Source organism: Hemibagrus wyckioides, linkage group LG15 (assembly GCF_019097595.1).
Source record: "Hemibagrus wyckioides isolate EC202008001 linkage group LG15, SWU_Hwy_1.0, whole genome shotgun sequence".
NCBI lineage: Eukaryota > Metazoa > Chordata > Actinopteri > Siluriformes > Bagridae > Hemibagrus > Hemibagrus wyckioides.
The window spans coordinates 20,444,683-20,588,861 of NC_080724.1; the positions used below are offsets into that span (position 1 = coordinate 20,444,683).

The window sequence follows — 144,179 nt, forward strand, 5'->3', positions numbered from 1 at the left end:
TAATTCTGAAACCAGTGAAACCAGTTTCCATCCAGAAGTCACACAATTAGTCCAAAGGCGTTGATTTGTGTGTTATTAAAGTGTCACGTGATCTCAATTATAAAAGTAACTCTTGCTGAAAGAATCAGGAGCTTGTAAGAGAAACCTTAATAATAAAACATCTTAATAAAATCTTAATAAAAAAAACAATAACAAAACAGGATCATGAAGACCATAAAGCAATGAAGAGTTTGGAAGAAAAAAACTGTCAAGCATGGAAAAAGTCAGTGACTGGATGAGATTAGTCACAGAAAGCAAGCGAGTTAATATACATTACAGGACGCTTTAAAACATCATTAATGTTGAACATGCCATCAAAATCATCCATCAAAAATATTAGTAAGAAATTAGAGATCATTTTCTACTTTTATTACATAATCACACTTTAATCAACCACATCAACCCCCCCTTTTTTCCCCTACATTCACTTGTCAGACATTAAATGAATGATGTTCAGGCTGTGAGTCTGCTCTAAAACGAGTCTGTCGGCTTTCGGTGTGTTTTAGACGTGTGTTTCTCCCTCTGTTGGAGAACCTTACACAGAATTTTACTGGGTGAAGATCAAATCTGAGCTGCTTTTTAGAGGAACAAGCACTTGGAGAACATCTCAGAGAGCAGAAATGGGTTTGAGATCAACATTTACTTTGAAACATTTGTGTGGAAAAAATGAACTGTTTTGTTTTTCTGGAACTTTTCTAATGAATATATCACCCCTAGTAGGCTTGGAAAAAACAGAAATAGTTCTGAAACACTACAAATTGTTAAAGTCCTGAGTGTCTACTTCCATATTAACCACCACTGTGGAGTGAGACAGGACAAAGACATTCAGTGCTGAACACTAAACACAGACAGAACAAAACAGACAGGGTTGTGGGAAGTTACATCACTGGAATTTTCATGAATTATTTATTCATTGTTGTTAAAATTAGTTGTTTTTAGCACACTGAAATGTGCTCTCTCTCTCTCTCTCCCTCTCTGCATGTGTGTGTGTGTGTGTGTGATATCAGAGAGGAAAGCGAAAGTATTTCCTGTCTTGCTTTCTCTTTCATTTTGAGCCTGCACACACTTTCGAGTGCACATTTTAACACACACTCTTCAGTCTCAGACGAACCGTAAGTTCTCTCTAAAACATTTTAGCCTTTCATTTTTAACTCACTTCTGTCATTTACTACTTAAAGACTTATTTAGTACAAAAGAAATAAAAAGTTAAGAGTCTGAAAGATCTTTTGTGCCTGAGGTCATGTGACAGCTTGTTTTCCAGATCCTTCTCGGGTTGTGTGTAGAAGAAGTGAAGAGGATGGCGTTAATCTGGGTGTTTAATGTCCCCACAGATGGAGCAGAAGGAGAGTCCGATGCGTCTGAGAGAATGGCTGATCGCACAGATCGACAGCGGCAACTACGCAGGACTGAGCTGGGAGAACGAGGAGAAAACCTTATTTAAAATCCCGTGGAAACATGCAGCTAAGCAGGACTACAGGCAGAACGAGGACGCTGCGCTCTTTAAGGTCTCGTTTATCATTATGGTTCGAATAAAGTGCTGTGAATTGTGCCTTCTCTTTATAAATTTCTCTTGACAGAAATTCATCAGTAATCCAATCTGGTGTAGAATTATTAGAAGTGTTGACCCTTTCTTGCTGCACTTCTCTACAGATTTGTGAATTATTTGTCATAATTAACATTTTTGGAATAATTAACAAAAAAGATTTATTATCGATCCGTCGCATTCGAATAAACCCTAGACTGCAGGTTATAATAAACCCTAATTAGCTTTATTTTGTTGAATAAACTCTTTAAACATTTACTAAACCTTTATCAAATTCAGATACATTTTTTTAAGTTAATTGGCCTGTGTATGAGTTCGTTCAAGCTAGATTATTTTCATTTGTTCGAATAGAATTAGTAAACTAAATAATGTGATTTAATTCCTAAACTGAATGTTTATGTTTCGTTAAATTAAAATAAAATCATTAACGCTAAACTTTAACACTTACACACGCAGCCATGATTCAGATTGATCTTTATTACTGACAAAAATCACAGTGTGTTAAATCCGAATCTTCTACAGCTACATCACGTATTTAACTTTTACTTTCACGCAAACGTTTAAACTGTTAGCACTGAAGCTGATACAGGATCTGAACAGGCTAGAATTAACACATAAACACTGATGTAATGCCTTTCTGTTGTTCATGTAACTCTTAGATCAGTGCTGAATGGAGTGTGTTGAGGTTGATGCATGACAGTTTGGATAAACAGAAGGATAAAGGGTTAAACAGGTTGTGGCATTCACACCTACAGCATCCATGGAGGTGTTTGTCATGTGTTTTGTTTTTCGATTCGACTTTTTCATTGTTAAAACGCACAAATTAAGAGAAAGAAAGTGAATAAATGAATTCAAAAGTCTAAAAGAGTTAAATATGGGTGTAAAAAAGTTTATTATTAAATACATTTATTCATCTGTATGTGGCTGTGTGTGTGTGTGTGTGTGCTTGCACATGTGTGAATACATGTTTGATGTGCACATGTGAATGCGTGTTTGATTTTGCCTACTGTGTGTGTGTGCGTGTGTGTGTTCACACACCATTGCATGGGTGTGTTATATCTGTGTGTGTGCTTGCACTTGCGAATGCATGCATGATTTTGCTTACTGTGTGTGTGCGTGTGTGTTTGTCTGCATGTGTGAATGTGAATGTGTGTGTCAGTGTGTACATGTGAACATAAGTACATTAATCGGTGTGTGTATGTCTGCATGTGTATTGCACATGTGAGTGTGTGTATTTTCATATGATTGTGTCTACAAATCTGAATGTGTTTGATTTTGCCCACTGTGTGTGTGTGTGTGTGTGTATGAATATTATTTGCGTGTGTTTGTGTGTATCCGTGCGTATATGATCATCTACATAAGTATATAGCAGTCTGTATATGGCTGTGTGTGTATTTGAGCATGTATGTGTGTATTTCCATATGTTTGTGTGCACACTGGTCTAAATGTGTTTGTGTGTGTGTGTTTATCAGTATGTATATGTGAACATAAATATTTACATCTATATCCATATGTATGAGGTGTTGCATGTGTCTGACTGTGTGTGTGTGTGTGTGTGTGTGTTTTTCTGAATGTGTACTTCAGTCTGTATATGCGAACATAATACATATATATATATATATATATATATATATATATAGTACATCTATATCCATAGGTATGGGGTGTCTGTGTCTGAGTGTGTGTGTCTTGTGCTCTGTGTCTACATATGTGTGTGTGTGTGTGTGTGTGTGTGTGTTTGCACACCTTTGCATGAGTGTGTGTTTATCTATTTATGTGTCCGTGTGTGTGTCTGCTGTGTGACTCAGTGTGTATATGCGAACATCAACATTTTTGTTCCATCTGCAATGTAATGGCTGAATGCACGTTGTGGGTGTGTGTGTGTGTGTGTGCGTGTGAGTGTGTGTGTGTGTGTGTGAGTGTGTGTGTGTGTGAGTGTGTGTGTGTGAGTGTGTGCGTGTGAGTGTGTGCGTGTGAGTGTGTGTGTGTGTGAGTGTGTGTGTGAGTGTGTGTGTGTGTGTGTGTGAGTGTGTGTGTGTGTGTGAGTGTGTGTGTGTGTGTGTGTGTGTGAGTGTGTGAGTGTGTGTGTGTGTGAGTGTGTGTGTCTTTAGCTAACTGTATGTGGCTTTAGATGTCTTTGCACATTTCTGCTTGGGTGTATTTCTAAATGCTTATGCATCTAAATGTGTTTGTGTGTGTGTGTGTGTGTGTGTGTGTGTGTGTGTGTAGGCATGGGCGGTGTATAAGGGGAAGTACCGTGAGGGTCGTGATAGAGCCGACCCCTCAGCGTGGAAGACTCGGCTACGCTGCGCCCTCAACAAGAGCTCTGAGTTCCAGGAAGTTTCTGAACGCAGCCAACTGGACATCTCTGAACCATACAAGGTGTACAGGATAGTGGAGGATACACACACAAACACAGGTAAACACACACACACACACACACATTCAGTACAACACACACATTCAGTACAACACACACCACTGTGAAATTTACTGAGCATAAATCTCATCACTTCACATCCAGGAAATGACATCACACTGTTCTAACATGTCACATAATCGGTCCTTTAACTTTAGCCACTGTGGACTTCCTGAAGATGTCTTGTGAGTGTGGAAGATAAAGAGAGGAGGAAAAAACACATAAAAAAAGACAAGAGACAAACCACCAAACAAAAAGATGAAGGAAGGAAATAATGAAAAACGAAGGACATTTAGGAAAGATAAAAAAAAAAAACAACATGCTTTAAGTTTTAAAAATCTTGAATCCTGCAAAACCATAAGAATGAGAGGAGAGCAAGAGAGAACAAAGAACAGAAATTAAAGAACAAAGTGAAGGAAGGAAGAAAGGAAGGAAGGCTTCAAGCAGAGAGAGAAAGAGAAAGTGATTGAAAAAAGAGGCAAAGAGCAAAAAAACAAAACAAAGAAAAAACAATTTGATGTAAAAATCTCAATGAAAGAAAGAAAGAATGGAACACAAAAATGAGAGAAAATGAAAAATATGGGGGAAAATGATAAGGTTGAAATGAAGAAAGTACAAAACAAATGCAGAAATGCAAAAAGAAATGCAAAAAGAAAGAAAGAAAGAAAGAAAGAAAGAAAGAAAGAAAGAAAGAAAGAAAGAAAGAAAGAAAGAAATGAAAACTTTTATAGCAAGTCTTTTAATCTGTTTATCATTAGTCTCACCTCTTTTCCTGTCTCTCTCCCTGTCTCTCTCTCATATCTCTTCCCCTCTCATCATAGATCTTACTCTGTCATGAGTCTCTTTTTCTGTCTCTCTCTCATCTTGAAACTCTCTGTATCTCAGACTGTCTGTCTTTCTCTTTCTTTCGTCCCCCCCTCTCTCTGAAACCAGCTCCGTCTGTCTCTCTCTCTCTCTCTCTCTCTCTCTCTCTCTCTCTCTCTCTCTCTTCCTGTCTCCCCTATCATGTGCCTCTCTCTCTCTCTCTCTCTCTCTCTCATCATGAATCGCTCTGTCTTTCAGAATCTGCTGCAAGTTCAATAAAGGGTAAAACATCCACTGAAATTCATGGCCAGGTAAAAATAAACACACACACACACATACACACACACACACACACACACACACACACACACACACACACACACACACACACACGTACACACACACACACACACACACACACACACACTGGAAATCCCCGTTCTGTAGGTTGTATTTACACGATGACATTAAACTCCCTGCATGTGAAAGTGAAACTTAAAGAAGGACGGAAAGTGTTTTACTGACCCCTAGTGGACAGAACCGGTATATAATCTCTGCCAGGACAAACGGACAGAAACAGAAACAGACTGTAAACTTTACTGAACTTTACAGCATTTTCTCAGTCAGTTTTTAACCAGTTCAACCACAGAGCTCGGTTTGTTTCAGTGCAAAAGCCTCTTACTCTCTTTAGTGAGGTTTAATGATCAGTTCTGACCAGTGGAAGAAAAAAACAAACAAACAAATTGTTTTACTCACAACACAAAAAACTTTGATCCATGATTTTTTTGTGTTGCCATTAAAACCTAATTTGTTTTTTCTTCCTTGTAAATATACACCAATCAGCCATAACATTATGACCAGTGAGAGGTGGAAGTGAATAAGACTGATGATCTCCTCATCATGGCACCTGTTGTATCAGGTACCTGGGATATATCAGGCAGCAAGTGAACATTTTGTCCTCAAAGTTGATGTTAGAAGCAGGAAAAATGGACAAGTGTAAGGACTTGAGCGAGTTTCACGAAGGGCCAAATTGTGATGGCTAGACCACTGGATCAGAGCATCTCCAAAACTGCAGCTCTTGTGGGGTGTTCCCGGTCTGCAGTGGTCAGTATCTATCAAAAGTGGTCCAAGGAAGGAACAGTGGTGAACCGGTGACAGGATCATGGGTGGTCAAGGCTCACTGATGCATGTGGGGAGAGAAGGCTGGCCCGTGTGTCCAGATCCAACAGACGAGCTACTGTTGCTCAAACTGCTGAAGAAGTTAATGCTGGTTCTGATAGAAAGGGGCCAGAACACACAGTGCATGGTAGTTTGCACTGCAGTGCTCAGTATCTATCAAAAGTTCTGTAAGTTGGAGGCTCCACCTCACAGCTTAGAGGACATAAAGTTTCTGCTGCCAACATCTTAGTGCCAGATACCACATCACACCTTGAGGGATCTAGTGGAGTCCATGCCTCGACAGGTCAGGGCTGTTTTGGTAGGAAAAGAGGGACCAACACAATATTAGGCAGGTGGTCATAATGTTATGGCTGATTGGTGTATATGCAAGCTGCATTGGAAATTTAGAAGAAAAGAAATTGCAGAAAATCAAGAAATTTGGCTACAACAATTACAAATGACAAGAAATCTCCTAATGGCACTGATTATATACATATTCTTTAATTCAAAATAGGCAATTAATCAAAGAAAGTAATGCAGAAAGAAAAAAAGAAAGAAATGCAGAAAGAACTCTTTTTAAAACTTTTGTCTCTCTCATCCTGAATCTATCTTCCTGTGTCCGTCATAGTGAGTCTCACTCATCCTGTCTCTCCTATCATGTGTCTGTCTTCCTGTCAATCTCTCTCTCTCTCTCTCTCTCTCTCTCTCTCTCTCTCATCATGAGTCTTCTTATAAAACAATGAATGTTTTTCATTTATTTATGGTCATTTCATATAAGTTAACTGCATATTAGTTAATGTAAATAATTTCATTAAGAAAGCTCTTGATTGTTAAACAGTAGACTTTGCCATCTTCAGGGTGAATATAGAGATGTAAAATGATCCACTCAGCTCTGCATCAGTTATTTGTAATGATACAGTGGTACTTAAAAACAATAGGCTGTAATTTACACACACACACACACACACACACACACCTGATTACATCAGCTGAGGCTTCACGTGTCTCTGGTTGGGTCAATCGAAGCTTGGTTCAAATGCAAAGTGTGGAGGAGAATAAATCTAATTACTGTTCAGTGTGCTTTTATTACCGAAAAACATGTGATCTGACGAATTCTAACCATCTCATGTTTCTATTTTTAGGCTGTGTTACACGACAACTCAAATAACAGCAGGGTATCAGGAGGTTAGCAGAACACACTCACACACACACACAGAGTCTTGAGGTGTCTTAAGGTGTTGCTTAAGCCATTCTGGATAATCCCACCTCCTCATGACGCTATCTTTTTACTGTGTGTGTGTGTGTGTGTGTGTAAATCTAACATGTTTCTAACAATCTATGTGTAAGTCTAACAGTGTATCAGTGTGTGTACACATGTATTACTGTGTGTGTATATAGATGTCTCATGTCTAATACTCTTGTTTAAATGTCTTACAGTGTATCAAGGTGTGTACACATGTATTACTGTGTGTGTAAATATCTAATAGTGTATCAATGTGTGTACACATGACTTGCTTTGTGTGTGTGTGTGTGTGATTTAATGAGACAGAGCAGAAATAAATGTCTGTATTTGCTTGTTATAATATGATCTCTTATGTAAACAAAGTAGATTGTAGTTGTAATGTGTGTGTGTGTGTGTGTGTGTGTAGAGAGACCAGCAGAGACCAGGTTAGAATTCTACACCAATAACAATGTTGGCACTTATGACAGACCTGCGAATGTTTCTGTCACTCTGCTAACAACATGGTGTCCCATTTCAGGTAAATATATATTTCACACATTTCATTCAGTGGCACATTACACACACACACACACACACACACACACACACACACACACACACAGGTCTCAAATGACATACTTCTTCAAATGTAAACACAACATGTAAGAACAGAATGGGATGGCACGATTTGTTTCTAATTAATGTTAATTGATTGGTTCGATTTTAATTAATAACATTTTAATTAATAAAAATAATAATTAGAAATATTTAATTAGAAAAAATAATACCTCCGCTTTATCACTGATTATTTTTCTATAACAGAATGCTTTTACACTAGCTTACTTAATAAAGCTAATATCGTGTGTGTGTGTGTGTGTGTGTGTGTTTTACAGACTTCCGGCTCCTCGTGTATGTGTTCTATCATGGTAAGCTGGTTCACAAACTGATCACCACATCACCAGAGGGGTGTTTTATCCTGCAGGGCTCGGCGCCGGTAGGGAACGAGAGGATTTACGGGCCGTGTGGAGCTCACACGCTGTCCTTCCCTCGGCTGGACGCTCTGTTGCTCCCGCCGGGCATCGCAGAGGCCATGAGCCGCCTGCTGCCCCACCTGGAGAAAGGAGTGTTAGTGTGGGTCGCCCCTGACGGAGTCTTCATCAAACGCTTCTGTCAGGGACGAGTGTACTGGGACGGGCCGCTCGCCCAACACACACACCAACCCAACAAACTGGAGAGAGAAAAGACCTGCAAACTGCTCGATATCAACTCCTTCCTGCAGGGTGAGGACGAGAAACACCAGCTCTCTCTCTCTCTCTCTCTCTCTCTCTCTCTATCTTTGAACGCAGCTGTCTGTATCTCTCTCTCTCTTTCTTTCTTACTGTCTGTCTTACTCTTTCTTTCTTTCTTTCTTTCTTTCTTTCTTTCTTTCTTTCTTTCTTTCTTTCTTTCTTTCTTTCTCTCTCTCTCTCTCTGGTCTCTGAGAGCGCATCTCTCTCTCTCTCTCTCTGTCTCTGGAAGCAGCTCTGTCTGTCTTACTCATTCTCTTTTCCTTCTCTCTCTTTCTCTCTGTGTGAAAGTCTGCTGTCTGTTTCTCTCTTGCTCTCTCTCTCTCTAGAAGTAGCTCTGTCTCTATCTGCCTCTCTCTCTCTCTCTCTCTAAGAGCAGCTGTGTCTGTCATTCTGTCTGTCCTTGTCTTACCACTCTCTTTCTCTCTCTCTGAAAACAGCTGTCTGTCTGATTCTGTCCTGCTCTGTGATTTAAGAGCTGCTCTGTCAAGAGTTCTCTCATTTCTCTATCTGTACATCATTCTTCTCTTTTCTCACCTTTCTTTTATCATATTATAATTATGTGTGTTTGTGTGTGTGATTGTTGTGTAGAGTTACACCAGCACCTGCAGGCAGGGGGTCCGAGGCCTCGCTATGAGATTGACCTGTGCTTTGGAGAGGAGTTTCCTGACAATAACCAACCCAGGAGCAAAAAACTCATTACAGCACAGGTGGGCTGTGTGTGTGTGTGTGTGTGTGTGTGTGTAAATGTCTAATAGTGTTTCAATGTGTGTACACATGTAGTACCATGTGTGTACACATTATATATATATATATATATATATATATATATATATATATATATATATATATATATATATATGTGTGTGTGTGTGTGTGTGTGTGTGTGTGTGTGTGTGTGTGTGTGTGTGTGTGTGTGTGTGTAATACATTAAGATGAGCAGTAGAGGGAGCCACAGCACAAAGAGAGCAACTGAACTCATGTACTAATGTCTTTATTCATTATTCTTTCATTCTTTTCTATTTTTCTGTGTCCATCATTCATTTTATTTTTATTTCCTTCACTTATCTAAACTTTCTCTTTCTTTTGATCTTTCTTCATGTTCTCTCTATCTCTCTTATCTGTCTTTGTGAGTTTGTGAATGTCCACATCAGCTTCCTAATTTGTGTTTTTGTCTTCTTTCTCCATCCATCCATCCATCCATCCATCTCATATTATCTGTGTGTGTGTGTGTGTGTGTGTGTGTGTGTGTGTGTGTAGGTGGTGCCCCTGTTTGCTAAGGAGCTGCTTGAGGGTCTCCAGAAGCATGATTCTGAACTGAATCTCAGTCTGAAATCAGAAGCACAGAAATGAAATCCACTCCTCTATCTATCCCTCCCTCCATTCCTCCACCCATCCATCCAACCCCCCCCCCCCCCACCCCACTGTATATAAAACACAGCCTACCGGCTGCACATCAAAGATATTTTTTCTTGTAACATTTTTTTTATCTTGTTGCAACCTTTGAGCAGTTAATCATTCATAATAAAAAAGAATGAAAATAACATCATTTACCGCGTTACCTCAGAAGCAGCCATACTCGCACCATGCTATGCTAAATGTAGCATACTATCAGTAATTTATAGATTTTACCAGCGTCAATGAGCATAAACAAACACAGTTACCAGCAGTCATATTTCCTCAAATAGCTAACAAGCAATTAGCATTTTGCTAATAACAATTGCTATTTATCTGCTATTTGTAGCCTGTGTTGCATGTTTGGACAGTGCTCCTTCAAAATAATATTTCACTTACCAATATAAAATAACTTTAACGATTAAACATGAATATAAATATATTATTAATATAAACAATTTAATAGATATTTAATATTATTAATACTATTTAATTCTTTTTTTTTACTTTACTATAAGGGATGAAAATGAAATGCTATGAATTACTTTGTACCAAGTTTTGTTAAAAAAAAAAAGAAAAACATGCTAACATGGCTTCACTGAGCGAGTATACTAGTGAAAGCATGCTAATTGTGAGGACTAGCTTTGATTGAATGCCAATTATGTTAGCTACATTAATTTTTAAAGGAGCGCTTGATTTAGCAATAAAAATGCTAATGCTGCTAAAGCAAAAAGTACACATATACTATTATGCTAATCGCTGACAATACATATATATGTATATATACATAAATGAAAAAAACTACTAGCTTCCATTTATTGCTGGCCATGTTAGCATGTTAGCTTTTCTGAGGAAAGTCACTTTTGTTTTTTTTTTGCTTTTTGCAGAACATATTGCTTGACTTTCTCAGAGAAACCTGTGAATATTTTAATGTCAATGTTGAATACTGAATATAAAAGTTTAAAATGATTTAGCTTTGTTATGTTGCAGGACTTAACTTCACATATTTAAATTATTATCTAACATTGTAAAAGAAATAGGAGACAGTTTGTGCTAGGTGAAGCTTGTGCTCACTGTCGCTTGTTGTACTAGCGTACCTGTTCATGTCGCATACCTGTTTGGAACTAGAATACCTGTTAAACCTACATAGCTAATGCAAAGTTAAAACACTGTAACCGCTTACCTGTTATTTCTGAAAGAATATGTGAAGTAAAATGTCGTAGAACGAACGAAAGGAAACATCGTAAAAATTACCGTCAACCTTATAGTAATTAATTTTGACTAGTTGTTGTGGGAATTTTGGAACTTTTCAGTCAGCTATTCTTGAGGTAGTTACCATTTCATATTAGGAATATAAACACAGCTAGCACTAGCTAAAATAAGCTACAGCGTTGTTTAGTAAACAAACAAAATGCATACAATGTGGTATAAACGCAGTGTTGAATTAGCATGATGCTAACTGTATGAGTCTCTGTTCAGGTATCACACTTTTGTAGCAGTTGTGTCTCAAGTCGTTAAGATGCTGCGTTTCTTTCTTATTTTCTTTCTTTCAGCTTCAGAATGTACTCTTGATTGTGTTTTTGTTTGTTAGTTTTCCTGTAAATCATAATGTGTAAACTAAAAAACTGTGAAAAATCTTTTGCTTCCATGATGATCAGAAATTATTTTTCTAACACCTTTGTCATATTGTGTATTTATTCTATTCATCATTTGCGTTACAATCTGGGTAATAAGGTTCATTAAAAAAATAAAAAAATAAAATAAAAAAATAAAATCGGACTCCGTTTAAATCTATAAAGCATTCTTTTATTTCTAGCGAACACTGTTTTACAGTCTCACAAGTGTTAAAAATATACAATTTTATAGCTATACATTTATAAAGGAAGGAAAAAAAATAAACGATCCTCTTTTTTTCTGGAAAAATAACACCACCACAAAAAAAAGAAAGAAAAAAAATGAAAAAGAAAGGGAAAGAGTGTGCTTGATCAAGAATGAATACCCGTATCTGAGTTCAAAATACTTTTCTTTTTTTTTTTTAAATATATATATATATTTATATATATATATATATATATATATATATATATATATATATATATATATATATATATATATATATATATATATATATTCCCCTGCTCTCATATCATACAGAAAAATAAAGAGGGTGCAAAAAATATGAAGGGGGGAAAAAAAAAGCACATTGCGAGGTCAAGTGGACTCACAAAGCATCACCTTCCAACGTGTTATTAGCACCTTTAAACCCCTTTCTCATGGAAAAACACCAACGGATGTCCCGTTATCTACAGGAATCTTCTCTTTTTTTTTTTTTCCTTTTCTCCTTTAGTGTCTTTTCCGTTTTTTGTTTTTTTTACCCACACATTGGAGTGTAATGCTGAGGTGAATTCACATTTGGACCTCGTATTGCAAAGCTGAAAAATCTGTGTACATTCACCTCGAGAGCCAAGGCTCGGTTTAGAAGCGTGAAAGAAAACTGCATTGCGGGAAATTTAAAAAAAAAAAAAAAAAAAAGGTAACCATTAATGTTAGTCATATTTGTTGTCGTTTTTTTTTTTTTTTTTAGCATATTCATGTGTAACACCTGTATAATATAGAACTATTCATATAATTATATAGTCTTTTTTTCCATTCAATATTATTTCCTTGATAATACTGACTGAAAAGAGATACCCTGCAGAAAAAAGTACACCGAAAACAGACGTGGCGTCAACAACAGGCGAGTTTGATTGTCTCAAAAGACAGAAAGTCTGACTGTGCATCACTAGCATTGCGTTGTTGTTGTTGCTGTTTTTTTTTTCTTTTTTCCTTCTGTCCTTCCTTTCCGAACCCGTTTTAACCAATAAACACAAAAACACATATGGCTCTTCCAAAGTATCCATGAGGTCACGAATGATCAGTTTGGTTTTTAACGTCCTCACATGACTCCGTGAACTCTCTGTGCAAATGTTTCTGCCAAGATGTGTTCGTATTTCATCACTTATTAACCTCACAAGCAATATTTTATTTGTTGTCCTGTTACCCGTCACTTATATAGGATGAAAACGTTCACAGATATTTTTTAAATAAAATTTAAAAAATTAACATTTTAAAAAATGTAAAAAAAAAAAAAAAAAATTCGAATGCAAAAATACCACGTTTTTTTGGTACAGTGATAAATTTAATTGATCATTTTAATTTCAGTTTTTTCAAATTGAAATTTATAATTTGAGAATTTTTCTTTCTAAAATACACCAGCTAATTCAAGTGATTTCACTTTTTTTTTGTTTCCCGAAGCCATCCTGGCCAACAAAGTGTTAACTTTCACATTGAATTACCATTCATTTTAGAGAAAAACGTTCTTCAAATTATAAATGAAGCGATAAATCTACATCTAAAATTAACCATCAACATGGCGGTGTGATGAAGTCCGTTATTTTCCACTAACAGCTTTTCCCGAAGTGTTTCCTTCCTCTTAACCCACACTAAATAGCCAACAAGTTTGCAAAGTATATATTGCAAATATTTAAGATTTACCTAAATACAAACTGCTAGTGCAATATTAGTGTAACATAAGCTGTGATTTGAAGCTCTGGTTTTTGTCAGAGCTGCTGTTAGAAAACACCTTCTGACCAATCTGAACAGAGACATTCCAGTGGTATGAATGACATCAGGCTAACACTGATTAAAGATGCATAGAATTTCCATCAATGAATGTGATGTCATAATCGCAGTATACGGCGTTTAGCATTAACAATGTTGTTAAATCGTTTTTAAAATAAGTTTAGCTTTGATAACAAGTGACTAGGGACTAGTGACCAACGATGTCACTCAGATTGCACTCTTTCACGTGATTTTTGTTTCATCATATATAACCAGATCCTTCTTATTGTTAAAAACTGGATTTTATGAGGGTTACTGTATTAATTGTTGACATGTGATGAAATAAAAACACTTCTTGGTCAACTCAGACTCTAAATGAGGACTTACTGCTGTCTCATTCGTTTACATCCTTGAGGTAAATCTGTGCAGCTCCTATTTCCTTCATGCAACTCGGGGGCGGACCAGCGTCTCTTTCGGGAGCGTGGTTTATCCTGGATCTCCCGCCGGGAATCAGACAGAAGCGAAGGGGCAAGGGGCGTAGCTGTTCTGTCAGATCTGTGTGTGCTGGTCTCTGATCCTGCAGAAATGCGATCGCATGAGTGCAGCGAGGTGGGTGTCAGGATTGGCGAGGTCATCATTGGGGGTAACGAGGTCAACGATGAGTTCAGTAAGGACATCGTTGAGGTCACTGAGGAGGCTATGGTGGCCAGTGGGGTCAGCGAGTTGGGGGTTGGTGTGAGGGTTGTCGTTGTCGTCGGGGGCAATGAGGTTGGTGTCGGGGTCAAAGCCAAGCAGACGTCTCCTGGACTGAGCTGGCGGCAGTGGAGGCCGTAGAGATCGGCGCTCCTCTGAGGACTGCATGAAGACCAGCCTCTGTCCCGCACGAAAAATGGATACTCCTCCAAAACCGTGAGCAATTCCTGCCAAGTGAAAGCCAAGAAAATCAACAAATCAGCTTGCCTGGTACTTGTAGAAAATGAAATCATGATAAATTAGCCTGGGAAAATTACACGCTGAAATTTAAGTAGAAATTTTAGCACAGAAACATTAGCCTAGTCAAGGATGTCAAGGAAGCATAGCACAGAAATGATGGATAGTTGAGAAACCTAAACCCAGATACCAAGTCCCATTACTCTTACCCTAACCCATGAACTTTAGTTCAGGAACATAAACCAGATGTATTTAAATTCAGCTCAGTATGGTATAGTCAAGTATCCTAGAAACAGCCTAGGAACTTTAGATCGGGTTGATATTCTGAGGAAACTTAGACAAGGAACTTAAATTCAGGAACCTTAGCCCAGAAACTGTATCATAGGAACCTTAGCCTGGGATCGGCTCAGAGAAGTCTAATCCCAGCAACTTCAAATAGCTCAGGAGATTTAGTTCAGTTAACTTAATTTTAGTTAGTTAACTTTAGCCTATGATCTTTAGCCTAGGATCTTTAATTCATGTATACAATTCATTTTTCATTTTCATCCTTTTAATCTATTTTTTTGTATTTGGTTTCCATATTCAGTGATGCTGCTACTGTTACACATCTAAATCAGTGAATACAAATTAAATCCAGTATGATGTCAAGCTCATTAATTTAAACCTGTAAATAATATACAGCGGAACCATGCTGAGGTTTCTCCTTTTAATCAGAAAGCTAATTAGTAATTCTGAAATCCTAAAATCAAGCACATTTCACACGGCCATGTAAAAAAATAAATACACAAAGCCTCGTATTATGTACATTTCAGATGTGAATCATGTGATTACTCATATGTGAAGTAAAATGTCATCATTCAGCACGTGAGCATGAAGAAATTAGTTTATTGGAAACGCTGGAGAGATTTAGAGCCACTAACACAAGTTGTGTAGTAGCATAAGCTTATGCTTGCATATTCATAAGAATTTGAACAAGCACACTTGTATAAAGGTTAAAGAGCTTCATTGATATCAAATGCAACTAAATCACCTCTAGAGATACACTGAAGGCCAAAAGAGTGGAAGCAACACAAACTGAGCAAGGGTACTACGCTGTATGATCAGTTTAACAGTTTATCTGGTGTACTAGATTTGTTTATCTTAAGGTATTGATTTTGTTCTTGATGTTATAATGCTTTTGTCAAGAAAAATTACACAATATCCACCTAGAACATGATGCAACAGAGTCAACGTTTCACAATAGAAAACAAAACATTTCAATTCCTGAATGCACACTGCTTCTATAGTTTTGTTTTCTACCCCAAAAGGTTCTTTGGTTGATCCCCCTTAAGGTTCTATGTAGTACCTGAGAACCAAGGTTTTTCCTGAAAGCCTTATGCAAACCATTGGGTGTTGAACCGTAAGGCCTTAAGGTCCCTGAAAGGTTCTCTGTAGTACCTGAGAACAGAGTTTTTTCTTGAAAACCTCATGCAAACCATTGGGTTACATCTTACGATCACTGGTTTAACACTCTTACTGGCTGGTTAACATTTGTCAGTCTATTCTAGTGCCATTGGATCCTACAGGACTGACCTGAGTGTTGCGGTCGGCAAGCAAAACCTGCAGATGATTGAAGCCATCAGTGGGTCCAGGTGAGATAAGTAGGATGGTGCAGGTACTCAGGTGGAACTCAGGTGTGGTGTCAGCACTGTGCAGGAAATCCTCTGTCTGTAACTCTTCCACCCTTTTCAGACGGCCACCGGCCAACTCAATAAGTGAACCCTTGGCAAAATGAGGTAGGACTGCACTTGTTGGTGGGTGAGGACCACTGAGGACTGAAACAGAAGGTCGATAGGATCCTGGTGAAAGTTCTCGCTCCTGATGGACCCCATGGTTATTATGCTGACCATGAGGGGAGTGCTGGGAGTTCCTCAAAGGGGAAGGAGGAGGACCTGAGGGATTAAAACTGGGGTATGCCTGAGGGTTATGGTGAACCGAGGAGTAAATAGACCCCAGGGCATAGTAGATCTGAGCTCCAGATTGGGAGGCACTTCCAGTGCAAGGTTCATGAGGAGCCTTTGTCTTTCGCGTTTCAGAGGTGTAAGTGTGGGGAGTTGGAGGTTTTAGGATTGCCAGAGAGTCCCTGTCTGTATTGTGATGGAAGGAATGTGCATTAGGACCCGTCTGGGACGGGGATACCCTCCTAGTATCACGCCCTACCAGATCTTCTTGATTCCTCTTCCTTCCATTTGAGTGGGAACTGCCAACTCTGGATTGAGAGTCATTCCCACTTTCTGCTCTTCCACTGGATTCTGATCTAATACCTTGTCCATCAAGACCATTGGGTCTCCTGCCTGAGTACCTGAGCCTGCTTTCTGAGAGAAAATCGTTGTGGTAGAGTGATGTTTGTTGGAAAAGGTGTGCAGAGGAGGATGAAGGGAAGAGAGAGGAGGCATAGTCTCGCCGTGTAGGGCTAAAATAGGGCCACATGTCCCTGGAATCAACTGCATAAGTGCCCTTGTACGTAGGCATCGGCATGGACGGATGCAAACCAAGGGAATTGATTTCTCCTCGTAGCCAGCGAGAGTGTTGAGGGATTGCCGTTTCTGTTTCACCCTCTGACCTTCGTGCACTTGATCCATCTCTCCAGGAAGGTGAACCTGAGCCACGTCTTTCTCTCACCTGGCCAGAAAGGTATGGGTGGTGAAGTGGTGAATGGTAGGGCAGCTGCCATGATAGGGAGAATGGAAGGTGTGAAAGTGGGGGTTGGGGAGGAGGTGGAGGTGGTGGAAGGAGTTCTTTGTCGCCACGTGGTTCATGCTCCCGCCCCTCGGAATGGTGGTGTCTCCGGTGTCGAATCGGCGCCGGGTATTTGAACTCGTCCTCCGGGGGGCGCTGTTCCGACGAGCCTTGCCGGGACTCGCGCTTTTTTGGGGGGAGGCTGGGATTCATGGGGTCTCCCCCAGGCCTGAGGGGCCAAAACTAGGTCACATGGGCTGATGGGGAGAACGAAGGGTCCGGATGGTGACAAGATTCTCGGCTGAACAGCATCACGCAAAAGATCACAATTCACTCGGACCTGCACTCAGAAGTCCTCACCTGAGAAAGTGAAAGAGAACAAGAGCGAGAGAGAGAAATCAATTATATGTGTTTTTTCCCCAGTGCATAATGTGTCAGAAAAGACATGAGCAAATCTGAGCTTCTAGACATGTCACCGAAGTGATTGTGATGACACTAAAGAAGGAAACTTTAGGCACCAGTCATTTCTTTGCTGGTTGATTACCTTTGGGACAAGGAGAAGTTTACATATCAAACACATACACTATTCCTTCAAAATGTCATCTTTTCAGTGTAGGCTCCCTGACTGTGCTTATGTGGTCACTTCTTACAGTCACAGTTATACAGGTCTGGTGTATGAGGGTTTTAATGAAACACTTTCCATCCAGAGTTTGCAATGTGTGACTAAAAGTGTAAGAGTGTCAGAGTGAGAGAGAGAGAGAGAGAGAGAGAGAGAGAGTGAGAGAGAGAGAATATTGTAGAAAAAAAATCATAAAGTGGCCAAATCACTGATCCAGCCAATACTCGAGTCTCTGAACAGATCTAAATATAACGTACATGTGATTCCCACAATAACAATGTGCTAACAAACACACAAATCCATACCTGACACACACACACACACACACACACACACTACAGGAGGCAATATGCCTGCTCTTCGGAGAGGAAAAATGCAGATAAGTTTCTTCGGATCGTTGAAGCAAAGTGGGAATCCGACAAGTCGTCACCATCTGCGGGAACACTTCACACACTTCACACACACGAACACCCTTCACAGACACACATACACATACACACACTTCACACCATTGGGTCCAGCTGTCAGTCACCGTTACCGTAGCAATTGAACGAGCTGCTCACCACCCACCCCTGATTGCCATAAGCTCGCCACAGGGTGTGCGGGGGAGTTTGTGCGAAATGAGAAAGGAGAGAGAGAGATTGAGAGAGAGACAGAGAGAGAGAGAGAGAGAGAGAGAGAGAGAGAGAGAAGGAGAGATGTAGAAGGAAGGAGAAATGGAGGTAGAGGAAGAGCAAAGCGTATGTGAATAGAGAGAATTTTGCGAATGAGAGAAGAAGGGATAAGAGAGATGGGATAGATAAGGGTGGGAAGAGTGGAGAGACAGAGAAAAAGACAAAATGATAAAGATAGAAAGAATGAAGGTAAGGAGAGATAGATAGAGAAATGTAAAAGATGAGAGAGAAGATATGAGGTGTGGGGAAAGAGGAAGAGAAACGGAGAGAAAGAGGAAAAGAGAGAAAGTCAGACAGACAGAGGGAGTTAAGTGTTCTCATTTCATTGCTCGATGTGTGTGTGTGTGAATGTGTGTGTGTGTGTGAATGTGTGTGTGTGTGTGTGAATGTGTGTGAATGTGTGTGTGGGAGTTTCTCTAATGTCTCTAAATTAAACTCTCTGATGTTTCAACGCCACATCTGCTCCTCCGTCTACAGCGCCGCCGCTGTCGCCATGGAAACTGAGCCCATACATTCAAGGGAGAGAACATGTATGTGTGTGAGGGGATTACATGGGGATACCAGTCTGAGACACACAACACACACACAAAGTCTTTAAATCAACAAACTCATCATCTGTGATATGAGATACCTGCCGGCCACTTTATTAGGAACACTTGTGATCCGACGCATACAATCACACGGATACAGGCCATGAGCTCATGAGTTATGTTCATCAGGCATTAGGCTGAGGAAAAAAAATGTAATCTTAATGACTTTGAATGAACGTGGCATGGCTGTCGGCGCCAAGTATGCTAGTTTGAGTGGTACAGAAACTAGATCGTGTGGATTTTCACACATACGCCTCTAGAGCTTGTACAGAAAGGTGCGAAAAACATAAAACATCCAATGAGCGATAGCTCTTTATGTGGAAACTTGTTTAAGGGGTCAGAGGAGAATGGCCAGATTGGTCGAGCGGACTGGAAGGATGCTGTAACTCAAATAAACACTCTTTACAAACGTGATGAGCAGTAAAGCAGCTCATCACTACACCACAAAGCTTGAAGTAGATGAGCTACAAACAAAGACATCGGGTTTCACTACTATCAGCTAAGAACAGGAATCCGAAGCTATCATTGGCACAGGGTTACCTGTAGATACTTTAAACTTTTCCTCAGAAAATGATCCATAGAATCCTTAAAGAAGTACTTTCAAAAAATGTTCTCTACATTATAATCCTTAATCCAATGCAACACTAATGAAACAAAACAAAAAGTGTCGTCTGATTCATTACCTTTCGTGTGCATTTATATTTATTTATTTATTTTTTAACCAAACTGTTCCAATTACCATCGACAGCAAAAAAAAAAAAAAAAAAAAAAAGTGAGCACATGTACATCAATCGAAATAAAATTCGAAAAACAGGATATTTAGATGATCAGTCTCTGGAAAGTGTATGACAAATGTTATCAGATCTGTTTTTAGTCACATTTTGAGGTTTGCTCTGTGTTTGCTTTCACACACTGCCACAGTCAGCTAAGAAACACACACTGCTTTGATTTTGATCAAAGCGACCACTGTTATTTTCAGAAATTACTCAGTCTACATAACTTTAGGTTATGAACCTTTTTGTGTTTCTCATAACACTTTACCTGACGGCCTGTGACTGCAATTTCTTTAATGAACCACTGCTTTGAAAAACCTCATCTGTCTATCAGTAATGCTGATCTGACTTTTTAATTTGTTTTGTTTTAGAAAAGAAAACAGCCATAAAACCGTCTTCCCATTCTCACTATCTCTTACTTAAGAAGTTATGTGAATCAAATTTGTGAGGGTGCAAAGTGAAAATAACTATAATTAAATATGTTGGTGTTGTAGTACAATAGTCATTTCAGTAGTGAAAATGCTCAGCGCTTTCTTGTAATGAATATGAGTAAAGCCCCGGTGTAAGCAGTCATATTTCCGCTCGGCTTTTCTATTTCTGGCTTCATTTTTATTCCCCTATTTATGAAGCCATTTCTGTGCCATTGCCTCACTTCTGTGCCACCAAGGGCTCTGGGTAAAAGGCAGCACTCGCTCGTACAAATGGTACTGCTGCTCTTCTAAAATAAATAAACTAATATTTAATCCTAGATATTGAGATCTATCAATACTATATATATTAATGAGGTTTGTGTTGGTTTGTACTTAAAAATAAGAAAAGAACAAGTAGTAAACATACTGTGTATTGGATTCTGAAAGATTGTGATGTCACAACCATGAACAAATTTACATATACAAATATAGCCAAATGTATTCACACTGGAACTTGATGTCTGAAGCCCCAAATCACTTTCTTAATAAGATACACTACATTATTGATATATTAAATGTATCGATTAGTAATATTAACTCCAGGCCCATACTGGTGCATTCTCTGTACTGGAAAAACAATCCTGTATTGAATGGAGGTAAACACATGCTTGGATAAGTGTAGTGGCAATGTATAAGTATCCATACACACACACGCGCACACACACACTATTTAATTATCTTACAAGAATCACTAATGTTAGCTTGGGAATATGTTGGGAGATGTCCTATATGACATACTACACACTGTGCACTTACACCATGCACTCTGTCATCTTGTGTATGAAATTTATAAGGGAACATCTCATATCATCTCAAATGGAACTGTTTCCCAGTCGATGGCAAATAAAACTTGACAATGCTAGCTTTATCAGAATACATTGAATTATTTTAAATGTTACAAAATAAGCACAACATGACCTGATCTAATAGACATTCGTAAGAATGTCGTCATCCATCTTGAAATTTCTCATCCAGAACCTGGTAGCCCCGCCTCCTCTTCCTCTACATCAGCAAAGCTGCAAGCATTAAGTGCATGGTGAATCTGTGCATCATCCGGATCCTTGAAGTGCACTTCTTTATCTTGTTGAACGCAAGAAACAACACTAGATCTACTTAGTAAGCAAATAAAGTGTAAATTTAACTACATCGCTCATATAACATATTGTTATAACTTATACTTATTGCTATTCGTAAGCTCCGGTGTATTGTCTCTACAAACCAGGCTACACAAAAAAAAAGTTATTCTGTTCTCTTTCACAAAAACTCTTTTCTTCCGTCCCAAGTTTTCTTACTGACTGTTACTTCCCACAGATTCTGACAAGAACTCTTTTATCACTCGCTAGCGTATGGGAATCACCCTCATTTTCAGCAGTTCTAAATCTGAACTGTTCGAGTGAGAGGTGGGTGATATTTCCCAAAGACTAAAGTGAAGGTGTTAAAGCTGCAGTGTGTCAGTGTGACACTTGGCTTTGTCGATTAAAAGAAAAAAATAAATAAATAAAAAAAAAGATTTACAATGCTGCTGTCTGTACTCATCTACTAGACATATTGATTTTCTGTGCTGCCTGAAAGGACAGTCAGAGGTGCTCAGAGTGTACAGATTTTTCTCCCTGAAGCCCTTATAATAAATCCTTGGTGCTGCTTTATGTCCAAAAACATGTACAAAAAGCATTTTAGAAAGTTTTTTTTGTACCCTTAAAACATATATATATATATATGTACGTAAACACTAGCTCTCATATTGTGATTCACTGGGAATCGATCTATTTGAGTCAATTCTTTTAAACTTGGAACTTAATAAACATTTAGACCCAGATATTGGGTATAAGCAATTTTAGGTCTTAACAAAGTTAAATGCACAATATGGGGTCAAGTTAAAGTACAGGGTGTCGGAGAAGTCTCCACACATAGGAAAAAATAATATTTTTATATAAAAATCTATATAAAACATTCTCCACATGATTGCCATTTCTTTGTAAAATGCATATAATTGCACTTAATATCTTTTCCATATGTTTTTATCTTTTCCAAAATTTTCTTCTTTCATCAAATGCATTCTTAAAGTTTTTTGAAAAATAACTTAACTATAACTTTGCTAAAAAGTGTTAATATATGTGTGTGTGTGTGTAATATATGTGTGTGTGTGTGTGTGTGTGTGTGTATATATATATATATATATATATATATATATATATATATATATATATATATATACATACATATAGAGAGAGAGAGAGAGAGAGAGAGATTGAGATTGAGAGAGACACTGTACACTAGCCCTATTTGGAAAGGACTTATTTTACACATGAGCCTGGGGTGAAGCCATGGTTTCCAGGTGTTACCAGATGATTTTATTTCAGTCTGGATCGTCTATGTGTTTGTTTTTCTTCACTTTTCTCCAGGGAAATTATTGTTTCTTGTGTCAGTGTGTAATCGTTTTAGCCATAGACACATGGTTGGTTTTGAAAAACCTCTTTTTAACCACTACACCATACGCAGGTCATATTATCTGTACTAAACACTTTAAGAATCAAGAAATTATTAGTGTACAATCTTTAATTCTGATTAAAGGAGCTTTTATAATGACAACTCTAGGTATGTAACCTGAACTTCAACCTTTAAACCTTTTCTAGATATCATCTCATCTAACAGTAGAGGCTGGGAAAATGATTCATACAATTCATACAACACAATACAAAGATTCAGTACTATTCTCTCTCTCTCTCTCTCTCTCTCTCTCTCTCTCTATATATATATATATATATATATAGATAGATAGACAGATAGATAGAGAGAGAGAGAGAGAGAGAGAGAGAGAGAGAATATAATAAAATAAAGCATCATATGGCCGTGTGTGATGGAAATGTCCAGATTTGTAGGAAAAACAAGCTGTCAAACTTTACTCACTGCATGTTAGTAGATGAACTGCTGTTTAATCTCATGGGAGACGTGTAAAAATATTATTACAGACATACAGAAATAGTAATCTTTTTCGAATACCACTACTACTAAAATGAGTGTTGTACCAGAACCTGAGATAAAACCAGAATGAAGTCGGCTACGTTGCACTAGATTTGCACTTTTATCGCGTCTAATTGGGATGGAATTGACTCGAGATTCGAGATACTGTGCGATACAGAATACACACTCTATGAAGACATTTCTCCAAAAATAAGACACTTCCTTGCTGATCTAGTAAGATAGTAAGCATAGGTAGATGTGTTTTTCCAGGGAAAATAAGCTAACAGAATACTCACAGAAGGTGTGAATGAGAAAAGCAAAAATAGAGTTTATTGCAAAAAAAGTCAGCAATCAACCTGAGATCAATTCATCAAAACTTCCCAGAATGATCTGAATGATGCCAAAAAATCCCCTCAATATATAGGATTTCATGATGCTCCTCCCATATTTTTCTATATTCTATATTACACTATGTTCAGATTTTTGCTTTTTCATTTCCCTTTGTTTTTGGTTTTCTTGATTTTCGACAACCATTAGTTTCAGTTTTTAGGCCTCTAGTTTTCAGTTTCATGTTTTCCTAATATTCAGTCCCATCAGCCAATTGCATGTTCCCCACCCCTTTTGCTGGGGAGAAAACCCTCTTTGGGACTTGCAGTCTCGCCTCAGACACCATATTGAACGGATCTTCTCTGAGCGTATCATTACTTTTCATTTTGGATAATTTCATCATGTGTAAGTATTGCTTTCTCTTTTATTCATCATATTTGCAGAGTTGACTAATTCTACTGATGTATTTGTATATATAAGTTCTACATAGCTGTGTGTGTGTAGGGTATGTGGTTGTGTGTGAGTTTCAATGCTTCAATTCATTCAATGCATATATTTTGAATGTGTGCTTATATTGCTAGTGTTGTGATTACATGGACTACTACTCTTAATCATTTGTATGCTTTATATATTGTAGGTCTGTTTTTCTCAGATTCCCGAAGATGGCCAGTGGACATCTAGGGGAAGTTCATTCCACCACCTCGGTGCCAGAACAGAGAAGAGTCTAGATGTAAATCCACCTCTTACCCTGAAAGATGGTTGGATCAGTTGAGCAGTGCTAGTAGATTCTATGCTCCTAAATTATTCTTAATTCTAAATTTATTTTCGGCCTTTTTTAAAAATTGATGCGTTCGACATCATCATTTGCATCGACTGAGAAACGGCTTTTTCTTCCTGTTAGTCTTCTTCTTCTTTCGGCTTTTCCCTTCAGGGGTCTCCACAGCGAAATCATCTCTCTCCACCTATCCCTATCTTCTGCATCCTCAACATTGCACCCACCAGCTTCATATCCTCATTTATTCCATCCATATACCTCGTCTTTGGCCTTCCTCTTTGCCTCCTGCCTGGCAGCTCCATGTCCAACATTCTCCTACCAATATACTCACTCTCCCTCCTCTGAACATGTCCAAACCATCTTCTGGCCTCCCTAACTTTGTCCCCCAAAATGTCCAACATGAGCTGTCCCTCTGATGTACTCGTTAAATATGAGTACTTTCTGTTAGTAAAAAACGTTAAACATTCCATTCGAGGCGATACGACCCTTCTAAAATTCCTACACCAAACATAGTGCACAGTGTGTAGTATATCATATGAGACAGAACTTTTCTTTCTGTCTCTGAGACAGAACGATTTCTTAAAATGGCTGATATTCCAAACACTAACTAAACGTTAAGTTGCGTTGTTTTTAAACCAGCTGTTTTTAAACTTCCTGGCCACACCTCATCAACAACACAGTCAGGCGATGACAAATCATTACTGTTTAAACCTCAGAGTGTTTTAGTCCTCTGATATTATAGCAGTTTGGCAGATAATGATTGACACATTTTTTGGTCATATTTTTTTACACTGTATATAGTTTACATTTAATGTTGTGGAAAATCAAGTTACTTCCTGTTATCACACACATTATAGTAGATATGGTGAAAAAAAGGGTTGTTCCCTCACCAGACTAATTACCTTAAACTCATATACCATGAAAACATTACTGCGGTGAAAAACTGAAACTTCTATCTGTTGCAGTACAAAGCACTGACACTGGAGACTCCTTCCTTAAATATATAAATAAATAAAGGTCTCTTTATAAAAATACAGCACTAAAGTGTGATCAAATCAGTATTTCATGGTTTCTAGTTCTCTAAGTAGAGTCGTTAACTAGGTAGACAGACAGACAGACAGATAGATAGATAGATAGATAGATAGATAGATAGATAGATAGATAGATAGATAGACAGACAGACAGACAGACAGACAGGCAGACAGATAGACAGACAGACAGACAGACAGACAGACAGACAGATAGATAGATAGATAGATAGATAGATAGATAGATAGATAGATAGATAGATAGATAGATAGATAGATAGATAGATAGATAGATAGACAGGCAGATAGATAGATAGATAGATAGATAGATAGATAGATAGATAGATAGATAGATAGACAGGCAGATAGATAGATAGATAGATAGATAGATAGATAGATAGATAGATAGATAGATAGATAGATAGATAGATAGATAGATAGACAGGCAGATAGATAGATAGATAGATAGATAGATAGATAGATAGATAGATAGATAGATAGATAGATAGATAGATAGATAGATAGACAGATAGATAGATAGATAGGCAGACAGATAGACAAATTGATAATTAAAAATGATTGACGTTAAAAACATTATGTCTCTCATAAAATTCTGCATAAAAACATATTAAACCTCAACATGGGTCTACATGTAAAAAAAAATCAATGAAAAAATATTAAATATTCTAGATTATTATTGTTATTATTTTATTTAAAAAAACAAAAAAAGAAAAGGACGTTCTGTTTTAGTTTCTCTACAACAGCTCATAGTCAATGTAGCGATTAAACATAACAATAAATTGATAAGAAGTACACCATGTCCTATTTTAAGAAGTCGTAATGGTAAATGGGAAAATGCTCTGGTTTTCCAGGAAATTAAAAAAAAAACCCCACTTCAGGCTGTGCTGTTCTAGCTTTTCTACAACCTCAAACATGTCATAGTTATTGTTATATATAGATTGTTATAGCTATTGTTATAGAACATTCAATCTATCAAATGTGTAATTATAAAATGTGTAAAATTGTAAAAAAAATAAATAAATGAAAATACACTATAACCACTTAACACATAACCACATAACCGCTGCAGAAATAAAAAAAAAAAAAGATAAATAGATAAAAAGTTACGTAAGGAAATGAGTTATAATCAATAATTTATGATGATTTATAATCCTAGTGCTTGGAGGTTCCTACAGATTAGCAGATCTAATAGGTATAGCTATATAGAGAGAATACACATGACAGATAGATAGATAGATAGATAGATAGATAGATAGATAGATAGATAGATAGATAGATAGATAGACAGACAGACAGACAGACAGACAGACAGACAGACAGATAGATAGATAGATAGATAGATAGATAGATAGATAGATAGATAGATAAAGAACTTCACACATTGCATAGAATCAGGATTGAACTAGAACTAACAAACGGATGAACATATAGAATGCAAATGTGTTTGTGTGTGTGTGTGTGTGTGAGAGAGAGAGAGAGAAAGAGAGAGAGAGGGAGAGAGAGAGAAAGAGAGAGAGAGTTTCCCATCCAAGCGCTGATATGGTGTGACTGACCTTTGAGTGGGCAGAGCTGCTATCCGTGCAGTGGCTAAAATTCTCCGAGTGTGTAACGCGCTTACAGATCCCACTTTTCTTTCTCACACACACACACACACACACACACGCAATAGCAACAGGCCTTCAGCACACAAACACACCAATACAGACACAACCGAGGAGTCACAAGACGTCGAGAGCCTGCAAAGAGAGTGAGCGTGTGTGTGTGTGTGTGTGTGTGTACACACAGCTAAGGAAATGAGTAATATCTTGCCATGCAACAGCAGACCAGTTGCTGCTCTCGCCCACTCGTCTTACTCACTGAGAAACACACACACACACACTCACACACACACACACACTTGTACTAAGTGGCTGGAGATCACATGGATGCTAACACACGTGCACACACACACACACACAGACACACATACACACACACACACACACAGACACACACACACACACAGCATTAATACACTCTGTAGGAGACACAGCAAGAAGAGGGAGATGGAGATAAAGAAGAGATGGAGAGAGAGGAGATTCGTCCTACACAAACTCTGACTCAAATCAAAACTGCACTCGATATCTCTCTCTCTCTCTCTCTCTCACACACACACTCATTCTCTTTCGTTCGCTGTCTCTCTCGTTTTCGTTCTCTCTCTCTCGCTCACTCGTTCTCATTCTCCCTCTCTCTTGCTCACTTGCTCTCTCTCTCTCTCACTCACTCACTCTCTCGTTCTCTCTCTCTCACTCACTCTCGTTCTCTCTCTCTCTCACTTGTTCTCTCTCTCTCTTTCACTCACTTGTTCTCATTCTCTCTCTCTCGCTCACTCATTCTCTCTCTCTCACTCGTTCTCATTCTCTCTCTCTCACTCACTCTCTTGTTCTCACTCGATCTCATCTGTTCTCTCTCACTCGTTCTCTCTCTCCCTCTCACTCATTCTCGTTCTCTCTCTCTCGTTCTCTTTCGATTTCCGTTTCTCTCGTTTTCGTTCTCTGTCTCACTCTCTTGCTCACTCGTTCTATTTCTCTCTTTCACTCATTCTCTCTCCATCTCTCTCACTCACTCATTCTCTCTCCATCTCTCTCACTCACTCACTCATTCTCTCTCTCTCTCTCTCAATCATTTTTTATTCTCTGTCTCTCTCAATCACTCATTCTTTTTCACTCACTCACTCACTCACTCACTCACTCACACTCTCTCTCTCTCTCTCTCTCTCTCTCTCTCTCTCTCTCTCCCTCCCTCCCTCTCTCTCTCTCTCTCTCTCCCTCCCTCCCTCCCTCCCCATTACACTGTATAACTAACACACACAAACACACACACTTCTCATTTCTCTTTGACTCATATTCCATTCAGGTGCAGCGTCAGCATTGTGAGAACACTAACGCCATTTTATGCATTTAAATAACCTGCAATTTAAAAAATTTAAAACAAACAAACAAACAAACAAATAATCCTGAATGGTTTCCCTCACCAGGTGATGAGTAAGGACAATGCAAACCTCTGGATGTTTAGAGAACATTTTTCAGCCCTTAGATGGAGCGAAGTTACAAAGCAGTGCAATGAAATGCTGCGTTCTGTGCTTCGCTTGTGTTTTGCAAGAAATTTCAACATAAACACATAAATAGCTCGCAGTATGTCAGAAAATTCTGCACATCTGTGAACATCTGTAGAAAAAAAAAAAGAGCAATACAGAATCCGAGAAGGAACAAAACCCATGGGGTTATGCTGTTATGGAAAAATAACCAGGAATGGGGCGGAGTGATGCGTCTGGACACGAGTTGAGTATAAAGTTGATTGGTTGTTGACCCACGCCGAATTTTTATCCATTTCTAGCTACATTTAACAGCTACACTGAACACGCACTGTTGTAGAACTATACTAGGATGTCCTGAAGTGTTTTATTCCTCTTATAGCACAGCAAATTTGCCAATGCTAAGAATTTTCTTTATTAAAGATTGACTTTTTATCTGTTTAGAGTTACACGTAATGTGCTAGGAATGTGAATCATGAATGAAGTCCTGTGATACAGCAGATGTGATACAGATGTGATGCAGAAGATTGTTAACAGAATACCATGAAGTGTTTTTTTTCTTTTAAAGCACAGTCACTGCAGAATTTTATGTATTAAAGAACAACATTTAATTTTTTTAATCATATTTCCAGTTACATTCCATAGCTAGAGTGACTGTTTTTCTATAACAATACCTTTAATAATCTATCTATAACAATTCTATAACATGTTTGAGGTTGTAGAAAAGCTAGAACAGCACGTTTCCAGCAATTTCCCATTTATAATTACGATTAATTAATTAATTAATTAATTTCAGCATTTTGCCACTTATGACAATTTTTATCCGTTTATAGTTACATTTAAAAGCTATATTTATTGTCCGCTGTCGTTGTGTCACAAAACGGCGAGGAGAGACGGCGTTAACCCTAACCCTAGGCAGTTGCAGCTAATCGCTTTAATAAAGACAAAGCAGAAAAATCCAAAACGTCAGGCGATGAACAAGCAGAGGAGACGAGGCAAAAACAAACTCGTGAATCAAAAAGACAGGCAGGAATCCAAAACGCCGCAATAATAATCAGAGGCAAAACAGCTTGGTAAAGTCAGAAGTATGGCACTTCTGAGAGAGAGAGAGAGAGAGAGAGAGAGAGAGAGAGAAAGGGAAAGAGAGGGGGGGCAGAGAGAGAAAGAAAAAGAGAGAGAGACAGAGAGAAAGAGAGAGGGAAAGCGAGAGACAGCGAGAAAGAGAGAGAGAGAGAGAGAGAGAGAGAGAGAGAGACTCTTTTATTGTGTGTGTGTGTGTGTGATTAAAAGTCAGGTGATAGGGATCGTGTTAGCTGCTGTGGTTTCTGGGAAGTGCAGTTCAGGCCGTTAAGCTGCTGGTGTTTCTATCATGTTTTTATCCATTTATAGTTACACTGAATGTGTACTGATGTAGAAACACTATAACAGCACATCCTGGGGTTTGGGTCAATTTTATTCAATAAGGAATGATGTAGAATTTATCCGTTTCTAGCTACATGTGATGTGATGTAGTCCTGTTAGGGGATAAACACTGCAGAAAAACAGAGCATTGTGATGTGAAGTGGAAAAAAGGTGGACATTTTAACCGTAACAGAACCACCTCAACAGATATTTGCCAATGAATGCAATTCTATTTATTACTGAATGCCATGATATACTTTTTATCCATTTCTAGTTACACTGAACTTCCTACACTGAACATAGGCGGACGATCAGCAACGAAGCACGATGTGTATTGATGACTGTAATGCGAACGATGACTTTTTCAGTTTCTACTTACGTTTCATACTTCGTCTGCGTACAGGAAGTTCCTTCCCGTTGTCACGTGTGTACACGTATGTTACAGCAGCTGGAAACAGCTGTTCCTTTGCCAGCTTCTCTGTTAAAGGCAAAGAACAAGAAGCGTCACTGTAGACCAAGATGCTAAATAAAACCTCACCACATCGATATGTTTTGTAATCCGTGTACACAACGACGACGTGAATGCCCCGCACACACACACGAGTCTCCGCGGAGTTGTTACTATAGAAACGATAACGTATGAGAATGAATGCATTAATATAATACCACGATTAGAAGCCGAACTACAGTCAGAGTGTTACAGAAAACGAACTGGACCAATCAGAAGGGAGAATTCTGATCTTTTGCGCTAGACTGTGGATAAACGGGAAGGCAGACGGCGGTGTTTGTGATGAATGCCGTGGCAGTGTGTGAATAAGTGCAGCGCTTTTACACCGATGACTCACATTTCAGAGCAATATAATAACACAGGGACTATAATACTGAGCTGTGTTTAATATAGAGCCTGGCGGTATTCATCAGCCTGAGAAGCAGACATTCTTTTATGAATAATGTTTTCACACACACACACACACTGCTGTAGGTCATACTGAAATGTGATTAAATGACTTCTGAGGTCTTTTTGTCCTCAGGTTTTTGTGCACTCATCTCTGAAACACACACACACACAAACACACACACACACAATAAATCATGGTCAAAACCGAATGCGGTGCTGTTAATTGCTGTTAATTCCGCACTTCTTTATACACTTCAGAGTATTTCCTGTCATTGGGAAACTTCTGTCCCAGTGATGATGTCATTAGTTTTTTATCTTTAGATAGATGGATGGATAGACAGATAGATACATTGTCCTTGTTTTTTTCTTGTGTGTGTATGTGTGTGTGAGAGAGAGAGAGAGAGAGAGGGACGCCTCATTTTTCCTGTGTGCAGCGTTTTCTCCTCAAAGCTGATCACGTTTCCCGCAGCAATGCCACCAGATCCGTCTGACACAGCAAAAGCCAGGATTCACACACACACACACACACACACAAAGTTGTCAAGGACAGGTTTGGATTGGATGAATGATGTAGAGGAAGAGGAGGATACAGAGTGATTGACAGGTAAGTGAACGGAGCAAAGGATTACAAGCTCTGTGTGTGTGTGTGTGTGTAAAACTCTCCAGTCATGTGTACTACTTAGCAGTGCTCTCAACAGTAGTCTATGTTTTTCTCTAGAATATTTAGTAATACTTATTATTAGTTGAATTTATTTGGCATTAGTATGATTTATTTATTTATTTATTTATTTATTTTTAAAATGTTTGAAAATAGATAGATAAATATTTGTATATTTATTAAAAAATTGTACATGTACTCTATCTCTAAAAATAACAATAATGTAGTAATAAGTAATAGTAATAATTATTTTCCGTCTTAATTAATTAATTTACTTATAATTTACTAATGCCAAGTAAATAAACAAATAATAATTTGGCATTAGTTTGATTTCTTTTAATTATTATTATTTTTAAACAAATATTTGGAAATAGATAGATTTATATTTGTATATTTATTAAAAACTTGTACTACTCTAGTACTACTTGTACTAATCTATCTATCTATCTATCTATCTATCTATCTATCTATCTATCTATCTATCTATCTATCTATCTATCTATCTATCTGTCTGTCCTTCCATCCATCCATCCATCCATCCATCTATATCCCAGCCTTCTACTCACTATTTCAGTGATTGGCTCCACATTCCATTCAATCCTCCCTAATGATTTAATGATTGTTTTCTCTCTCTCTCTCTCTCTCTCTCTCTCTCCTTCTCTCAGCTTACCCAATATACAAGAATATTGAATATTTTTAGTTTTCCTAAGACTGACTCAACTTTCATTTCTGCTGTCTTTCACTTTTTGTCAGAAACATTTCTGATAATGAATGTCACAGTCATGACCACCGGCTCCATTTTCCAACCCAATGCTTCATAAATGTAAATTAAATGCAAATTTACAAATTTCCCTTCTTACCTAGGCTCGATCAAGGGCCTTGCTGATCGGCCGCACCGTTCGGGAGAAACACGGCACCACTGTCAGATGCACACACACACATAGGCCAAACACACACAAAAAACTGCTATGATATAATAAAGAGTGACATTCTGAAAACCCCATGTGACTTCTTGTTATTTTTGTAATGACATTTGAGGGTAAAGTTTCACTTGGAGTGTAAATGAGTTTTCAAACCCACGTCAGGGTCTCGCTATGATGCGCTCGTAGGTGGATACGGACACACTTCTGAAGATAACAGAACGGGAGTACAAAAACAGACATGGACACTTACACACACACACACACACACACACACATACACAGGGATATTCTGTTTAGTAGAATGTATTTTGTTTAGTAATAGTTTATTAGTTTATTAAACAATAGTTTGTCTAGCTAGACATTATATTAACTGCAATTATGTTCATTAAATAAAACTAAAGCCTGAAATTATTTTTATTTTTAATTTAACTTCATTTAATATTTTTATTTAACTTTACATTTTCACTTAAACAATTATCACGTTTAATTTATTAATAATATTTAATAAATAATAAATTAATAATAAATGCCATGTTATGCCTTTTACTCAATTAGTTCCAAATAATATTTTAAAATTTTGGAGAAACAAAATACTTTCTGTTTTCACTCATAAGCAGGTCATGATTCATTTAGTAAAATGTCAGAAATGTCTTAGGGGCAAACCTATGCAAAAACAGATGAGTTAGCTAGCTAGACATTATATTATACTACTATATAATACTGAAAATATTATATTCATTAAATAAAACTAAAGCCTGATACAGTGGAGCCTCAGCATACGAATGCCCTCCTTTACGATTTTTCTCCTTAAGAATTAAAATTTTGCAAGAAATGTGCATCGGCATATAAAGCATTTTTGCCATACGAACAAGCCGAATGCTGGTATGTCCAGGAGCCGTTCAAAACTTGTTTGCGTCAGTGGAAAGCCATCCGAAGTTTGCGAATTTTACGAATTTTTTTTGTTCAAAAGCTAGGTGATTTTTTGGGCGTTTTTTTGTTGACAGATTGGTGGTGTGGGCGGTCTGTTCTATTTTTAGCCCAAGCTTGGTGGCACGACTTCCTGTGAGGAGCCTTGGCATGGAATGTTTACATACGCTTCATATTGGGAATATTGGTCATATTTTTGGAGGCTAGAACGGATTATCTGCATTTACATTATTTCTTACGGGAAAATTTGTTTCACAATACAAACATTCACCATAAGAACTCACCTGTATGCCGAAGTTACACTGTAATATTTTTTATTTTTAATATAGGAGTCATTCCTTATATGCAGTGTCTATAACAGATATATATATATATATATCTACAATCTTGCTTTTCCTGAACTTCATTTAAACAGGTAATGAGCAGACTGAATGATGTAGCGTGAGCGTGATCACTTCATGTAGTATTAATATAAAGCACAGTATTACAGTGTGAAGTCTCAGGGGAACATCAGTGCCAATGAGAGGTAGATTTAGGTGATTAAAACATGGTAGAATGGTGTAGTTGTTGAAACTGCGAGTTGTGGGTTTGAGTCTCAATTTTTGAGTTTGATTTTATTCAAGGCTTTAAAAAATCCATACTAGAATATTGTTGGATGTAAAAATAAAAAAAAAGAGATTATAATGAATAATGAATATTTAATAAGAATATCAATAAAGTAGAAATAAGTTTTAGTAATAATTATTATTCATTTTTATTACTTAATTTATTTATTTATAATTCACTAATGTCAAATAAGTAAAAAATAATTTGGCATTAGTTTGATTTTTTTCTAATTATTATTTTTGAACAAATGTTAGATATCTATCTATCTATCTATCTATCTATCTATCTATCTATCTATCTATCTATCTATCTATCTATCTACCCATCCATCCATCCATCCATCCATCCATCCATCGCCTAGCCTTCTACTCAGTATTCCAGGGATAGGCTCCTCATTTCCTTCAATCCTAATAATAACCCTAATAAATAAACAATTGTAGAACTTGGTCATAAATGGATAAAAAGTGTTATCATTATTTCAAATAAAAAAAGGAATATTACGAAAATTGTTGTGGTATAAAAGGAGGAAAACACTGGATAATGGTAATGTAATGAAGTGGAGTTATTTAGTTCAATGTGACTCTTTTCCAACACAGTAAAATATTTAATGAAGGTTAAACCTGCTGTAATAAACATGTGAATAAACTCAGTTTGACGAATTTCTTCGCTTTAATTCACAAGTAGACATGATTTTTTTTTAATTGAAGGGTTTTAAAATTTTAATTGAATTTTAATTTTTTAGACTTGAGTTCAATATCCAAAACTTGTCATGACATGAGTTAAAGAGAGGAAATTTGTTGACATGTAACAGAGCTATCATCTTCTACAAGCAAAAATCATATTTTTCAGCAGATTCTCAAGAATGGTCACCTTTCATTTATTAATAAACGCCACATTATGCTTTTGTACTCATTTAGTTCCGAATAATACTGTGAAATTTTGGAGAAACCAATTATTTCCTGTTATCACGTATGACCCAGCAGCTGTTTCCAAGCAGGTCATGATTCATATAGTAGCCACCTGGGTCAAATGTCAGAAATGTCTAAGGAGTGATGCAATGAATTGTGATGATAGGAGGGAAAATTAATGACCTAACGTGAACCGAAACTTGGGTTACTGTACTGATGTCTAAAATGTTACTCATCTTTTTGTGGCTAATTTCAGGGGGGAAAAATTCAGCTGAAGGTTTCATTCCTCATAAATTAGAAAAGATTAAAAAAAATGAAATAAATAAATAAATAAATTGAATAAAAATAATAAAATAAAATGACATTAAATTGAATTAAAAACAAACAAATAAATAATATTAATTAAATAAAATACAATTTAATTAAGTTGAATAAATAAATAAATAAATAAATATAACAGAGTTATGGATATCATATGGATAAATTTACAGTTTCCTGTTGTTATTGCATGCACACGCACATCATCAGTTTGATAGCATTATTTTTTGAAACAACGGCTTTAATTACTGACTCCACAGAACAGAGAGGACTGAGAGAGAATGTACTGTACACACACACACACACACACACACGCTTGCATGCATGCACGAACCTGGTAACCCTATTTTATTCTGTAATACACACACATCCTACACATTATTGTGCACACACACACACACACACACACACACACTCTACAGCTCTTAGGCACTGAGTGTATTATATTTGGAGTGTATTATTTTTGAGTGTTATTCAGCTCACTTTATTTCTGTTTTCAAAAAGCTGAATTTTTTTTTTTGTTTTCATTTTTCTTTCTATTCCTTCCTCCGATTCCTATTCCCTCTTCACTCGTTTATTTATATCCCTCCATTTTTCTACATCTGGCTATTTCTCTTTCTGTTTCTTTAATTGCCTCAATCCCTCTATCTCTCTCTTTCCATCTTTCATCAGTTTTATTTCCTGGCTCTTTTATTCCCCCCTTTTCTCTCCAACCATTTCTCTCTTTTTAATTCTTGTGCTGCTTCCTGTCTGCATTGCTCCTCACCAAACTCTCTTTCTTTCTTTCTTTCTTTCTTTCTTTCACTTCATTCCTTCCCTCTTTCTTTCTTTCACTTAATTCCCTCCTTTCTTTCTTTTTTTCTTTCTTTCACTTCCTTCCCTCCTTCTTTTCTTTCTTTCTTTCTTTCTTTCTTTCTTTCCTTCTCTTTATTAGTTTCCTTTCTTTCTACCGTTCACTTCCTTCCTTCCAACTAGATGAACTAATGGTTCTGCTAGCCAATTACCTAGTTTGCTAAAATGTTTGCTAGGTAGCCAGCTAATTGCAAGCTAACACCACAAGCATGAATAAACAGTAGTAGTTAGAACTTGTGGAAACTTTTCATTTTAAAAGCTGTAAAACAGAATGGAATTAGCCATGTAGCTGGAAGATGACAAGACTCTTGTAAATGTTAGCATTTTTCCCATACATGTCTTAGCCTAGGGCTGTAAAATATTGCTTTTAAACCAAAAGTGCTAGGCTTGTTGCTAACAGCTAAGCAGTGTTGCTTTTTCAACTGTCCAGCAGTTATCAAGCATGTAAAAAACTAACTATATGTTAGCCAATATTCTCTGATTAGCATGGTATCAGTAAAAAATATAATAATAATAATAATAATTTCAGTCATGGATTGTAAGGTAAAAAATTTAGGCCTGGACTAAATTTTGTTACCTTACAATCCATGACTGAAATTATTATTATTATATTTTTTACTGATACCATGATACCACATCATGAGGAGACTCTTCAAGTATAAACCTGTTACCCAAATGATAGATAAGTAGGTCCTTAAGTCTCTCACTTCATTAGCACATGTGCTAGCTAACAGCATTTTGCAGTTTTCATGCTTATTCTGTGCTATGCTAATTCCACCCTCTTAGCATCATCTGAAACCTTAAACTGATCTAGTAAGTGCTTCGGAAAGGAACAACACTGCTAATCTTTGCTAACACCTGATACTGATTACCCTGTGTGTGTGTGTGTGTGTGTGTGTGTATGTGTGTGTATATGTGTATGGTGCTGAATCTGCAATGCTGTGTCTTTGCAGCAGGTGTGTAAAGAGCGAATGTATATAATTGTGTATGTCATGTTCTGCTTTAGGAAGTGCTGACTCTTCACACACACACACACACACACACACACACACACATACACAGGGGTGCTGCCAGCCAGGACCATTAATAGCACTGTTCACACAGTCACGCTTCCTCTGAAAACACCCGGGGATGTGTGTGTGTGTGTGTGTGTGTGTGTGTTAGTGGAAAAGGAGAGAATACTCGATTATCATTCAAGAAAATTCACTTAGGCTGCATAATTGTTTAACATAAGATCAACACTCTTTCCCTCTCTCTCTTTCTCTCTCTCTCTCTCTCGTCCATCTTTCTACATCTATTTATATCTATTTAACTCTCCCTCTATTTCCTCTTTCCCACCAGTTCCAACTACTCCTTTATTTGAAATATCCCTCCATCTTTTCTCTCTATCCTCCCTTTACTTCTTCCTCTCTATCCTTCACCTCCTTCTCCTCTAATATCTTTCGTTCCCTCATGCTTTCCCAGTTCCCCCCTTTACTCCCGTCTGTTTCTCTCCAAATATATCTCTCTGTATATTTCTTTGACTCTTTCTGTTACTTTCCCTTTCTCTATTCCTTTATTTGTTTCCCTTTTTCCGTTCCCTCTTTCATGTTGACTTCTCTCTATCCGTCTCTTTCTTGCTCTTTCTGTTACTTTCCTTCTCTGCATCCCTCCTGTTCTCTCCTCCCCTTTTTGTTCACTTTCCTCTATATCATAATTTTATTCCCCTGTCTCTCTCTCTTTCTCTCCTGCTTTCTCTTCCTCCTCTCTTTCTATCTATTCTATCCAGCCCGAATCCCCCGCTTAAGAGATGGACTTTTCTTTCACTCATGGGCGGATGGAGCGATCAGAAAGAAGATGGAAAACAGAGACGACTTGTTTTGATCTTTATTTTGATCCCTCCATCTGCACTAAAGCAACATGAGAGGCTGACAGAGAAGAAATGAGAACAGCAGGAAGTAAAAAGGAGAAAACGGAGAGATGGATGAGGGGAGAAAATGGAAAAAAGAAATGGATCAGGAGAGAAAGAAGAAAAGACAGAGAAAAAAAGAGAGAGAGAGAGAGAGGTGCAAGTGGGTGGAGAAGAGGCAGTAATTTCAGTGTGTGTTCTACAATAATCGCGCTCACACACACACACACACACACGATTCACTGCAGCAGTGAGTTCATTCATCCTTTCACAGACTTAAAGCAAATCAGACAGAACCCTAAAATAGCTGATGTTCTAGTAAGAGCAATAATTATGCCTGATACCTACATTTAAGACGAAACCTTAAAATTCCTTAAGTTCTCTTAAAGCAACTAATACGATGATTTTGTGTGTACCAGCATTTGGCAAAGAACCTTAAAAACGTCATGTGTTCTAGTAAAAACACTTGGCACAAGTTCCGTTGCAAAAAAAGTTCTAGAACCTTACTCTAAACGAGAGTTCTGGAACTATGCAACTATTTGAGGCGACCTAGTAAGAACCTTTGCTGGGGTAGCTTAGGACGGAACCTTAAAGTGGTCAATGTTCTAGCAGGTAAACTATCTACTCATGCCTTCTAGTCCTTATGATGGAACCTCATGGCTTGGGAATGGTGTATGTTCTAGCAAGAGCACTTGTTTAGCATTTAGCACAGATCCAGAAAACCAGAACCTTATGTGTGCTAACTTGGCATGACATGTGCTAACCTTAAATGTTTTACTAAGATCAATAAATTAGTGAGCTCTAACATTTGGGACAGAAACCTAAAAAGGGCAATGTTCTAGTAAGAAACCTTAAAAGGAGCCTTAAAATTGGATACAATCTAGAAATAATGCTAACTAGGCATACATTCCAGCATTTGGGACAGAACCAGATAATGTCCTAGTAAGAACCATTCATTTTTAGTAAGTGAGTTTTAACATTTGGAACAGAGCCATAAATTTGCCAACACTCTAATACAGTAAATCTAGTACAGATCCATAAAATAGCCATTTTCCAGTTAAACACTGACAACAAATGATTCTGATATTTCTGATGGTGTCCTAAAATGATGTTCTAGTAGGAACACTAGTTAAGCATGAGTTCTAGTACTTGGAAAGGGGCCTTGACATTAAAGATTTTTTAAAATGTAAATACAGAAAACTTGAATCAACTGGGCCTGATTCTAGCATTCAAGACAGAGCCTCAAAACATTCTAGTTTTTCAGACAAAACCCTGAATTTCACCAACTAGGCATAATTGAGGATTTGTGACAAAGCCAGAAAATGGGCCAGAACCCTAAATTGACCGCCATTCTTGTAAGAACATTAAATAGACCCTTAGAAAAAGGCAGATGTTCTCAAAAATGAGCTCATTTATTTGGGAAGGAGCCTCGCAAGTGAAGATGTAACATTTGGGATGGGACCTTATCTTATTCACTATCTGGAAATAGTTAACACTAGGAACAGAATGCTAAGCCATCACACACACACACACACACACTTGAGAGCAAACGATGTGTTTATCCAACAGACGAGGCGACTCAGTCCCGTCCCAAATCTGCAGTGTGATGCAGTGAGGCAGTGTTAGCCCTTTTTCAGCACATGACTTGTGCATTTGAACTTGTTAAAATGTCTCTAATTGAGCTAGGCTCAGTGCCAATCTTTTTTATATCCTCACGTTTTTTTACACCTTACTTCTTTTCAATATATGCAGTGAGACCCCAAATTCTGATAGAACGCTGTTACAGAATCACGTGAGAATTTTGGGCTGTGTTTCAGTATGATTTTTAACACAAACCAACCTGCCTGAAGAAAACTTTTACCTGTGAGCCGTGTCTGAAGTCAGGCGTCTAGAAAAGTGTCTGCTAAAGTGACTGTAGGGATGTAACCGAACAGGAAGAAGCTGGGTATGAACAGATGACATGAACGACACAAATCATAGACGTTCTATCATTTTCTTTTTAAAGAAAGGTAGAAAGGTTCGCAGAGAATGTAGTTGAGGACAGAGATCCTTAGGACAGACAACGTCCTTATTACTTATTACTAACTGTGTAAGCAAGATGCACATGTTTAATCGGCAGTTATGAATTCGGAGTGATGTAGCTGAGCTTGTGGAACTATCTGAGCGAGACATCACAACACAGCATGCTGACGGTTCACTTCTTTGGGTGGTTTCTAGCATTTTTTAGGGTTACTGGGGATAACATTCATGCTCCATTTAAAAAAAAAGAACGAAAAAAACCCCTTCAGATTAAAGCCACGCCCACTTCCTATTTGAATGTATGTAAATATACAACAGATAACGATATTTGAAGCACTGAAACAGATACAGATAGTGTTCAGTCAAAGCTAAAATGTAATGAAAGCCTATAATAATAGTTTAGTTTAGCATCATGAGATGGACGCTTGGATCAGTACACTGGAACCTCGGCATAGGAATGACCTCCCTTACGAATTTTCACCTTAAGAATTGAAATTTTGCATGAAATTTGCATCAGCATATGAAGCATTTTCGGCATACGAACCAAACCGAACGTCGGCTAAGTTGCGCGTATGTCTGGGAGCTGTTCAAAACTTGTTTGCATCAGTGAAAGCTGTTTGGAAAGACCCACGATACCAACATTGCTTTCGGCATGTGTTCAAAAGCTAGGTGATTTTTTGGGTGTTTTTTTGTTGACAGATCAGTGGCATGGGTGGTCTGTTCTATTTTTAACCCAAGCTTGGTGGCACGACTTCCTGTGAGGAGCCTTGACATGGAATGCTTGGCTTGGGTCAGTTCTTTGTTAGCAGCCGTACAGTTTACATACGCTTCATACTGGTATTATTGGTCATATTTTTGGGCGGCTGGAACGGATTATCTTCATTTATATTATTTCTTATTGGAAAATTCGTTTCACAATACAAAACTTCACCTTAAAAACTCGCCTCCAGAACGAATTCAATTCCTATGCCGAGGTTCCACTGTAATTCCTTTTTTACTGTACTAGCATTTGTGCTGTAAATAAAGAGAGCAATGAAATTGCGCTATGATACTGCATTAAAAAAAAGAAAGCTATGAGTCAATTTGGAGCTATATTAACATCTCAAGCTTTTGAAATCTCTAGGAGACAGCTCTGAACCATGTGGAGAGAAAGAAAATGATTTGATTTTGAATTATTTTAACTCTGTGACTGCTTTCAATAATAATAAAAGAAAAGAAAAGAAAAAAACAAAAGCCAAAAAGCAAGTGTGTGGCTTTTTCTTGAGTGAAAACAATTTAGTTAGGAGGCCTGACGTGAAATTTGGAGTCTCCCTTTCTTGGTAATCAAGGTGTGTGTGTGTGTGTGTGTTTGCGAGAGAGAAAATGACTACTGAGGCCACTTGTACACCACAAAGTCGTGAGACAGCCAGACATCGAACAAGGTGACACCTTCTTTGTAGAATTGTCTGTATTTCATTAAAGTCTGCACACACACACACACACACACACACACACAAAAGGGTGAGATTTCTATAAAAAAAGACCTTTCACAGTCTGTCTGGAAGGTTTTGTGAGAGAGACCCCATCCTGTCTGTAATCTCGTGTACAGTGAGATGAAGTGTAATATTAATACTCATTTTTTCTGTTGATAGTTTGCTAGAACCACAGAGAAATGAACTGTAGAACATTACAACGCTTTCTGTAGAAACACCAGCAGAGCCACTACACGTTACCACAGGAATATTTCAGACAGTGTCCTAAAATGTTCTAGTAGGAACACTAGTTAAGCATGAGTTCTAGCACTTGGAAAGGAGCCTTGACGTTAAAGATGTTTTTTAGATGTAGATAGAAAGGAGTTTATTTGAAAAAACAGAATTCTAGCATTCAAGACGGAGCCTCAAACGTTTAATGTTCTAGTTTTTCAGACAAAACCCTGAGTTTCACTATCTAGGCATAATTCAGGATTGAAGACGAAGCCAGAAAATGGCTGATGATGGGCCAGAACCCTAAATCGACCTCCTTTCTTGTGAGAAGGTTAAATAGTACCTTAAAAAATGGCAGACATTCAAGTGAAACACGTGTGGAAGGAGCCTCACAAGGGAAGATGTAGTGTTTGGGATGGAACCTTATCTCATTCATAATCTGTAACTAGCTAACATTGAGTCGAAGGATATAACACTAAGCCACACACACACACACACACAGAGTGTTATTTTTTTGCTTCTCTTTTCAGAGAAATGAAATGTAGAACATTGCAGCGCTTTCTGTAGAAGAACCAGCGAAGCCACTACACATCATGCCCAGTTTGAATTTTACTTCACACAGAGCGAGAATGCGATTCTGGAGGATTATGGAAGTAAAATTTAGGCTGCTTCAGAGTTCCAGAGTCTCCAGTTTTGGGTTACAGTCTTTGTGCTGTTCTGGATGTTCTCCCTGTGAGTTTCTCCCAGGTTCTCTGGTTTCCTCCCAAAAACACATCAGGTGGAATGGCTGTTGAAGTGAAATGTGCTAAATTAGCCTTGGGTGTCAATAAGTGTATGAGTGTGTGTGTGTCTCCTATCCAGGGTTTATTCCTTCCTGAGATCCACCTGCTCCCTAAAAGCAGGGGATGAATAAACCAGTTAATGAATGGAAATTTGGTCTGGATATTTAGATGTACAAACATGCAGCTGTTCCCGCGAAGGCCGCCCTAGCCTCTGATTGATGTGAGGTTTGGAAGACGGTTGAGATTCTCTCACACAAAATCCAGGCACTCGCTAGTTTAGTGTAAGAATATAGCACATAGATTGTAATTTGAGACACAGCCTCACTCTCAATAATGCAAAACCTCTCTCTCCAACGTCCTCATAGTAAAGTCTGTCCACTCGGCGGCCATCTTGGCTACACTCCAGGGCAGCTATTTCCATTCAAACAAGGCCAGGCTCTTCAATGGGGAACCCAAAATGGATCTTTACTGTGTCATCCTTATTTTTGGCTGTTTCTATGGTAACGATCATCAGACTGGAGAGTAGGTTGAATCTCCAAGTGGCTTCCTGCCCCCTATATATGTGCACTGCTTAGGGCAGAACAGAATGCCTCCTACACCCTACATAGTGTTGACAATACGACTAACTGGCTCTCATGAAGTTTAGCTGGATTTTTACACTTTATTTCTTTACAACTCACAAATATTTGACCTGACTGGAGTCAAATATTTGAATTGAAGTAAAGCAGATTGTTAATTATGTACAGTGTTATTAGCTAGAAACAACAATAATATGCTTCCCAAATGTTTACACACTTACACTATGCACTACGTACTCCAGTGTCTAGTGTATGAACATTCAAATGAAACACTAACAGACTTTTTACTAACAAGAAGTATAAATGTTTCCCAGTCAATGGCAAAAGACAACATACACACGTAATGCAATGGCGCTAATTTTAGCAGAATATGCTAAATTTTAGTCTCAAATAGTAATTCATCGTATAGTAAATCTCATCCACCAAAGTATTGTCGACCATCTTGGAAAGTTTTTCTCATCCTGTATGAGTGCCTGGAAGCCTCGCCTTCTTTTCTGCCATGTAAGCAAAGTGGCATGCTCTGAGTGCATAAAGTGTCCAGCATTCCACACTTCCCTTTTTTGAGCTGAATAAGTGCATCATCCGAGTATTTAAAGCGCATGTTTTCTGGTTGGAATTTTCAACAAACTACTCACACTCCACACACTGGCATAGAATAGTGCAAAAGTATGCGATTTGAGATGCATCTATGATATGTGAAGCTTCTCTGTATATCATGGAAATGATTTACAATAAACCATAAATAACTTATTGTAATACCTTCATTATATCGAGTCGACAAGGTCTGGAGTTTTCACACTACACCTTTACCAACAAGTTGATTAGCTCTTCTTATAAAAGGGTGGGATTTAATGAATACAGTGAAACCTCAGCATATGAAAGTCCTCTCTTATGAATTTTGTTCTTAAGAAGTGAAATTTTGCAAGTAATTTGCATTGGCATACGAAGCATCTTCGGGATATGAACCAACCGACCTGAACGTTGGCTCAGTTGCACGCACGTCCTGGAGCCATTCACAACTTGCGTCAATGAAGCCAAATAAAGTGTGTTTACGAATTTTATAGATTTTTTTTTTCAGTCAGTGAAAGCTGTTTGGAAAGAGTCAACCCACGATTCCAACGTTGCGTTCAAAAGCTAGGTGATTTTTGGGGTGTTTTTTGTTGACAGATTGGTGGCGTGGGTGATCTGTTCTATTTTTAGCCCAAGCTTGGTGGCACGACTTCTTTTGAGGAGCCTTGACATGGAATGCTTGGCTTGGGTCAGTTCTTTGTTAGCAGTCATACAGTTTACATACGCTTCGTATTGGGAATATTGCTAATATTTTTTGGTGGCTGGAACGGATTATCTGCATTTACCTTTTTTCTTAAGATGAAGTCTTAATTCTGATTGGTCAGAAGGTGCTGATTAATATTCTAGAACAGCAGCACTGACCGTAGTGCAGCTTCAAATCACATGACCATTATTAACGTGCCAGTTTCCATAGCAACAGCTTATTTACAAATGTTTGTTATGTATATGTAGAGTATGTTTGTTTTGTTCTTTAACCATGAAAAACATTGCAGTTTAAGACTTCACTGGAAAGTCTTCATGATGGGGATTTTATACTTTGCTGCTTCTCAGTTAGTATAGAGTATAGCGTGTATTGAGGTAACGTAATTGATAACAGGAACGAGGGTGTTTCACGGATGTTGCACAGCATCTTATGCAACTGACGGTGATGTAAAAAGTTTACACACCCATATTAAAGTTGCAGGTTTTTGTGATGAAAAAATTAACCAAGATCATTCAAGCGAGACATATTTAAAGTGGTATAACAATGAACAAAAGTCGAGTGAAATACAAATAGAAAAGTTCAATAAAAAAAATGCAATTATCTGGATGCATAAGTATACACACCCCATAACTAATATTTAAAAAGAACCTTTAGCTTGTAATACGTAATGTTTTCTTTTCGGCTAAGAGTCTACCAACCTGATATAACTTTTATCCTATTTGTCCTTGTAAAAATACCTCAGATCTACTAAACTCTGAGAAGATCTCCAGCCCTCTTTAAGTCATCCCACAGGATTTTAACAGGATTTAGATCTGAACTTTGATTGGACCATTCTAAACTATTACTCTACTACTTCTGAAGGATTTGTGCTTTGGCTTGGAATCAATTCAATTCCTTTTAATTTCAATTCAATTTAATTGTATAGCAATTTTAACAATGGACATTGTGTCAAAGCAGCTTTACAGAAGCATAGAAACATAGAATGAAAAATGATAATGTTTGATCCCTAACATTTATCCCTAATGAGAAGCCTGAGGCGATGGTGGTGAGGAAAATCTCCCTGAGATGATATGAGGAAGAAACCTTGAGAGGAACCAGCCTCAGAAAGGGAACCTCTTCTTTATTTAGGTGACATTGGACAGTAAATAATGTCCTTTCTTCAACAGAAATCAAGAGCTCTTAAGGAATTATTAGGTGAGTGTAGTTTCTGAGTTCATTATAGTACTTATCGTACCTTATGGAAGGTAGAAACTTTCTGGACTGCAGATAAAACCGATCAGCAATTTTCAGCATTTTCATGACTAGATCCCATGTCCCAGCTGAAGAGAAGCATCTCCATAGCATAATGCTGCCACAATCATGCTTCACCACTGGGATGGTCATGAACTAACTTGCTTTTGTGGGAAAGAGGATCCGTCTAGCCATCCTACCCCACAGCCCAGAGATGTGAGGAATACGAGAGATTGTTCTCAGATGCACAGAGTGACCCGTACTTGCTAGATATTCCTGCAGGTCCTTTAATGTTGTAGCCGGTCTCTCTGATATATTTCTGATTTCTTTTTGCCTTTCTCTCGTCTATCGAATTGTGAAACATGAGTGAAATTTAGGCTGCTTTCGAGTCTTTGTGCAGTCTTTGTGCTGTTCCGGGATGTTCTCCCTGGTTTGTTCCCCATGTGGGTTTCTCCCAGGTTTTCCACTTTCCTCCTAATAACACACCAGGTGGAATGGCTATGCCAAATTAGCTCTGGGTGTCAATAAGTGCATGAGAGTGTGTGTGTTCTATGTATTGGAAATTCTTTTCTACACCTCTTCTGCTCGGTAAGTTACGACAGTGAGATCCTGTACATGTTTCTGGACCATGCTTTCAGCAGTCAGATAAATCCATGAAGAAGGTCTTACAGATGTGATAATTTTGAGTATTTGAGCGCAGTCACATGACCCATTATAAAGGATGTGCCTCTTTTCTATTGCTTTTTCTTTCTGTCTTGTTTTGTTGTTCAGCTGCTATTTTGCATTAAAGGTGGAAAAACAACAGAGGCTTAAATGATTTATTTAACATTTTTTGGAAGGAGTCTCCAGTACCAGAACTTTCTAACAGTCCGGATTAAAGCAATATGAGAGTGTCTACACTTTTAGGTTTCTCAGTAACACATAAATCTGCTTTTTTCATATTACTTACAGTATATGTTTATGGTTGTAACACAACATTAAACTTATACTGTGAGTCAAATGAAAACCTTAAAAGAGCAACATAAATTGGAGAAAAATACATGAAATGTAGCTCCAAAAGTGAAAAGTGTACTGGTCTGTTGTTCTCAGTTGCATCTTGTACTGCTACATAAAACCTGATCCATATATTTGTGACACTTACTTGGAATAAATGACGGAAATATGATTTGTATAAGTGCTACAGTGTAAGAAGAATGGCATGATTTATTATGGTTTAAACCTTTCTAAATTATTTTTACATCACAAAAACCTTCAGGGGTGTGTAGATTTTCTTATGTCCACTCTTTAAGCAGAAAAACTGTGATGTGAAATAAAATATTGGTATTATTGGCGAATATGGTATCTAATGTTATAGAAAATTGTACTTCAGAAATAATTCCGCTTCATCAAACGCATCATGTTGGTAATTAATGTCTTATAACAGCGTGAAAAGGTGTGTAATATTTCTTACTTAATATCATGACTGCTTTCCATGTAACACTGCTACATCTCTTTAGCTTTAGACAGTGAGGGAGTGAATCCGTGAATCCTCTCATCGGTAGCAGTGTATATGTGTGAGTGTGTGACAGAGAGAGAGAGAGAGAGTTTATGAATATTTATAAATGAGCACCTGCAAAACACATAAATGGATGCACACACACACACGCAACCGTTCTTGCAACCTCACACATTTTTGAGAAAGGAAACAAGAAGTGATTTTAGTTTACGCTTCTCAATGACTTCTCTATTTAAGATAGATTGGTTACCTCACATGGCCCGATTCCGTAACATTACACACTGCTGTATGCTAACAGACACAGCCTTGTCGTACCGAGATACAACGTTTTCAGCTCGATAAAGCACTTAGAATATAAAATATGTGCTTTAATATAAACAGTAATAATAATAACAGTAATAAACTGATAAGGAAACGAATAATCTGCCTCTATATTCATGTCATGATTGTTATTTAACCATCTGTGGAACATTTCATGAAAAAAATATGATACAGTAATGCTGCTTTTCATTGAGGACACACTCTTAGGTGATTTATATTATATTACATATTATATTCCTTTTATTCCATATTTAATCTTACACAAAATTACATTTTAGTGTGTCATATCTTTTATGCTTTATACAGTGTGACTGCAAAACTTGTGTGTGTGTGTGTGTGGAGTTTGTATCTTCTCCCTGTGCTTCAGGTGTTTCCTCCAGGTGCTCTACATGTCTTCATCCAGTACAGAGACATGTGTTGTAGGCTGACTGGCATCTCAAGTGTCCATAGTGTGTGAGTGTGTGAGATGAGTTAATACCCCATCTAGGATGTCCCTTATGCCCTGGATCCCCTCAGATAGCATCTAACCCTATAGGATAACACTAGAGCTCAGACAATACGGTACTAAATGTACAGACTAACACCTTGGGAGTGTTTAATATGTTTGTATGGTTTATAATATTATACATGTTGCATTCTCATGGATTCTGATTGGTAAGATGATTTATAATGCTCTGAAGTTACATTACTGTTTCTATGGCAACAGCTAACACAGAGACTTGTAATGGGAAATTTATTTATTTATTTATTTATACTATTGTGAAATTTTCTGCACGATTTATTTAATGATTTATTTAATTCATTTATTTATTTATATTATTATTAAATTATTATTTATATATATGGAAGGAGTCTCCACTACCAGAGCTTTCTAACAGTCGAAATTAAATCAATATGAGAAAGTCTTCATGCTTTTTTGGTTTCTCAGTAACACGACAATCTGCTGTTTTTCCACATATTACTATGAGTGTGAGTCAAACGAAAACCTTAAATACAACACTAATTGCAGAAAAATATGTGAAATCTGTAGCTCCGAAAGTGAAAAATGTACTGGTCTGTTGTTCTCAATTGCCTCTTGTACTGCTCCATCAAACCTGATCCATATATTTGTGACACTTATTTGCATTAAAGGATAGAAATATGATGTGCAAGTGACTCAGCTTCTTGTATTAGTTAGTAAAATATACGTACACATATATATATATATATATATATATATATATATATATATATTGTTGGCGAATACAGTATAAGCAGAATAAATAAATAAATAAGTCAGGAAGTTCTGTTTCAGGAAAATGGTCAACATCACACGTCACATGGTTGAATAGTTTTCTATACACGATCCTGAGTATTTTTTATTTTGGAAATATATCACAATATCACTTTTATATTAAAAAAAAAAAAAAAACGCAGCAGGCTTTCCCAACACGTTTTTCACACTCTCGTGGAACTCTCATCCAGAGAACAGATTTCTGAGGCTGCCTTCTCCGAGAGCGACACATGCAACACTTATTCAAATTTGTCCAAAATAATCGAGACAGCTGTCTTTATGCTGGCCTCTGAATGGGACAGACTTAATCTGCCCAAAAAAAGCCACACAGCCTACACAACAGCCTCCTCCTGAGCAGGGACAGTGAAAATATTGTGAAATATTGCGATGTATTGTGTAACCGATTATCAGCATATGCCTGCGAGAGAGAAGTGTAAGTGTTTAATTTGTGCTCTTCTTCTCATAAACTACTTAAATACTAAATAATCTACTGTAAGGTGAGCCACTGTAACTAAATAATTCTCGAGCACATCTAATATTAGTACTAACTGTAATTAGTTATACATTGGCTGTAAATTGGGTGAAATAAAATACCTTTTTAAAAAAACAAACAAAAAAAACCAGACCTGTCTACATTCTGAACATTTTGGTCACAAAGGGCTAAGCAGTAACACACACACACACACACACACACACACACACACACTACTGCCTTTACAGTCTTATGTGGTGTGTGTTTGTATGACAAACGTTGCATTTATTCATACAGCATTTCTCATAGTCTAGAAGTTCTTACAGTACATTTGAGCCATAATAAAGCCAAATACGTTACATATTTACATATAATTACATAAATACATATTTAAAAAATACATCGTTTTACTTTACTGTGTTATTTACAACACACAGTTTTATTTTTAAAACATTAGGAATGAAGTGTATGACGACCGAGAAAAAAAAATTAAATCCAGATAAAATGCAGCTAAAAAATGTATTTGTTTGTTTGTTTTGTTTCAAATTAGGGCAAAACCTAATATTGACATTATGATCAATTCTGTAATGTTAACAATATTTTTTATAGCAATAAAGTAAATTAGTATTAAGAAAATTCGTACAGAATTTATTTCAGTGTAAAATACATAGAATTTTACAACACAGCAACATATCTGCATCATTTTTTTTATTTTATTTTTTTTTACTTTTCCTTATTTAGTGTTAAATAATTTCTATTTTTTTAAAAGACAAATAAAAATGATTAATAATCTTTTTTCTTTTTCATTATTATGTTTTTTTAAATGTTTTTTGTATACTGCAGAAATAAATGTCCTGATTTGATATTTAGTTACATTACTCACGAGTAATAATAAAATAAAATAAAAAATCTTTTTTTTTTTTTTTATCTATCCTGCTGAATTGCCTTTTAATTTCTACTTCATTCATTCTCATCAAATTTGGGTGGTGACTTGCAATTAAAAATAAATAAATAAATAAATAAATAAATAAAGGAAAAAAACAAACAAAATAAATCTTTTATAATGTAAGTGTATGACATAAATCATGATTTCTAATGTTGTGAATACGCATTTGCTTGCTGGTTTCGTTTTTAAAAACACTGACATCTGTATTCTCCCATGAGTGAGTGAGTGTGTGTGTGTGTGTGTGTGTGTGTGTGTGTGTTTGGTCTCACTTCACAGTGAGCTCCGGTTTATTAGTTAGTGATGGTATACCTGAGAGTTCTCGATATTCATTTTTCAGAAATGTGTTAGAACATTTGAGAGCACAGACACTGTTTCTCTGAAATGTGAGTAAGCAACTGAGAAAACTGTAAATGTCATATAACCACACAGAGGTTCAGTTACTACGCAAAGAGGAAACTGCTGGAATATTTTTAAAGCTGATTTGTTTCGTCTTGGTATTAAAATCTTTTGATTATTCACATTCTGATCGAATATATAGTTCCTTTTCAGGCCATTCCACACTTTTATATACACTTTTACCTCACACCGTGTTAGCATCCAACTGAAAAGCATATTTATTCCTCATGAAACTTCAATGACGGCTTCTAACGTTCGTATTTATATCACACCGCTGCTGAGTTCTGGATTCTGATTGGTCAGAACACGTCGATGAATCTTGTAGAAGGCAGGTTTATACGAGATGGTTTTCGTCTTGTACGTTTCTATAGTAACGACTCATACGCAGGGACGTGTACGGTCGATGCTCGGTATGATCAGGCACACATAAGACGCGTATATGTGTTGATCTGGTGCAGCTTTCTGTGAAAAGACTGAGAGGAGTATGGAAGGAGTCTCCAGTGTTGGAGGTGAAGCTGTGAGCTTTCCTCAGTAATAGGGATAAAAGAAAAGCTAAAAGAAAAGAAAAGCTGACGAAAAAACATGTTTATAGCTGCCATAAATTGAGTGACGGATGTTTCACGCATGATCCGAATGCTTTAGTTAACAAATGCTTTAGTTAGCAAATGGTATGGTATAAATAAAAAAAATAAGTAAATAAAATATCTTTAGGATGTTATAGGATGACGTTGTGGTGTTGATTATTTTCCTAGAACTGCACACCCTTTTGTGTTTCACTCCTTACTTACTTACATAATACAATAAAAAAGCTATCGATCTTTTAATATTATTTGCTATTATTTTTTTACTTAGAACGCATAAGAGTAAAGCATGTCTCTCACATACCAGCGATTTATTCCAAAATGTCCGACTCCCAATCGACTCGCTCCACAAACACCGTAAACAGAGGCCGTAATCCTTAAAAACAGCACAACATTCCTATCTGAGTAGCATCTTTATGACATCTGACATCTAGTCAGGCTGTAACCATGGCAACAAACATGGCGGCTGAAAACTGAGCTATACAGCAACTAAAAGCGTCGCATCTCTACTGATTTCTGCAGGATAGAAAGACAGACTTCTATCTCTAGTGTCATCACTTTCCCTTTGAGAAGATGCCGTGTTCTGAAACGGCATAGAATTTCATCACGCTAGCTGCTTAACGGCTTTATAAAACAGAGTATTGGTATTTAGCATCATAGCTAGCTGGCCTGTTTTACACCAGAAGCTTGTCATGAATTAAAACAGCTTATTATTTATCTACCATCACTGAAAGGCTATCAGAGTGTTAGATACTTGTAGTAGTTGCCCTCAGTACCTAGCTAACTAGCTAAGTTATGGACACTATATTATAGTTTCACTGATTTTTCTCATTGAAAGTTTTGGATTACGTATCAAAATTCTTGATAACATCATGATTAACTATTTCAAATGGAATGAATTTATTCACGTAATTACTGAATTCAGACAAAATCTTGTATTTGTGACACTGACGTTGTTCCACGATACTTGAAGCCATTTTCATTTTAGACAGAATCCCAAAACAGCAATGCTACATTAAAAAAGTAATTATTAAAAAAATAATAATTATAATAATATTAATTATAAATATATTTATAAATTTTAAATATTATTATTATTAATAATAATAATAATGATGATAAAAGGAAAATCTGACTTTATCAAACAGCTCTGTTCTAAAAAGACGGAAGAAACTGGTGATTTCTCAAAAAAAAAATCGAAGCTTAACTCGGGAGACAAATCACGAAACATTTCCGGTATTGTTTTCAAATACTTTAGTGCTTTTTCTGTATACAATAATTTTCCAAAATGTTATTTATGGATATCATCATTGAACTAAACATACAGAGGATGAGAAAAAAAAAATTATTAAAAAAAATTCTGCCATTTCTATGGCACACAGCTAGAATACGTTTAAATATATAAAGACAATAAATAAATAAATAAATAAGTAAATAAATAAGTAAATGTGTGTACACACACACACACACTATATATATATATATATATATATATATATATATATATATATATATATATGAGTCAATAGCTCTATAATAAATGTAATAAAAGATGTCACTATCTTCAGTCTCTTGAGCGCCATCATCGAATTCTGATCTCTGTACACACACTCTCAATAGATTTACGTACTTCACACACACACACACACTCAGAATCTAATGTTTGTGCATGCAAATAGCTACTGTAAAACACCTACACACACTCGTTTAAGAGTTTCTCGTGTGTGACACACACCTTTAAACACACCTCTCCCAGTACCAATCATCACAGTGATTCCAATGTACACACACTCTTGTAGTTTGTCTCACACACACACACACACACACACACGGTGTCCTACCTCTGTGGGTGTCGTGCTGCTGTGAGGACCGGTGTGTCTGATCATTGAAACAGCCAGCAATGCTAAAGCTGATGCAAACATCCAACTCAGTCACACAACACACTCTCTCCCTCCTCTCTCTCTCTCTCTCTCTCTCTCTCTCTCTCTCTCTATCCTCTATCTACTCTCGTGTCTGTCTCACCCACTGTCAGCATTCTCTCTTCTGCTCTGTCTCTCTCCCTTTCTAGCTTGAAAGCTTGGTCACCCTCTGCTGTTGATCACACACTCCTCTCCCTCTCTCTCTCTCTCTCTCTCTCTCTCTCTCTCTCTCTCTCTCACACACACACTTCAGCTTAGTCGCCCTCTGTGACCCCTCCTATGTCTCTCTCTCTCTCTCTCTCTCTCTCTCTCTCTCTCTCTCAGTACAGTATATAATTAGCCACAGCTCAGTCTCATTGTGGAAGAGAAGCTTCGCTTGGCAAGAAGCCCAGCAGCTTTTCTCATTAACCTCTCAGCTTGAAGCCTATTGGCCCAATTGCTTCATGTCCCACCCACTGTGCCTTCTTATTGGCTGATACACCACATGGACCCGGCATAGTCTGCTACCATTGGCTGAGTACTGTTTAAACTGCAGAAAGTACAAATAGATGTATAATGAGACCACTTTATAAATATAAGCTGTATCAGGTTGCATTCTATACTAAATAAGGTGTTATTAAAAGCAGGATGACGCCGACATTTAGATATTAAAGAGCAAAAAGGATCAGGTGACAACTTTGAGAGAATGGACTTTTTTAATCTGTCAAACTGAAACAAACTGTTTGATCAATTTGCCTAACATCCCTAGATACTTCAAAAATAGATTACAAACATCTTGACATCTACAGACTCGTAAAAATATCAGAAGATATTAAAATTAAAGGATGTATTCATGTTCACCTGCGTGTTTACCTACCATCCTAAAAGCTAGCAGGCTAACTAACTATCTCAGACAAAAGGTTAGAATCAGTCTATCATCATATTCTCAGCTATTTATTTATTAACACTAGCGAGCCTGACTATATACTGAATCATGTTACCATAACAATTACAACATCGTTTCAAGATGGCCGCTCAGATCGTCAAAACTACTTTTAAATTGAGATTCTGGTTGTATTTGCTTTAGATCGATCAGCATACAAACATTAATCTATAACACTGACCTACAGTTTGCTTTGTTTTGTTTTTTTGCTTTGTATTGGGCAATTTTTTTGTTCACAAAAGGTCAAAAATGACGTCATTTTGAGTTCCTACTTCCCACTTCTGAGTTAATCTCAATGCTTAAATGCAGAATACATTTCCAGGAACCATGTTGTCACCTCATAATCAGCATGAGATTGGTCCAAAGTTCTGAAGAAGAGCTGATTTTCTGACATCACAAACCAAAGCAAAAGCCCCGCCCCCAAATGAGTTAGATGCAGTATTACTGAAAAAGACTCTATAAAAAAATAAATAAATAAAATAAATAAATAAATCATATATGTATTATGTATTTTTCAAGCTGTGTCCTTGAGTTGGTTTGGAGTTCAGGAAGACTTTAAAGAAAACATTTTTAATTAAGTATAAAGAAATATTATGATCATTGGAATTATTTATTTTTTTATTAGTATTTAGTTCCTATTATTCAAATAAGTATCTGGAACAGCTTTACACAATTTATGAGCTCTAATTAAAAACACAACAGAATTCTCACGGTAAATTGTAAAACATTACATTCATAGCATATTTTAAATAATAAAAACACTTGATAAATGCAGGTAGAATGTTTTATCCATAGTTTTTATGAAGTATCTAAGTAGATAAGGATATATAAATCCACTGACTGAGAATTTGACTAAATCCAAACAAACATCGAGATCAACACGTGCACAACAACAAGAGTGTGACTAGCACATGGTCATCTTACAGTCACATGCCACAATATGTGTGTGTGTTTGTTTCTAGCAGAAGCCTGAGTCCTGAGTCTCATTTCCTCTCAACTTCTGTCACTCTCACTTCTGTGTCTCTCGCACGCTCAAACACACACTCACACACACACACACACAATCCCATCGAGATCTAGCTCACGAAGGAATGTCAACACTGATTTTGTTAAGTGTAGAGTGTAGAGTAAAGCACAACTTTCCCATGAAGTTCTTTGTGATATTATAATTAAACTTATTTAGAATGTATGTGTGTGTGTGTGTGTGGCCAGCATGAAATGATTTACCCCTAGTGTGCAGTTATAAAGCATTTTTTGCTATAATATGAAAAAGGGGAGTAGATACGACCAATAGAACAGTGGCTCTGACTCACACCTGCCCATGCTAGTGATGGGCATGCTACTTGTTCTTTCCTGACATATAGCATAAGGTACAGCATCAGCTAACTCACAGCAAGTGTAGTTGTATACTTTATGGCAAAAATATAGATTTCACCATATCAGGAAAACATTTTAGAGCTTTGAGTCAAGATTATCCATCAATTTTTTTTACCTAGTAGCTATAAGTAGCTTACATAAGGTAAAAAATATACTGTTAACCATCAAAACAACTAAAACAACTCATACTTTTTAAGTGCTGTGGATCATTTTCATCTAACACTGTGCTATGTTTAAAAAGGACACACTTGCTAATTCTACCCAGCTACTTAGAGTGTTAGCTAAGGTCAATCAGTTGTTATGAACTTTAGCTACTGTTTGTTTACGGCATCACTTTCTTCAATCATGTTAGTTCACTAGGTTTTAGGTCACATTACTGCATAGTGAAATTCTTCACATATCATATCCATGGAGGGTTGCAGTCAAAGCACAGGGTCAGGAATATTGCAGTATCCCTATAGCAAGGCAGGTGTTGGGAGGTTGAGGGCCTTGTTCAAAGGCCCAACGGTGACAGCTTGGCAGTGCTGGGGCTTGAACCTGTATTTTCTGATCAACAACTCAGAGCCTTAACCACTTGAGCTACCAACACCCTAGAATTTTTGCATATGGGGTCATATGGGGTCAGAGCACAGGGTCAGCCATTGTGTAGTGCTGCTGGAGCAAGTGGGGTTAAGGGCCTTGTATAAGGACCCAACGTCGATAGCTTAGAAGTTTGAAGGCTTGAACCCTGACCTTTTGATCAGCACCTTGACCGCTGAGCCACTATGTCCCTAAATCAGTAACAAGCTAGCTTAGGCATCAAAATGAGCAAATTATTGTTAAAAATTGCCTGCTTGGGATCTGTTTGAACACTATACAGCTGAATAAAACATGTTTTAAATACCAAACTGTCTAGATTGGAAGACTGTCTAGGTCTGCATTGGAAAGTGTATGTGTTCAGTTATTTCATCAACAACACCACTTTATTTATCTTAAATAGCTTATTTAAGGTGCACAATATATATATATATATATATATATATATATATATATATATATATATATATATTGTGTTGTTTGTGTTGTGAGTCTGCTCTGTCTCTATTCATTATCATTCACTATCATGGGAATGGGTGGAGTTCCAAACATTTGTACTGCAGCCTCCCCACTAAGGGACAGTGCTTTATAGAGTCACTGTGTAAAACAACAAATAAGAAGCTAGCTAGCTAAGTTAAGATCACTGTAGACTTCAGAAGCACACTTTTTCACAAATGTAGCTATCACCTTTGATATCTAGTTTTACTATTCCGGCTCCAACTTTTATTTATGACAACTGATAGATCTGTGTTATTTTACTCCACTAAACTGAGTTAGCAAGCCAATCTGTCTGTACAGAGTGTGAGAAAAAATGAGTGTGTAAATCTCTAGGGAAATCACTGCGACTACACTGTGCCGATGTTCTTCCTGCCGGGGTGTCAGTTTGTCTCTCTGTGCCAAACAAAAATCAATTACACTCTTACAAGGACTTTATTTCAGCTTTGATTAAGACGCTGGGACACGACAGGAAATTCAGCAATGGACTGATTAGTAAAGATTTGTTTAACAAAGAAGGATTAGCAACTTATTGACAGTGAGACTGTAAGATATACAATCACAGTTATTTTATTAATAAGTGCTACTGAGCAGTCATAACAAGAAAATCATTCTGAATCATCAAATGGCATGTGTCATTGACAGGAAGTCACATGAGACCCCAAAAGACACAGAGATCTGTCCATGCTTAAGACACACCAACCTGTTCCACTCAAAGACAGACCAATCAGTGAAGCACTAATCTTTCTATGAACATACATTATCGTCCTTCATCAAGACATAAGACATGCCCAAATATCACAACTAAAGACACACCTAGTGTCTCTCCCGTAGAACACACACCCATCTGTCCCTGAGGAAAAACTAACCATCTCTGCCTGTAAAAGGTAAAGCCACATCAATCTGTTACTCCTAAAGACAAGCCCATGAGTTCCAGTTAAAGACACACCCATTTGTCCCTCTTAAAGACACGCCCATCTGTCCCTGATAAAAAACATACCCATCTCTGGCTGCTAAAGGTAAAGCACACCAATCTGTCCCCCTGAAAGACACACCCACAAGTTCTTGATAAAGGCACACCAACCAGTTCATGCTAAAGACACGCCCACCAGTGCCAGATAAAGACAAACCTATCTGTCCCTCCTAAAGACACGCCCATGAGCTTTAGTTAAATATACATTTATTTATTCATCCTTAAGACACACCCAAGAGTTCCAGATAAAGACACACCCATCTGTCCATCCTAAAGACATGCCCACTAGTTCCATATAAAGACACACCCATCTGTCCCTCCTAATGACACTCCCATGAGCGCCAGGTAAAGACACATTTTTTTTGTCCCTCCTAAAGACATGCGCACTACTTCCAGATAAAGACACACCCATCTGTCTCTCCTAAAGACATGCCCATCTGTTCCTCCTCAAGACATGCCCACTAGTTCCAATTAAAGACACACCCATGAGCTCCAGCTAAAGACACATTTATCTGTCCCTCCTAAAGACACGCCCACTAGTTCCAGTTAAAGACACACCCATCAGTCTCTCCTAAAGACACACCCACTAGTTCCAGAGAAAGACACACCCATCTGTCTCTCCTAAAGACACACCCACTAGTTCCAGATAAAGACACACCCATCTGTCTTTCCTGAGGACACGTCCACTAGTTCCAGATAAAGACACACCCATCAGTCCCTCCTAAAGACACACCCATCTGTCTTTCCTAAAGACACACCCACCCATCTCTCCTAAAGACATACCTCTCTGTCCCTCCTAAAGACACACCCACCAGTTCCATCTGTCCCTTTTAAAGAGGTTTAATTTAACAACATGGTTTCCACCCTCATTAATGGACACTTGATGCTACATATAATATTATTTTGAATCATTGTGTGTCCAAACTTCGGGTACCTGTGTACAAAACTTAATGAAGCCACTTGATACTAAATCGAGGTCATAAAAACAGTGTGTGTACAGTATGGAGGTGAGATTATCAATTCACGACTTTTAATGACAAATGTATAAAATAATGCCACTGAGTGATATGCTGAATGAGCACTCCACTTACAGCTGACGTTAATTTAACTCAGAATTTTATCCTTAAAAATAACCAACATCTCCGTTTAACAAGTTGTCTTATCTCTTTTTCAGGAAATCTGTGGTCAGAATTGTGCAAAACTGAGAAACACCTCTGTTTTCCTGAAGCCCCACCCCTTCGTGTGTAACTCTCTTGTAACTTCTAAATAGTGTTTAAATCTTAGGTCTGAATTCTGATGTGCACAATTTCCTCACTACATGTGCTTTGAATATAGTCCAGTGGAACTATTTCAGGCATTAATATGCAAATGTACCTTTTAAATATTCATCCTATATTTATGAGCACTGTGTCTTTAAGTCTTTGATTCATGACTGAAATATCCTGACTTGCAACGAAAGTAAAAATATCGTATTGCATCGGATGCTAGAATGACCTGACCACGGTGAAGTAAAGTGCAACTATAGCTTTCTCTCTCTCTCTCTCTCTCTCTCTCTCTCTCTCTCTCTCTCTCTCTCTCACACACACACACTCACTCCTGCACGCATACATCCTGTCACAGAAGAGAGAAACCAAAGCAGGGTGAAAAATGCTGACTCAGAAACACTCACTCAGTTTTTACACACACACACACCACACAAAAACACACCACACACACACACACACATACAGAGTGAAGTTGTTGATCCTGACCTCAAACACACTTCAGGGTCAGTTGCAATACTTTAAAAGAATCACACACGCACATGCACGCATGCACACACACACACACACACAGAGTGAAGTTGTTGATCCTGACCTCAAACACACTTCAGGGTCAGTTGCAATACTTTAAAAGAATCACACACGCACATGCACGCATGCACACACACACACACACAGAGTGAAGTTGTTGATCCTGACCTCAAACACACTTCAGGGTCAGTTGCAATACTTTAAAACACACACACACACACTTCCACAGTTTATCCTCCTTTTTCATTTCTATTGTTTATTTTCATGCCTGTCTCTCATTTTTTCTCTCTCCATCTCTCTTTTTCTCTGTTTCTCTCGCTCTCTCTCTCCTCCCTCCCCTTTCTCCTTCTCTTTTTTGTGGCTAGTGTGTTCACTGCTATTTCCTCTGTAGTGATACATTACCCTGACAGAGGTGCTGTATTTTTAGCTTGAGCAGGTACACACACACACACACACATACACACACGTCAGGAAGGGCCATCTGTGCACAGACGCTTACTCGAACAATTTTCACCTTATGATGAAAGAGCTCAGAGAGGCTCGGTAAAGAAATCCTGGACTAAACATAGACAGTGTGTGCAGGCATCTAAAAATAACCAGCATGACTAGATGTGTTAAGTTTAACACGCTCACCTGCGACACATGCTGTGTGTGGAGGTGCATGTATGAGAGTCTGTCTTCCATCCTACTACTCTGTTGTGAATACGGAATTTGATTAAAATCGGGGGGAAAACGAGAGACAGAACAGGATATTTTAGGACAAACAAACTTTTTCAAGGTTCGAGGTGATAATAAGTGGACACACACTTTGCAAAAGCAGACAGATGCTCATGGAGCAAAAATATGCATGATCTAACACATTATCGTTTCTATAGCGACGGCTCATTCACAGAGACTGGTATGGAAGTCACAAATGGATTAAAAAAAGTGTGTCAGTGTTGATGTGGCTCTTATGCAAGTTTTCTCTAAAGAGATGATCTAAGAAATATAAAAATTTACCATGGTTTCAGTTTTGAAACATTTAGTCCGTGTTTCAAATCGTGATCCAAGTGTACACCTTGGTGTGAAGTCTTCTCAGGCAAGAAAAAACAAAAATACAGCAAAATAGCTCTATATTACACACCAATACTAACCTTTCAATACTATACAAAAAAGAAACCCTAAACTTAGCACATGACTAATGACTAGCTGACTCTACTTTACTATATGTGTACGCTGAAATTTATAGTATCATAAAGCTAATTCTATATCTGTAGTTTATTATTATATGAATATCACAAACAGTTGTCAGGAGGCTGAGACAGTGGTAAAGAGCATTCTTGTTGAAAGTAACTCGCACTTGCAAACAAATCAAATTGTTAAGCAAAGGCCCCAAATGAAGAGCAGGCAGTGGGTCAGGTGATGCGCAAATAAATATCCAAGAACAGGGCAAACATCCTCAAGCAAAAAACAAAACATGCTACACAAAAACAGAAAAAACATTAATATAAGGCTTGGTACATCAGGTAAAAAGTCAGAGCTAAACAAATAGCTTGCATGTTTAATGTGTGTAGTCAGTGTACAGGTGACTGTGTATGTGGCAGTGAATGTGGGATGTGAGTGTTAATTTAAATGGCCTTTTTTGTCACATATACATTACTGCACAGTGGAATTCTTTCTTGGCATACCCCATCCTTGCAGGTTGGGGTACAGGGTGATGATGCTGCACCCCTGGAGCAGGGAGGGGTTTAGAAGGCCTTGCTCAAGAGCCCAATGGTGGCAGCTTGGCAGTTGAACCCTGATCTTCCAGTCAACAACCCAGAGCCTTAACCACTTAAGGGGAAGATCAGGGTTCAAGCACCACACCCAGCACCGCCAAGTTGCCACTGTTGGGCCCTTGAGCAAGGCCCTCAACCTCCCCCAGCTCCAAGGGTGTTGCATCATGGCTGACCCAATGATGTGCGCTGACCCCAACTCTCTGACCCCCTTGGGCAAGGCCCTCAACCCCCCCATACTACAGTTCATTCTAATATAAAGCCTTCTATAATAGAATTATTACAAAGCCAAACTACCACTACCTCCAGTATACAGTATATTAATTCTATACTTTACTATAGTACACACTACCATTAATACTGTACTACTATACTACAATGTTGATACACTACTAATTAATATCAACAGTATATTATTATTATTATTATTATTATTATTATTATTATTATTATTATTATTATCACACTGACACACTTTACTATAGTACACACTACCATAACTATTATAATATACACTGATCAGGCATAACATTATGACCACTGAGAGGTGACGTGAATAAGACTGATGATCTCCTCATCATGGCACCTGTTAGTGGGTGGGATATATTAGGCAGCAAGTAAACATTTTGTCCTCAAAGTTGATGTTAGATGCAGGAAAAATGGGCAAGCGTAAGGATTTGAGCGAGTTTCACGAAGGGCCAAATTGTGATGGCTAGACCACTGGATCAGAGCATCTCCAAAACTGCAGCTCTTCTTCCCGGTCTGCAGTGGTCAGTATCTATCAAAAGTGGTCCAAGGAAGGAAGTCGTGAACCCACAACAGGATCATGGGCGGTCAAGGCTCACTGATGCACGTGGGGAGTGAAGGCTGGCCCGTGTGATTCGATCTAACAGAAGAGCTACTGTTGCTCAAATTGCTGAAGAAGTTAATGCTGGTTCTGATAGAAAGGTGTCAGAATACACAGTGCAGGACGGGTCAGGGCTGTTTTGGCAGCAAAAGGTGGACCAACATAATATTAGGCAGGTGGTCATAATGTTATGCCTGATCAGTGCATATTATACAGTATATTAATACTACCATTCTATACTGTAACACACTATACTACTGGACACACTAAAATGTCTTCTATAATGCTGTCTCCTATATTCTGTTATAAATATCACAAATCATGGTATATATTCATACAATTATTGTTAATACTAATATTCATATAATAAAATGCATTGCTACTATTACTACATTGGTATTACTATTACTATTACTATTATACCCTCTGAACTATACTGTGGTAAACTGTACTACACACACACACACACTAAATGTCAAAGATATCGGCTGTTTCGGGAAGACACAAGGGATGAAATATTTGCAGTGTATGTTAATGTGTGGGCAGAGGGTGTGCATGTGTATTTGTGTGTCTATGAGTGTATGAGTGTGTATGTGTGTGTGTGTACGTGTGTGAGTCAGAACCGAAGCTTTGCTCAAACCTCACATGTGTGTGGGCAGAACCTCCAGATGGCTCCTCCTGCACCTCACAAATGTCATTCTGATAACGAGAGAGTGTGAGAAAAACAGGTATACACACACACACAGACACACACACTTTAAGTAAGTAGTGAGCAGACAGAGATGGAGCCAAAACATGGTTCATGCACACACACACACACACACACACACGTAAGAAGCTAAGAAGCAGATAGACAGATATGGAGTATATATATATATAAGCTATGTTATTAGGAGGATGCACATACACAGCCAGATCTGCACACAGAAAATTTCTGGTTATCACGCCATCCTTGAATAATTAACATACTGTAGAATATGAGACTGACAGGTTTAAGACACTGAGCTAATTTTGTTGCAATGCATGAGCCTTACTATGCTTCTGAGGACCATTCATTGACATTACTATCAAAGCAGCTAATCAATGCTATGCCACACCCAAGTCTAAGTCTAACCATAACGTTTGTGACCAAATGAAACTTTTTGCAGCTTTTATTTTTCACTCATGTAGTTTTACTCATAGGGACCTGCCAAATGGGAACATTTGGTCTCTACAAGGATATTAGAACATGCCCTTCCTTACACACACTGACACATACACACACATGAGAGAGAAAAAGAGGATCCAGTGTCATTGATTTATTTCTGAAACTTAAAGACAGAGTGTGATTGTCTTTGGCATCACTTCCTCAAATCTCTCACACGTACTGTCACACTCTCTCATATACACACACATAAATAGGCCACTCTCTCTCTCTCTCTCTTTCTCTCTCTCTCTCTCCCTCACACACACACACACACACACACACATATACTCTCTGTCTGTAAGAAGATGCAACACTTCTCAGGAGCTGTGAGTGTAAGTGTGGTGTGTGTGAAGGCTCTCCCGGCTCAGCGGTGAACTTACACACCTGTGTATGTGCTGAAGTGGAAACACACCTGCTGCAGTGACGACGCCCTGTCAGCACGACCCGGGTGTTAGCACACCGCATTAATGATGCAAGAAATGGAGAGAGAGAGAGAGAGAGATAGCAATGATTAAAATTTTGGCTGATCTTCCAGGACGGTGAAATTTCAGCAGTTTGACTGACAGATGGTCCATAATGCATCACAGAACATTTACCACTGAGACACACACACCTCATGAATCACAGTAAACACAGAGCCGTTCCATATGAGCAAGTACATAGAGCATTTCCTAAACCTGTTTGATGTAGAAAAACAGAAAACTGATGATGCAGATCATTTCTTCAGTAGCCATTTTATCCTGATCAGGGAGCTGGTGAATCTAGAGCATGTCCCATGAACACTGGATACAAGGCTGGAATACACCGTGGATGGGCTGACAGGATAGATAGATAGATAGATAGATAGATAGATAGATAGATAGATAGATAGATAGATAGATAGATAGATAGATAGATAGATAGATAGATAGATAGATACTTTATTCATTCCAATGGAAAATTTACAAAGAGGGGGTGCACCATTCTCTGAAGTACCGCAATACCAGGTTGATGCGTGGAGTGGATGGAGCAAGCGCCTATTCCATCTCCCTGCTCCAAAAATCAATTTAATATGGTCCCTGGGTAGGGGACGTATCAGGTATTAAACTGATAAGAACAGATGCTACGCTTGATCTTAGCCAAAAGGCTGAGAAGGTAACAACTTAGTATAACATACATTTACAGACGCCCTTATCCAGAGCACCTTACATTTATCTCATTTATACAGTTGCACAGTTGAGGGTTAAAGGGCCTCTGAGATAAGGCCAAAGAGTAGGAGCAGCGTAGCAGTGCTGGGATTCCACAACTTTCTGATCAGAAATCTTTTGCACTAAGCTAACACTTCCCTATTAGCTTGTTTTGGGAAGATTAAAGAAAACCAGAGAACCAGGAAGTAAACCCATTCATACGTGGTGAGAATATGTGAAACTCCACACAGATGGTGATCTGATCTCAGGATCAAACCATAAACCCTGGATCTGGGAGACAGCACTCCTTCCTATGGCATCATGTCTAATTTGCTCCAGTTGAATTTATAAACAAAGCAATATTTTATTTAACAGTCTCTACCATGCTTTATTTAACTTTTTATGCTTGCATTCCAGTTCTTCCCAAAGGTGTTCAATGGGGTTGAGTCAGAGTCTGGGCTCTGGGGCTTTGTGCACAGGGGCTTTGTCATGCTGGAGCAGTGTTTGGGTCTCTTAGATCCAGTGAAGGGAAATTATAACTACAGCACACAACATTCTGTGGCACCTGTTTGAGGAAGAACCACATACGCCTGTGATGGGAAATGATTTATAATCTGGTGTCACCCAGATGAGGATGGGTTTCTGTTTGAGTCTGGTTCCTCTCGACGTTTCTTCCTCATATTGTCACGGGGGGTTTTTCCTCGCCACTGTCACCTCTAGCTTGCTCATCAGGGATACATTTATAAGTTATATCCTAAATTTTTATATTTCTCCAAACCTGTTTTGTGACAACATCCAACATTAAATGTGCTATACAAATACATTTTAATTGAACTGTATGGACGGGTGTCCACATACTTTTGGCCTTCCCTGTTCCACATATTTCATTTTGGCACAGGTTTTACACCTGATGCCCTTCCTGACTCAACCCTTCCATTTTTATCAGGGTTTGGAACCAGCACAGAAAGTTAACCCCTCAGGGGTTAGTTCCTTGTCTGGGAATCGAACCTGGGTCGCAGTGGGATCCTGCAGCTGGACAACCACAGTGTATAATAAGAATAACTGTTTTATAATATAAGACTTTCACACAAGGAAAGACTTTTTCATTCATTTGTTCACCCGTTTCCTGGTCAGGATCACGTTGAATCCAAAACCTATCCCAGGAATTCTGGGCATGAAGTAGGGCATGTTTTTGAGAGTTGGAAAAAACAGAAACAACAACACAAACAAGCAAATTACTTACACAGAAACTCTGACAACAATCCCAGCACAGGATCTTATCAGCAAGCCTGAAGGCAGCAGCACAACCGGCTAAGCCAGACACAGAAATATTGAATAATCCATTACCATTTTTCCCTTTTTTCCCCCGTATATATGCATTTGGCTACAAAATTATCTGAAATGTCTAATCAAGTCGTCAATAACGACGATGCTTGCACTGTAATTATCCGCTACAGCAAGATTTTCAAAGCTCTACTTTGTGAGGTTGAGGTGATTTTTATTGAATGAAAGAAGAACTCAGTATTCTGGAAGGATGCTTGGGAAATAATCTTTCTACTGTTTAAACGCTGTTATATAAAAGAGCAAGAAGAGTTCGAAGTTCGAAGTTTCGAATCTGATTGGTCAGTAGGTGATGATTACTCTTTTGACAGCTGCAAATTACAGGTTGATGTAAAATAGATCAGACGTGTTGTGGTTGCTATAGGAACAGCTCATTCCCGGGGACTCGTATGGCAGATGAGTGACAATCATGTGTTGTTATTTAATTTGGTGGAAAATATTTAGGTCTAATCACTGATATGATGAGTTCTGTAAGGGGGTTTAAGGAAGGAGTCTCCAGTCCCGGTCCTTTTTTTTTCCTTCTTTCAGCGGTGAATCTGTAACTTTCAGTTTTCAGAACCAGTCTTTAGGAGTTTAAGCTTTTTTCTGTAAGCTGCATTTTGTTTGTCTTAATATCTTCAAGAGAGAGAAAAAAGTGAGGTCTGTAGCTGCTGTTGCATAACTGATAACAGGAACTAACTTGTTTTGCAGAAATGTAACTATAAATGGATGATTATCACTTACTATGGTATTTCTAAATAAAGAATCGTTATTAAATTGTAGTGGTACAGAAGGACTTTGTGAGCTTTTGTGGGCCGACAGCATGCCCCATTGTCCTTTATTCCTTCTTTCGTGTTAATGTGTGTAATATGTCAGTGTAGGAGTTATGAAAGGTACTGAATATGTTGAGAGGATGGGACAGCCCCCAAAAAACTATGACTAAAGCACACCCACACACTTGCACACACTCACTCTGTTCACACAAACTGGTGTAAAAGACCAGAAAACAATAAATATGCAATATAAAGAAGGTATTTTGTTCAAATGGAAAATAAATAAAAGTAATACAATCTTTCCATTTAGGAGAAAAGAAAATAGGAACATTGGGGCTTTGTTGTCAAAGGAAGCTTTGAGTGTGTGTGTGTGTGTGTGTGCACATGCTTGTGAAATCCCCGCTCACCGAGAAGCGAGAGATTTCCTTCCTCACCACAAACTTTTATTCTCCTCTGATGATTCATTCACCCTCTCCTTTCATCTTTATATTCAACCTGTGTGTGTGTGTGTCAGTAATATTTCTCTGAGACCAAATGCCACAGGTTTCAGAATGCTCTAGTGTTGTGTTTCTGTGCTTTTTTCGAACATGAAACTTTATATGCTCGGATAAGTTTCACTAACAAATAAAGCAATAAAAAAAAACTATTCAAGGTTCTGAGGTTTTTATTTTCAGTCTGAGAGGAATGCAATGAAATCAAATGGTTAAAGGTGAAGGATATGTCTTTGTTTCACTCGAGCCGTAATCGTTTTGGAGGCAGAAAGTGAAAAGAATCACGAAGAGCTGCTTGTGTGATTGCAACGAAGTGATCACTTTATCGGTGTTGCAGTGGATCCGGCTCTGGGTCCTATCCTGGGAACGCTGGGCATGAGGTGGGAATACACCTGGGATTGGAACACTAGCCCATCACAGGGCAAGACACACGCAGGATGTGTAGCCAATCCACATGCCTTAATGTTTTTGGTTGGTGGGACAAAACCCCAGGAGAACATGTGAAACTCAGATGAGCTCAGGATGAAACCCAAGACCCTGAATCTGTGACCTGCTGCACTTAAACATTTCCAATCCTGATAATTACCTACTAAAAAGATGAATTTGACTTGCACTTTATACCTGTGTTTGTTTTTCTCACTTTCTCCCCAAACTTGTGACCCGAGGCTTGACAAAAAAGGTTTGACTTCACAAGAAACCTTCAACATTAGACTGTGTGAACATATTCATTGTACAAATGCTCAAAAATAGGCACACAGATCCTGTTTGGCATTTGGGACAGAGCCAGTAAGGCATCGTTCTTTTTTAACTTGAATTTTTATGTTGCTATTTGGAACAAAGCCAATTTTTTGCTGAGAGTGTATACAGACATTATTTGGCATTAGGGACACACCCAGGATGAGGTGTTCACTTGTGAAAGTGTATCTTGATGTCTATTTCTCTTCAATTTAGAGCTTATTTAGAATTTGTTTTTGCATTTAGGATGCAACCAATATGAAGTCATTATTAATGAATGTGTGACTAGACATTATGTGCCATCTTTCTATTTGATAGTATACACCGATCAGCCATAACATTATGACCACCTGCCTAATATTGTGTTGGTCCACCTTTTGCCAAAACAGCCCTGACCTGTTGAGGCAAGGTGTGCTGTAGTATCTGGTACCAAGATGTTAGCAGCAGATCCTTAAAGTCCTGAAATTTGTGAGGTAGAGCCTCCATGGATCGGACTTGTTTGTTCAGCACATCCCACAGATGCTCGATTGGATTGATATCTGGGGAATTTGGAGGTCAAGTCAACACTTCAAACTCGTGAACTTAGCAGGCATTATTCTGCTGAAAGAGGCCACAGCCATCAGGGAATACCATTTCCATGAAAGGGTGTAGATGGTCTGCAACAATGCTTAGGTAGGTGATACGTGTCAAAGTAACATGCACGGCAGGACCCAAGCATGACACACGTCAGCTTGCCTTCTTGCCATAATGCATCCTGGTGCCATGTGTTCCCCAGGTAAACGATGCACACGCACCCGGCCATCCATGTGACGTAAAAGAAAACGTGATTCATCAGACCAGCCCACCTTCTTCCATTGCTCTGTGGTGCAGTTCCAGTTCTGATGTGCCCATTTTTGGTGCTTTTGAGTCAGCATGGGCACCCTGACTGGTCTGCTGCTATGCAGCCCCATACACAACAATCTGAGATGCACTGTGTATTCTGACCCCTTTCTATCAGAACCAGCATTAACTTCTTCAGCAATTTGAGCAACAGTAGCTTGTCTGTTGGATCGGATCACACGGGCCAGCCCCACGTGTATCAATGAGCCTTGACCGACCATGACCCTGTCACCGGTTCATCACTGTTCCTTCCTTGGACCACTTTTGATAGATACGGACAACTGCATACTGGGAACACCCCACAAGAGCTGCAGTTTTGGAGATGCTCTGATCCAGTGGTCTAGCCATCACAATTTAGCCCTTGTAAAACTTGCTCAAATTTCTGAGTGTATCTAGACACTATTTAGGATTTGGGACATACACTATATTGCCAAAAGTATTCGCTCACCTGCCTTGACTCGCATATGAACTTAAGTGACATCCCATTCCTAATCCATAGGGTTCAAAATGACGTCGGTCAACTCTTCTGGGAAGGCTGTCCACAAGGTTTAGGAGTGTGTTTATGGGAATTTTTGACCATTCTTCCAGAAGCGCATTTGTGAGGTCACACACTGATGTTGGACGAGAAGGCCTGGCTCTCAGTCTCCGCTCTAATTCATCCCAAAGGTGTTCTATCGGGTTGAGGTCAGGACTCTGTGCAGGCCAGTCAAGTTCATCCACACCAGACTCTGTCATCCATGTCTTTATGGACCTTGCTTTGGTCACTGGTGCACAGTCATGTTGGAAGAGGAAGGGGCCAGCTCCAAACTGTTCCCACAAAGTTGGGAGCATGGAATTGTCCAAAATGTCTTGGTATGCTGAAGCATTCAGGGTTCCTTTCACTGGAACTAAGGGGCCGAGCCCAGCTCCTGAAAAACAACCCCACACCATAATCCCCCCCTCCACCAAACTTTACACTTGGCACAATGCAGTCAGACAAGTACCGTTCTCCTGGCAACCGCCAAACCCAGACTCGTCCATCAGATTGCCAGATGGAGAAGCGCGATTCGTCACTCCAGAGAACACGTCTCCACTGCTCTAGAGTCCAGTGGCGGCGTGCTTTACACCACTGCATCCGACGCTTTGCATTGCACTTGGTGATGTATGGCTTGGATGCAGCTGCTCGGCCATGGAAACCCATTCCATGAAGCTCTCTGCGCACTGTTCTTGAGCTAATCTGAAGGCCACATGAAGTTTGGAGGTCTGTAGCGATTGACTCTGCAGAAAGTTGGCGACCTCTTCGCACTATGCGCCTCAGCATCCGCTGACCCCGCTCCGTCAGTTTACGTGGCCTACCACTTCGTGGCTGAGTTGCTGTCGTTCCCAAACACTTCCACGTTCTTATAATACAGCTGACAGTTGACTGTGGAATATTTAGGAGCGAGGAAATTTCACGACTGGATTTGTTGCACAGGTGGCATCCTATCACAGTTCCACGCTGGAATTCACTGAGCTCCTGAGAGCGACCCATTCTTTCACAAATGTTTGTAAAAACAGTCTGCATGCCTAGGTGCTTGATTTTATACACCTGTGGCCACGGAAGTGATTGGAACACCTGATTCTGATTATTTGGATGGGTGAGTGAATACTTTTGGCAATATAGTGTATATCCACTATAAAGTCTTTATGAATGTGTATCTAGATGTTCTTTGGTATTTGGGAGGAAACCATTATTGGATTTTTATTTCTGAGCACATGCAAAGAGATTATTATGCATTTGGGACACGCCCAGTATGGCATCTTTATTTCTGATAGTCTATCTAGCTTTTATGGTATTTAGAACAGAACCAGTATGGTGTCTTGACAGTTTAAGACTATGTTTTAGTGATATATAGTGATATAAAGTAATGAGAATCATGACTGGTGTGAGGTTATCAGTGGGCCGAATGATACGCTTGCTAATAATACACTCAGGCTAAGAGCTGGGCAGTGTGTGTGGGAGAGTGTGTAGGATGTGTGTGTGTGTGTGTGTGTGTGCGATAATGAAGGGATAGCAATGCAGAACTGATGAACTGGACAGACTCTCTCCCATCTCTCCTTTTTTCTCTACATTTAATCTCTTCTCACTCTCTTTGTCTCCCATTTCCTTCCTTTTTCTTCCCTTCCTTCCTCTATCACCTTTCTCTTCTGTCTCACCATCTTTTTGTTTCTTTCACTCTTACTACATTCTCACACTTTTTCTTCTCCCTTCTTCCTACGTTTAAGACTTTCACTCCTTCTTTCTCGTCTTTATGATCTCTTTTATTTCTCTTCCATTTTTTTCTATTTATCTTTCTACTTCTCTCCCTCTATCTTGCTTATTCTCATTCTCTTTCTCCTTGCTGTCTCGCATTTCATATTTGCCCTTACTTTCTGTATCTCTTTTCCTCTTTATTATTCTCCTTTCTTACTTTCCTCAACCTTATGTCATCTCTCTCCATCACTTTCATTCTCTGTCTCCCCATTTTATCTTTTACCTTTTCTCTTTCACCCTCCATTTCCTTGCCATCCTTTCTTACAATTATTTCCTTCTTTGTCTTTCTCTCCTCATCCCTGTACTCCTCCACTTTCCCTTCTTCCTTTCCTTTCTCTCTTCCTCCAACCTTCTTTCCATTTTCTCAGTACTTTCTCTCTGTTCCTTCTCTCTCACCCAGTGCCTTCATTCTCTCTCATATTCTTCCTTCTTGCTCTTTATCACTTTTCACTCTCTCTTTCTTTCTATGATCTCATCTATAATTGAGAACTCCTTCTGTAGAGACTTCATTTGCTGTTCTGAATTATGAATGAGACATAGTGCACGTACACACACACACACTATTCTGGTTAAGAGTGTGTGTGTGTGTGTGTGTGTGTGTGTGTGTGTACATATAAGTTTCTTAAAATAACACTTCACCAGGAGAGGACATTGGGGAAACACACACACACACACTATTGTGTTAAAAAAAAAAAACACAATCTGATTCTGTGTCATTCTACAACAGAATTATTGGGCCGATGTTAAATGAATTTTTAAAAAAAGTTTTCATTTTTTAATTAAATATTTTTAATAATAATTATAATAAACTTTTTTTTTCATATTATATTTTTTTTCTTGAAATACTACAACTTTATTCACATTCTATTGCAACCTTCTCCCTCGTAATATTATTATTATTTTTCCCTCAATATATTTTACATATATAATATATTTTAATATAATATAAAAAATAAATACAATTATATTAAATATAATATAAAAAAATTATCTAATATATATATATATATATATATATATATATATATATATATATATATATATATATTATATTTTATATTAATTTTTATTTTATATTAATTAATTATATTATTTTATATATATTATATATATATATATATATATATATATATATATATATATATTTTTTTTTAAAACAGTGTTCCCACAAGTTTATGCAGAAATTTGTGCTGTAAACATGTCATACAATCAATAATACAATCAATAATACGTTGCTTTTATTAGAAAATATTCAGTAATGTGGTTGTCACTATTAGCACTGCAAATCTGATTATTTTTTCTCTGTGTTATTTCTCTTCCCCCACAGCAATTTGTCAACAATTACAACAAAAAAAAATGAAAATACTACATCGTACAAGCCGGACACTTTTTATCCATTTATAGTTTTTTACAATGTCGCTCAGATAAGACGTTACTTCCTGTTTTTCCTTCCGTTATAGCAGCTATAAACAGCTGTCTACTCACCAGCTTCTCTTTTTTTCTTTCTTTATTAAAGTTAATAACACCACAAGGCAGAGAAACAACAAACATCCAAAATTCTTTGTCCTTAAGACTTCCTTAAGCTTTTACTTGAGTCTCAACTCTGTATCGAAATGGTCTCATCGCCAGCTTCTTCTGACCAATCAGAATTGAGAATGAACACGTTCCTTTGTACATGCACTGTTTATACCTCCGATACGCGCTAACCTCTGAGAAGTGAGAGTGTGAAACTAACGAGCCAAGAGTTCAAGCTAAACAAAACCAGCCAGATACACAACTTCTAGTTACATCACTGGAAGTTTTGAAACCAAATAAAAATATCAGACATTTTTTTCTTTTTCAGTTTCTATACAACAGCCATAAGCAGATCCGTAGAAACATCATAGAAACACCCGGAAGCTTGTGGTGTGCCGATATATTGTAACAACTTATACTGACATTTAGACATTTATTGAATTAGTATACATCTCTTTAAGTTTCTGTTCTCAGAACAATAAAGAAATAAATAAGTAAATAAATATAAACTCTATTTCTGAGCATGCATCAGTGATCTAGAGTCATGACATGTGATGTACATGTAGGTCTTCCTCGAAGGGCACACACACAGACACACACACACACACACACACACACTGCTTTAAATAGCCTGTTTCAGTTCCACATCATTGCTGAGAAGTGCAAGGCTAGCAGTTTGGAGGTGGGGTCGCTGAGAGAGGGTGTGGGGGTGGCAGATGACATTACACTAAAACGGGTAAAGTTACGCGCATGAGTATCTCAGATTCGTCTTTTCTTGCTGGGAAAGACAGCGGGAGTTTTTGCAGAGTGTGTGTGTGTGTGTGATTATAGAGACAGAAAGAAAGAGAGAGAGAGAGAGAGAGAGAGAGAGAGAAAGAGAGTTGGGGATAGACAAAAATAGTGAGATGTCACACCACCTTCTAGCTAGTTCAAATCTAATCTTGTGCCTCAGCATAAGAACCCTTCTTTTCCCCACATAAACACATCGAAGTTGAGGTAATAAATTGTGAGCTCAAATCTCAGAAGAGAACTTTCAAAGAAGCACTTTTTCTTTTTCTCTGTGTGTTTAGAGTGACAGCTAGCTGTGGCTCATGAGACCAGCCTCCATGATGAGCAAAGCCTCAGGATCAGTGGAAAAGGTGGTGGTTGAAATGAAAGAATGGAGAAGAGATGGAAATGGTTAACATTGCAACGCAATGTTTTGATTAATGTTAAACATTGTAAAAAGAATTTGATACATTACACATCCATCCATCTTCTGTACCTCTTATTCTATACACTGTTGCCTGGATCCTAGCCCAGTGGATCCAGGCCACAATGCAGGGGACATCCTATCTCTCTCTCTCTCTCTCTCTCTCTCACACACACACACACACACACATACACACACACTAGGGACAATTTAGAGATGCCAATCAACCTACAATGCAGATCTTTGGACCCAGAGATACACAGGGAGAACGGGTCTACACACACACACACACACACACCCACAAGGTGGATGTGGGGTTCAAACACTCAACCCTGAAGACCACCATAACCGTATATTACATATATTACAGAGTACTTTGCAAGGCAGGAAGATCAACACGGCTGATAAAATCACACTACAGAGGAAACAGAGAGAGCAAAAAAAACATACGTCACGTTCGCAATACTTAGAACCTACTTCCACAGATTCCACAGAGATTTAAAAACATGCAGTTGTTAATATGGTGAAGTTTTGCACTGAGAAAATTATGTATTTACTGAACATTTATAAGAAGATTCTCCAGTGTTGGCACTTTGTTACATTCAGAGATAAAACTGTAACTCTTCAGGACAGAAGAGTTTGTAGTTTCTCTGTAAGGTGTCAATCTTTTGTTGTTTTTTCAGCTGCTCCATGCTTGGGGTCGCCACAGCAGATCATTTGGTCCACATGTTTGGATTTGGCACCGGTTTTACACTGGATACCCTTCCTGACGCAACCCTCCCATATAGTTTGGGCTTGAGACTGGCACTGAGATTTAAATCTTCAGTGGCTGGGTTAGCTCCCTGCCAAGGGATCGAACCCAGGCTGCAGCAATGAGAGTGCGGGGTCCTGGTGCTAGACCACCAGGGGGCTGTAAGCTGTAATCTTTTGTGATTAAAAAGAGACAAAAAGAGAAGGAACAATTCTTTATAACTGCTGTAACATAAGCGATAACGGGAACTAACCTGTTTCACAGGCGTCCCACAATGTTGAATAACTTTAAACATAAAAAAATAGGGCGTTATTAATTAATAGATACAAATTAACGAATAAATACTTCAGGATGTGCTGTTATAGGAAAATAATTAGTAACAGCATCTTGGTTTCAACACACCAGCTTGTCATTGATTATTTTCCAATGACAGCACAGCTTGTACAACTTTTGCATCCACGTGCAGAAGACTCGTGCAGATTACGTGAGTATCGTACAGTCTGATGTGAGGTTCAGACCCCACACGGAGAACGATATGATGAACAAGAGAGTGATACAATCACCGAACTAATCCAGGCTACAAAACAGACAACAATCGCGATATATTGCTATATTAATAGACAGACAGAAAGACAAACAGCCTTACATATAAATAGATAAATAGATAGACAGACAACACAGTCAATATATTTTTGGCAGTAATGGAACCTCATAATGCAACCGTGAATAAACTCAGCACTTGAATTCACAGTGTTTCTTACAGCAACAGTCTGAATAAGAAACTGATTATTATGTGTGTCTCTATGTGTGGGAGAACAAGAGCAAAAGAGATCCTTGAGTTCAGTAAGTTCCTTTGCCAACTAAAATAATATCGCTCCAAATACATATTCGGTTATATCGCCCATAATCCCTGAATAATATTGGGTTAAAGGTCAGGTTTCTTGTGTCTTAACTGGTTTTCAGTTAGTAAGCGTTATCAAACTCTTATAAAACAAGAGAATTTAGTGTAAGTACTTTTGAAAAGTTTAATTTTACTTTTTTTGTTTCAAATTCGAGGCTAATTATAGCCACGCCCAATAAAAGAAGGATAAATGTCAATGCTGCTCTAAAAACTGCATTTGAACCATGTAGTCCTGCCCACTCAAAGCTTATTTGCATATTATGTGAAAACGACTTCTAAGACTAAAACCTAGTCCTAATCTTTGCAAAATTTGTCATATTACTCTTTGAAAACATGCCATCTTTGTAATGGAGAGCTTAATTTACTTAAGCACCTGCAATTTGTGGTGTGATGGAGTTGTAAGGAGAAATGTAAGGAGCTTATGTTAAGGTACGATTCTGAGGATGTGCACAGATTTGACTGCAAACATTTATAGGGGGTGGGGTTATACTATAAATAAGTGTTTATCAGAAAGTCTTACATTCTGTTTCACTGTGATAAACTGTAATTAGGTTTCTAATAATGACTGGGATCCTTAAAAACATACACACCTTCAACCAGTTTTCAGCGTGGTATCTTTATTATGTCATTAGACTTTTGCAGACGTCCTCTAGCAGCTACATTTTATTTTTTTTTCTTTGTACTTCACGGCTATTGTAAATGAAACCCTATAAAACTCCCCAGATCTAAAAGAAAGACAAATGACTAACATCCTACAATTCTTTGAGATGTGATAAACAATTTCACCAGATGTTACAAGCCAAAGCTGAAGTTTCATATTTATTTAGAGAATGCAGATTTGATGTGTCATGATAGGTTTTATTGACTAAATTTGCAACATCAAAAACAAGCCAAGATTGTTTTATCTGGGTTTACCTCAGCTTAGCCATATTTACTCAAGTGTGACTCAAAATTTAGCGCTGCTTTGTTTCACTTTTGATCACAAACACGGCGATGATTAATTCTGGAGACATTATAATATAATATTTACACATTAATACTAAAATTACACGGATCTACATTCAAATGTTAAGCTACATTTTTAAAGAAGGACAAAAGTCAAAAGCAAATCTTTCGTTTCAATCAGATCCTTAATGTATCAAAAGTGTGTGCGTGACAAACACATACAGTTTGGAGACACTAAAGTACACACTCACTAGTTTATTATACATATAATTATAATATGTATAACACTAATATAAGTGATGAGTGTGACTATTTATCTTAAACTTACTCGCCTTATTTAGTAGAGTGGGACTGCTGTCTAATCTCGACAATGCTACAGTCTTCCCTGACTTGGAGACCATTAATTGTTCAGCATCCTTCTACTTGCCCTGCTAATCCTAATAGCATGTGTATACAGAATTTCTGTATTCTATGCCATTACATAGGCCATGTCTTGGAGGAATGTTTATGTGTCTATGTTGTTAGATAAAATTCTGGCTCTGGACATGTCTCACTCTGGACAGAATTTGATCTCCATGTCTCTTCTTGCTGTGGCTGGAACTTTGACTATATAACACTTTGGCAAACATCACAACTTTGTGCTACTTGTGATCGTCATTAAAATAGTGATTATTTGTGACTGAAGACAGGCTAATGGTTGCATAAATTAAGGCTCTATGCTGCTTGTCACAGTGGCCAGAATCATGCCCTTGATTTGCTTCACACTGTGGCAGATGTTGTGACTCAGATCACTGGGGCTGGAATTGTGGTTCTTGTGAATGTTGTTGTACCAAAAATTGCAGTTCAAGGCCTTTTGTCACTGTTGCCTGAGTTAGAAGTCTATGCCTACTGTCACTGTGTGGCCAAAACTTTGGCTCTACGAACCTTTGAGCAATATTGTGGCTGATGATGACTTGTTAATCCAGCCAGAACTGCTGCATTTGTTTGCTTGTGGATATGGCCAGGGTTGTGGCATTATGTTTTTTTGTGGACATGTCCAAAATTGTGGCACTTGGTCCAGTGTGGATGTGGGCAGTATTATGGCTGGAATTGTACCAGTTGATTACTTATGGATGTGGCCAGAATCATGACACTTGCTCCATTGTAGATGCAAGCAGTATTGTGGCTGGAGCACTTGGTCACTTGTAGATGTAGCCAGACTTGTGGCACTTGATTGTTTATGGACATGGCCAGAATTGTGGCATTGGTTACTTGTGAACCTGGCTAGAATTGTGGCACTTTGTCACTTATGGACATAGCCAGACTTGTTGCACTGGGTTATTTATAGACATGGCCAGATTTGTGGCACTTGGTTGCCTGTAGACCTGGCTGGCATTGTGGCACTTGGTCGGTTGTGGACATAGCCAGACTTGTGGCACTTGGTTTTTTATAGACATGGCCAGATTTGTGGCACTTGGTGACTTGTAACCCTGGTAGAATTGTGGCACTTGGTCACTTGTGGACATAGTCAGACTTGTGGCACTTTTTATAGAAATGGCCAAATTGGTGGCACTTGGTTACTTGTAAACCTGGTTGTCTTTGTGGCACTTTCATGTAACTTTGTTATTTATAGATATCGCCAAATATTTTGGCAATTGGTTACCAGTAGACCTGGCTGGAATCATGGAATTTTTTCACTTGTGGACATAGCCAGACTTGTGGCACTTGGTTATTTATAGACATGGCCAGATTTGTAGCACTTGGTTACTTGGCTGGAATTGTGGTACTTACTCACTTGTGGACGTAGTCAGACTTGTGGCACTTGGTTGTTTATTGACATGGGCAGAAGTGTGATACTTAGTTACTTGTGAACCTGGCTGAAATTGTGGCATTTGGTCACTTGTGGATGTAGCCAGACTTGTGGCACTTGGTTGTTTATGGACATGGCCAGAATTGTGGTACTCCGTTGCTTGTGGATCTGGCTGGAATTGTGGCATTTGGTCACTTGTGTATATAGCTACAATTGTGGTATTCAGTCACTTATCAATGTAACCAGAATTGTAGCATTCAGTTGCTTGTGTACATGGCTACAGTTCACAATTGTTCATGGTTTAAGGCCTTGTTCAAGGAGCTAGGATCTGACCTCAATCAGTATCTCAACGCCTTATAATCCGAACCACCACTGTACAGCCAGAATGACTGGATGTTGTTGGGCCTGTACCTGTTGTGATTGTGCTTTTTTCCCCCAAAATCTTAAACACTTTGTTTTGTTACTATGGCTTGTTGTTAAAGTCTCTGTGCTTCCTGTTACTGTGTCTAGACATTTGTTACTCAGACACAGCTGGCAAGTGTGAACTGAATATTAACAACTAAAAAAAATAAATAAATAAAATTAATGGCTAAGAATAAAATAAAAACTTATCAGGCACCAAAGGAAAATATGCAGATTTACATGAATGCATGCTAATATAAAATGAACTTAAAGTTTATATAGACTCTGAAGCTGTGCATACCTTTGAAATACCTCTGTATAATTATTTAACACCTGAAAGTAAATAAATAAAGATCTTTCCCAACAAGCTGCATAAAAATCCGAGTCTGATAAAAGGTCTTCTGTGTAATTTCTGTACATAAGTAGTTTCTTGCGCATTCTATAGACAGCACTTCCTCATTCTTTTTTTTTGTTCCCTTTTTTCAGTCTTTTCTAACAGCCGATACTAAGAACCAGTAGGAGAGCTTGATAGATAAAAAGGACAGTAATTGTCTGTTGTGTAACGTTGTGTGTTTGTTCCTCTGGTATGCTTTCATCGTGCTCTTTTATTCACCAAGCAAACAAAAGTGTAAGAGAAAAGAAGGGCTCAAAAATGTGACAGAATGTGGGTGGACGCAGACGGCGGGAAAGAGACAGGGTTTAGACAGACTGACGTGTGTGTGTGTGTGTGTGATCTTCCTGATTGAGAATATCAAGGTCATTATCCAGTCATAACGATACTTCAGTCAGCGTATCTCAGATCTTTCTATCTGAATCATAGCCTACGCAAGAGAGAAAAACAGTTTAGGGTCACAACTCTCTGTTCATACATGGAACAAGTGGAAAATGGTGATAATTCACATTTTTTAACTGAAAATAGTGTTACATAATTAAACAAATATATAAATAATATTATAAGACCAGTTTTGTTGTTATTAATACTAGTTATAAAGCTCTTACTATATAATTATACAAAATGGTTGTTTAAGTTTAGAAATACTATTACTATGTAATCAACTAACACACACACACACACACATTTTATTTATTTTGTTATACACTTTATACATCAGATGATTTTATTTCATGTTATTGAATACACATTTGATATTTTTGCCTGCATGCCATGTTCTGAAAGTGACATACACTATAAGGGCAAAAGTATGTGTACCCCTGACAGCCTTATTTATTCTATCCCCCTAAACTGTGACCACAAAGTTTGAAGCACATAATTGTGTAGAAAATTTTTGTATGTTGCTTCCAAAGTCTTTGCATCCATTTTCTCTTCACTGGAACACAGAGGCCCAAATCATGGGCTTTATCAAGACTTGGAGTGAAAAACCACAAGTCCAACATCAGGGCCTGACCTCGCTAATGCTCTTGTGGTTGTAATCTATGACTTTTTAGAAGAGCGGAGGATATGACAACTGCTTAGGGTGTGTGAATCTGAAATGGGATGTTTAACAAGCACATATGGGTGCAATGTCAGGCATTCACGTACTTGGTCAAAGTGTGCTGTGAGATGCACGGAGCTGCGTGCATTACAACTACTATGATGACTAATACCACCACCACTACTACAACTATTACAACTACTACTGCTGTTGCAAATAATAATAATAATAATAATAATAATAATAATAATAATAATAATAATAATAATAATAATAATAACAGAAGAGTAAAAGAAGAAGAAGAAGGTGAAGAAGTTCCAATTAATATCTTAATGAATTCAGTGAAGGTTACAGAAATATATACAGTAAAAGCACACGTTTGCTTAGAATTTATAATATATAAAATGTGTTTTTAATTCTTGTCTTTTTTTTTTTAGTATATGAAAATTTATATATATATGCTCCTGTGTAGCTTTTCCTTAGACTTGTACTGAAATAATAAATGAAATTATAATACTTTCAAAGTGCCTTGTCAAGCATTATGTCATATGTCTATGTATACATCTATCTATTTATCTATCTATCTATCATCTAAAAATGTGTTTATATATATTATATATATATATATATATATATATATATATATATATATATATATATATATATATATATATATATATAAATATATATATATATATATATATATATATATATTAATTTTCATATACTAAAAAGAAGGCAAGAATTATATTATATGAATTATATATAATGATAAAATGAACACTGCAGTGCATTTTGTTGAACTGCATTGTGTTTAGGAAACTGAATATTCAATATTAAAGAAGGAAAAATTAATAAATAAATCGATAATAAACAAGCTGAAGACACAAGTGAAAACAAACACAAGTGAAAAACTACTTGGATATAAAAGACATTACTAAAAAAACAACTACATGTTCTTGTTGCAAGTGTGTGTGTGTGTGTGTGTGTGTGTGTGTGTGTGTGTGTGTTTACTACAGGGATGAGTCAGAAGGCCACTCTACAAAAATTGACAGTTTCAGTCAGGAAGCTGCTACAATAATACACACACACACACACACACACACACACACACACACACACACACACACAAATCGTAGGGAATTTCCATCAAAATCGCTGCCTAAAAACAAACAGTATACTTGTGATAGATCTTATATCACCTAATAAAAATGTGTTTTTCTTTTTTTTTTATTCATTTTTCACAGAAACAAATGATTCTCTCACGATTTTAGCTGAAGTGAAGTTAAAGGAAGAATTGAGTCAGCATTGCTGTGGTCTTTAGGAGCACAAATTACCCAGAAGTCATTGCTACAGATGCAGTGTCCTTTTTAAAATGGCGATTGCATTCAATTTTTAAACAATAACAACAACAACAATAACAATAATACTATTTAAATAGTTAAAGTTACATACAATACCAAACAAAAGCAACAGCAAATAATGCTACTAATGCATAGTGCATTAGTATTTATTTTATTTATTACAAAGTATCTAATGTTATTTATAAATGCATATCATTTTAGTGATATTTTACACACATTAAAAAAATACTAAAATTCAGAAAAACCACACACAAAATAAACCAAAACTTGTACATATTTTTGTGTAGAATATATAATTGTTTATATATATTTTTTATTTTATATACTTGTTTGTTTACATCGTTTACAAATAAAAAAAATTGAATGCCATTTAAAAAAATATCACATCTGATGGGTTTGATACCAAGAGAGTTAGCAAGCAAGCAGATTAGCATGCTAACTAGTAAACTAATAACGAAAGTGTGTACGTGAATCTAAGAGGGTATTCCTTCAGTTAGATAATATTAGATCTCAGATATCAGGGGTGAAATATCCTTGATATGGATACAAACTTCTGTGCGGATGATTCATAAAGTTCATGAAAGTCAATGAGGAAGTAGAAAACAGGATTGGAACACTGACTATAACTGAACACTAGATGGCGACATTACTTTGGAGTTTAAGTACAAATCCACACTCAGTTCAGTTTCAATTAAAACCCCATAGAATCTCTCTGCAAGTGCACACTTTGCTCCATTAAATAAGGCATATTATACGTCTTTCATAGACTCTTTACTGCTGTACTTGCTCTTCTTATATTTTATTAAAAAATATGTAATAATACACTTTCTAACACAGATTTAGTACTGTTTGTTCCTTTGTTTTATACAATTATCACTTTTATCACATATCCTTAACCTATTACAGAAAATAAAATATTAATCAAATAATATTTACATCTTCACATCTCACTAAACAATGGGTTTACAGCAAAAATGACGCTGAAAGAAAGAAATAAAATAAAACAAACACAGCATTCCACTTTAAAAAATTAGCAGCAAATTCTTATAATGGAATAACAGTTACAGTAACAGCATGAACGAGTTTTTAAATGTTTATGTTTTTGACTTCATTATATTTTATTAATTATTTAGATAGTTTTATTCTTTATAGAAAGAAAGAAAGAAAGAAAGAAAGAAAGAAAGAAAGAAAGAAAGAAAGAAAGTGAAGGAAAGTGTGAGGCAGTTCTAAACTCTGCCAGCAGATGGCAGGGGTGTTTTTCAGCTTTTCACTAAAACTTTTCTGATCGTTAATTTAATTTTACTTTATCTTTATTACTATTATTATTATTATTATTATTATTATTATTATTATTATTATTATATGTCCATGTATGGGTCATAGGGTCATTATCATTTCTAAGTCATTTTCCTTAAAACTCCTAATTAACCACAATTGCAAACACCCCGAATTCTGTAAGTCCACTTGTTTGCTAATGACAGCGTGTTAATGTATTTTGTTCTGAGCAGAATTTCCTCCCCACTGCTCCAGCGTCCCTGGTTCAAACTTGAGTTACTGTGTTCATGTTCTCTATGTGTCTCTGCTGGTTTCTTCTGATCTCTCAGTCAGGTAAATTATCGACTTCAAATGTGTGTGTTGATGATAATGATGCAATGCCAAGATCTGATCCAGCGTGTTCCTCGTATAGCTTCTGGATCTAACACAAACCTTAGTTACTGGAAATGGATAAATGAAAAAAAAATCTATGCTTTTCATGTATAAAAAGAAGAAGAAGAAAAAAAAGAAAAGGTTTAATGTCAGTCACTTTCTTTCCTGTGATTGATGACGGCGACATTTTTATAGGCATGCCTTGTTCACTGTCTTGCACATCTTGGTGAAGTATAATTAGTAGTGTAAATGTACAGTAAATGTAATTGGTAGTTAACTAGTAATTTAAAATGACAGATGGAATGCTTCACCTTCATTTACAACAGCGGAAAAAAAGGCTGTGAGTCATTTGCATAGGAAAGGACAGCAGAGTTCAGCTTGTTATTATTGTAAACAAAAGCTGCTTTTAATCTTTGTAGGCATGGCAGGTGAAAAAATAGCTGAGGGAACAATCCCAGTGCAGTCAGTGTTTCATCCACTTTATGTAACTGGCTTCTCATTGCACAAACTTTTTAATAAAAGTTTAATAGAAATTCTTCCAAGTGCCAAGGTTCCCTGCAATGATAACAAATAAGCCCAGCTCATCATGTTTAGAAGAAAGCACTTGAATGGACCACTGATGTGTGGATGAAGAAGGATGGAATCATGAGGTCATTATGGCACAACGCTCTCCAGCACTGCTGAACTGATAGCAAGGTAATGTTTCATACACAGCAGATGAGATTGTCTTAGATTTTTCACATATGGGTTGCTGGAGGGAGATGGAATGAGCCTGCACTCGTCCCTGCATTACACCAAAGGCTATGTAGGGACAGGATTACTGAATTGGCTTGCCTCAACAATGCCGTGTCACTTGATGCACTCAAACATTTGGCCATTCACCAATACAAACACACTGATAAAAATATATATATATATTTGTCACTGTAAGTGTAGAGATCACAAAATCATCTTTAGTGCTTTTAAAAATTCATTTTAAGAGTTAAACATCTGAGCTAAACTCCTAAATCACTGCTCCAGTTCTCCTGTCTGCTCACAGTAACCTGATACACCCAAAATACTCCATTGTTCCTGGATTACCTTGGTGTCAAGTTCAAAATCCAAGAATCTCAGACTGAGCACAACGTAACAGCCTGGTACTGCACATCACAATATACTCCACATCTTAAGTATCGTCACGTCAGGAAGCTTTAATTGTCACTTCCATATATTGCTGACACAGTACATAGTGATATGAAACAACGTTTTTCCAGGACCCTGGTGCTACATAAACAACACAGAGCTCAGGACTGAAAAAGAAATTAAGTGCATTGTGTGCAACCTAGTGCAAACAGTGCAAAACAAAAAGACAGTGCAGACAAAGAACACAAAACACTACAGGACATGAAACAGCGCAGAGTGTGCCAGTGTGCAGTCTGTAATTGACCGGTGTGCAAATAAGCGGATGAAAACAATAAGAAGATTATTGTACACCTTTGTAAACATACAATAGCAGCATGTGATGGCAACTATAAAATATGAAGATGTGCAGTGTATAAACAGTGTTTATATGAGTGGAGCTGGAAACATGGCTGTATTTTGAATGTGTGTATGTGCTCGTTTGTATCAGAGTGCCAAGAAACCAGCCAAAACTTTATGACAGTGCAGTGAACCTGTCATGTACCTACCTGTTAACTTCCACAGAAGAAAAACACTGACTATACTTTGGATCTCTATCATCTACTCTGAATCAAAAAGCGTGATGAATAGATGTCGTCCAGTAAAACATCTGATGACTGTTTGTGCATATTTCTGCATTTGTCATTCATTGCACAGCAGTGCATTCTGAAACATGTTTGTGCCTACATACAGTAGATAATATCTTAATACCCTTTAGCTCTCAAGTCCAACACATCCAACACTGATTTATCCATATAAAATATATCAGAGTATGAGTTCTACACATTTTAATATACTTTTCTACAGTGGCCCAAACTAAGAAATGCCTAATGATCATCCATTAGAAACTTCTGCATGACTGTAAACCATATTATGATTACATTTACATTTCTGTCATTTAGCAGACAACCTTATATCTCTCTCTATATATTTAGACGCGCCTTTTATCTCATTTTATGCAACTGAACAATTAATGGTTAAGGGCCTTGCTCAAGAGCCCTGCAGTGGCAGATTGGTGGTCTTGGCATTCGATCAGTAGTCCAATGCCTTCCCCACTAAGCTACCACTTCCCTCTGGCTCACACTTCTCCTGTAAGCCATGTTTGAGTGATTTTCAGATAGATTCTGCTGTTGCAGAAGAAAATCTTTCACTGTACAAATCATATTTGGCTTTGAGTTGAGATTTGTTGTCTTAAACCTATGAGATTCTGAGACCTCTGCAATAAACATATCAAAAATTTCCTGAGAAACTTGTATACAATATAGAACTTGTCTTTTGCCCCCTGGGGATTTATCCACTTCTCTCATGTCTACTGTGGGAAATAAAAAAGTTGTAAAAAGGTTCCTGTTTGGGAATAAAAAAGAAATGTTTGAAATGTTCCAAATACAATGAACAGTCTTTGTTTTTGCTCTAAAATCAACTTTGTTATGGTCAGTCAATTGCCCTCAACACCTAATGTATAAAATATGATACACAGTCATGTGTAAATGGTTATCATACTTTTATTTGTATTTTATTTAAAGACCCAGTAAACACTTCAATTAAAAAAGAAAATCTGTCAATTATGTCAGGCTTTTTAGAGTTTTTTAATGGGTTGATATGACACTTTTGGTGCCACTGCAACCAAAGCCAGTCGAGGGCAAAGTTCTCATTGTTAGAAATAACATTCGTGAAACCCCACTAACAGATACTAAGCCTTAGTAACCTCAAGCTCACTTTGAAGAGTGTTTCTGTTTAGCCGGTTTTCTGCTCTAACCCAGTTCCCGCTGATTGATAAGAAGAATGTAACGATTTTCTTTAATCCCAGTTTTGTCATTACAAGATATTAATGCAATAATCTGACATGAAGAATAAATGCTCTGAAGCAGACTAAAGGATTTGATTTAGATTAAGGATTAAGGATTTAGATCATCTTATACAGTGGGACACCTAATACTTTTAGAAGTGTTAATCGTGTGGCATAAAACTTGTGGCTTAATGGGTGTGTCCGAGAATGACAGGCTGCGAGGATGTTACTGCCGGTAAGGCAGTTTAATTTTCAATTGAATTTAATTCATTTGTATAGCACATTAAACAATGAACATTGTGTGAAAGCAGCTTTAGAGACGTATAGAAACATAGAAAAAGTGATAATGTTTCAAGTTAAGTTACTTTTTATCCCTAACATTTATCCCTAATGAGAAAGCCTGAGGTGACGGTGGTGACGAAAAACTCCCTGAGATGATATGAGGAAGAAACCTTGACAGGAACCAGGCTCAGAAGTGAACCTCCTCACCTGGGTGACACTGGACAGTAAATAATTAATATAACTGTTGATGTTCTTCAACAGCAACCAAGAGCATAAAACTTTACATCAAACACAGGGTCAAAAATGGGCAATGATCCATCAGTAAACAGTGTATCAGTGAAATGAGATCAGAAGATCAGAAGGAGGGTGACGGCCATGTTTGTAGTCCGTGGTGTATGTTGGGAAGATTTTGTGCCATTGGTGGACCTGACAGCATGATTAATCTAACAAGTATGGATCTGACCTCAGCACTAATTCTAAAACACAAAGGCCTGCTCTAACTCTGAATAGATTTACACTGTTTTTCTTTTTTTCAGTATGGTCTTGACTATATGCAAATCACTATTTGATGCATAGCTAAAACAGTCAAATTCCCAGCAGCACAAATGACATGGACTTGAGTGGGCTAGTGTGGTACAATCAATCAAACTAAGAAAACATTTTAAGACAGTTAGAAAGTACAAAACTTCCTGAAGTCCTGGAGAGGAATTAAAGGTTATTTTTTTTCAGCTTGGAGATCATTATTAGGTGCATCTCCTAGTGGAATGCAGCCTAAAGTCTCATTACACCCAAAAAGGAAAAGAGAGCAAATTACGTTTCATGGCATATCCACTAAATCTTCACCTTTACATCATAATTTAGTTAGGGAGAAACAGCATTAGAGACAAATTTGGAATAGTTTGCAAACTCAGAAGTTTGATCTTCCACATGAGTCATTTGAGGTAGAAGTCCTCGTGGATAATTTGAAATGTGATCAGATCGATTTATTTAATAATTGCGTGTGAGAATCACATTTCACTAGTGTGGTTTTCAACACCAGACTGACTGCATTTACTGCTGTGTTTGTGAAACTGGTGCTATTACACAACGCGATCTTTGCAGGCAAGTAGCCAAGCCATGATTAAAAAGTAAATAACAATATGCTGTTTTGCTGGAATATGTCTATGGTTTTTAATAACACATTTGACTTTAAAAAGATTCTATTTAACATGTTATATTTATTGGCAGCTGAGTAATCAGAGAAGACTTATTTGTGCACCCTAAATTTTGCCAACCTAATCAATTTTAATAATAAATCGGATGATGTTTTTGTTGTCATTTGATTGTTTAAGGAAGTGGTAAGAAAAGGTCCAGGTGCAATCCCTGCATGTGTGTTACACATTCACAAGTGGGAAGCGGTCATATTTCTTGTATTTCTTTAGTTTAAGAATTTGTATCCAAAGAAATGCAATGACAATATAATCAGTTTTTGATGTACTGCTTGTTTTAACTAGTTGCTGGTGTGAAAGCAGGTGCCATGTTTGATTTACTGCCTCACACTCCCTTAACCACAGACTTTATAGCAATTGAATCATGGGACATGTTCTAAAGTGACTTTGGCTACTGTAATTAATCACCTTATATATGAGGTACACATAGAGTCATTTCAATTGTCTTATATCTTCAGGAAAACAATGTCGTCTTTGGGGCCGTTTCCATAGAGAGGACTTTTTTCATTTGGTGTTTTGTCTCTCCATCATTTTTTATGATCAACTCCATGACTTACAAACATCGCTGCCCCAGATTACACTTCCCAGGATACAACTCCTTCACACTCGCACTGTGTGTTTGAGAAGTTTATATTTACGAGTCCAGAAGATGTAATTACGATTACATAATTGTAATTACGACATCAGATGCGTTCCTGACACATTTTCTTTGGACACAGCTGGATGTTCTCTAAATTATCTACAATAATTAGCAGTACTATTTGCCCCTACTTGCACAGCATCTGTTAACATACTGGGACTACACAATTGATACTCAGTGCTAAGTGCACCTTATATGCAAACTGTATATTTTGCACACCTTTCATTAAATGCCCCAATATGCTAATGAAGAAATAGGTTTACACACATATACCGTTTACAATATTACTATTCTTAAGTGTTTTCTCTTTTTTAGTGTTAGTTTTTTTTTTTGGATTAAATTTATTGCTATAATTTGCCTGAGCCTCATTTCACTGTACAAACTGTCACTGATGTCTGTGCTTAAAATACAGTAAGTTTTTTTTTTTTTTACTCTACTTCTAGAAAATGAAAAACAAAAAATGTGTCTCAGGTGTGTTTTGCTTTTTTATGTTTTTAATCAATTAATGAAGCTGCTCTAAGCTTTATCATCAATTGCAATATGTAATGCTGTCATATTTTATGCAGGCTATTTCCTTGTTTTACTGCAAAAAAATGAATAAACAAAAAGGAAATCAGGTTCTGTGAGAGAGACTCACAGAAAATAGCGCACTGAATATCCAGAGTTTTCGACTTGTAATTACGACTTGTGTTGCTGTTTACGTGCGTTCAGCACGTCATGTGATGTTTCAGATGTCACTTGAATGCACCAACAGTCAGTGGACTTTGATCAGTGCACACCTGTTCACAAAACACCTTCACCTATAGAAACACAGCACAGACATACAGCTGTGAAGTAACGCTCAGTGTGTGACTATCTGATCTCATCAAGCTGTTTCTAGCATATTCAATCTCTGTTTTTTTTCAGATATTCCTCTCTACCTTTTTTTTCCCAGTGTGATTTGCTCGTCATTGCCTGTATTTGTCTGCCTGTTTTCTAAAATAAGCTCTTGCTGGAATTGTATCTGCTTCCACCTACCTTACACCACACATTTCTGATATACTTTGTACTAAAACACCAGGTTTTTCTGTGTTCATGTTTGTGTGTCTGGTCACCAGAGCAGTACGATATATTTTAAGTAATGTGCATTAATTGTTCACTTTGCAGTTGGTTTGGCTTGCGTGGTTGGATTTTCTTTTTAAATCATCTGTGTGCTTTCCCTTCATGCAAGTTGTCTTAAAGGATATAAAAATCAAACCACAGTAATTAAAATTCCATAGGTGACATTTATGTAGGGCATTTTGCCATGCCTTATGCGTTCTTGCAAATAATTAATTGTGTTGTTTCCTTAACAAGCTCAACAGGTTCCAAAACAAGCATGCTGAGAGAGACAAAGTTTACCAAGCTAACAAAGTTAAAGTGTGTGTGTATATAAAAATATGCACACTCAAACTATTGTTTAGTGTGTGTTGAAATATCATCGACCCTGACGTCTGTATTTGATTGTATACTGTATATGAATTAAAAATCAGTTCATAAAATGAATTAATTAAATTTTGATAAATATTTCTATATTTACTCTTTGTCCAGCTTCATGCTCCTGGAGGCGGGGCTTTACTGATGGAAATATAACAAACTGCACTATATTTACTCTCATGATTAAGATTGTTCAAGATGGCTACCTTTGTAATATCAGCAAACTAGTGATTTGCTGGTGCCTTAAGCCACTCCAGAAAGTCTATGATACATAACTGAAGAAATGGATATGGCCAAAATTACATATTTATAGATAACATCTTGGGTATAGTAGCCTTCCTTTACTTCCATTAGACTACATTAAGAACCATATCTGGATTGATTTATTATATTTTATGGAAAGCCTGTGCATGTTTTCTTCACATATCCGGGAAGGATTCGCTCACCAACTAACATAATAGTAGAGAAAACAAACTGATGAGCTACTTAGCCTCATCTTATCCCAATGTCATCAGCATCAGTGTCATCAGCCATTGTTCATAAGAGTTCAAAAAGCTTCATATTGCATTAAAAAAATAATTTAAAATCCTAGATCGGAGACAATACTAGACAATCCTAATTGAGTCCTAGAGACCAAAATATGAACATTTACAATGGAACCTTGGCATACGAATGTCCGCCCTTATGGATTTTCCGCTTAAGAAATTTTGCAAGAATATTGCATCGGCATATGAAGCATTTTCGGCAGACAAACGAACCAAATTGAACAGCGACTAAGTTGCATGTATGTCTGGCCAACCAAAGGTTTTACCAATTTTTTCTAATGTTTTCTTCAGTCAGTGAAAGCTGTTTCAAAAGGGTCAACCCACGATACCAGCGTTGCCTTCGGCATGTGCTCAAAAGCTAGGTGATTTTTCCGTGCATTGTTTTGTTGACAGATTGGTGGAAAGGTGGTCAGTTCTGTTTTAAGCCCAAGCTTGGTGGCACAACTTCCTGTGAGGAGACTTGACATGGAATGCTTGGCTTGGGTCAGTTCTTTGTAAGCAGCCATACAGTTTACATACGCTTCATGTTGGTATTATGGGAAATATTTGTGTTTGGAACAGAGTATCTGCATTTCCATTATTTCTTATGGGAAAATAAGTTTCACAGTACAAGTTTCCATCTTAAGAACTTGCCTCCAGAATGAATTAAATAACTATGCCAAGGTTCTACTGTATTTATTTTGTCTAGTCAGCAAAAACACACAAGAATGACCAAAAAACTACCGACCTGATTTTTCTTGTATTAACTGATCTGTTAAAAGTTTAAGATTTTTTTTTTATTTTAAGATGGTTAGCTTAAGTTGATTGAACGTTAGTTAAACTAGTTAAACTGGTTTATAGTTAATAGCCTTGGGCTTAGAATTTAAGCTTATCTTTCACAATTATTTTTTAAATGGTATAGATGTCTAAGTAATTAATTTCCCACATGCATGGCTATTGATTTTGGTTTACTTTTTTTCTATGTATTTAGATCTTATATTTTATTATAAATCTTTTAATCCATAGCGTACTATGAATACATTTCCTCTACTTGGCCAGATACCAATGCCAACTGTGTTTCTTCATGTAGGAGTGAGTCATACCAATTAAATCTAATGCCATATATTATTAACAATTGCTGATACATAGTACTTATTTCATTAGCAATGGTTTCTGACATTTATCCCCCAGGATATCCAATTTTTTTCCCCATTTGATCATAATGATAATAGCCTGTCCTGAGAATCATCCACTGCTTTCTCACCATTTCTTTTCTTTTCCTAGGCATGTAACCAGAGTCCTTGTAGAGTCTTTTTTATTTCAAATAACCAAAATAATTTTTTTTTTAATTATCATCTGCTTTGTATCTTTTTTTTTATCTTGATTTAAATAAGTCAAAACATAAGAGAAGTAAACCTGTATGCTGACATGAACATTTAATTAAGGGCAAAAAGTTTTCCTCACTTTTCATGTCTTTTTTGTGGTCTGTTACTATTTGCTGGTTTTCATGAATGGTTTTAATGAAAAAACATAACACAAATTTATATTTATTACATGTTAAGTAATTTTATTATATTACTGTTTTATTAGCAGGAAACTATCTTCAGGATATCCTCTGAGATGTTACTTTCGAGAAATGGACTACAACCACTAATGATCACTGAGACCTGGGGAAACAAACAAACAAAAAAATTCCACAATTCCACAACCTTCTCAGCTTACAATGTAAACAGTGCTAGTTTCTGCCACTTCAAGGCTCAATACAACCTTTATTTTATTTATTTTTATTTTTTATTTTAATCTTTTTTTGATATCAGCAGCATTTAACGGGCTTTTATAAAGGTTGTCTTTTCATAGACTCTAATAATACAGCACAGACTAATGTCTACACTGGTTACTTTCATATTGTGTTTTGAATATATATATATATATATATATATATATATATATATATATATATATATATATATTGCCAAAAGTATTCGCTCACCTGCCTTGACTCGCATATGAACTTAAGTGACATCCCAATATGATGTCGGTCCACCCTTTGCAGCTACAACAGCTTCAACTCTTCTGGGAAGGCTGTCCACAAGGTTTAGGAGTGTGTTTATGGGAATTTTTGACCATTCTTCCAGAAGCGCATTTGTGAGGTCACACACTGATGTTGGACAAGAAGGCCTGGCTCTCAGTCTCCACTCTAATTCATCCCAAAGGTGTTCTATGGGGTTGAGGTCAGGACTCTGTGCAGGCCAGTCAAGTTCATCCACACCAGACTCTGTCATCCATGTCTTTATGGACCTTGCTTTGGTCACTGGTGCACAGTCATGTTGGAAGAGGAAGGGGCCAGCTCCAAACTGTTCCCACAAAGTTGGGAGCATGGAATTGTCCAAAATGTCTTGGTACGCTGAAGCATTCAGAGTTCCTTTCACTGGAACTAAGGGGCCAAGCAAAGCTCCTGAAAAACAACCCCACACCATAATCCCCCCTCCACCAAACTTTACACTTGGCACAATGCAGTCAGACAAGTACCGTTCTCCTGGCAACCGCCAAACCCAGACTCGTCCATCATATTGGGCAACTGGCGGCCCGCTGGACCACATTATACTCAATTTAATACTTTAGAAAAATTGTCCCTGGTGGACCTAGGATTCAAACTCACAACCTTCTAATCAGCAGTCTAACACAGTAACCATTAAGCTACCACATTCCCCAAACGCGTACATTTACGGCATTTGCCCTTCTCCAGAACATACAATTCTGTCATTTATACAACTGAGCAACTGAGGGTTAAGGGCCTTGCTCAAGAGCCCAGCAGTGGCAGCCCTGGGATTCACACTCACAACATTCCTAACAGTAGCCCAACACCTTAAACACTGAGCTACCACTTCCATACCTAAAAGCTAGGTTGATGGCAAGACAGGTAAGCCAAGTTAGAATAATTGTCTAAAAGCTAGGCATATAAGATGACTTTACAAACTGAGAGACTGTAAAGTAGGTAAATATACAATGCCAAAAATGGACCATGAAACAAATTATAGGGGACAGTAATATGGACACACAAAGCATAGAGGACTTTTTATAAAATGCAAAATCTGTGGATTGGGTTCTGGCATTGCCCTAGAGCACTGACCAAGTAGTAAAATGATGTTTTTATTTATTTAAGTATTGTGTAATTTTCCTGACAGCTCCACCTAAAGGCACTTGTCAAGTTTGTAAGTTTGCTTTGATACATAAAAGGTGAATGTCGTAATCTAACTCTTGTCAATAATGATGATCTGCCAGTTACTAGAGGGGAAACACCCTAATTGTAATAACACCAAAAGAAATTCTTGATTATTGTTTTTATATTCTAGATATATGTCTTTGTAAGGCATCAGTAATTATTTTACATTTATAATGTTACAGGGATGTAGGAAAGTTGTTTTTATTTTGTGTAAAGATGTTCGGTGGCTTCAAAGATCTTGTTTTAAAGCAAATAATTAGAATGAATTTGAATACATTTCTGTTAAGGTAGGCTATAAAAAATAAAGGTTAAATACAGTGATTTTGGACATTGCACCTATTATGGAACGAGCCTTGTACTGTATATTATAAAATACATTGCAATGATTGAGAGAGAAAAAGTGGTTTACTGCACTACAGGAACCTTGTTTTTCTACACAAAGAAAAAAAAGACACCCTTTTCTAATGCCCAAACTTTTTGGGCTAGGTCTTGTGTGTGTGTGTTTGTTTTAGAAGTTGTAGGACTGGAAAGTTTGTTCAAACCTGTCACCCCATCAGCAGCCCAAAGTCTCAGAGGATGGCTAAAGAATGCAGGCACTAAATGCAATTGTATGCTAGGTAAAGCTATTAGAATTAGATCAACAAAATCACAGCATATATCTCCAAACATCCCTTGACCCTTAACGTACAATGGTCAACTCTTGATGCATGTGCCCTTGTATACAGCACACAGCATGGCTTAATTATTTAGCTTCAGTTGACAGTTGGTCATAGCACAATTTCCAATGTAAATGTGTAAAAAATTGGGGTGGGAGAATGGGAATGAGACGGATTTAGTTTTGATTTGTCTTTTAATTTTACTTAGTTGATGTTAATGTCACAACTTGGACATGTCTGAGTCATGACCAGTAAACTCATTATGGTCTTAACCAAGTGTTTCTAAAATATAATACATGTGCTGTCTTTTCACATGAATAAAATCTGACTAGGTAATTTCTTCCAGCAGACCTATACACAGGCTAACTGGTCACAGGGGAGGGTTTGGGTTAATGGGAACCACAAATTTGACTACATGTGTGATATGTTTAGTTGTATGTCAGTCCTATTTGGCTTGTGTTCATGAGTATAAGTTTTGGAAATGAGAGGAAATGCTGGTGCTGGTGAAATGCATGAATGCTTTTGATATCAACTAGCTAATTATCATAATTCCAGACAACAAGGAATGTGATATGTAAAAAAAGAAAATCTTGGATTTGAGCACTGTTGGATTTTTTAATTATTTGCTAAAAATCCCTGGCAAAACAACTACTAAAATGTAAGGACTTATCTGTTAACAGTCAATAGAAGAGTGTTGTGTGGCAATGTAGAGACCTTAGATTCCACTAAGGTGGTGGCATCGCTTCACTTTTCGTGCAGTAACGGAATGCAAAACTACATCAAGTCTACAAGTGCTGAATGTAACAGCAAAAGAAAACCAACTCCACCTGTTTATTCAAGTCAGAAAACGTCAGATTCAAAATAAAGCATTTAATCTGTTGAAGTATGAGCATTGCTTAATCGTCCATAAGGGTGGACTTTGCCTCTCTCTACCTCACTCTGCTCAGTAAATATTTACTGTTTTGTTATTTTAGCTTCTAGCTACTGTTTTGCATTATAACGACCTTGCCTTTTCTGGTTGAAGTAGTTTCACATAATTTAAATTCAAGGTGTAATGCGTCAATCCTAGAAAACCTTAGTCCGACAATTTATCTATACGCATATCAATTTCTGTCTGATTGTTGTGGAGCATTCAATAGCTGAACAAATATTTTGCCTCGGGTGACACAACGTTGATTTGCATTTAAGGCATGCAGGAGATGCCCTTATCCAGACTGACTTAAGGAACATTTTGATGTCTCTATCAAGTAATACATCCTGCAACTGATTCACTAGGTTTCTAGTGAACTCTAAAGGGGAAGTAACAGTCAGAAAAGCACACAGACAACACCATTTTTAACACTCTTAAATACTTCAGGAAGAGGTATGTCTTTAAATGTTGTTTGAAAACTACCAGTCACTCAGCTGTTTGAACATCTAGGGGAAGTTCATTCTACCAACTAGGCACCAGAACTGAGAATTGTCTTAAAGCATGCCTTCTTTATATCCTGAGAGATTTTGGAACCAATCGAGCAGTGCTAGAAGATCAGAGAGCACGGGGCAGTTCGGGGTTAGATAAATGCTTCGAAGTAAGTGGGAGATGGTCCATTTTTGGCTCTGCAGGCAAGCAACAGTGTTTAAAGTCAGCTACAGGAAGCCAGTGAAGGGTTCATAGAACTTAAGAACAGTGAAAACAAGTCACACATCCTCATCCTATATACACTATATTGCCAAAAGTATTCGCTCACCTGCCTTGACTCGCATATCAACTTAAGTGACATCCCATTCCTAATCCATAGGGTTCAATATGACATCGGTCCACCCTTTGCAGCTATAACAGCTTCAACTCTTCTGGGAAGGCTGTCCACAAGGTTTAGGAGTGTGTTTATGGGAATTTTTGACCATTCTTCCAGAAGCGCATTTGTGAGGTCACACACTGATGTTGGACGAGAAGGCCTAGCTCTCAGTCTCCGCTCGCGTCCATCAGATTGCCAGATGGAGAAGCGCGATTCGTCACTCCAGAGAACGCGTCTCCACTGCTCTAGAGTCCAGTGGCGGCGTGCTTTACACCACTGCATCCGACGCTTTGCATTGCACTTGGTGATGTATGGCTTGGATGCAGCTGCTCGGCCATGGAAACCCATTCCATGAAGCTCTCTGCGCACTGTTCTTGAGCTAATCTGAAGGCCACATGAAGTTTGGAGGTCTGTAGCGATTGACTCTGCAGAAAGTTGGCGACCTCTTCGCACTATGCGCCTCAGCATCCGCTGACCCCGCTCCGTCAGTTTACGTGGCCTACCACTTCGTGGCTGAGTTGCTGTCGTTCCCAAACACTTCCACGTTCTTATAATACAGCTGACAGTTGACTGTGGAATATTTAGGAGCGAGGAAATTTCACGACTGGATTTGTTGCACAGGTGGCATCCTATCACAGTTCCACGCTGGAATTCACTGAGCTCCTGAGAGCGACCCATTCTTTCACAAATGTTTGTAAAAACAGTCTGCATGCTTAGGTGCTTGATTTTATACACCTGTGGCCATGGAAGTGATTGGAACACCTGATTCTGATTATTTGGATGGGTGAGCGAATACTTTTGGCAATATAGTGTATGTTGCAGAGGCTGAATTGTGCCCAGAGGCAGACCTGACAGGAGCAAGTTGCAGTAACCCAGTCTTGAAATGACAAGCGCCTGAACAAGCATCTGAAAGGACTGTGTGTATAGAAATGGAAGAATTTCCAATACACCAAGGTTGTAAGTGAAAGTGAGTTCAGTGAGTTGTCTAAGGAGATACAAAAATCCTGACATAGAGATTATTCACTAAAGATAAACAGCAATTCACTTTTGTTGGAAGTTTCATCGTGACTGATGATCCACTACTAAATCTAGGTATAGAGTGTCCAGTGGTCACAAAAAATTCATGACCAAAACTTGAAAAATTCTCATTCAATGCATCGAAACATGCCTTCACACAGAACTGTGTCGCAACACAGTTGATGAATGAGGCCCCAGGTCTTTTACCGACAATGTGTACTTGCTTTGCAACTCGAAATGAATGGTCTGTTTTTTAACGCTTAAACCCTGAGCGACACAATTCCCCGGAATGCTCTTGGCATGCTTCTACTCATCAAAACTTGGCAAATGCCACATGATGACTCCCTACAAATGAATCTGCCTTCTGTGCCGCCCCACCCCATCTCCCTCAGCTTATCAACCACTCTGCTTTCTGTTGCTGAAAATGAACTCTCATGAACATTTGGCTTGTTTCTGCACATGGACTAGTTAAACCAGTACATAATTGACATGATGTAGATAAAGCATGTTACTTCATGCCATGTTGATTCAATCAAGAAGTTACAGTGCAAAAGCTGAGTAACAAAAGCTGAGTAACAAAAGCTCTGTCTCAGTGGGGCCTGAGGGAGGACTTGGAATTATACTTAGATTGGTTGGAGCTGCATAATAAAATGTGATGTTCTTTTAGATAGAATTCAAAGTTACATAGAACTCTGCATAAAACAAAATCCTAAAAGGAGAATGCTACAAATAGCCTAGTTTATCCTTCCTCCTAGATAGTCATTATTTCTGCTTTGCTTTACTCTCAAAGCTCTACTTTTTATGCATTTTTTTTTTCAAGTGCATCCTGGTACAAAGACATTTTTTTTGCTTGTTGAGAGAGTAACTTAAATGATGAAATAAATAACTGTAGGCAAGTGTGATGCAAAATTGTCTTGAGCATTTACATGCCTGCCAAATTTAAACATAATTTTAAAGAGTCTCCTTTATTGCCAAAAGAGTCATTGTGTTGTTGCGCATTTGGGATGTTCTGCTTCCCATCGCTGTTGGTTCAGAAGTAAGCATACACAAGCTCATGCATATAATTTATCTTTGCTTGATCTACCAATTTAAATGATTTTTTAAGGGTGGATTAAATGACTATCCATCATCATGCACAATGCAATGGGATTTCAACATTTCTAGACAAAGTGAAATTTTCTAGTGAAAGTCATTTGCATAGAGTGCACATGGACGAGGTCCAAGTATGTAGTCAGAAGAGATTTTCTACAGTCTGTTTGTAAGTTGTTATTAACTGACATGCTGCTCCTCCATTGCTTCCCCTCAAAGAGAGTAAACAAATATTCAGTTCAGTGGAACTAGGTGAGGTTAGCCCATTTAATAGGGTACACATTATAGTCTTAAACAATAGATAAGATAGCAGTAAAATAAATAGCAAATAGTAAAAATAGCAGTCAGTGATTCTTGTACTATCTAATCTACTTCCTGACATGGAGAGGATGAAAAACCTATCATCGATGTTTTTTTTCTGGCATAACACAATGCCCTGTGGGAAACTTGTAATAATATGGAGGAGATTCCTGCAAATTTAAATAATGTGTTGCTATCACAAGTCCCAACAGGCTTATACTCTTTTGGTGTGAGAGAACAGTGCTTGCTGTGTTGCTATTCAGTGTGATATAACATATGATGAATTCAGGTTAGGAAATTTCCACTTGTCTAAGCTTCATCATATCCTAAAACAGCATGGCTTACATTTATATCAAGACTATTTTTAACAACCTGGTCACTAAATTGGGTGACCATATTGGGAGAGATGGATATTTGCAGATGTACATATTCATTGGGTTATGGCTTTACTTTCATCTAGGTTTGAAACTTTTATGGCAAATATTTATTCATGACATGACTGAATCACATTTCTATAACTCATGCTAATATTTACTAGATATTATTAAGAATCTGGTTTGTATATGGGATGAGGTCCTCGGTAGACAGGCAATTTCTTTTTCTTTCTGTATTTCTTTCGTTCGTCCTTTCTTTCTTGTATTTATTTTTTCTCTCCTTCTACCTTTCTTTCAACTCTTAGAAAAAAAGTTAACTTCAGAGCCTAATTTATTTTAAATATTGTAAATATATACAGTAGACTTTGACTATGGTGCTTCAGGGTCTAACTGAAATGCTAATGTGGCCCAGGAATGCATGTCTGCTGTGCTGGGAAATATAGACTTATGTATGCACTCTAGGTCATACAATTTCAATATAAATTTTAGCTTTTTTGAGCTTTTAAAAATGGACGTGGTCTTAAGGCAGCTTTACATAACATGAGATATATAGAACAGAAAGTTCAAAATTAATGTTAAGATTTTAAAATTATATATGTTTAAAATTTTAATTATTAAATATTTAAATTTATCTGAATTTATCCCTAATAAGCAGTCCTTGGTAGACAGGCTATTCATTATTTATTTATTTCCTTTCTTTCCAGTATTGTATTTCTCTCCTTCTACTTTTCTTTGAACAAACACAAACTTCTCAGCTCTCGCTCTCTCATCACATCATGAATCCGCCTCATGGCTGCTGCAGCCTACGCTCAACCAGGTGAACTATTATATTAGTCTGTATAACCATGTCTGATCAGTTCAGTGTAAATTAACGTTATCAAGTTAATAATATCACGTCTGCCATGAGAGATTTTGGATTGAGTATAATAAATGTTATTAACAAATAGTTAATATACTTCAATAGTTTCTGTAACCTCTCCTTGTTTTCTTAAAAAATATATAAATAAAATAACTAAGTCTAATTCATTTTAAATAAAGTAAATATATACAGTAGACTTTGAATTACAGTAGAATTAATAATGATTCAAATATAATAATAAAAATAAAAGTAATAATAATAATAATTATTATTATTATTATCATTACTTTTATAAATTGCTGCACTACACTAAAATTGGAAATCAAAATCTGAAGCAATATTTTCTTTAATCTCTTTAATTATGACAGATGCTACCACCTTACACTCAGGATGGATGGATGTATAGATAGATAGATAGATAGATAGATAGATAGATAGATAGATAGATAGATAGATAGATAGATAGATAGATAGATAGATAGATAGATAGATAGATAGATAGATAGATAGATAGATAGATAGATAACTCCACATAATTTTTTAACCTCACAAAGTATGAGCAGTGTGAAAAGTGAGCCAACAGAACCCTGGATTCTGTTTACCTGGAGTTTGGAGTTTATAATCACTCAGGGGATCTATATTAAGCCCTAGCGTGCTCTGGACATCATGCATGTCTGCTGTGCTGGGAAATTTAGACTTATGTATGTACTCTGGGTGATTCAATTTTATTTGTATAACGCTTTTAACAATGGACCTGGTCTCAAAGCAGCTTTACATAACAAGAAATATAGAACAAAAAGTTCAAGATTAATATTAGACTTATTAGAGGAACCAGACTCAAAAAGGAATCTCATCCTCATTTGGGTGACACGGGAGAGTGTGATTATAAATTATTATTAAAACCAGAGATTGTGATTATAGATTATTATGAACACTGGAGAGTGTGATTATAAAGCATTATAACACCAGAGAGTGTGATTATTAAATTATTATAAACACCGGAGAGTGTGATTATAAAGCATTATAACACCAGAGAGTGTGATTATTAAATTATTATAAACACCGGAGAGTGTGGTCATCAATAATGTCCTTTCTACAGTCATATACAGTCAGTTGGACTTGTGTAACCAGGAGCTTCTGAGCAACTCACAAATTATCTCAACATCTGAGTTCATTATAGATTTAACACCAACTCCTCCATGCTGAAGCCTTCAGATGCTCATTGATGGAGATACATCATATGTACAATGTTATTTTGTGCATTGATTAAGAGGTTGTTATCCTTAAAGTCCTTAAAATGTCCTAAATCTTTATGAAGCAGAAGACAACTGGAGATGGTACAATCTCTAGTTGATTTGGGATGGGTAGAAAGAGGAGCAAGTGGAGTTTAATTAGTTTAGCTGCTGTTCATAATATTAGCCAGCACTAGATGATAATGTGCATTCATGTACTGGAGTACAAGGTTATGGGATACATTATGTATCTATGCCTGGCTAAAGACGTGTTATAAACATATACAAATTAATGCTTACTTTTGTGAACTTTAATATTTAAATATTTTTCTTTAAAAGCAAGGAACAGCTGTCTCTTGTCTACAATTGCAAAACTGAATTCTGTAGTAAATGACATCACCTGAGTTGAGGTAAATGTGATGTAAACCTCAATGTGGACTGTTTCTTATTTGGCTTGCAGAATGAATTACAATGTTGGTGCACAAGAGCTAAAACAGCAGGTCTCTTTCATACTTACATGAAAATAGCCACACCCACACCAGTGGCTTCGAGATTAGTTACTAACACACACTCACACTCTCACACACACACACACACACACACCAAGCCAGAAAAAGAGAGAGTGCAGATGACACGTCGAACAATAAGACAGCTTCTCATACTTTCTTCAGGATGAGGAGGACAATAATAATTCTTCTTCTTCTTTTGGCTGTGAGTATAAATATTTCCATTGATTTCAGTTCTAGCGGGAGGGAGGTGGTGTTTTAGAGCAATGCTTCTCAAGGTTTTTCTTCTGCTTTTTTCTACCTAAATTTCATGACTCAAGTCTTTTGTCTTTTTTGCGTTGAGGGGATTTCTTCTCTTAAAAGCTGCTGGTTCTGAATGTTGGTGCTGGATATTTTTTTTACTTGATGTACTCAAGTATATAAGGATCAGTCATCACATGGCTAAACTGAATTCAGCTCTAAATGTACATCAGGCTTGAGCGTGTTGATGTTGACAGAATAACAGCTGTCGATTTACATGATTCGAAGTAAAATGAGAACTTGTCATCTCATACATTTAGTGTGATTATTGCAACTGGGTCTTGCTTTTGCAAATTCATAAATAAAATTCAATTCCCACATAAAATGAACTAAAAACCCATGCAAACCTGCCTCACTCACTCTTTACTTTATTTTCACAAGATCAGGTTTGTTCAGGTTTGTTCAATGGTTCTCTAATGTCAGGTGTGATATGAGGTGTGACAGGAGCTTAACTGTGGCTATGTTTAACTTGTTTATTTAAAAAAAAAAAAAAACCACCACCACGGTAAATATTTCTGGGTTTCTTCCTTGCAATATACTTAAAAGATATCTGGAAAATAAAACTGCAGAGAACACAAAAACAAAAAACAAAACAAAAGGACCAGCAATCAATTAGCAAAGTCAATGGAGGACAAATTGAAGAATGACAAGAAAAATTAATCAGGTATAACATTGAATAAAACAGTGAGATAGTGAGAAAGGTAACACAGACCTTTAAGGCCGTAGTGATGTACCCATACATATTGTCAGTGCATATTCTCATCCGTAGTATCCATATAGTTTTCAGCTCTGCGATAATTTCACTTGATTCGTAATTCAATTGATTCGTTTCTATTTAGTAGTTCAGTAAGAATTATTTATCTCAGCACAAACATGGCCCAAATCCCCTCCATAGCTATTATCAATTTAAAGAATGGCCATTTCCATTAGACATGTTCAGTTATAATAGTCAATAATGTTAGGCATTTTTATGATTACCATTAAAGGTTATTTTCTAATGTTTCTTCAAATAAGATTAGCAGCCAGCAGTCTAGCTGTTGGGGGTCTTTTGTATAGATTGTCTATACATCGTCGTGTATAACAGTGCATCAGTACTGGCTACTTTGACAGCAAACTGGAAGTGTTTTCTAGCTCTAGTGTCACACATGATACTATTTGAGAATACATGCTGTTCTATAAGAAAGAAACCCAGCAGGTATGAATTTTGCTACCACAAAATTATTTGTTTTAGTTAATAAGACAAAAGATGTGGTTTAAATTATATAATAAAGCAATTAGCGTATCTTGTAACTTAATGTAGTGGAGACCAGTGGTTCACAACTGGTTTTGCGTTAAGACCCAAGTTTCAAGAATTAAATCGTAACCCAGCACTTCCATAAAGTTGTTTATCTGGACTTTATCTAGATTTCTTTTTAGTTTATCTTCACATTATCTCATATTTTCTTGTTTATCTTGCCTTTCTCTCTCTTTTTTTACACTACATATCCTACTGTGGATGATTGTGTATGTTCATATGGTAAAATGCATATTAGCTTTTCATATCAATGTTGTGATTGCTTATAATTATCCCTTGTTTTGGCCTAATAAACTTGGATGATAATCATTATCTAATCATTATCGGAGTTGTTAAGGTTGCGCCTCATAAGTATCTACAGTGGAAATCATTAATTTATTAAATGAAATACAAACGCTTAATAAAGTGCAGCTTCTATTATTCACATGACATTAATATAAAAATGGATCACTATATAAACATTTAATCATAATCCTGAACATGTGCAGTTTAGCTGAACATGCTGAGACAAATACTGAAGTACAAATTGTGCACCCAGTATGAAAAATGCAAAACTGTTAAACGTATAAACATAAAAATTATTTTTAACAAGAACATTTTGATTAGTTTCTCAAAATCAGGATGGCTTGATCATATATTAGAACATCTCTATTGATCTGTGTATAAACAACAAAAGTAAGGGAGAGTGGGCTGAGTAACACTTTTAACTGCTTCTTTTCCCTATTTCTTGTGCATTACAACAGAATAAACGTCGTATCTAAATAAAACAAAGAAATTTCCGGCACATATTTTGCAGTTGTTATAGTAAGCGCTTGTGGCTCATCAGGGACTGTTTTTATCTATAGATATGTCTGATATTATATTTTGGCATCTCAGCATATTTACAAATTCTTATGCCTTCCATAACAGGGATAAATATCAGGGTTAAATAGTAACTTAACTTTAAACTGTATCATTTTGTTATGTTTCTATACTTCTGTAAAGCTGCTTTGAGACAATGTCCATTTTTAAATGTGCTATACAAATAAATTGAATTAAATTGAATAATACAGGTAAAAAAAAAAATCCCCAAATTCTGATTCTGTTATGTGCTTCAGAAAGTAGCATATGATCCGCTTTTACATTTGTTTACAGTCAGAAAATGTATGTACCACCTATGCTAACTGAATTCAAATTTATTTATTAATATTATTATTTTTTTGTTGCATAAAAGATATTTCATGCTGCCATACATTCCCTTGTTTGAGTCAATTAGGTTACCTAAAAACATAATACTTTTTCTGCACTTATTTGCAATATTAACTCATCAGTGCCGTAAGTTTACATAAATTTTGTTAGTATTTGGTGGCATTGCATTTCAATTGTTTTATTATGAATTCCATTTATAATATTTGGTAGACGCTTTTATCCAGAGTGACTTACATTGATCTCATTTCTACACCTAAGGGTTAAGGCCTGTGCTCAGATGCACATTGATAGCAGCTTAGTGTTCCTGGGATTTGAACTCGCAACCTTCTGATCAATAGACCAACTTCAGCTACCACTTCCTCTTGAATTTAACACATGGGGTAGCCTTCCATAAACAATACTTGGCTGGAATTTTTGCCTGTTCCTCCTGAAAGAACTAGTGTAACTCAGTCAGGTTTGGGGTCTTTCTTACTTGAGCACTCTATTTTATTCTTTTCATGCGTTCCAGTGCTCCCACTTTGTCATCTTGTTAAGTTTTTAAAGTATGCCAGTCCCTTTTCCAGTAAACTACTAAACAATATGAATAGTGCCACCCAGATGACTCAAAGCTGGCATAGTGTTCTTCGCCTCACCCCCCAATACACCCTGTGGTGTAACTATATTTTTTTCAGCCACATTTAATTTTTTTAATGTTAAGGCTTAGTTGCTCCTTTGTACCAAGGGGCAAAATGGCCCTATTTCTAAAGGTTTCTACATGCTCCAGTCCTACAAATGCATATTAATAACAACAGTTAAATAATAATAATAATAATAATAATAATAAAAATATGAAATAATTTTATCAATTTTTGAAATCTAAACATTTTAAAAAATAAATACATGGCCAGCTGGAATTCATATAGAAAATAGTGATTTAAAGCTGAAATAAATCCGTTCCTAATTGTGTGTTTTAAATGACCTCTGATGAACTAAGCAGATGTTGTAATTGACTTGCTAAAAATAAACACAACAGGAAATTTCTACAGATGTGAAAAACTAAGATAAAATAACTTTAGCCTTGGTGTATGGGAACTTTTGTTTCACCTGTAACTGCAAGTTTCAGCAGTAAACATATTGCTTCTTCCGCACAAATCTAGATCTGTCCGTGTTCATTTTACTGTTTGTTTTCAGCAGTGGACTGAAACTTCCCATGGTGAATGGACAAGCCAAGAAGAGAAACGTGTAGTAAACAACGTATGTATTTCCAAAGAACTTCATTTCACAAGGGGCTTTGTTTATAAAGCCATGAGTTTAAAGTACACTTGAATAAATGAATGCATGGATTTAATCAGTTTGATTTTATTTAATAGCTGAATGAGTGATTTACTAACAAGTTTATCTTTTTTTTCTTATTTAAGTACACACATGGATTGAACTTTGAAATTGTTTTATATTAAATACTTGAAAGAAAGCAATCTAAATCAAATCTGTTATATAAATCTAATTATGACTAATACAACTTGATTCAGTTTGGACAAAAAAAAGAAATGTTACCCACTGAAAGAAGTTTACTTAATGTTTTAATGTTAGTGTGCGTGACTATGAGCCACTTTACTGGACAATTTAACACACATTCACTTTTAGACAGTCTTTCAATGTTTAGTCATCATTCTGACAATTTCAATTCACATACCTTTGGCTTTTATGGAGTTTTATGGCTGTAACTAAAGGTAAATCAGCTGTGTGAGCAACCTTGGTTTAGAGTTGATTGGCTTTTAGCAACATACACATGATTACAAAGAAATCTGTTCAAGAAATTTTTGTTCAGTGTATCCAAAGAAAAGATTTATGCACAATTTAAAAAAAAAAAAAAAGATTAATTTATTCGGTTGTGTTTAGACTGTTTAGGTTGTTAGAATAAAAATGAAATGAATTATTGCCTTACTGAGTGCTTAAAACCAATTCACATTCTTTCTAAGGAGCGAGTGCTCATTCGATCCAAGAGGAGATGGGTGCTGACTACGATTGAGCTGGAGGAGGAGAGTCCTGGACCCTTTCCTGTAAAAATAACAAAGGTAGATCATTACCAACCTTCGTGTTATCTATGATGGGTTGTATAATAATGTGTGGGGGTCTGGAAAAATCCATCAGATGTTGCTGCAGCTGAAATCTATAAATATTAACACCATAGCTAATGATGGTTTTATTAACTTTCCATACCTAGAAACCACTGTAGATGAAAAAGAAGCCAGTTTAAACAACAGGGAATGACATTATTGGCAGGAAAAGGAAAAATTTGGCCTATCTAGAATTTTGGTAGGGTCAGGGGCAGGCATATGGCAATACGAGCGCGTTCATGATAATCATTCATGCACAACTTTTTATTTAAAATGTCCAATTAATTATTTTCAAGTCAAATGATCTACCAGGAATTTTTGATGTGGCTGCTCCAAAAACTAAAAAAAAAAAGGCCCAGAAATTGTAATATAAATAAATTACATTTGCTTTAACCCTAATCAAGAAATTCAGATATTATTAAAATACAAATTAGAAATGCACTCAACCCTGCATGCCCCGCCCATAACTAGCTAATGATCTTGTTTGTAAAGTGAGTGACAACACTGACTGAAAAATAGGGATTTTGACAATATGACAGGTTTTAGATTATGATATATTTGGTCATATTGTTGGATAGTTGTCTCACTGTAGAAAAACAGACATAAATCTAATCCATTCAGATTTTAATTAGATTCAACTCACAGAATCTGGTGTTTTCCCAGGCTGCTCCAAATATATAAAAGCCAGTGAAATTGTCATGTATTCTGTATTCATAACTGTATTCATTCACCAGATCTTTCTTCTCACTCATTTTCCCCCAGTTGTTCAACGATAAGCAATCAAGTCACTCTGTCAGGTTCAGCATAAGTGGCCATGGGGTGACGGAAGAGCCGAACGGTATATTAAGTATTGATGAAAATACTGGAGATGTCTTCATGCACAAGTCAATAGACCGAGAAACGTATCCTATTTTCCATGTGAGACATTCAATATGCATCTTTTGGGAGTGTTGCTATATTTTTGATACATGTTTTTCCATGTACATATTTTCAAGATGTACATTCCATTCAATGTGTATTAATTAGTAAGTTCATGAAGATGAGTCTTTTACTGTTCGAAAAACAAACAATAAATGCTAATGACGTTGCCATATATGTCTTAGGTGCAGTTTAATGTGCATGATAAAGCAACTGGTGAGCTCCTTGACAACACATTATCCTTTGATGTGGCCATACAAGATAAGAATGATAATCCACCTGTGTTCACACCTCCAGTTTTAAATGTAAAAGTTCCGGAGAACATGAAAGAAGGTGAGGATGCTGCACATTGCAGTTTGCCTGCATTTAAAACATTTTGAATAGAGGTTTTCTTCCCAAAATATTTATATGTATGCATAAGTGAAGTCTGTTTAGAAGTCTACTGAGCAGAAAAGAAAAGAATTCGATTTTTGTCTATTGATGTATGAGAACTGAGCAATTATATATTTACTAGTCTGAATTTTCTATCGCAGAGGCTCTCAAACACATTTGCAGCTAAGGACTCTTTCTAATGCATATAAAATTCATGTTAAGACACTTTTCCTACTCTGTAAAATATGAAAGCCATTAGTTTATATGCTCTATAACTTCATTTGTTATGAAATGTTTTGGATATTGACCTTGTTATGTTCCTTTAAGGTTGGCCTAGAAGTATGAAAGGGACATAAGCAAAAAAACAAATTTTAGGATATGTCACGTGGCAAATATTGACATGCATGTCACGTGACATACTTCCTTCTCCGCAGACTTCCCTCTTCAGTGTAGCATAAGCTGCAGGGAGCCGTCCTTGGAAACATCACTGGCAAAACATGAGCAGAACAGCATAGCACAAAGTAGTGAACAAGTAGCCATGCACAGTGGTCAGAACTGGAAATCAATTATACAATTATGGCAAGAAACAAAGCAACAACCCCCCACCCCCCTCCTTCACAGCAATACCCAGGTATATAACAGACCTCAGGTTAAGTTTTCAAAAATTCAACTTAAAGTAATCCATTGTCTTTAAGCTGCCTGTTGAATTTTCATTTCTATGTTTAGTCATCTTGAAATGCCTCATAATACCTGAAAACTACAACCTGAGGTACCAGTGTAGTTTTAATTTAAACTAACTACATATACTGTAAGATGACATATTGATGTGTGGCATTTAAAACACAACTACACAGATCACTACACACTTTTTCTAAAATAACCTTACACTAAGTTTAATAGGGAATTTGAGAAGCTAGTCACAAAACTGGTGTGATTTGAGACATAGATGAGATTTGATTAGTCTTTTGTAAACATTAAATAGCATTCATGCTATACTGAAATTTTAAGGACATACAGAATTCAACAGCTTCCATCTTGCATATATCTCAAAAAAACTGGCCACAGTGTCTACAGTTACAGTTCCTATGTGAAACTTCTATTTATTGTCCATTCTTACTGCATTAGGTGAGTTACCTTTTTCTCTGCATGCAAGCGACCGAGATGAAGAAGGCAACGATAACTCCCGCATCACCATGAGGATAGTGTCTCAGGAACCACCTTTGCCCCAAATCTCTCTGAAAACCCCAGATGACAAGTTCACAAAGCTTGAATTCAGCGGATGCTTTGATTATGAAGTGAGTGAGACCATGCACATGGCTAAATCAGTCCTTCCAGGATTTCATAGAAATTAATGCTCTCTTTAAAAAACAAACAAAACTAAACAAAACAAAAAAAACAACAAAAAGTGATCATTTCAATACAAGCAGTATCAGTTTATCACACCTGCCACTCATACATTACAATATACCCCTTACTCAGGGGCCCAGCAGTGGCAGTTTGGTGGACCTAGGATTTACACTCACAACTTTCCAATCAGTAGTCCAACACCTTAACCACTAGGCTACCACATTCCAACAATATTATTACATTATCAGTGTTTTTTATGCCTAGAACATTGTGAATTGCATAATCACGAGTAAAATAGACAGGCTGAAACTGCTATTATCTTCCAAACTTTAGAAAATAAAGTATTACAGAATTCTTGTGGAAGCACGAGACCATGGACAGCCAACACTCTCATCCACTGCGACGGTTAATATCGCTATCATTGACTCCAACACTCACGCACCTGTGATCACTGCTCCCAAGGTAAGCATGAGTTCAAACATATCTAAAAGAACCTAATACATATGAAATAACACTCTCTTTCTTGTGATGTTGTAACTAATAATCCCAGGGAGTTTTTCCTTGCCACCGTCACCACAGGCTTACTCATTAGGATAAAATAAATTAAGGATAAAATAGTTTAATAATTTAATTTAATAATTTATTTTTATTTCTAATTATTTAGTTATTTTTTATTCTCATTTTTTCCCCTTCCCCTTTCTCCGTTTCTCTTCTTTTGTAAAGCTTCTGAATTGAATTGAATTGAATTAATCAACAACTAGAACTAAAGTGTGCTAAAATAGAGTTAACGGTTTTCTGATAACATTATATTCTGAAGTGATTTATTCCTAATGCAAAATTTAATTTTTACATTTATTGTTAAAGGAATGAAACGTCCAGTGTACATTCATGTGGATCCACAAAACCAGTAAATATTTGAAAAGTGAACCATGCTGTATTCATATTTTTGTTGGTCCAGCACAGTATTGAGGTGAATGAAACAGAAACCAACAAGGAAATTTTAAGGATTCCTGTGTTCGACATGGACACTCCCAACACTCCAGGATCTAGAGCAGTGTTCACTATCCTGAAGGGTAATGAAGAGGGCAACTACAAGATTAAGACAGACCCAATTACCAATGAAGGAGTTTTGTCTGTCATCAAGGTAAATTTCAGATAATTTAAGAAAACTGAAATAGAAATACAAGTATGAAGTTGCCAGCTTATTAGGTTTAACTGACAAGTAAGTGTATTTGCTCTGCATATTTCTTCAGCAGTAGATTATATTTAATGAGAACTATACTCACAATACTATATTTAATCTGTGGATATTTATGTCCTTCTGCAGGCAAAGGATTATGAGAGAACTTCTGTAACAGAACTGGAAATAGGAGTAGAAAATGAGGAGCCATTATTTTCATGCATTGATGGAAAGCCAGTTAATCTCAATCCAGAGACTTTTAAAAATAACAGCAAGATTAAAGTCCCTATCAAAATCATTGATTTGAATGACCCACCCGTGTTTCAGACTATAATTAAAATGATTTACTTAGTTGAGGAAGAACAGCCAGGAGATGTGTTGTACATTCCCACAGTCACAGATGAGGATTCAGACCTGGCTAAAATCAGGTATGTGTGAAAAGTAAAGTAAAATAAACTCAAACTCAAAATTTTACTCAATGTGAGGTCATGAAGTTTTTTCATTTTATACAGCAATTTTGCTTGACAAGTTTTTATAGATCAGGATTAACCCAAGTGTAAACATATAGAGGGCTATAATTTCTTGATTTGCACACAACTGTGTTTGTTTTAAGGTATGAGCTAGTACAAGATCCAGCTAAATGGATGTCCATTGACTCAAAAACAGGCAAAGTTTCCCTGACAAAGAAGATGGACCGCGAGTCTCAGTTTGTCCAAAACAACACCTACACTGTTGTGATGAGAGCAATAGATGATGGTACGATTTCTAGCACAGAATTTTTTCACTTCCTATGCTATGATGTACTGATACCATACTACAGAATTGAAATTTTGCAAGAAATTTGCATTGGCATATGAAGCATTTTCGGCATACAAACAAACCGAACCGAATGCCGGCTAAGCTGCACCTTCGTCCGGAAGTCGTTCAAAACTTGTTTGCGTCAGTGGAAAGCCAAGCGAAGCCAACTTAAGCAAATTTTTTCCTAAAGCTTTTCTAAATGTTTCAACTGTTTTTATATGCAAGAATATTATTATATGTAGTTGGAAATTGGTAATATTGGTAATATTCTGGGTGGCTGGAACAGATTATCTGCATTTACATTATTGTCAATACAAATTTTCACCTTAAGAATTCACCTCCAGAACATGTACTATTATTATTATTTTATTTATTTATTTTCAGATATATTTCCAGATTCGTATTTTATTGTTAACTTCAAGAGAAAGTGACCAGACAACTGTTATAATGCTGCAATAACATAAGTGTCAACAGGCTTTAATTGATTTTGTAGATTTTCTATAATGTTACACAATTTTCCAAAATGTGCTGTTCTTCATAAATACGAATATCTAACTGTTGACCATCATAGTATAAGTGGAGGGAAAAAAAAGTGGGGGACATGATGTTATAGGAAAAGAATCAGTTTTAAGGTGTTGAAACTCTCTGCTTTGTGTTGGACCGCCCTGTCACTGATTCTTTTCCTGAAACATCACATCCCAAGTTTTTGGAAATTTCCTCAGTGTGGGACGAATAAAGGTTTATAAAGGTTTATCTTATTTTCTTCTCTTACTTAAAATATTGAAACACACTCTATGTCTGAAATGACTTCCTCTATTAAAGTATAAAGTGTTTAATTTAACCAGTATTACATTTAAAGTCTTACATTCTTTATGTATAATAATGTCTATGTAAATTATTATAAACTACTGAAAACCTCTTCATGATTCTCTCATTGTTCTGCAACACAGGGATACCTCCTGCCACGGGTACAGGGACTTTGGTGATCCATCTTAGAGATATTAATGATAATGCACCTCATCTAACCTCCAACGTTACATTGCTGTGTGTGAACAAACGTGACAGTGTTGAGGTCATACCAGTGGATGCAGATGAGTTTCCATTTAGTGGACCCTTCACCTTCAAACTTGGCAGAGAAGATGAGGAGCTGAAGAAACTGTGGAAATTTCACCCAGGCTCAGGTGTGTAGAACTGGAAATTCATAGCATTGAGTCACACCTAAATGAAAACTACTATAGTATTGTTCTAATACAATATTGGGAACTTCTAAACTTCCCTTCTAAAGGGAACTTTCGCAGTGTCTTGTATGCCAGAAAACTGTGAGCACATAGTTGTTGATAGGATGCAGTTTTTTATTTGGAGTTTTTTGGATGTAGTCTCCTGTAGACACTTACTGTATGTCCCTGCTTGAATCTCAGCATGTCTGGAAGATATCTCAATATTGATGGCAGCTCACCAGCTGAAACTAAATCTCAGCATGAGCTGCTCTATATCCTTGGAGATACAGCCCGACATTAAGATCATTTGATCTCTCTGGACAGCATTCAGATCCACCAACTGACACTGTTCACAACTTTGGGATAGTTCTGGACAACCAGCTACCCTTCTCTCCTCACACTGCTAACCTCTCTTGGTCATTTAGGTTTTTCCTTTTCAATATTAGAAAAATTTGTCCATCTCTGTCCACTGAGGCATCTCAGGTGCTGTCAGTACCCTGTCATCTGAAGCCTGTACTACAGCAACTTGCTTGTCGTTGGTCTGCCTCTGCATGCCAACCAGTCCTTGTAATTGGTCCACAAGGCAGCTGCAAGACTTATTTTGAGCTTCCTAAAGTTCTCCCACGTTCTGTTTACTACAAAAAAGAAACATCCCAAGGCTAAAGCAACAGTGTGCTTCAAATGAAGACAACAGGCCAACCTTTTTCCCCATTTCAATCAACATTTTCAAAAAAACGAACAAAAAACAAAACAAAACCTGTGTCCAAGTGAACGAGCATGAGGTTATGTTTTTAACAAAGACTATTGCTAATGTAGTAAATATAAATGCAAATAATGCTATGTCAGTCAGGTACTTCAAAACACTGTAGTGTTACTCTCTTAATTTTTTTATTAGTCTGTGCTGTCCTATGAGCCTCTGTTTAATCACCTGCATGTCCTCTGAGTTTCTAATAATCTGCATATCTGTCTTGCCACAGGGGACAAATCTGCATTGATTAGCCTGACAAGTCTGCCTTACGGGACATACTTTGTTCCAGTGATAATTGCAGACCAACAAGGATTGCCAACACGTGACAATATAAAAGTGGTGGTGTGTAAATGCAAGGAAGAAAACGTGTGTCGAGACAAACTACCTCGTTCCTCCACCCTCCATGGAGCAGCTATAGGAATTCTATTGGGAGCGCTGCTCCTCATGGCTCGTAAGTGCTTCTTTAAAAGTTCTTTTGACTGTGGCCTCACTGTTTGGGAGCTAAAAACAGATTTATTTTTAAAAATCCACACTTGATGACGAGGTACTTTTCTGAAAAATGGACATTTTTTTACTTTGATTGGTCTGCAGTGAAAAAAGTAACAGAGGTAGCAATGAGTTTTAAAAGCAGCTACTATTTACCCTCTTGGCCACTTCTTATAAGATTACTACTCTGACCAAGCCTATATTTAAATTATATATCCAGTAAATTAAAATAGCTATATTACTGGAAACAATTTTAAAGTATTCCATATTGTCATAGTGTCTGAAAGCACTTGTTTTTCAGACGCTGTACAAGTACACTAAGCCTGCTAATAACAAAAATGTCAGCTGTAACCTGTTGTAGTGTTAGTATAAATCCTATGAAGGAAACTACTCAATAAATATGTTTGGCTGCCTGACGATGTTTGGTCCTACAGAAAAATTGCGCCCATTTTTCGAAATATTGGATTATAGCCAAGCTTTAAAGCATACTGTATATCAAAGTCTAACAGGAAAAACAGAGACTAGAATGTCTAGGTTCCAAGAATGTTACCATTGTTTTTGTTTAGAATAAATTATTCATTTATTCTTTCATAAGCCATATGTCTTTAGAGATAAAAGACTACCATTTTTTTCTGCAGTTCTTCTCTGCTTTTGTTTTCTCTGCGAGTGTCGTGAGAAAAAACAATTCCAGCAATACTTGCAATTTGATGGAAACCAAACCCTGATGGCTTACAATGATGAAGGAGGAGGTTCAAGCTGCAAAGTACGTGCATGCTGATTACATCAATCAGTGTTGTTCACACCAGATAACTTTACTATTTATGTTTATTATTAATGTCATTGAAGGAGAGTTTCTACAAATCAAGTTCTCTCACCTGATGAAGCATGGTCCCAATATTTAGTAAATTATAGATTTCCTAACAGTCAGGAAAGGCTGGGAATGTCAGATACTCTGTCACTATAAAAGTCTGTCACAGAGTTAAGTAACTGCCATCCAGTTGTATTAAACTTTAGAAGGAGTCCTTTAATTCAGTTTATTTCATTTCAGTTATTGATATATGAAATATACTGCTATTACATACAGATATAGAGAAATTAAGGCAAACCATACTAAGTATGTTTGAGGGACATGTGTGGATTTGCTCAGTGTTCCCTGGTTTCCTCCACTCGATCATTTCTCTACACCATGCTGTCATATTAATTCTATTATACTGCACAGCCCAATATTTCCCTACCCTACCAAGCGTATCCTACATTTCCATGACCTTAAACCCTAACACATCATGCTTCATGATGTATTAATTGCTCCCATTCATTTTTCTTCCTTGTTCATTTCTCACATACCTTATAGCATCTTCACCCTACTTGAACCTGCAATATTGTGTTTCTCTTTTTTAGACTAGTCCACTCCTCCCGGGCCTAATTAGCAGGATTAATTCCATGCAAGAACAGGTGTGTTCTCCATATTTTGCTATTCTAATGCATATACAATAGATGGACATAAGTCTAATATCTTAACTAATATATTACACCCTACTTTTTTTTAAAGGATCCTGTTATTTGTTCCATTTTATCTTATCTTATATTATCTCATATCTTCCCATCTTATTAACAGCACCCATCTTGTTTAGAATTTTGCTGTTTAGTGTGCACAGTTCACAGTTTGTGATGAATATTTTGGTGTTTTACTTGTACAGACAAGTTTTTTTTAGGATTGAGGTCTGCTGATTTTGTAGGACAGACAAAGAGCTGACTGTAAGATTTTATTGATCAAACAAGTCGCACCCTTTTTTGGCACAGATTTGGCTCTATGTATGTTTTTCAAACCCGCTCAAATTCATCATATTTAGCAGGTTTAATATTATCTTATTCCACAGGATTCCAACCCTGGTTCTTGAGTAACCCCTGTCCTTCAGCTTTTAGAGTGTCCTTATGCCCCCTTTAACTAAGGAAGGGGGCACCAGTATTAATTAGCTGATAAGGTGAACCAGCCCTGGCTCCAATGTATCCACTAAAATGTGTAGGAGAGGTGTACTTCTTCCTCCCATACAGTGCTCCTTTAATGCTGAATGTCTTTTTTGTACCTTTAAAATGCATCTTTTATGCACCTGGGAACATGCATGTGGTGTTCCTTTAATTAGCTTCCAGAGAAAAAAAATGTAAAGGTATCTGTGGTCCTTAAGGTCTAGTCATGTACCTTTATATTATTTATTTAAAGATACACCATATTCACATTTCTAGGTGAAATATGTATATTAAAGTACAGAAATTGGTATGTACCTTTATATCGGAGAGTGCATTCTGTCTTATTCCACACATTATTTGATTTTTATCTTTCCTTCCCTGCCATCTCTACTGTATCTCTATGTCTTTATCTCATTTTCTCTCCTAATCTACACATTATCGTACCTTAACCTTCCTTATACTCTCTACTGTATCAGTTTACTTTAGCTATCTATTCCCTCCAGGACATTATTCTTTTTACTAACATCAATCTATTCTTCTTTCTTTAAATTTCAGCATGACCCCACCAATAATTGTAAGAACTCCAAGATGGAGACAGGTGTGCAGGTGTGTGAAGCATAATTGCTTTCTTTTGCCTGATTATATTCTGCATGGATATTCTCAGTCACCTGGAGAACAGCTCCTCTTTTGTTTTAATGCATGAGCAATAAACTTTCTTTTTATTCATGTACTGATATATCAACGGCATTCATACACTGATCAGCCATAACATTATGACCACTGGCCTAATATCTGTGTTGGTCCCAATTTTGCTGCCAAAACAGCCCTGACCCATCGAGGCATGGACTCTACTAGATCCCTGAAGGTGTGATGGTATCTGGAACCAAGATGTTAGCAGCAGATCCTTTAAGTCCTGTAAGTTGTGAGGTGAGGCCTCTATGGATAGGACTTGTTTGTTCAGCACATCCCACAGATGCTAGATTGGATTGAGATCTGGGGAATTTGGAGGTCAAGTCAACACCTCCAACTCACTGTTGTGTGCATTATCCTGCTGAAAGAGGCCACAGCCATCAGGGAATACCGTTTCCATGAAAGGGTGTACATGGTCTGCAACAATGCTTAGGTAGGTGGTATGTGTCAATCCACATGGACGGCAAGACCCAAGGTTTCCCAGCAGAACATTGCCCAAAGCATGACACTGCCTCAGTCGGCTTGCCTTCTTCCCATAGAGCATCCTGGTGCCATGTTTTCCCCAAGTAAGCGACTCACATGCTCAGCCATCCACGTGATGTAAAAGAAAACATGATTCATCAGACCAGGCCACCTTCTTCCATTGCTCCATGGTCCAATTCTGATGCTCACATGCCCATTGTTGCTGCTTTCGGCCAGCCTTCGCTCCCCATGTGCATCAATGAGCCTTGGCCGCACATGACACTGTCGCCGGTTCACCGTTTTGGAAATGCTCTGATCCAGTCATCTATCTATTACAATTTGGCCCTTGTCAAACTCGCTCAAATCCGTACACTTGCCCATTTCTGCTTCAAACACATCAACTTTGAGGGCAAAATGCTGACTTGCTGCCTAATATATCCCACCCACTAACAGGTGCCATGATGAGGAGATAATCAGTCTTATTCACTTCACCTTTCACTGCTCATAATGTTATGCCTGATCAGTCTATGATGATATTTCAGAGATGAGTATGTGATGTGTAAATGCACCTAAAGGTCTAAATGTTACAAATGTTATAAAATATATGGTACATAAGAAAACATTACTCCTAGCCTTAATAACGCATGTAATTTTGTTTTTGCTACATTAAAGAAATACACTGTGTTCAATCTGCAATGTGCATGTGCATGTGAGGACCTTGCATTTTTGTTCTGAGTTACAGTCTCTAAATTGTTTTATTCTGTCATTTGTACAGCTAGGGTCTGAAGTTAATACAGTCAACTTAAGGAACATCAATGGAATGTCAACAGTAAGTTCCACTAACTCTAAAAACTATTTCAATTTCTATTATATTATACAATATTATATATATATAAATATATGTATAAAAATTATTTTAAGAATTATTCCAGAGGTGTTTAGTGGGGTTGGGGGTCAGTGCTCTGGGGTCAGGTGCCTTTTTGGTCATAAAACTAATTGACACACTGATGGCAATTTGAATAAGAAGAGCGATTGGAAACAGTGGAACCTCGGCATAGGAATTTAATTCGTTCTAGAGGCAAGTTCTTAAGGTGAAAATTTGTATTACAAAACGAATTTTCCCATAAGTAATAAAGTAAATGCAGATAATCCATTCCAGCCACCCAAAAATATGACCAGTATGACCAGTACGAAGCATATGTAAACTGTATGGCTACTTACAAAGAACTGACCCAAACCAAGCATGTCAAGGGTCCTCACAGAAAGTCGTGCCACCAAGCTTGAGCTAAAAATAAAACAGACCACCCACACCACCAATCTGTTGAAAAAATTTTTTGAATGTGTGCTAAATGTGAAGATTTTGAATGTGTGCTAAATGCGATAATGGTATTGTGGGTTGACTCTTTCAAAATGGCTTTCACTGACTGAAAAAAAAACGATTGGCTTTCCGCTGATGCAAACAAGTTTTGAGCGGCTTCCAGATGTACGCGCAACTTCGGTTTGGTTCGTATGCCGATGCAAATTTCTTGCAAAATTTTCATTCTTAAGGCAAAAAGGGAGGGCATTCATATGCCCAGGTTTCACTGTACTTTAAAAATAAGGGGAAAAAATGACCTTTTGATATTATATAGTGGTGCCTGACTGCAATGACTTGAATGGCAGAAATTCCTTTTTTGATCTTATTTACTATTTAGTTCATTGTAACACTAGTGCTTGTGTCCCATCAGACTAGGACCAGTAGGAACAGTAGGAACAGTAGGAATAGTGCATATGACACTGTTTGGGTAAGTTGTTTTAGGCTTTTAAATATTTATTTTTTTATATATTTTTTTAAAAGCTTGAAAAATGGCACCAATAATTCAGTGGTTATTATTATTCAACAGTTAATATTTTTACATACAGTATTCTGATGCTCACATTTGCATTTTCCAGAGTGGTCTGAGCAGATCCTTTAGCTTTAACATGGAAGACCTCCTCGAAATGGTAAAATTTTTCAAAAGCCTTTGATTTATTTGAGCTACAGTGGTGTCTATACTTTTCTTAATGATACAGCTGAATTCTTCATCTGATTGAGCAGAGGTTGTCATTATTTGGTATATAAGAACATCATCTTTAGTTTTATGTGCATTGTATGTATTGTTCTGGAATAATTTCACTGACTATAAAACGAAAAGCAAAAATCATTTTTATTCATAAAAATATGACAGCCTATATTCCAAACAGCACACAATAACTGACCAAATTTATTAGTGTAGCAAGCTAAAAAGATGTGATCTTCTGGACAGATTTGTTACTGGAATGCAAGAATAACTTATTTTACATAACTTTTTAAATGATAAAGTGCAAAGGAAACAAACCTTTGAACCAGAATTTTTCTGGTTCAGAAAAAAAAAAAATCAGATCATCTCCTAATCTACTATTTCATTAAAATAACCTGATTAAACTCTGTTGCTTTTTTTTAAAATTATTTTTAAATCATACTGATTATAGCTTTGACTATGTTAGACTCACTCAAATAAATAAAATGTGTGTAACACTGCACATGGCATTTTTATGACACTTATTAAAGCCATTTGTGAGCTTCACTGAAAAAGGCATTAGCTTCTCCAATTTTGAGAGGTTATGATCCTTATATTGACTTTCTCTTCTCCTGATGGTTTATTACTACAGAGGCTCTCGAAAATTAATCACGAGCAGCAGGACTTCCCCGAGTATCACCCCCAAGATTACAACTCTGAAGGGACTAACACCGACGCCGTCTCACTGGACAAGCTCTCTTTCCACAGCACTAAAGAAGGACAAGACCTTTTGCATAATTTGGGGCCAAGATTTAACAATCTGGAAGAGATCTGTCAAGACGCGATAAAAGAGAAGAACATTAAGCTGTGATTATTCTAAAAGTTTTTTGCTTCTCAACTTTTTGAGCAGTTGTCTTTATCTTCACATCTTACAGAGCTTCGCTTTATAACAGTTTCTCTTCAGAAAGGAAAAAGCTTACAAAAAGACATCAAGCCTTCAGTATGTCCAGAGTAAATAATGATTTTGTTACAATAGTAAAAATGTGAAAATCTTTTATTGTAGGTCTAGTAAAAGCTAAAAGTTTACTCTGATTTCTTTCCCTGTCAGCTTTTAAAGCTTAGCACATCAGTGTTTTGTTTTCTCCTTTCCATTTGTTGCTTATTTCTCTTCAATCCTGCTTTGTTCAGCTTGATCCCTATTTCCCAATTTCCATATTTGGTTATGATTTTTGTTAAATCAGTCTCTCATGATTGGACGATTCCATTCCCCAGGTTTCTGCTTCCTATTTTCTTTCAGTTCTTATACTAAGCTGATACCTAAAATTTCTTTCATATATTGAGTGTTACATTTATTTGAATGGATCCCTGGTGTTTTCCCCTTTGTGTGGTTCTTCAGGCAGGTGAGAACATCCTATCCAGCTGTGGGCCATTACAAATTGTCAAAGAGGGTCTAAGAAAGGTGGTCAGAAATTCTCATGGTTTGCTATTGAAGCATTAGAATGCTCACATCTTGCTATGATACAATGTTTATATTGTTTGTTGTTATGAATGGTTTAGGTGTATGTTTGTAGAGTTAGATTTATCCTAGCATGTAGTTATACTGATAATTTGATAACTGACACAATATGGACATAACTTGTTTATTTTTGCTCTGTGAGCGGAAATACACCCAGAATAAGCCACACTCACTGATAGCCTGTAAGCTACAACGATCATGGTGATTTGTACATTCCTGTTAAAAGTGTAATGGTGAAATTGGTTTTAAGTCTTTCATCTGATGAACTTTTTTATTTTAAGTCAGAATTGCTGATAATTTCGCAAACTCTACTGTAGTAGGAGTTCAGTGGGACTGTTGCTAGTCCAATCAAATTAATAGACCAGAACAATAGCAACTGTTGTATAAAAAGCATCATTTGTTTGTTTTTGAATGTTGAAAAAGGAAAAAAAAATCGTTAAAAAAAGGTGTGGTAGGTTTGTGTGTGCGTGCTACTGGATTCGGTGAGTTCAATAGCTGTAACAAAAAAAAAAAATATATATATATATATATATATTATATATATATATAATATATATATATATTTTGCTATGTACACAACTCTTGCTGAATGTGGCCAAGCAAATAGATTGTCTATATTTTGTCTCTTATATATCTGCCCATGCCAAAAGAAATGTGCAAAAATTATAAATATATTTCTTATAAAAATATTTTGGTATAGTTTTTTTTATCATACACCTTGAATGAAAACTTTAATATTTTGTTTTCATCTAGATTCATTGAGGAAAAGAATTATCAGAAAACAAGCTGTTTGTTACACCTTAAAAACATTCAACCCATTTTATGCTTGTTATGCTTCATAACCAACCTTACCAACCCCCTTTTTAAGATTATCCACTTTAATTATAGAAATAATTAAAATAAAAATAAGAAAATATAAAAACAAATAAAAATAAGTAAAATTAATTAATCCATACATTCATTCATTTTTACAAAAAAAAAAAAGGAGTGGGAACTCAGCGGTCAAGATTTTAGACTACTGCTCGGAAGGTTGTGCGCTCAAATCCCAGCACTGCCAAGCCGTCACTGGACACATGAGCAGTAAATAAAGAGATATATGTAATCTGCTGTGGATAAGGGCATCCCCCAAATGGCATAAATGTAAAAACTGGAAAATCTAGCCTGTCACTTTGGAACCTAAATTTGGCAGCTTTTATTTTTTATTTTAGCTGATGAACATAGATAAAGCTGACTACCTGGAATGCTCTGTACATGAAACCTGCTTATAAAAACTTGATAAACTTGGAATTCAGTTCTATATGAAAGAATATGCCTACCTTCTGAGAATCAACATTTAACAAAGGCGTCATAGAAGGTCACAGAAGGGCATGGGTGGTGGCCTGACTGTTGTTTACCACAAACCTTCAATAAAACTGTCATAAAGACCCCAAAAAGACTATCATAAAATATAATGATAATACTTTCATTTAATAATTCCTTATGTCTAATCTTTGCTAATTATACCCTGTGCTATGTGCTTAATATTCTATGATTACTTTAATATGTGTGTTACACAAGTGTTTCACAAAAATCCTTGGAGAAAAATTGATAGGGGTGGTGGTGGTGGAAAACTGTGGGGTGAAAGGGAGCACGCAGCATGGGGTTAGGTGTGTAAACCAGTATGTTTATATATAAAATTCGAAACTAAACTTGTAGAGTAATTAACATGTAATTAAATGGAACTGGAGAATGGATTATCTGGTCCTTTAGGTTCTAACTTCTACCCTACTCTGGTGTCCACACCCTCTCAGCAGGTGTTCTGATGGAAAACCTTGGGGCCTGGCATTCAGGTGGATCTTTCTTAGGAAGGTACAACCGACCTACACCTACTTGGTTACAGTCCAAGTACACCCATACATGGCAACGAATAATTGTTTTAGGAACATGACAGAGTTCAAAACTTAAACTCTGAGATATGCTGGACAAACAGGTCCAACCCATGAAGGCTCCACTTCACAACTTACAGGACTTACAGGAACTGCTGCTTGCCTCTTGGTACCAGATCCCAGACCACAGCACATTGGTCAAAACTGTGTGTCAAATGGGGGCAAAAATTCTGTTCTTCTTTGACCACACCCATTACATAATATATTATAAACTGTATTATTAGTCCTTTTTTGTGTTTTGAAGCTCTGCCGTGCGGTGAGTTAATACAATGAAAGTATTTCAACCGACTGAAGTTCCTGCTAATTAAATTTCCTGATTTGAATACTGAGATAATGTCACTGATGCCTGGTTGCCTCCACTGTCTCCTATTCACAGCATTAATAAGGTCCACATTAATCTTACCTTTTGGTTAAACTTTTGAACTTTAATAAAAATAAATAAGCGCAGGCGATTGAAGACATTCTTACTGAAATCAGTCATATACTATAGGTGACTTTTAGAAAATAAGTTTTTTTCCATCCTATTTTTTCTTCCAGTCATCATTAAAGCTGCATAAATGTAGTGAGGAGATGCCTGCAATCTCTTTGAAAAACACAATCAATGTTTCTGTGATCACTTGAAAACACAGCCGAGATTAATTCGATAATTTATGTACATATTGCACTGTACATAAGCAATCAAAATGCAGAATGTAACTTACCAACATACCATGAGCGGAGATTTTGAAAACAGAGGTGTGTTTGTTTTTGACTCTGACCTGTTTTACTTGCATGGTCTCAGCTTAATCAAGGCTCCCTCAATAATCCCTGCTGAAAACTGAAACAACTTGTTTTTACCCCAGCTAAGGGTCACAAAGGATTATAGCGACACTAGATCAAACTAGACACACTTACTAAGTTCTAAATCACGATTCACTATACAGTTCAACACAACACTTTCCTAGCTTTGAAACTTCTTTTTTTAAAGCAACCACATCAATACATCTTCACCACCAGAAGTAGATTCTAAAGATGATGATTCAAACGTCATTATTATGTGCACAATCCTCACTGGTGTTAGTTGTAGACGCAAATGCATGTTACAACATATTCAGAGGAAACATCGTTAACTGACATCAATTTTCCCTTCCAGCGAAATCACGTAATACATTTTTCCAGTCATAAATTAGATCAATACAACAAATAGAAATAAAACTCATCAATAGATCCCTTGCATATTTCCTAAAAATGTTATTAATATGTGCCTGTGTTTTTAACCAGCTGTTTATTATTGGTTGATCCAGTCCACGCTGATTCCTGTTCTTTTCTGAACATAGTAGAATACAACTTGTCTTCCGGGAAACGGAAGAAAATTTTCATTGTCCTCTCCTTCTTTTTAGCCTTAAGAACAATATCATTAAAAAAAAGCCTTTCATGTTATGAATGCAATCTTGCAGTGCAACATGGAGTGTTTACTAAGTTATCAGTGTTTGTGTTCTATGCTGCCCAGTCGGACAAATTTTCCAAAAATATTCATGAACACACACTTTATTTGTGATGAGTCATCATATTAGTGAGTTTCTATCCAAAGGTATTTTGCAAATAAATATCCAGTCTGTTTTAAAACAAAAATATTGCAGAGATGGTTTCAAATACAACTGTCGATTGTAGCAATAACACAACACAAATACTGCAGACAACATACTGCTCTGTTCTGCACTAACACAAAGCTAAAGAGCTGTAAAACTGCTGCTGTGGTTAAACTTTACAGGCGAGGTGAGTTACTCAGAAATTCACACGGAAGACTACGTGTGGTTCCTTGGTAGAACATGTAAAATATTTTCACCTTTTACGTGCATGGGAGCTCAAATGCTATAATTAAAAGAAAAATTAAAATGAGAGTAAAAAATAAATAAATAAACAGCTCCTAATGAGGTAAAGCAAGGACTTTGTTGTTATTTTGCTAAGTGATAAAGGGAAATTATTGCTTCACAGTTGTTTAAACATTAAATGTAATTGTCTTGGGATTACCCCAGTGGATTTTTTTTTTTTTTTGATTTGGCACAGGTTTTACACTGGATGCCCTCCTTTACACAATCATCCAATTGTATTTGATCTCAGTACCAGCAGAGACATATCCATCCATCCATCCATCCATCTATCTATCTACACAGATACTCTGTGATCTGTGACCCTATCTTTTCAAACAAGAACACCAGCAAGAAACATCCACATCCTAATAAACCCAGCACCAAAAGGTGATAAAAGTTTTTGCCCCAGCTAAGGAGCAAAGTATTATCACATGGCACATCACAATCAAGATATACCTCTGCTCAGCTGTGAATTACTGTTCACTGTACAATCCACTTTGCTTTCTGTGGAAAGATCACAGCCATATCAATGCCTCACACCACCCTAAATCTAGATGCTTTGGAAGAGGTAAATAAGTAATCATTACAAAAGTATGTTTCTCAGGAAAACCTCTGATGGAACTTAGATGCACACTTATTTAATAGATCTTTTGTTTGTAAAAGGTACATGCCTGCTGATATGAACGGTTGAGTTTCTTGAGACTATTTAAAGAACTGTGTACACAAAGAGCATGGCCAGGACTAAAATGTCAGTGAATGGGTGTGGACAAAAGTTGCTTTCTTTTCAGCTTCTTATAAGTTGTGGCCATGGTATTTAATACATAGAGAAAATAAGATTTGCCAATCAATACTTGATTTTTTCTTAGTTACCATGGAACTGACTGAACCGACAAGTTACAATTAAGCAACATAGGTTAGCTAACTCAGCTAGTTACATAACTAGCTAGTTAAAAAATTTTTTTTTTAATTTATGACTAATCTAAAACCTAAGAACTAAGACCAGTGGTACTGTATAAACAGAAGACAAGCCAGTCTTGTCTGTCTAGCTGTACAGTAAGTCTTAAGGATATGCCTAAGCTATTAAAAAATATAGCACTTTTTAAATTATTATTAATATGTGTTAATATATGTTTTAATTGGCTTAGAAGTAAGTCATTAATTAATCTGAATTTATTCTAGAGTTATATTCTTTATGATTTCATCTGTATAAGATTTGTTCAGACTTGTTAAGGTATTTTTTGAAGTAGCAGGACCAGCTATGCTAAATTGCCCCTAGGTCTGAATAAGACTGAATGTATAGAGATGAACTGCTGTACTTTCTGAAGTGAAATCTCCCATCTTGTGGAAATTGTTGCCAAGTAAGAGTAGGAGCATTTTGGAAAGGCTTAATTGATTGGCTGCAACATAACTCACACTTAAACAAATAATTGTAAAGAATGTCTTTGTATGATGTAGCTTCTCTTCCCTGGAACTAAGAGGCCTGAACATGTTCCAACATGACTTTGCCCCTGTGCACAAAGTGAGCTCCATTAGCACATGGTTAGTAAAGTTTGGAGTAGAAGAACCTAGGTGTTCTGCACAGAGCCCTGAATCTGACTCAACCCCACTGAACATGTTTGAGATGAACTGATTGTGCCTCAGAACTCTTGCAGCTGAATATTAGGGCAGCGGTGGCTCAAAAGGTTAAGGCACTGGGTTACTGGTTGGATGGTCAAGCCCATGCACTGTCCAGGTGCCACACTTGGGCCCTTAAGCAAGGCCCTTTACCCCTCTGTGCTCCAGGTGAGCTGTATCATGGTTAGCTCTGACCTTCCTAAGAACTTCCTAAGCTGCGATATGAGAGGAAATTTGTTTTTAATGTGCTGTAGCATGACAAATAAAGGCTTCTTCTTCTTCTGAATGGACAAACTCCCACAGTCACACTGCAGAAATCTAGTGGATCACATTTCCATAAGAGTGGATGCTGTTATAGGACCAAAGAGGGAACAATTTAACATTAATGTCAATGGATATGGAATAGATGTTCAATATGTTCAATTATTCTAAATACACAAAATACAACAGTGTTTTGACAGTACGTTTTTATAGGTTTTATGTTTAACACCATATACAATTCACAACAAACACATTTCGGTGTTAAGTGTAAGCGCAGAGCCTTGTATAGCAGAGGCTCTTCTTCTGAAACAGAACTGGATCATCCTGTTTTTGAGTTATGAGGATGCTTCTGATGGTAAGATGCACAAGAGAGGAAACTCTCTTTTATCTCTCTTTCATCCTTCACCCACTGGAGCATAGCCACGCCCACACTGGTGAAACAGATATAAGGCTTTTACACAATACACACACACAGGAATAGAGAAAAGGGACACAGGAGGCATGTTCAACACCAGGATAGCTGCTTGTGCAAGCCCCAGGATGAGGAAGACTATCATTGTGCTTCTTTTCTTGGCTGTGAGTATAAAAAGTATATGAATGTACTGTAGTTTGTTTTGCATAAGCCAGAGGCTAGAATTTAATTGATATTATAGATTCTGTTGCATATTTTCCCCAGTAGGGTAAGGGGTACATGTGAAATAGCACCAGTGAACCAAAAGCATTAGATATAATATCAATAATTAGTTACATGAATTATTGCAGCTGTATAAAAAAGACACAACAACTCACAATGCACACATATGCATGCAATAGTGTAATGCCTACTGCTGGTTTCTTTCCAACACACTGATTAAGGCTCGAGTGTTTTGTTTTGCTCCCATGAAATGCTAAAACATTTTAAATAAAAAACTAAAACTTGTTACACGGGCCTGCATTTACTTTTAAAAGCTTCATAATTTTTTAAGGGTTTTAATCTCACATTTCAATGAAAATTCTAGCATATAAAAAATGGGGTGTTGAAGCATCACAAACATTTTGAAACCTGTGTTCAAATAATAATAATAATAATAATAATAATAATAATAATAATAATAATAATAATAATATCTTGGGCTTTAGAGCTCCATATAGACACAGAAAAGAGAATTTCTGCTGTGATTTTGTGTATGCTACTGCAACTGAATTATTGGGTTCATGCTGTTTTAAAGCATTTTTTTTTAACTTCATTACTTACTTTCTTATTGAATTTCTGCCAAGTGTTTTAATATATTATTTGTCTATATTGCATTAGTTTTGTGATTTTACATTTTAGGGGGGATTAATGTGCACAAATGTGTAAAATACCCATAATACAATTCTCCTCAGTCAACCAAGTGGTTTTGTTTGTCATATGTCTATATCCCAATAGTTTTGTGGCAACGTGCATGGGATGCTAAGTTACCCGTAATGCACACTGAGTTGAAAGAATCGGCTTCCTCCATAATGCAATTCTACTCATTGAGCTGATCGTTTTTGAGATCATATCAGGTATACCTCAGTCAAACAGTGCTGCGCTTGCACCATTTATTGAATACTTCCTAAGCAGACAATAAATGTTTACTCTTCTAGACTCATTTTACATTAGTGTGTATTGCCAAACCCAATGGAATATTCCATGTGACATGCACATGGATTCAGTTCCCAAATGGGATTTCCTGATTCTTGGATTAAGCCGAAGACTTGGACACATCATTAATGTCTTTGTAACTGATGGTATGGTCTTAAATTTTCTATTGTGTATGAGGCAGCGAAAATTCTGAAACGTGACGCCAGGTCTACTACATAAGATATATAAGAGGATATAGGATATAAGCATATGACACCTCAGGATCATCAGGATGGCTTTTGACACAAGAATGCCTTGGCCACATTTTTTTTTTTTTTTTAACTATTTGTTCATGATTTCAGTGTAAATACTTCCAACTTTGCATAGAATGCATTAACACAGAAGTCTTGAGGGCTAAACTTGAACCAGTTTGTAAATATGTACTGCTTGTCAAATATTTTTGAACACCTGGACTTACAAACTGTTTTATTACAGCTTTACTACTGGCATTATGATTACGTGACAACAGAACAGCAATTAAATAAGGACGTTTGGAACATATTAACTGCTTCATTCCAGAAGCTTATTCAACAGTAAATATTTTAAAAAGAGAGTGTAAAACCATTAGGGTGGAGGGATAAATACTTATGAAACCACTGTATGTACTAAGCTGCTAGTTATATTGACTTTATCACTAATTATCTGAGAGTTTTATGCAAATTCCTGATTATAAATATGATTATTCTGTGCTACCCCCTTTTAAAAAACATATCTGATTTTATTGAATTAACAAGCTTAGATTTATAACAAAGCACTTTCTATTCACTGGATTGTGTGTTTTTCAGCTGTGGGCAGAGAGTTCACACGACCAGACAAGCCAGGAGAAAAGCAATAAAAAGACAAATGTATGTATTTATTAATTTCTTTATCTAATAATATATACTAACACATCTCATCTTATCTAACTAATCTAATACTAACAAATGAAAATGATTAAAATGATTCATTATATGGTGAAAAATACATTAAGGATTGTGAAAACCTGTTATATTATGACTTTCTTTCTAAGGAGGGAGTGCTCACTCGGTCCAAGAGGAGATGGGTGCTGTCTACTCTTGAACTTGATGAGGAAATTGCTGGACCATACCCTCAAAAATTTACAGAGGTATCACTTTAAAGACATTGTGCATTATTTATCAACAGATTTATTTATAAAATATTCACATATGAAGTTTAGTGTACATGTAAACCTCAGCTGGCCGGGGGCAAATCCTACGTCAAATCATACAGTGTCATAGATTTCTGCAATTTGTATAAGAACTATACCCTCTACGTTGAATTGGTTATTTATTTACGCTTTGTTGCTTTAAGTTGCTTTGTAGTCTCTGTCAGAAACAAGTTCATCAGACCACAACGGAACAGCAGTAAATCACTCCACAGCATATCTGTGCAAATGCAGAATCTTTGAAGTAAAAGCTGTCATGGCCTGTAAAATACAGATGTGAACATGTTGTGTGAAACAGAAAACCTGGTGGTTTAGAAACCAGCCTTACAAAAATGTAAAGAACTTGGATCATTGACGCGTGGTCTGAAAGAAAGAAAAAATAAAACTAATCAAAATTTATAATCTGTTAGTTTCACACTTTTGGCCAATTTTGGTAGATTTTACATATACGCTGATTAAAAAGATTCAGTCCATTTACAGATTTCAGGAAAAAAAAACATGCTAGCCGAGTGTGATTTCCTCATGGTTTGTTACAAATGAGGCGCCATAGAGAAATGGATATGTCTAATCATTTCAAGTTATAATCAGAACTCAACTCTCTGATATCAGGCTGTAGAGTTCATTAAAACCACCATCAGGTGACATGAATAACGTTGATTATCTTGGTACAATGGCACCTGCAAAAGTGTGGCATGTAGGTGAACAGTCAGTTCTTGAAACTGATGTGCTGGAAGCAGAAAAAAGTGTTAGAATCTGAGTGGCTTTAACAAAAACTAAATAGTAAGGGGTCAGAGCATCTCCAAAACAGCTGGTCTTCTTAGGTGTTCCTGGTTTTTCAGTGGTTAGTACCTACCAAAAATGGTCAAGGGAAGGACAACTGGTGAAGTGGAGACAAAGTCATGGACACCCAGCGAAGGTCCATCTAATCTGACAGAAGTGCTACTGTAGCAGAAAAGGTTGAAAAAGACCATGCTGGCTCTGACAGAAAGAAGTCAGAACATGTAGTATATCACAGGGTCACAAAAGGGACCTACACACTATTATGGCAGGTGGTTTTAATGTTATGGCTGATTGTTATATAATGCAATAACATTGTTTTTGCTCTTTAGACTTTCTGCAAAGTTTAAGATGAACTGGATTGATCTTAATAGGATCTAATTTTTCTCTTTACTCTTTTGGCTCCAGTTGTACAACGATAAGCACCTCAATCACTCCATTATATTCAAAATCAGCGGCCAAGGTGTGACGGTAGCACCGTTAGGTGTGTTCAGCATTAATGAAAAAACTGGAGACATTTTTGTGAACAAGCCCATAGACCGAGAATCCTACCCCATACTCAAAGTGAGTAAAGTATGCATTCTAATAAGATCTATTGAGAGTATTTATTTTTCAGAATTTGTACATTAAATTTTAATATATTAATTATCACTATTCATTTAATATATTTAATAGGTCAGGGAACCTACCCTAGGCATTGGAGTTGCACATTATAGTGCACTCTCAGTGCAGCTCCCAAGGCTGATTAAATTAGTGAGAGTTGCATCAGGAAGGGCATCCTGTATAAAACCTGTGTTAAAATTAAGTGTGTGGATTGGTGCTGACCCCCCAAAAATGTGGAGCAGCCAAAAGAGCAATAAGTAAATAAATAAATAAATAAATAAAATAAAATAAAATAAAATAAAAAACTTAATGAATTTGCAAGGCATTTGTTCAGTGTTTATTAATTTTTCAAGCTGACCAAAATAAGTTAGCGTTTAAGTCTTCTGATGTTCATTTTAGGAAAATAAAGTTAAAATTAAATTTGAATTAAATAATTATATTTTATTGTTTATAATTAGGTGAAGTTTGATGTGCTGGACCAAGAAAGTCATACAATTGTTGACAAAACCTTGGCTTTCGACGTGGTCATACGAGATAAGAACGACAATCCGCCTACGTTCATACCTGAGGTTTTAAACATAAACATTCCAGAGAACACAAAAGAAGGTAAGAATCAATAAGGATTCCCCTTTAGGAGATTAAGAACCTTTTGAAGAATCCCTTAAAAGGCTCTTCTTGGCCCACAAAATCCAAAGCAATTACACTATGTTTTTTTTCCCCTTGAAAATTTCACATCACTTTATCCCACTTTTTCCTAGTTTCTTAAATGCTGTCTATTCTTGTTACATTAGGTAGGCTTCCTATTTTACTGCAAGCAAGAGACATTGATGAGGAAAACACGGCTAATTCGCGTGTCTCCATGAGAATAGTGTCTCAGGAACCAGCGCTGCCAAAAATGTCTCTGGACTCCATCTTGAATGAAAAAGACGCCATACTCACAAAACTCGTCTTTACCGGTTGCTTTGATTATGATGTGAGTGTGAACACACACACACACAGACACACACACACCAGTACCATCACATACTGTTTATGGCTAGATTATTGTCATGAATGGTTTAACAGAGAAAAAGGAGCAGTGTTTAAAACACTACAGTGATGATTTACAAAATTCTTTGACTTTTTTCTTAAGAAAGAAAAGAAAATACACTGCATCCTGCTGTTAAAGGGAAATAATTCAATGATGAGGTGGTGTGAGAATGAGTTTTTAGAATAGAAACATTGAGGTGTGAGAAGGAAAGCTGTCCTTCAATTTATGACATGCTTTGTATCAGACTTTAACTGTAACATTTATATAATATTTGCTTTCATTTCCTTCTAAAATAATGTAATTTATGTTACACTTGAGGTTATCTTTTAAATTCCAGTTTAAATGCATTAAAGGCAGTATTAATTAAAAGTAATTAAGTATTAATATTAAAGTTATTAGAATGCTCACATACAGACACACTTGTTTTGCTTTGTACTTTAGAAAGTAAAGAAATATAAACTGCTTGTCAAAGCATGGGATCATGGAACACCATCACTCTCATCCACTGCGACTGTAAATATCCACATCACTGACTCCAACACTCACATACCTGTGTTCACTGCTCCAAAGGTGAGGACTGGCCTCTATTTCTACCTCTACCAAGTTCTGTTTTACTTCAACAGTGCCAGATTAGATCCATGTGACACAAACACACCTCCATGTAATTCATTATTGAATGATAGACTCAGTGAAATCAAACAAGTCTCAAAACTGTTCTTTCAAGATTTTCTCTCAATTTGTGTTTCATGATAGTGGTAGAGAGCACTGTTTGCATTTTTTTTCACTCAAAAACTCCCATAATTATTCAAGTTGGTGAGTGTGAACATATGATTCACATAATTTTCCTCTTCATAAAACCATTCACTGAGCGTTGTGTTCTGTGAATTGGTGGGCAGGACCATCCTGAAAGAGACCATGCCCACCAGGAAAGAAATCTTCCATAGGATAGGAAAACTGGGGAAACTTGGATCCAAAATACATAAACGCCCTCAAAGCATAACAGCGTTGCTGGATTTTCGGTTTACAGTGGATCATTGGCATACGAATGCCCCCCCCCAAATATTTTCCTTTTGCATCGGCATATGAAGCATTCTCGGCATACGAAGGAACCGGACTGAACGCCAGCTTAAACGTTTCTTAAAAAGTTTAATATGCTAAATTAACCGGAGTTAGCAGGCTTAATAAAGAAACATATTTGTAAAGTAAATAAAAATGGTCCTATAACTGAGCACTCCAAAAACAGGATTCATTTACTAGTCTTAACACATTGCCTACAATTCATTACAAGTGAATACTATTGCATAACATGATCCTGCCAAATGCGTATTTTATGGATCACAATGTCTCGTTTACTAACCTCTTATACTTAAACATACCATATTAACTCATTTAACTTGTTTTATTTTTACTGGTCCAGTTCAACACACAAGTTATGGAAATGGAAACCAATAAGGAAATTTTAAGGATTCCTGTGCAAGACATGGACACTCCCAACACTCCAGGATCTAGAGCAGTGTTCACTATCCTGAAGGGTAATGAAGAGGGCAACTACAAGATTGAGACAGACCCAATTACCAATGAAGGAGTGCTGACCGTCATCAAGGTAGATTTCAGAAATTCGCAATAGATTAGAATATTATTTAATAGTGAAGCTTTTAAAAATATAAGTACGATATAAGTACGTTTTGCAATTTTTGTGTACCCTAATGTACAAAGAGTAGTCATTTATTAGGTATATATATTATACAATAATAAATGACTACTCTTTGTACATTAGTACATTCTATTTATGTCCTTATTCTACAGGGAAAGGATTATGAGCAAACGACTTTAACTGAACTGGAAATAGGAATGGAGAATGAAGAGCCGTTATTTTTGTGTGTTGACGGAAAGCCAGTTAGTCCTATTCCAGAGACTTTGAAAAGGAGCAACCCAGTCAAAGTTGATGTCAAAGTCATTGATGTGAATGACCCACCTGTGTTTCATAATAAAATTCATAAGGTTTACAGGATTGAGGAAGACGAGCCAGGAGACGTGTTGTACATTCCCACAGTCACAGATGAGGATTCAGACACAGCTAAGATCAGGTATGCAATTACCAACAAAATTTCAGGTTTTACTGTGGGTGATGCCATGAAATTGGGTTGTTTTTAGCCTCAGATAGTTCTAGTGCAATTTTCTAGACCTGGCAATTTTTTACAAACTGATAAAAACTTAAGCTTCGAAGTAGCAGAAAATTCTTGATTTTCACACAGCTGTTCAATGATATATAAAAACAAAACAAACAGCAAAAAAAAAAAAACCTTGTGGCATGTGTTTCAAGGTATGAGCTAGTAGAAGATCCAGCTAAATGGATGTCCATAGACCCACAGACTGGCATTATTACCCTGGCAAAGAAGATGGACCGTGAGTCTCCATATGTCAACGAGAGCTCCTACACTGTTGTGATACGAGCAATAGATAATGGTACGATTTCTTAGCACAGACTTATGCTAAGTTCATACATACATTTACTCACAGTGATAAAGCGACGGGAGACCACACATTTTCAATGAGAGCTGCTGATTTCTGGCGATGTGAGCGACAGCGACTGGATGTGTGCATGTTGAATGATGCAACATAGTTAAGAAAATTTTTACTTTTTAATTGCAAATATAGAGCTACTTAGTGCAGTGAATGGGAGTGAAGACCGTAGACTCTGTGAGCTGCTTGTCTTTCATCTTGTATGATATAATGCACATATACACTGGTGAATTTTATAAACAAATGGTCTCCTTCAGAATGTTTCATTTTAGCAGCAAGAAAAATGTTTTTAAATGCTATTTGCTTTACCCACTTATAAATGTTATTATTATGGCAAAAAAGCATACTTACTACTTAAATCACTGATAAAATAGTTTTTTGTGTTTGTGAACGTAGCATTAACTTACATTGCACAATTTGTATTTTTTTTGTACAAACAGCACAGCACTGCTGAAACATAGTGTATTGTTATCACTTGGTTATTTACTACAGAACATGATCACTGATATGATGAGGATTTTTGGAAGAGGTTACAAATTTTTATGCATATATGCCTTACATTTATGCAAGGTTTCTCCAATGTCACTGGAGCTGGAACTGACATAGGAAAGCCTTAAAGACAGGAGGATTCATGTTTACAATTCCTATAAGAACAGACTCCTATTTGTTTTCCTCTTAACATACTGAGACATATTTTGAGCCTGAAATCACTTACTCACTCATTCACTTAATTATCTATTCTGTAAAATAGCAATTTACAGTGCAGCAGTAAGGTTAATGTCAGATCATGTGGCTAGTAAATCAAGCATTAGAATGTATTAGTGCTTAAGTATAAAGTGTTTAACAGCTAGCATTTATAGGTGAGGAGTGCTTATATTCTATAGGTATAATGCTGAGACAATAATTGCTTACAAAATTAATAAACTGAAACAAACTAAATCAACCTCAATATCCACACTCTTCATAATCTAAAAGATTCTCTCATTGTTTCACAACACAGCGGAACCTCCTGGCACAGGTACAGGAATTCTGCTGGTCAAGCTGGGAGATAAGAATGATAATGCACCTTATCTTACCTGCAACCCTTCTGTGATATGTGGGAATAAAGCTGACAGAGTAAGAGTCACAGCAAAGGACGCTGATGTTTACCCGTATAGTGGACCATTCACCTTCACGCTTGGCAAAGATGATCAGGAGCTGAAGAGCTTGTGGAAGTTTGAGCATACAGGTGAGTAGTTACTGGATAACAACTGGATAATGCTGTTCATTATAAGAAATTATTTGTAATAAACTAAAATCTGCTTCATTGCTGACCATGTGAAATAAGAAATCTGAACTTAAACAGTTAATATAAAAAACAGTTCCACAGTACAGTTCATAATTCTGATTGAGACAGTGTTTATGATCTTTCCATCACAACAGCTCTGACAATACAGCAGCTGCAAATCAGCATTTGTTCTACTACATTTTTTTTTACTTGTACCAGCCTGTTAATCACCTCTCTGTCTTGTTTGTAACAATCCACATCTGTCATGTTTCTGCCTCAGTGTCTGAAAGCTTACTGATTAGCCTGAAGTCTCTGCCATATGGAAATTACTCAGTTCCCCTGAAGATTGCTGACCAACAGGGGGTGCAAACACAAGATGTCTTGCAAGTGGTGGTATGTGACTGTGGGGACGGATATGTGTGTAAGGACCTGCTGCCACGATCCTCCACCCTCCATGGAGCAGCCCTAGGAATCATGCTTGGAGCACTGATGGCATGTGAGTCTTTCCATATAAGAAACAATTACAATCATGAACCAAATAGCAGCTATAATAAAGAAAGAAATTCTGTTAAGTTCTTAAAATGTTAAACATATGCTGGTCATTGGGGGTGGGGGTAGTTAATTCTAAAGACATCCCAAGTCTGAATTATAAAAGAGCACACCAAGAAATTTAGAATGATATCATAATCAGAAACAGTTCTAAATGATTCCACCTTCACACTTAACTTGCACATTAAGGCTACAGACTGGACAAGTTAAAACTTGATACAGACTTTAAACTGCTTTTAAAAGTTTTTAAAAGGTAGGCCCTACTTTGTGGCATATTGACATTAAGGTAGTTTTCAAGAAGTAATATATTGGATATTTAATTTACCTTTAATTACCTAATGACTCACACATATTAAAGATTCTACTTTTTTTCAGTTCTGCTCTGCATTTTTTTTGTCTGCAAATGTCACAAGAAAAATATATTCAACCAACTGCATGATGATGTAAACCCAACCCTCATCAAATACAGCACAGAGGGAGGAGTTCCAGTGGAGGTGTGTTCTCACTTAATAAAGCATCATTCCATCTGGTTCTTGGTTATATAGTGTCATATTGTATTTTTTCTAATGTTTTGTCTTTGAGTTAAATGTCAGGTTATTAACTCGTTCACTCCTCTTTCTTCTCTGTGTGTAATGGGGAATGTGTGGGATGGCATGGGTGGAGTATTCACATGGCAATTATAGGCTTTATTTAGCATCCTAACTGAAAATTTTACTTTGAACTTGCCATGAACTAGACTGTATACTCCAGCCCCAGAATGACTACACAAGGTTAGAGGCTGGGGCTGAGGATTTGATTTAGTTCTTACTCACTGGTGGTCTCAACATGATGAGGGTTGTATATGGGAATATCTTACTTACAACATCCCATTCCTCTCCTTCACTTTGGGAATAAATAATGCCAGAATTGTCTTCTCACCATTTTGCAGATTTAATTTTTAGCTCCTTAAATGCTTTTTGCTGGGCCACATCACACTGAAAGTCTACATAATTTCTTTAGATTATATTTACCAGACTCCAGATCTCAGAAAAGGACCTTCAAAATACTGATAGAAATTGCAGAGCCATGAAAGGGCTTGGAACTCCTGAAGATTTTTGATAGGCACTAGCCTCTAACATTCTAAAGAAGCTTAGAGTTTGGGTTTATACCTTGGCTCCTTAAGGAATGTCCAAGAAGGAATGATTCATCTTTAAGCAGACAGTGAGCAGATTCAGCTTCAATCTATATTGACCCATGTTCTCAAAGACAATTTCAAGATTTGTTTAGTCTGTTTTCAACATTCTTGATTGCATGATTACATGTTCATGGTAAATCAGCATTTACCATAATGGGGCTACCAAAAGGTGTCAACTAACTGGCATGAGCATTCACATGAGAACAGGCAGCTCCCATAAGAAATAATGTAAATGCAGATAATCTGTTCCAGCCACCCAAAAAAATGACCAATATTACCAATACGAGCCGTATGTAAATTATATGGCTGCTTACAAAGAACCGACTCAAGCCAAGCATTCCATGTCAAAGGCTCTTCACAGGAAGTCGTGCCGCCAATCGGTCAACAAAAAACACCCGAAAAATTACATAGCTTTTGAACGCATGCAAAAGGCAGTGTTGGTATTGTGGGTTGACTCTTTCCAAACAGCTTTTTCTGACTGTTTTTTTTTTTTGTAAAATTGCTAAAGCAAATGTCTTGCAAAATTTTAATACTTGACCTTAAATGAAGGTCACCATTTTATATGAGAAAGCCTTTTGTTTTTTTTCCCCATTCATTTATTCAGTTTCGCTTGTGTCACCTGTCCAAACATATTTAAAACAAAAGACATTTACAGTCTCTAAATGATTTTGTCCCCTTTATAGCTTCCATGGGTCCCTAATGCACCTGATTCAAGGAACATCTATGCAAAGTCATCAGTAAGTTACTAAAGATTATCTATCTATCAACGTTAGCTGATTAATGGCAAATATAACTTGCAAATTATGTAGTGCCATCTGTTGGTGATGTTTGAAATTATTTGAAATTCCACATTAAGTGTCTCTTAAATGCACATTTATTCATACGTGATACAGTGGAACCTAGGCATACGAATTTGTCTCTGATTGGTCAGAAAGTGACAGTAATCATACTGCTACAGCAACTTTGAGTGTGTATCTGCAAATCACAGTTTATATTAATTAAAAGTTCAAGAATTGTTTAGTCTGTTTTCAACATTTTTGCCAAGCATGATTGCATGTTCATGTTAAATCAGCATTTACCATAATGGGGCTACCAAAAGGTGTCAACTAACTGGAATGTGCATCCACATAAGAACAGGCAGCTCATTTTAGAATGGCTGATGCAATCACTCCAACTTTCTTCCTCCATCATACTTTATAAACCCAATAAACCACAAGAGGGCATGCAATACAGTGATTTCATCATGGATAAAGGTATTTCTGGCCACAAGGTATGTGTGAATGTGTATGTACATGATGTACTGTGATGGCCTAGGGTCCGAGTAAATTGAAGGGTAAATTGAAGCTTTACCCCCAGTGTTCCCAGCACAGGTTAAAAGCATTTAGACCTCTAGACCAGTGGTTCTCAACCCGCGGCCCGCATGCGGCCCGTCACAAATGCAAATGCGGCCCACAATGCTGACCACGTTCAAAAAAATAAAAATAAAATAAAAATTAATTAATTAATAACTCATAGTTTTACAATTCATATTTACTTTTTTAAATGTATTAAACAAATAAAAGTTTGAACAATAACTTTTTTGTCATATAAAGTAATTTTGGTGGTCATGTACTGTTTTCAGACATGCGCAACTATGAACCAATGCAATTACACAGTTCGCACACAATTACAAGCGTGCACTCTGGCAATTAACGATCAAAATGGACAAATTTGTTATTAGAGGAGAAAAAAGATGTGAGGAAAATACTAATGAAGGAACACATGCAAATAAGAAGAGTCACAGCATCAGCAGTGAAGGTAGGAACATGCTTGAAGAATGGAAGAATCAGTTTGCTGTCAATGAGCGAGATGGACAGCCTTTCTGCTTGCTCTGTAGTAAAATAATGGGTGTATGCAAAACTTACAATGTCAAAAGACATTTCGATACCACCCATGCAACTTATTAAGTTCAAAAGTGCTTTCCATATTTGGATCAACATACATTTGCGAACGCACGTTTTCTGCAATGATGCACATCAAGTCACGTTTCTGTGCGCGTCTTACAGACTGCAACTTACAGTCACAACTTCATTGTGCTGTTAGTCCTTTTGAGCCAAATTTCACCAAACTGGTCTGCTCCCGACAACATCAGGTGTCCCATTAATGGTAAGTAGAATTATGCTCTTTAATAATAATAATAAATCTAATTGTAATCATTTAGATACATTAATATGTGGTTAGTTTGCATTGGTGACGTCATATGTAAATGATATGCGGCCCGTGAGATTTGAACTTGGACATAGTGCGGCCCACTGAATAAAAAGTTTGAGAACCACTGCTCTAGACGAATGATTGTATTGCTACACTTTAACTTAACATTTTGCATTCTCCTTTAAGAATCTTAAACAATTTACCCCAACCCAAAAGCCAAGTGGATAAGGCTCTGGGTCACTGAATGGAAGATCAGGTGTTCAAGCCCCAGCACCACCAAGTTGCCACTGTTGGGCCCTTGAGCAAGGCCCTTAATCCTGTCTGATCCAGGGGCACTGTATCTTGGCTGACCCTGCGCTCTGACACCAACCTCCAAGGCTGGGATATGTGAAGAAAGAATTTCACTGTGCACTAATTTTTTTAATATTATCTTCCATAGTGCACAAAATTCTGTCACATTTTTAATTCTTTGGTAACAGCATTGTTTCTTTTCGAACACTTTTAGGTAAAAATTTGCTATATTTCGTATCAATTAAGCATACTCTTTCATTGACTGATCATGTAATTCAAGTAGAGTTTGTGTTACTTATTTTGGTTTTTCAACTAATTCCACTGGTTTTCTATTCCACTGAAGTCAGACAATTTTGCTGACCAGTCAAAGACACCCAGCGTTCCATCACACTCCCATACAGACTTGGCCATAGGTACCCTACAGTTGTCAGAATGTAGTTAGTGTTTTGTCTGGAAATAAAGCAAAAAGGAGACCTTAAATTCCCACAGTACCTCTGCAACCCACCTATCTAGATTATAGTTACATTCTAGAAGGTGTAATTTTTTTTTTTAGTACTGCTTTTGCTGGATGGTACTCATGTTTTATGTGAAGGGAAATCATCTTATCCAACTGTTACAACCCGGGAGGCACGGGTTGTGTTGTGTGTCCTGTCCTGTGTTTTGTGCTTGCCTCTGCAGATGGTCCACTCCGCACTCCAGCCCGGGCTTTCCAGATGATCCAGCTACTCCACCTCCAAATAGGAATGGTGACCCTATAAAGCTGGGATGGAGGCCAGCTCTGGCAGCTTTTTGCTCATTAGAATCTGGTGGTTGTGTTCTGTATCATGGTTTTGCTGTTGCTTTTGCTAATCTGGTCTGATCCTTGCCTGTCTTGACATTGAGTTTGATCCATGCCCTATTTTTGTGTTGGTTGCCTCGGTCGAATATATATATTTGTAAATATTGCTACTTTGTATATCTAACCAGTAGTAGGGGTGTGACTGCCATTTTTGTTGGGGAGTGGGCATTTATGTCTCTGTTTTCTTGGTAGGGAGTTTAGGGAAGGTAAATGTCTTTTGTTGTTTTTTTTGTGTAGGTTAGCTAGCTTCTACCCAGAGGGTTTCTGTTTGTTATTTTGGCCTTGGTCCACCCTGAAGTCCTCTCCGGTTCACTGTATGGTGTAGACTGTAATTGGGGGCTCGTCCGGGATAGGAATAGGGGGAGGGTTTCTTTTTTTTTTTTTGGCGCTTCCAGTATTCAGCAGGTTGAGTGCTCCTTCGCTTGATTAATACTGCGGCTAGGTCGGTATTCAGAGTATGGCGGCATTTGATTTGGTTACGTTTACATTGTGTCCGACCTTAGAGGAATTTGATAAGTGTCGGAAAGACCATTTGCTACTGATATCCGACTTCTTTCATATTTCGGTTCCGTGGGCCGCTAGTAAGAAGGAGGTTAAAGCCGCGCTGTATGAGGCCTTAGTGGAGCAGCAGATCTTACCTGAACGGGAGGTGCTTCCGGGTGTCACTACTCGGCCACCTCAGGCTTCTGGCGCTGCAGGTGCCGAATCGGAGCCTGGAGGTTGTTGGGGTGATGAAGCCTACTTTGAGAGGCCTCGGATCCACTCACTAGATCCCGGAATGCAGATGGCTCTGAAAGAGCTGGAGCTGGAAATAAAGTGGCAGGAATATCAGACACAGTTGCTGTGTGTTCGGGAGAAGGAGTTGGATTCAGAAGGGAGGAAGCTCAACATGGCTGTTCTGCATCGGAAGCCAGTGCCCCTTCCACGGAAATTCTGCCCTCCGGCAGCAGCATCCCCTACTCCCGCCGGGGCTGATGTCTCCAGCGCGCTAGCGTCACCACTTGCTCCGCTCCCAACCTCACCAGTAAGCCATCCGGCTTTTGATGTTAGCTGACATGTTGGTTTAGTCCCTGTATTTAGAGAAGATGAAGTTGATGCTTATTTTTCTGTGTTTGAGCGAATAGCCACAACGTTAAACTGGCCTAGAAGTTTGTGGACACTGTTATTGCAGTGTAAATTGTCAGGAAAAGCACAAGAAGCCTGCTCAGCTCTCACTCTTGAACAGAGTCTGGAATATGAAGTTGTTCAGGCTACTGTTCTTCGCGCATATGAGCGTGTGCCTGAAGCTTACAGGCAGAGTTTTAGAAACTCTGGTAAAGTAGACCGCCAAACCTATGTTGAGTTCGCTCGCGAGAAATCCACCCTGTTTGAGAAATGGTGTTCAGCGAGTGGTGTGTGCACCTTTGAACAGCATAAAAAGCTGATTTTGCTGGAAGAATTCAAGTCCTGTCTTCCCGACCAGCTAGTAGTGTATTTGAATGAGCAGAAGATTGACGTACTGTCTAAAGCCGCTGTTCTGGCCGATGAGTTTGTACTGACGCATAAAACTGTTTACTGCCCCTTCCCCTCGTAAGGACGCATCATTGCGCTCAATAAAGAGTAAACCTTCACAGACTCGCACATCCACTGGTTCACCTTCAGACATTCGTGAATGTTTTTATTGCCATGAACAAGGACATTTAATTGCTACATGCCCCATGTTAAAACGTAAAAGTACAAGACAGCAAGCTCCAATCAAGAAGGTTAACGCCGCGGATGTATTTTCAGCTATATTTGAATCATTTGTTTCTTCCGGCCAGGTGTCATTAGGTGTTGGTGACGTGAAGCATCCTGTTAAGATACTGAGAGACACTGGTTCTGCTCAGTCTTTCGTATTAGAGTGTATTACCCTTTTCAGAAGCGTCATATGCAGGCAGTGATGTATTGATTCAAGGCATTGAACTGACTGTAATTCATGTGCCTCTACACAATGTGTATTTGGAAACTGATGGTTTCTTAGGTCTGGTCAAGGTTGCTGTTCGTTCAGCTCTTCCGATCAGCGGTGTTTCCCTCATTCTGGGTAATGATATAGCTGGCAGCAAAATGTATTCCTTACCTGAAGTGGTGTCAGAGCCTGTGAATAACAGTATCCCTCTGTGTTCCCTGCTTGTGTGTTAACACGTGCCCAGCGGACAATGTTGGGTGATGTGGTAGACTTGTCTGATTCTTTCTTATGTCATGAGGAGGATTTGATAGACAATGTCTCTAAACCTTCTGCAGATGTATCACCTAAAGATAACAGCAGTGTTATTAATGTATCAGATGTTGAAGTGCCAACATCACGTGACCAGCTAGTTGCTGCTCAAAGGGCAGACACCTCTTTGGCTCACTGTTTTGAATCTGTCGTGGAGAAGTCTGCATTGATGAACTATCCTGTTGCTTATTGTATTGAGAATCATGTTTTAATGAGGAAATGGTCCCCTGCCAGTCGTACAGATGGTCGACTGGATGTGTTCCAGGTGGTAGTTGCCTGTTCCCTTAGAAACAAGGTTTTAAACTTGGCTCATGACCATCCCTGCTCTGGACATGCAGGGGTTCGGAAAACTTACTTGCGGGCATTGAAGTATTTTGTTTGGCCAGGCATGAAGGGTGATGTAGCACGTTATTGCCGAACCTGTCACACATCAGGTAGTAGGTAAACCTAATCAGGTCATCCCACCTGCACCACTACAGCCTATTTCTATTCAGACTGAGCCCTTTGAGCGCATAATAGTGGATTGTGTTGGTCCCCTACCAAAGACCCGTTCTGGCAATTCTTATTTGCTGACACTCATGTGTGCTGCTACTCGTTTCCCAGAGGCCATTCCAATGCGTACTCTTAAATCTAAGACCGTCATCAAAGCACTCAAAATTCTGCACTACCTGTGGTATGCCTAAATGTATACAGACAGATCGTGGCTCAAATTTCATGTCACGGTTGTTTACTCAGGTAGTTAGAGAGTTGCAGATTAGTCATCAGGTCTCGAGTGCCTATCACCCTGAGTCACAAGGGGAGCTTGAACGTTTCCATCAGACATTTAAGAACATGCTGCGCTCATATTGTATGGAAACCAGGAAGGACTGGGATGAGGGTGTTCCCCTGCTGTTGTTTGCCATCCGCGATGCTGTGCAGGAGTCTCTTGGATTCAGTCCCTCTGAGCTTGTATTCATGCCGTCATGCCGTACGAGGACCATTGTAGGTCCTGCAGGAACAGTGGTTGTCACCGGCATTGGGCCATCAAGAGAAGTCCATTTTAAGCTATGTTCATAACCTTCGTGAACGTTTGAGGGTAGCGAGGGACACTGCTCGAAGAGCTTTAAGCTCCTCTCAGGATGACATGAAGGAGAGGTTTGACCGTAAGGCAGTTCCCCGTTCATTTAGTGATGGAGATCAAGTTTTGGCTTTATTGCCAGTGCCAGGTTCTTCTCTTCAGACGAGATTTTTGGGCCCATATGAAGTTAGCGAGAAACTCAGCCCCACAGATTGTTATCAGTACACCTGACTGTAAACGTAAAACTCGTATCTGCCACACAAATCTGTTAAAGAAGTACCATGCTCGCATCTCATCACCTGGGTCAGACTCTGTTTCTCCTGTGGTTCTGGTACTAGCCCTTCATGCAGACAATATCACACTTTCAGAACACTCACCAGAGACAGATGGTCTGTATCTTGGTAGGAATTCTGTTCGCCTACCTAACTCTGAGGTGTTGCAGCATTTGCCCAAGAAATTAGCAGGGTTGTCTATATCTTTCCAGGAGGATATCAAAGCCCTGATTGCAATATTTCCTGGTCTGTTTGCTGATGTTCCTACTTGCACAACGTTAATAGAGCATGACATTGACATAGGTGATCAGGCTCCTATTAGGCAGCACCCATATAGAACCACCCCAGCTAAGTGAGAAATTATGAAGCAAGAAACAGATTACTTACTTGAACATGGGTTAGCTGTCCATAGTGTGAGCCCTTGGTGTTCACCGTGTATTCTAGTGCCTAAGGCTGATGGCTCATATCATTTTTTGTACTGATAATCGAAAAGTGAATGCTGTCACTAAACCTGACTCTTTCCCGCTTCCTAGAATGGAGGATTGTGTTGATCGTGTTGGCACAGCTAGATTTACTAGCAAGCTTGACCTGTTAAAAGGTTATTGGCAGGTACCCCTCACTCCACGGGCATCTGAGATTTCTGCCTTTGCTACCCCAGACAACTTCCTCCAGTATACAGTCATGGCTTTTGGTCTTCGGAATGCCCCCTCCACCTTCCAAAGACTCATGAATCGTGTATTGGGGGAGGTCCCGAATTGTGCTGTTTACCTTGATGATGTGGTGGTCTACACTGATACATGGGAACAGCACTTGAAACTGTTGGAGCTTGTGTTTACATGACTCTCTGAGGCTTCCTTGGTATTGAATTTGGAAAAGTGTGAATTTGGTAAAGGCGTGGTTTCTTATCTTGGGAAAATGGTCGGGCAGGGTATGGTGAAACCTTTGGATGATAAAGTCCAAGCTATTTGTGCATTTCCTGTTCCAAAGACAAGACGAGATCTGCGACGTTTTCTGGGAATTTTATCCTATCCTTAATTTTCAGAAGGTGGTGTAACTTTAATTAGCTTGTAAAGCTTCAAAGATACATTACTGGCCCTTATAGTCCCATTAAGTGTTTATGTATATATTTTACCATATTCTGTCAAATTCCAGAAATTATCCCACCTTTATTATCCTCTACACTACTTTATACTGTATCTTACAGAGCCTTACCCTATTCCCTGCTACATTAGTTCTTTTTATACACTGTAGCTTACCTTTACCTTCAATATACTTCCCTCTCTACTATATCCTACCAAACCTTTACCTATCCTCTCCTATACCATATCCTTTTCCTTATTTCTCTATTTGATCACTTTTCCAAACATTAGCATACCTTAGTGTCATGAAACCTTATCTTACCATACTCCCTCCTGTACCCCAATGCTAAACATACAAATATATGTATATTAATACATAGGTATTTACAATACCCGACGTTTTCTAGAACTCTTTACTATATTGTAATGTCCTCCTTCTCCCTTTAGATAAAACCACAGTTTCAAGACAGCACCACCAATTATTTTAGCAACCTGCAGATGAATGCTAATCAGGTGTGTACAACATATTTTCTTCTTGACCTTCAATAAAAAAAAAATTTCAATACTTGACCTTAAATGAAGGTCACCATTTTATATGAGAAAGCCTTTTGTTTTTTTCCCCCCATTCATTTATTCAGTTTCGCCTTTGTCACCTGTCCAAACATATTTAAAACAAAAGACATTTACAGTCTCTAAAAAGATTTTGTTCCCGTTACAGCTTCCATGGGTCCTTAATGGACTTAGTGACACATCTGACTCAAGGAACATCTATGCAAAGTCATCAGTAAGTTACAAAAGATTATCAATCATCTGTCAAAGATAGCTAATTAATGGAAAATAAAACTTGCAAATTATGTGGTGCCATCTGTTTGTGATGTTTGGAATAAT

General features: G+C 37.3%; 4 protein-coding genes and 1 non-coding gene across 10 annotated transcripts in view; 3 read left to right on the forward strand and 2 right to left on the reverse strand.

The window, feature by feature from the left end:
- The first annotated feature begins 1,017 nt into the window (after nt 1–1,017).
- Nucleotides 1,018–11,503, forward strand: irf10 (interferon regulatory factor 10). The gene is made up of 9 exons (XM_058410408.1): nt 1,018–1,151; nt 1,371–1,544; nt 3,812–4,001; nt 5,064–5,116; nt 7,106–7,148; nt 7,613–7,723; nt 8,079–8,465; nt 9,063–9,181; nt 9,732–11,503. The coding sequence occupies exons 2-9, from the start codon at nt 1,371–1,373 to the stop codon at nt 9,822–9,824; spliced, it is 1,170 nt and encodes a 389-aa protein (XP_058266391.1). The 5' UTR covers nt 1,018–1,151; the 3' UTR covers nt 9,825–11,503.
- A 147-nt stretch (nt 11,504–11,650) lies between these two features.
- Nucleotides 11,651–52,976, reverse strand: zmp:0000000926 (uncharacterized). 3 transcript variants are annotated; one of them, XM_058410405.1, is made up of 4 exons: nt 52,694–52,976; nt 30,206–30,304; nt 15,969–17,474; nt 11,651–14,386 (listed from the first exon to the last, which is right to left on the reverse strand). In XM_058410405.1, exons 3-4 carry the CDS (start codon nt 17,325–17,327, stop codon nt 13,850–13,852), a joined length of 1,896 nt encoding a protein of 631 aa, XP_058266388.1. In that variant the 5' UTR covers nt 17,328–17,474; nt 30,206–30,304; nt 52,694–52,976; the 3' UTR covers nt 11,651–13,849. The 3 variants fall into 3 exon arrangements, with proteins under 3 accessions (XP_058266388.1, XP_058266390.1, XP_058266389.1); XM_058410407.1 differs by lacking the exon at nt 30,206–30,304; XM_058410406.1 differs by lacking the exons at nt 30,206–30,304; nt 52,694–52,976 and adding an exon at nt 26,906–27,162.
- A 10,667-nt stretch (nt 52,977–63,643) lies between these two features.
- On the reverse strand, nt 63,644–63,832 carry LOC131366481 (U2 spliceosomal RNA). Its single transcript, XR_009206825.1, has one exon. It is a non-coding gene; the product is annotated as a U2 spliceosomal RNA (small nuclear RNA).
- Nucleotides 63,833–100,409: 36,577 nt separating this feature from the next.
- Nucleotides 100,410–119,603, forward strand: LOC131366371 (cadherin-like protein 26). 3 transcript variants are annotated; one of them, XM_058410791.1, is made up of 19 exons: nt 100,410–100,558; nt 104,306–104,368; nt 105,094–105,189; nt 105,994–106,149; nt 106,335–106,482; nt 107,647–107,816; nt 108,202–108,330; nt 108,827–109,012; nt 109,196–109,476; nt 109,662–109,804; nt 110,797–111,027; nt 112,041–112,262; nt 112,936–113,060; nt 113,696–113,749; nt 114,818–114,868; nt 116,190–116,243; nt 117,142–117,198; nt 117,347–117,397; nt 118,085–119,603. In XM_058410791.1, exons 1-19 carry the CDS (start codon nt 100,520–100,522, stop codon nt 118,301–118,303), a joined length of 2,475 nt encoding a protein of 824 aa, XP_058266774.1. In that variant the 5' UTR covers nt 100,410–100,519; the 3' UTR covers nt 118,304–119,603. The 3 variants fall into 3 exon arrangements, with proteins under 3 accessions (XP_058266774.1, XP_058266776.1, XP_058266775.1); XM_058410792.1 differs by having other exon boundaries at nt 100,412–100,558; nt 104,309–104,368; XM_058410793.1 differs by lacking the exon at nt 114,818–114,868.
- A 5,438-nt stretch (nt 119,604–125,041) lies between these two features.
- LOC131366397 (cadherin-like protein 26) overlaps nt 125,042–144,179 on the forward strand; it is a 23,095-nt gene continuing 3,957 nt past the window's right edge. The window contains exons 1-16 of one of the 2 annotated variants that reach the window (XM_058410852.1): nt 125,042–125,174; nt 127,029–127,088; nt 127,253–127,348; nt 128,594–128,749; nt 129,247–129,394; nt 129,580–129,761; nt 130,260–130,388; nt 131,236–131,421; nt 131,625–131,905; nt 132,142–132,284; nt 133,342–133,569; nt 133,889–134,104; nt 134,533–134,651; nt 136,015–136,068; nt 143,739–143,804; nt 144,010–144,075. In XM_058410852.1, the coding sequence (XP_058266835.1) occupies nt 125,100–125,174; nt 127,029–127,088; nt 127,253–127,348; nt 128,594–128,749; nt 129,247–129,394; nt 129,580–129,761; nt 130,260–130,388; nt 131,236–131,421; nt 131,625–131,905; nt 132,142–132,284; nt 133,342–133,569; nt 133,889–134,104; nt 134,533–134,651; nt 136,015–136,068; nt 143,739–143,804; nt 144,010–144,075 (2,205 nt within the window). In that variant the 5' untranslated portion in view covers nt 125,042–125,099. Of the gene's footprint in view, nt 125,175–127,028; nt 127,089–127,252; nt 127,349–128,593; nt 128,750–129,246; nt 129,395–129,579; nt 129,762–130,259; nt 130,389–131,235; nt 131,422–131,624; nt 131,906–132,141; nt 132,285–133,341; nt 133,570–133,888; nt 134,105–134,532; nt 134,652–136,014; nt 136,069–137,376; nt 139,111–143,738; nt 143,805–144,009; nt 144,076–144,179 lie in introns of those variants that run through there. The other variant, XM_058410853.1, reaches the window with a different exon arrangement.

Bases quoted from the DNA above. Each gene is read 5' to 3' on its own strand.
- zmp:0000000926 (XM_058410407.1), bottom strand. From the start codon at position 17,327: ATGAATCCCAGCCTCCCCCCAAAAAAGCGCGAGTCCCGGCAAGGCTCG. The intron at 14,387-15,968 runs GTCAGTCCTGTA...TTCACTTGGCAG, and splicing joins TTGCCGACCGCAACACTCAG to GAATTGCTCACGGTTTTGGA.
- LOC131366371 (XM_058410791.1), top strand. From the start codon at position 100,520: ATGAGGAGGACAATAATAATTCTTCTTCTTCTTTTGGCT. The intron at 100,559-104,305 runs GTGAGTATAAAT...GTTTGTTTTCAG, and splicing joins TTCTTCTTCTTCTTTTGGCT to CAGTGGACTGAAACTTCCCA. The intron at 104,369-105,093 runs GTATGTATTTCC...ATTCTTTCTAAG, and splicing joins AGAAACGTGTAGTAAACAAC to GAGCGAGTGCTCATTCGATC.
- irf10 (XM_058410408.1), top strand. From the start codon at position 1,371: ATGGAGCAGAAGGAGAGTCCGATGCGTCTGAGAGAATGGCTGATCGCA. The intron at 1,545-3,811 runs GTCTCGTTTATC...GTGTGTGTGTAG, and splicing joins AGGACGCTGCGCTCTTTAAG to GCATGGGCGGTGTATAAGGG. The intron at 7,724-8,078 runs GTAAATATATAT...TGTGTTTTACAG, and splicing joins AACATGGTGTCCCATTTCAG to ACTTCCGGCTCCTCGTGTAT.